The 144179-nt window shown below is 45.1% G+C and overlaps 3 protein-coding genes across 3 annotated transcripts; 1 reads left to right on the forward strand and 2 right to left on the reverse strand.

Annotated features, from left to right (window-relative positions):
* Nucleotides 1-4199: 4199 nt before the first annotated feature.
* CAPN14 (calpain 14) lies at nt 4200-25888 on the reverse strand. Its single transcript, XM_066547769.1, has 20 exons — nt 25658-25888; nt 23426-23495; nt 22372-22490; nt 21627-21763; nt 20330-20504; nt 19568-19633; nt 18174-18259; nt 16852-16926; nt 16055-16218; nt 15189-15360; nt 12028-12237; nt 11456-11492; nt 10549-10611; nt 8954-9011; nt 7190-7254; nt 6670-6738; nt 6475-6553; nt 5252-5368; nt 4502-4557; nt 4200-4226 (listed from the first exon to the last, which is right to left on the reverse strand). The coding sequence occupies exons 1-20, from the start codon at nt 25886-25888 to the stop codon at nt 4200-4202; spliced, it is 2076 nt and encodes a 691-aa protein (XP_066403866.1).
* Nucleotides 25889-33952: 8064 nt separating this feature from the next.
* EHD3 (EH domain containing 3) lies at nt 33953-63960 on the forward strand. The gene is made up of 6 exons (XM_066546185.1): nt 33953-34449; nt 41176-41352; nt 46087-46184; nt 59065-59477; nt 60459-60623; nt 61948-63960. The coding sequence occupies exons 1-6, from the start codon at nt 34223-34225 to the stop codon at nt 62473-62475; spliced, it is 1608 nt and encodes a 535-aa protein (XP_066402282.1). The 5' UTR covers nt 33953-34222; the 3' UTR covers nt 62476-63960.
* Nucleotides 63961-93483: 29523 nt separating this feature from the next.
* Nucleotides 93484-142206, reverse strand: XDH (xanthine dehydrogenase). Its single transcript, XM_066547770.1, has 37 exons — nt 142153-142206; nt 135151-135208; nt 132719-132815; nt 131475-131583; nt 129888-130014; nt 129048-129109; nt 127224-127292; nt 126351-126419; nt 125808-125894; nt 123020-123161; nt 122352-122444; nt 121225-121376; nt 120313-120406; nt 119397-119506; nt 116477-116661; nt 115534-115702; nt 114992-115081; nt 114137-114306; nt 111617-111740; nt 111106-111225; nt 109453-109549; nt 108324-108448; nt 107504-107637; nt 105996-106083; nt 105290-105376; nt 103289-103480; nt 102653-102798; nt 101984-102065; nt 101318-101413; nt 100476-100604; nt 99395-99469; nt 98520-98572; nt 97316-97430; nt 96660-96725; nt 94918-95106; nt 94311-94478; nt 93484-93595 (listed from the first exon to the last, which is right to left on the reverse strand). Exons 1-37 carry the CDS (start codon nt 142204-142206, stop codon nt 93545-93547), a joined length of 4074 nt encoding a protein of 1357 aa, XP_066403867.1. The 3' UTR covers nt 93484-93544.
* Between the last annotated feature and the right edge of the window lie 1973 nt (nt 142207-144179).

Genomic DNA, 144179 nt, shown 5'->3' on the forward strand with positions numbered 1-144179 from the left:
GCTCTTGTGTCACATAGCAGCCATCACCCTGGGGACCTGATCTTTCTCCCCCTGGCACTGCAAATATTAACAAAGGGGATTTTTGCCCTTCAATTTTCTGAATAATAATGAAAACATCATTCCTCTGTATCACACTCCAGCTTTTCACCCTCTTCCACACTGGAGCACAGGTCTGCATTCAACCAGAGTCTAGCAGGACTAACTTTAGGAGAAAAGTCTCCCCAGCCTTCCATGAAACATTGACCTGAAATAAAAGAAGACTTAGGTTTGCAAATTTTGAAATCCCATTGTCAGAATTGAGTCTCCTGGTGGGGTTGTAGAACTGGAGAGTGGGTGGCTGAGGACTGGTGGACACTTGGATTTAGCAGTGGCTTTGACTCTATGTCCGCATGTTGTCTCTTCATCCCATTACTGCCCCATACGAAGGTCTGCACTAGTGGGACACTTTGCACTCACTCTGCTCATGGACAGTTCTCAGGCACCATCTGCCCCTGGCAACAGGCTTTTCCTTCCAAAAGTTTCAAAAGTTCTCATTTTCATGGTGCCAGTCCAATGACAACTTGCCCTTTAGAGGTCCATTTGTGGGTCATGGAGTTAGGATTACATGTACTGCTTAATAATCAAAACCAAAGCAACATTATTCATTCCACACAGAGCATCTTGTGGTGTGATCAAAGCCTGCTGACACAGCTTGGACAGCTTTGATAGTGCAGTAGCCTTTTGCATGAATAGAATGCCTCTTAGCAAAGGATTGCAATGTGCTTTTAGATAAGGCAGAAATTCTGGTGGCCCCACTGTAAAACGGGTAAAAGGCAAGGTGTGACCTCAGACAGAGAATTACACTGCAGTGTCCCACCAGCATTTAATTGTTACCCAGAAAGGCAGAAATACTCAATCTGTGAGTTTCTATCTCAAACCTGGGCCAGCTTGGTATCTCTAGGGTGGTCATCCCTAGCTGCCTAAGGACAAGGGCCCATGATCTTGGGCTGATTTGCCTCGTGGTTACTTGTCCCCAGAGGACAGCTCTTCCCCTTTTTGCCTAAAACTGCCACAGCTCTTCCCTGTAGCCATGACCTCTCCAGCTTTGCTTGTCATTCCTGTAAGTCTCAGATCTTTTGGAGTCCTGTTAGGCTTGAGAGTAAAGCCTGTCCTGTTGCCATCTAGACAGAAGCCCTGATCATGCAGAATGCACGTGAGCAGTGAGGCCGACTGGTATCTGCTGCACCCTCAACATGCACACCAGCCATATCCAGGAAACATGAAATACTTCAGGTGTGTGTGCTTGCAGCAATAAGCTCTAGCTGAAGACTTTGTTTGCAAAGGGTTGATTAGTTCCTTTCAATTTCATCTCAGCCTTAACGTTACAATATACCTCACCATCCATCTCCTCTTCCCACTACAGACATTATTTGCTATTCTTGCACCTGCCTTTTTCAAAAAGGACTTTTATTAGCAATACTAGTCTCAAGCCATAGTCCCACTTTCATTTCTGCTAGAGCAATACCACCCACTGCACAGCTCAGCATCCCTGTAAATGCTGTGGTTACAAACAAATGCATCCTTCAGAAGCATTTCAGACCATTTTTTTCACAATGCACATTGTAAATGAGGAGTAATATATCTTCAGAATTGCCCAGAAAACATTATTCTGTTAGCAATATAAAAGCTTCACAGTGTCCGAGTAGGTGCCCTTGCCAAAAACATTTTATTGTGAGCCAGATAATTCAGTTTGAATTGTACATGGTTTGGTATAATCATTCCAGTAAAGGATTCTTTACAATTCTGTAACAGCAAGTCACATGGCTCAATAAAGTTTATTGCTGCAAATGCTTAGTGATTCATGGCATGGATGAATTCTGTTTCTTTCCTGGATCAAGTAATCAATAGCAAAATAATCTCCCTGCAATTACATCGCTCTGCATTAAAGAGGTGTGAAGTAAATAAGTACAAAATCTGATAGAAAAAACAATGTGTACAACATTAAAATGAACTGCAACGTGAAACTGGGTGTCCTGCACCAGTTTTGCACACAGCCTGTGGCGGAGCAATGTCCAGCACACTCCCAGCCCTAAATGTGCAACAAACCCAGCTGGGACTGAGAGATTTCCCTCCCATCATGTCCCACAGAGCCTGCTGTGAACACTCTGCACTCACACAGATGCCCCTGGACACTCCCACGGGTGACAGGGACCATCCTTTCCGAAACACGCTGAGAAAAGCGAGACCTACGCTCCCTCAATCAACGCTTTTGGTTCTCCCAACGCTGCTCCTGCACACAGTAAATCAGTGTTTATAACATCCCCTGCTGAGTTGAGTGCAAATTAAATCAGGCTAATTTAGTTTGCACCATCATGTTCAGCTGCTAGTCATAAAAGGAAACAGAGACGTGCATTGAGAGGGGAGCTGCTGATGGAGCCTCCTCGGGAGCCCGGCGGGACACGGAGCCTCTTTGGGAGCCCAGTGGGACACGGAGCCCTCGGCTGCTCCAGGGGCCCTGGGTGTCCCTGTCCCCTCCAACCTGCTCTGCTCCACAGACTGAACCCTGTGACTCCACAGCAGGTCGCTCCCAATAGATGATAGATATATCATCTGTAATAAACAAGTACCAACACAGCCATCTATTTATCTGGTTCTAACAGTTTTCTCATAAAAACAGGATGAAAATGATATTGCTTAGAAACAGACTGTTCTGAGGAATAAAGTGCATGCTGTTGTTTTTACTGCTTAATGCCTCCTGACAGGGAACACTTATATGCAAAGGAGTTCCTCTATAAATATGCTTATGCTATTGCTCAGGCCTCAGTGCAGTGGCAAGCACATCCCTGAGCTCAGTCATGCCCAAGTTTACTTTCTTACTCACAGTCCACCCCATTCCTGAATATCACATGCACTCTGAAAAAAGTATTTGTGAGATTAAGCACCTAAAAAGTCACCAAAAGCCAGAGGGAAGGCTGCCTATGCAAGCTTAATATAACTCCTTCCTACAAAGGTATTAGAGTGTGATCTTTCATTATATGTTCATTCCCATTGGAGCTCTGATTCATTTAGCACCCAGACTCAGACTAGGCTGTGCTCTGTAAAAGAGCCTCAATTGAGCTGTCTGCAGGAATGCAAAAAAAAGGAAAAAAAAGAAAAAAAATCAAAGCAGCAACCTGTAACAGTCACTTAGCATGGAAATTTCCAGCCCAAATAAATCAATGGTAAGAAAGTGGAAAAGGATCCTACAGACAGATGCATCAAGTAACTCTCACATGGATTTTGATGTGAATAGTCCCACTTATTCCATGCTCTCTAACACTGCTCACAGCCACACACCTGGGTTGTACTATTTAATTAACTACAGCCTACATTTATCTGCGTCCTTTAGAAGTACACACACACATGCTCACCCTATAGAAAATAAATATCCAAATATTTTATCAGACAGCTCCTGTATCATCCTACTGAGAACCTTCATTCCCTGTCAGTCTCTTAAGATGGGATCAGTTTACTTTTCACTGTACTGTACTTTTCAATCTGCAGAGAAAACTCACTGCCTTTCTGAAATAAATACAATCATCAAATAAATACAATCATCATACAACAAACAACTGGAGGCTCAGCTCATCATTTGGTCAAATCAAATTAGGGCCATTTCAATAGAGCTATGTCAATTTATGAAAGCAAAAGAGATGGTTTGAACACTTGCAAATCACCTTTCCAAGTCAGGGCTAGGGAGGAGTGTGAGTCTTCACCCCTTCTTTCTCAGAAGCCCACAGATTCCAGCTCTCTATCATGGGCCTAGCAGCTACAGATCTGTGATCCCTCCATCAGGTGACAAGTTACTCAGGACAGGGCCTTTTCGCTCACAGATTCAAGAGCTGCACAGCCTCTGGGCACTGCCACAATGTGTGCCTATAACAGCAGCATTACATCAGCATGAAGTAGGTGGCCCCAACAACTCAGCCACCACGCTCCAGGGTGTCACACTGCGCACTTGTGGTAATTGGCATCCAATGGTCTCTCCTCAGTAGGGTTGTCTGAAGTGAAATAGGACTCAAAATAAATACATTAATCAGTAAAACTTCAGTTCACCAAGTCTGTGGTTATCATGTTAAGTCTGCTTGAGGAAGCCTTTTCATATGAAGTAAAAAGTTGAAACAAGGCAGCCTTCCTCATCCTGGTACAGGTCTTGTTGTCTCCTCCTGTACAGCATTGCTTCAGGAATAAAGTGTCATCATCATCCACTGAAAATAATATGGAAAGGGGGTTGAAATAATCCATCATCCATGTGAAAGCCCTACCATATTCACACCAAGACTGGACTATGGGGCAATGAAGATATTCTACCTCCAGAAGAAACAGAAGCCATAATAAAGCAGAAAACTTAGAAGCCTGAACCTCCTTGTTTGTAACCTGCCCTGGTCAGTTAAGGATACCTTTTCTAAGGCTACAGAATAAACCATGCAGTGCCACATGCAACAAAGGGATCTTCAGCTGCCAGTCAGGGGGTGGGCTTTACCTCAGACTCCCGGAGGTAAATCCCTTTGCCATCTTGGGTTAAGTTGCGAAAGGCCTCTGCAAAAGAAGCAAATGAGGAGCGTTAACTTGACAGCCAAGACACCACCACAGCCAAGGCACTGCCTCAGGAAAAACCCCAAAGGCAGAGTTTGTAGGCTATTGTCAAGAGCAGAGCCTCTCTGTTCTGTCCCTGGGAGATCCCTGAAGGCTGGAACACTGGGAGCAGCTGAACAAAGTCAGGCATGTTACTGTCTGCTCATCCATCTGTAAAACCCCAAAATGCTGGTGGTCCCAACCTTACCCACTACAATTATGAGACATGTGCTAAGTGTCTGCAGCATGGTCTGAGTATCAGCTCTCTCATCATCAAACTGCAGTCCACCAAAGACATATTTCAAAGCTTTCTTTTCTTCCTGGAAAAGGTGTATTTCAAGGTTGTGTTTTCAAGGAAAACAAGTAGTTTTTGTCTGTAATTTCCTCTTCCTACAGAAGGCCCGTGCAAATGTGCAGAGAGCTGAATCACTGATGTGTACAGTTTGGATGTCTGTAGGAAGGGACTGCTGGGGAGGTAAAGAGAGAGCTTGGCTTCCTCTGTATCTGTCCCTCGCTTTAAACTGATTACTCTTGCTTTATTCAGAAATCCAGTCCTGCAATTTTCCCCCTTGCCACTGCCAGTGGGAACAGCATCAGAGGGGCCATGGCTCAGCTGGCAGCCCAGCTTGCCTGGCCAGACACGGAGCGCCAGCCTCACCTCCCATGATCTCCACTCGAAGCATGAAGCAAACAAAGCTCTCAAAACTGATCTGTAACTCAGGGTCACCATATCTGATTGCCATCAAATTACAGACTTCATTGCTGAGTGAAATGCCTACATAAAATGGGGGGGAAAAAAAGGAACACAGAATGAGATGGCACAACTGAATGGTCTTCATCTCTTCTCCAACAGCTTTGTTTTTCAAGCCTGGCCTAAGATAATCAAATATTAGCCAGCCCAAATGAGATCTCTACATGAAGATATCTCATCCAAATTTGAAATGGTTCGGGTCTGCTCCCCTATACTTACAGTCCTTGCAGAGTTGAAATAAAATACAAATAGGCCTCTTTTGCTCATGGGATATGAGGGTAATAGCAGCAGCTGGGTTTAAGAGCAATATTCCCAAGAGGGTAGGAAAGGAGATGAAAAAGAAAATCCAGAGGAAGCTCATACAGAAAGCATCAATCCCAATGTCAAGCAGCAGCAGCATTTGCAAGGAACAAAAGCATTCTCTATTCATGGCCTGGGATTTTAGTTTGCTTTAGCAGAGGTCTGCCCAGGTTTCTCACTGTGCTTTCACTGACTCAGATGAACTGGGTGAACATGCACCAAAAAGAGGAATGATATTTAAGGTGTAAACATGCAAAGGAAGCTACAAGACTGAGCTCCAGCCCCCACACAACGCACAGTAATAGCAGCAGAGCTCAGTCCAGTATTTGGACCCATATGGATCATCTTCCATTTCTGGATCAAGCCTCAGACACTGCATTAGTGAAGTCTAGCAACAATCTAGCCTCCCTGCAAGTCTCACACTTCCAGTTTTGGTCCCTGAGCTGTCGTTTTCAGCAGAAGCAGCAATTTAATAGGAGCTAGATCTGGCCTCCTGCATCCCCACAACCCCAAACAATCTTTTAAAACTCAATTAGCAACACACAGGAAGGGATTTAAAAATTGGATCTGAAATAGGCAGACACTTCTGTTTCAGACAACTCTCAGTGTGAGACCACACTGAGAAAAGAGTGGGCAGCCTGTCACATGGCAAAATAATTTTCAGACGTGTTGACCCAGCTAAAGAAGGAAGATGACATAGCCAAGGCCATGCAAACTATAATGTTTTCCACTCCTCCTGAGCTCTACACACAGTTATCAAGATGTTTCCCAGCCCTGTGCTTTTTCTTCAGCAAGAAGATGAGACTTGCCAAAATATGCTGTGGGCTCACCTGTCTCCCGTACAGCTGCGTGCAGTTCCACAAGGTCAAGCTTTCCTGATCTCTTGGTGTCTCTCTTCTGGAAAACTTCCTGTGGGGTGAGGGAGTACTTGTAAACAAACCAAACCACCCAAAACCCAGCAGGAGACACCAAAGGGATTGTGAGCAGGGAAATATTGAAAGGGGGCATAGAAATTACTGTCATACCAAATAGAAAAGCAGCCTCTTCCACAGGACTCTGAATTCCTGGATACTCAGTGTGCCAGTGGCATTCAGCTTAGTGGGAGCATTAAGGTCAAAACATCTCAAACATTAGAAAGCACCCATTACATATATTAAAAAATGAAAAAAGAAAAAAAAAAGACAAACAACCCAAAAACCCCAACAACCAAAACCCCAAACAACCCAAAAAATTGCAGCCACTATAACACCCATGCAATTATAATATGAGAATAATGATTTCTTAGCCCATGTGCCTATTTAGAGACTCATCCCACTAAAGTCAAAGGAAACCTGGCTGCTGATTTTAGAAGCAGCAGGAATCAACCCTTTCCCAAAGCAGCTCCATTCTGTCACAGCTGAACTGTTATTATGGAGGGTGAGAAGTTCAATAAGCAGGGCCATGTCCTGGTGGTAAAGAAATCACAGTAACACCCAGTCTGGCCTAAGAAATAATGCTCTGGTAAAGTATTATATGAGTCAGAAGTATCACTCATGGCAAGGATACATCCAGGAGTGCCAAGATTCCCTGGCAAGAATCCAGACTGAAATTCAGGTGAAAACTCTGGAAATCTGGAGGAAAAAAAAAAAAAATCGGTTTGGGGAGTCATTGGACATCTCTCAGAAAAATGGACTCACAAAATCCCCCCTTACCTGAGAGGGCTCAGGCCCCAAAGCCTTTGTGAAACTTTACACTCACTTGAGAAGATGTATCATTTATGATGATAAAAATATGAGGCAACAGGATGGATTCTACTAGTCTCAGAAAATCCAATATGAGCTCCCTGCAGGCATGTAATATAGAATGAAATATGGTACACTATCTCCAGCTATTAGAGAAAATGGAAGGAAAAGGACATCCAAAGCTCTAATCCCAAACAGAATTTACTGCATGACCTTGAGCAAAGTCACTTGACCTGAAGAGCTTTGGGGAACAGCACTGCAGATTAATTGAAACCCTTGTACTAAGCATCTCTCTCTCCCTCTCTTTCACAGACACGCTGCCAGCTCTGTTAATATAATTAAAAGTACAGGCACTGCTGAAAACATGATGCTGCCTCAAAGCTTAGCATTCCTGGTTCATATATAACTTACATGAAGAATAACAGAAATAGGCTCTAATCTCACTGAAAATCATGATTACAGTTGGTCTGCCCCTTCCACTGAGTAAGGGATAGAATCATATCTCACCAAACCCTTCTCTGCAGGAAGTCAGGATGCTTTAATAATTTTAAAATTGTAATAGCCCTGTTTAGTAAATATGAACCAAGTACTGTAAAGATTTGAAAATGATTCTTAAAATCAATAATTTATTAAAAGTAAAGATTCCCTGTTCAACATTGCTTTCTCACAGATAAGACAGTGCCTGGTGGGTCAGTTTACAAAGACAGAAGAACTATCTTTGCCCAAGATATCTTTTGCAGAAAAGAGAGTAATATCAAATTCAGTTTAAGTGAAAAAGGCATCACATCACTCTTTGGATCATCTTCTTTGTTGCCTGTAATGGCTGGACAGAGCATTTTCTATGTTGCATATTGATTGTTACCAGCGAAGAAACCAGGAAAAAAATCTGGATTCATCATTATATCTGTAATTTCATTGTCATTGTCCAGAGAGAACAGCCACTGCAATGCCTCACTGCTGCCCAGGTAGTGTTATTTGTTCCCAAATTACAAACCTGTGGAGTGCTTTGGGCTGCCCCCAGCAGAGTGATGCTACACGTGAGAAGGACCAGCTCAGGGCTCACCTGGCTCTCACAGGCATGGGTTCCAGAGGCCACCTGCACCTCATCCTGTCCCCCAAACACAGAGCAAGGGGCAGCCCTATGCATGCACCAAGCACATGAAAGTAAAGGCAAGACTCTCCTCCACCACACCAACTCCTACAGACCAGGATTTCCACATCTTCTACTTTGGTGCTGCTGAGACTCAGCAGTGGCACAGGCTGAGATGAGATACAGTTTCAGAATCAAAGCTGAGGTCAAGCTGGGTTTGGAGGCCAAATTAAAAATCTGCATCCATGCTTGCTCTCCTCCCTCATTATTTCAGTTGTTGAAATTCAAACTAGATTAGCTCTGCTTATAACATTTCTGCCATATTGATTCACACCTCAGCAAATCCTTTTGCTCTGGAAATCTAACATGGCATCAGAAAAGTCAGTTCAGTCAGATTGAAGCCAGTTTCTCTTCCCAGAATTCAAGCAATAGATACAACAGCTGAGGCTTTTCTCTGAGAGAGCTTATTTTACAGAAACATTATTTCTCAGCACTTACTTCTCCAAGATATATTATTCAAGATCCTCTGGAGCTGAACAGCATTTATTTCAGGATTCTGTGATATGGAAGAGAATTTTAGTTTTGTTTTTTTTCTCCTAAGTAGTAAATCACTTTTCTCCCTCTTTGTTTTCCCAGCATGCCCCATCTTCATTCTCTGCTTTTCTGGCCCCACTCCAGCCACTGTGAAAATCGATAGAAAAGACTCCCTTTGAATATGACAAGATCCTGAGCCTGCAGGAGCTGCAGTGTGCTCTGGGCTAAGTTCTCAGGGCTCCACACAGATCAGTGCAGTAGTACAGATTTCCACTGAGTGAGGATGCAGGCCTTTCAGCCCTGGTGCCATCTGTCCCATCAAGCACACTGTCAAGAGATCTGCTTCAAACATTCCCATTTTATCTTTTATAAACAAACAAACAAACAAACAAACAAACAAACAACCTGAAACTTTGGAATACTTCTCCCCAAACTTTTCAAAGCAGAGACTCCCCCTCCCCCTTGTCATACTAAAGTTCATAAATCTTTTAAAGGCTGTGACAATCGTTTGCTTGGAGGATTTTTTTAAATGTCACTCTTCAAAAATAAAAGCCTGCTTTCAGATCATTGACAGATGCCAGGGCAAAGCCTTCAGAAATGGCAGTAGGTGCTCTGTGTGTACTTGGACATCCTGACAGCAAAGGACCAGCACCTCACAGTATATGGCAATTTCTAGCACATCAAAGCCACACCATTCTCAAAATCTTAAACAAGGGGCAAAAAGTGAAAGCATTCCTTGTTTTTAGTAACAGCTTCCCTCAAGATATTCCTATTAAAAGTCCAAATCTGTTTTTATGAAATTGTGTTTGCCAAATGCAGGGTATGATGCTAAATAAACACAGTGACCTTTTCTGGAAGGTGAAACATTTACATCCCTCACCACAGTCAGTGGTGATGCTCAGCTCCATCCCAAATCAAGCCAGAGAAATCACTAAAAAGAATCTTTCACAGTAAGGATCATATTTCACTAGGAAAATTAGGGGGAAAACATGATGGGATACCCAATATCTATTTCACATCTCAGAGCAGGTTAGTTGCCATCCAGCTGTGATGAAGTATGTGTGAGACAAGGTTCAATATTTCAGGGGTGTTCTCTAAGAGACAGCTTTCCCCAAAGGATAGGATGGAGCCACACAGCCCATCACTTGGTCCCCAATACAGGCAACAGGAATTCATGTTGAGGGAGAGCATGTGAGCCTGGTCAGCTTCTGTAGTCCATTCTGCTGTTTCCCTGGTGGAAAAGTGATCTCAGAGGGTACATCCCTGCTCAGTCCTTTAGCATTTGTTCATGGACTTTCTGCCCATCAGTTTCCTAATGCCTTTTGAGCCTCTTGATACTGCCACGCTCACATTAAGCTCCAGGCACTGACACCCTGTTGTGCAGAGAAGTCATCACATTGCTAAGCTTCACAAGCAAATTTGCTGTGTGGAGTCATCACTGTACACAGAGTCCAACCTCCTCTCCATAGCCCCCTCTCTGCTCCCCACACATCCACATGCTTTTACTTTCACAGAGCTACATAATAGCTCTGGAGGAGTTTACTCATGCAAGCACTTACCTGTTCAAAATGCTTTGTGAAGAAATCCTCCCAAATCTTGCCTTCATACCTATCAACAATTTCCTTGAAGGTATAAAAAAAAATCATTAACTTGCAGAAGAAAAATATTGTCAACCAAATTATTAAAGATGCTTTCCCAGCATGGCATTCCATTCCCTGCCCCTTCCACCCTCTGCCCACCTCTGCAATCAGTGTTACATCATTAATACAGCCCACTGCTAAGCCCACCTCCCTACATCACAAAACTGCTATTTCTTGGAGAGAAATACTCAGATAACATTTAGTGGGGAGAAAGATTCCTCTCACCCCACCCCAAGCTGTGCAAAGCATGGGGCTCACTCTGTGAGAGAAGAGTCTCTGTTCTTCTTTATACAGCCCAACAGAGGAGATGAAGGCAGGAAAGGCCCTGGTTATGCCAGGGGAACAGACTATGCCATAAATTTCCTAGCACAAGATGTGCAGATGTGCATGCACTGTTACTGAGACCGGTTCTTTTGAAAATAACCTTTAGGCCATTGAATGGGAATAGTAGAGCTAAGGTCCCATCATGTCCTCAAAATGTTTAAGGCCTGAAAGGGATGGGGAGAAGTGCAAGAATGGACCATGAGTCTCCAAAAAGCCACGAGCAGGAAAGACTTTAGAGCAAGCAAAATGGTGTCATTAAAAGATGTCTGCAAAAAGGGCAACTAAGCTGTCTAAAGTTTTGCCTGTCCCCCACATTCGACTGCATCTGTCCCCTTGATCCAAAGGATTCTGTCTGTAAACCCAAGCTGTGTTTTCAAGTGCTGCAACACAAGCACTGACATTCTCACTCAGCCTCTCCTCTAGGGCAGAGCAACACTAAAACCCCAACATTCAGAGCTGCAGATTGAACCACAGAGCCCCCACTCCCCACACACCCACTCACCTTAGAGAGGGTGAAGCTCGTGTTCCCACCCATTTCCCTGGAGATGCAAAAAAGCAGACACATTAAGGACAGATCTCAGAGTTGTGTGTTTGTCTCAGCACAGGTGTCATTCCTCCTCCCTGGATGGGGCCCCAACCTGCTCTTGCCATGTGTTTTATTCTCTGGTGTTACAGCTGCACTAAGGCAAGGCCTCGTATCCACAGAGGACCCCAAAAGCTGCTGGCATCTGAAGTATCCAAAGCACCCATTTCTGTACAACCAACCATCCTAGCACTGCCAGCAGGGAGTTCCTGGCAAACTAATGGAGCTCAAAACCTAAAGAGCTCTTATCATTCTCACAGTCTCAAACATGTCCATGCTGCAAGGATTGTGTGGGCCTATCTCAGCCTTTTTTGAAAGGATAAGGCCAAAACCAGTGTTTCAACCACCAAAAATTCTATGGCAGGAAAAATCCAGAGCCAGCTTCTCTGAAAGAGACTATGCTGCTTTTTGCAGAGTTAAGTCTTTATGCTGCCCCCATTAGAGTAGAAAGACCAGACTTTCCCAAGGAATTAGGTGCTGCAGCATCTCACCGAAGGACGTGCTTCCTGGAGAAGACACGCAGGATGAACTCAGACTCCTGCTGAGGCTCCAGGGTGGAGGGGACAATGATGTAGACACAAGGCTCCAGATGGAAGTCATGAGTCACTTCCCGCTCATCAAGGAAAACCTGGTGCTTGTTCACAGGCTGATGCCGGGTGAAGAAACCTGGGGGCAGCTTTCTGTTGCTCTCCTGGTACTGCTCAGGGAAGAAAGGTAAGAGAAGCGTGTTCTGCTGCAGCTGAACACGTGGACAAAAGGTGTGGAAGACTCACAGGCAGAGCACAGCCAGCCTGCCTTCACATCTCAGCCTGTTTTACAGCACAAGCAGGTAGCAGAGCCCAGAGGACTCAGTCTCTTCCCAGGTCATGGTGGTTCTCACTATGCAGCACCCTTGCCTATTGTATTCACAGGGAATGCCCCGACCAAGGCAGGAATGATGCATCAGACTCCATGTTCTCAGAAGGCTAATTTATTACTTTATGGTACTATATCATATTAAAGAATACTATACTACACTAAAGAATACAGAAAAGATACTTACTCAATGTTAAAAAGATAATAATAAAAACTCGTGACTCTTTCCAGAGTGTTGACACAGCTTGGCCCCAATTGGCCAGAGAGTTAAAACAACTCACATCAGAGTCCAATGAAACAATCACCTGTGGGTAAACAATCTCCAAACACATTCCAAAGGAGCACAACACAGGAGAAGCAAATGAGACAAGAATTATTTTCCTTTTCTCTGAGGCCTCTCAGCTTCCCAGGAGAAAAATCCTGGGTGAAGAAATTTTTTCAGAGAATGTGAATGTCACACTTGCCCAATACTAATATGGCAAAAGACTGGGCTTCCTGCAACTTACAAAAAACCCTCACACTACTTGTAAGGAACAGCAGCAAGAACTGGGGACGAGAAGCTGTTCCTGTCAATGTGGCTTCTGCAAAAGTCTTTGCCATATGGGCCAAAATGGCTGCAGGCAGGAACTGCTCTAGAGACTGCCCTTCACTAGCCAGAACACCTCTTCTCCCACAGGGACAACACACTTTGTGCCCAGCTTGTCCTTTGCACAAGGGATCTGGTAGCAGAGGATTTTTTAGAACACCTGTGGTCTGAGCATACTGCATGAGCAACCTAAGCCCTCATCCTGACTTCATGCAAGTGTCCTTGATCTGTCTGGCACTCTTTGCTCTGCAGGCCCTTTTCTGCCACAGGATGATGGATAAAGTGTTGATGCAGGCAACATGAAACTAATTTTAATGCCACTGAGTGCCCAGTACACAAGCCCAATAAATAATCCTGCTAGCTAAAACTACTGTCACTTTCTGATCTTGGCTGTTCCTCAAAACAGTTAACCATTTTACTCTGCAGCCTCATGGGGAGATGCCATTCCTCTTCCTTTGCCAGTATTTTTCTTACTAATAGGGCAATCTTTCTTATGAAGGGTTCAGGGTTACTCCTCCTCATGCCCCTTATGTTAAATTCAAAGTTTTTATATTCCAGTCAATACTCTCTTGACAGCAGTTCCAATACCTCAGATGCTCTCAGCTTGCCATCTCTCTGTATTGATCTTGGCAACCACTACAAACCTGAAATTGAAGTCCTGGCTGCCACCATTCCCACTCAGGTGTGGCAGAGCACTGTCCTGGGGCCACACTCAGACCTCCTCTGCCAGAAAGTTTACCTTGAAGGTAACCCTGATAGTCCCCAAGATATTTAAGTTAGGAAGGAGTGGCATCTTACCTCATGGTTACCATGCTGGGTCTACAATAACTAAGAACACAATTGTGCTGCCCATATAATGTACCCAAACTAGTTCTTTGCCAGCCCAAGTTCTCATTTAAGAGGTGTACTCTCATTTGAGCAGTAACAGAGTGGAAGATATGCCCTTTAAAGACAATATGAAAATCTTTCCCAGTTTTAAATAGCCCTCTGAGGTCAGGGCCAAAATCGGGACTTAATCAGGATTTAAATTCCAGGGCTCTTTCTCAGGTCCCAAAGGCTCTTGGATAAAGAAAATGCTAGAAATGCAGCTGACCTGAAGAAGCTGAAAACACCTGTACCATCAGCCAGCCAGGAACATGAGCTCCCCAGGAGATCTTTGACTCCCATGGGGCACAGGCTCTTTTCCCACCTCATGCCAGGACTGGAAGGCAGCAGAAAGGCAGCTCTGACTCCCAAAACACCAATGCCCACTCTCAAGGCCAATGAGCTCTCCTGATACGGCTGCTTTTCAGTAGAGTCAGAGGATGGTTCTGCCTTGCTGTGCCTCACTGAATTCCAGTACTGGCACTCGCTGTCAGCCCAGGAACAAGGGCAAACACACCACATTCAGCATTGTCTTAACAGCTGTGCCAGCCCAGGTCCCCCAGACAACAGCCAGCAGTGGTGACAAGGGACTCACCTGTAGGCCCACCTGCAGGAAGAAAAGAAACAGCATCTGTCAGTCAGGACCTCTGTGCCTCACCAAACACAGCCAAGCCATTCCTGGGAAGCAGAGCAGCTACAAACATCTATATGGGGTCTCTGCCTTCAGAAACCTCAGCCCCTCCACCCAAAACCCCTCCCCACGGTCACCTCTCTGTAACTGTGCAAGCTTACAGCAGCAACAAGACCTGTGGCTCTGTTCAAGGGAGAAGAATGGCCCTCAAGGTACTCAGATAAGCAGAGAATTAAAGGTAGGAAACTCTCACTCCTGGTGATATCCACTCACCTGTGGGCACATGGGGAGCTAGCAGTATGCACACATGAGCAGCTGCCACATCATACTAGGAACAATTTTTAGGCACAATTTTACCATGGTTGGAAATAACCTGAGGGCAGAGCTCTTCCTACCCCAAAGTAAGGGGACTCCTGGCACCCTCTTCCAGCTATTGCACATACCCTCAGAGGCAGCAAAATAAATCCCAATGTGCTTTGAAGCAAAAGGCACTTCTCACTGCTCTGCAGGGTGACACACAGCATGCTGGATAGGCAGCAAGCAGGGCACAGAGCCCCAGGGAACCTAGCCCTGATGTGTGAGGAGACTGGGCACAGGCAGGAGGAAAGAGCAGAGATCACCCTGCACGCCACAAAAACTCTTGGCCTGCAGAGCACTATGATCTACAGGGGCTGGAAATTCTCCTGTTTGGTGAGAGCAAGAAAAGCAAAGGAATTCTTTGCACCTTATAGAGTGAGAATCCAATGAAAAGGTGAGGGGCTCGGTTCCGGTGTTTGGTGCTGTGTTTCTGCATGAGGGATATGACCACACTGCACGTGCTTGGGCTTTTCTTGCTGTCTTCAACTGGCAGCACATTCAGCCAGTACTGAGGGTTCATCCAAAAGTTGCCTAAGTAAAACAAGAAAAACATTTTGATGTCATTTTCCATCACAAAATTGATTGCCAGCCTCCCACATGATGCCTGGCACTGGACTGAATAGGTCACAGGTTGTCTGGATCTCCACACCCCACAGGAATTTGATTTTAAGGTGCAGCTTACAAGTTTAGCAGTGCAACTACTGTCTAAGACAGGAGAAAGACCCATGAACAAGGAACTACACTTCTGCTTACATGCAACTAAGAGCTCATTTTGTTTATAAATGTATCACCATTCCTCTCTCACCCCTGGTGTATAGGGTAGCTGACTTTAGACTCCACCTGCTCTGCTTCCAGAAGAGCTGAGCCTCTCACTATTTTATTCACTTTACTTAAAACACACTCCCTGGAGGTGCTGAGGATGCAAATTTTAAGAGACAAGTTTAATGCCCTAGAGCAGATCAGTGCTGGCAATTGATCCTGGGATCCTAAAGCTTATTTCATGCTATAATCAGCCCACTGCCCTATGTTTGCAAGCAGTGCATCTTCTGTGATAGCAGAAGCCAGTCAAAGTCCTTCAGCTGCTAATTTCTGATGTTTGTGTGGAGGCATAAACAGGAAGTGCATGCTTCTGTCATCAATTTTATGTTAAGAGGTTATAAGGCTGCTGGCAACTGAGTCAGCAGAGCATCCAAAAGCCAGAGTTATCCAAAAGAGCACCCCTCACCGTTATAGAATCCCAGACTTCCTCCTGCTGTACTTCCTTTAACCCATCTCCCACTCTTCAAGGAGTACATCCACTTTTTCCCATCTTCCTGGCTCATCAGGTCTGGAGTTAATTTACAGATCACCAGATCTACAAAATGAATCTTAAAATCTCGCAGAGACATCCTGGGAAAAGAGTGCCAAGAGACATCTTGTCAGCAGTTTAGTTTAGTCCATATGGCTCATAAAATGGAAAGAAAAGGGAGCGGGGAACTTCGGAGCCACACCATTCTGTGTTACATATGGTAATGCTCATATTTTATTAGGCAGTAAAGAAGAGAGCGTCTGCTTCCACAGCAGCCTCTAGGAGTAGCGAATGCACGACTAAAACTTCAGCAAAGGATAGGAGAAACAGAGAATGAAATAATTTCGCCAGCAAAGGGAGCGCAATGAAATTACAGGGGCGGCAACATTGCCACCTCGTGGTAAAAGCTGTGGAGAAACCGCAGACAAACCGGCAAACAGGAGCTTCCCGAAGGAAAGAAAGAAAACAACAAAAAAGGCAGGACAAAAGCTCCTGGGGCTGCCCTTTATCTCCATCAGCCCCAGGTGACCTAGCAATGCCCTGCTTCTCCCTCACTCCTGCATGAAGAGCAGTGCATTCCGTGTCAGCACAGCCACTGCTTCTCACAGCATCAAGCAGAGAGGAGCACGGACTAAAGCTCACCACCTAAGCCTTGGCCTAAGGGGCAATGTGCAGCTCCAGGTGCAGCCCCAGGGCTGCTGGCAGAGAGGGGAGAAGCAAGACTGTGCCATTACCAGAACTCTCCATCATCCTTCTTTTTCCTCAGTAAAATCTTCTCCTTCGGGCTCAGCAGCTCCCACTTGTAAGAGCTAAGGGGAAAAACATGAGGCCACTAACCAAATGTGGCCACAGATTCAAGGCAGAGGACATGACCTTCCTCTATAAAAAGAGGCCAAATCCCTGTTTTTACATATCTCCATGCTTATCCCCCACTATGCCTTCAGCCACATGAGACTCTCCACGACCACACTGGGTCCCATGAGATGTAGCTAAATGGGTCCAGTTTTCTGCAGTAAAAGCCAAAAATGTTCCATTTCCATCAGCCACTCCCTTCACTTGAACACACAGCTTCCAAGTACTTAAAATATAAAAATCTAGACCCGCTTTGTTGGTTAATTTTCTGTTAAAGGAGACATAATAGGAAGAGTGTTTGGCATAATGAATGAATGACTAGGACAGCACAAGAGGCAGCTGGGAGTCATTTCAAAGGCAGGCCTGCAGTATGTTGCTCATTATGCTCTTCAACAGAACAGCTGGTGTGTTGTCATTATGTGACAGACATGCATCAGAGAAGTTACTGCTCTGCAGACAAGGTGAAAGCCATTCACATTCCCAATGACCTCTCTACTCTTCCCTCCTTTCTATGCCCTGAGCCTCAGCAAACAGCCTGTGCAGGAAATGAAGTGAAGCTTGGAACAAGACACATGCTCCACTTCAAAGAGGAACAGGACACAACTTTACAGTAGCCCATGGTCTAGAATGCAAAGCACTGTCTTTCATGGGTCCAAATTAAAAGAAAAAAAAATCAGGTAGGTGCAAATATGGAGCCCATTTACCTCACTACCTCCTCTGATCTCATGCCCAGCTGTATTTACCTGAGCAGCCAGGACAGAGAACTCCTTCCTATTTATCCAATTCTAACACCTTGCAGCCTGTGGAAGATTTTTCCAGGGCTCTCCCACGATAAAAAACTATGTCCTGAAAGATGGGGGTTTTTTAGAGCCTCCTGCACAGCTATGTGTCCCTTTGCATGCTCTCCACATCACAGCAAGGTGGACAGCATCTCATGCTCATATTATGTTTCCTCTGGCATTAGTGAAATGAGAAGTAGAACTGATCTGATTGAGGCTGCATGTGTGAAGTGAGGCCAGCTACAGCAGCACTGTCTGTTGGAGACATATAAATCTATGGAATCATTGCTTTGACACCAGAAGGTCTGTGCAAGTGTTATCTTACTGCTGCCCTCAACATTAATTCATGCCTGAAGATGGCAGCATCTTTCCTCCAAGAAACCTTTCCTTTGCTCAGTGTCACACCTTTCCTTTTGTAAACTCACCTGTCACTCCAGTCTCCTTTCCACTCAATTTTTCCCCATGGATTTCTCAGTCTCACTAGGTTTTCTGGTCCATCTTGACAGGTCACCTGCAGAAAACAGTAACATTGTGCTTACCAAGGTCTCAGCAGTTCTCATCTGGTTTATATCATTGTACTATGTCAGATATTCACAACAATTTTGCTTGATCTCATAGATGCCAGCAAGTATGATGATAAAAATATTTGAACATGCAACTCTAAATGCCAGCAACAAAGAGATTAATGTGCTTCATCTTACATTCTAAACTGAAACCAGAGACATGACAGATTCCTAATCTAAAGGCTTGACTGTAAATTCCTCTTCCTTTCCAGCATCTGCTCATTTTGTACTTGTGTGAAAACCAAGTCCTACCCCAGTGCAATGGCACAGCACAATGCAGCCCCCATGGGTGTCCACACAGATTAATGCTTCCTGAAGTGGTGGAAGGAGAGCCCCAATTTGGGGCTTTGCTGACAGCACCCTGCAGAACAGCTGACTTCACACTGTTTCCACATGCTTGGTCAATCCCTTAAGGTTGCCTGGCTCTTCATCTCATCAGAAGAGCCAGACTGACAGACACGTTGTTGAAAAACTCCACACATAAACTCCTCCTGTGGGAGACACAGATGTGCCTCACCCAGCTCATCTCTTCTGCCCTTCCTAGTATCTCTTGCTACAGGCACTGAACATGCTTTCACCAAGATGTCCAAAGCCCCACACAGTCTTTGCCATCCTTGTCAACCTCCTCTTGAGGCTGGACAAGACAGTCATCCACCAATTCAGGAGGAAGAAGCTCCTACTCTTTGGGATGTATTATTTCAAGTCCCTTACCTCTGGACAAATATGCTAAGGGGACTCCAACAGTACTTCTGCAGATTAGTGGGGTCCCCCTGCACTGTCTGCACAGGAGCACAGGTCAGTTCCCTTACTCCACACCCCTGACTCATATTTCTATCTGCAGTTTCTCATATTTTGGCCTCTACATCCTTACTTCTCTATAGCCTCTCCACTGGCTTCAGAGGAAGACTTTTTACCCCAAGTAAAAAGCACATGCCCAAGTTTCAGCACATCCTCCCAGCAGCCCCAAAGGCAAGCCTTTCATTCTTAACAGCTGAGATGCATTTCTAGGTGATGGTGTCAGCAGAGCCCTATGAATCATTCCCACCCTTAGAGATACACTGATCTATAACAACTGTCCTTTACATCAAGGCCTCCAAATTAAAATGGACACACTTAAAATGTCAATCTTAACAAAGCCCACAGTCTCAAGAGTATTGGAGAGGAGATATTATAGTTGCTCTGGTCAATGCTTGAATGCAATAAAAATTGCTAATATCCAAATGAACCTGGGCCCAGGACATTTGGGCTGGTCTTACCTTTCTAATACCAGTTACTGTGTAGGCATGGCCAGCAACAAGCCCATTCTTCAGGACCTTTGTTGTCTGTATACAAGAAACAGAAAGAAAAGAAACATTTTATTTTATCCTTACTCATACAGCATACTTATACCAATGCCAGAGACCCATAAGCAATGACTTTCAAAGTAACAGGAGAACTGAAAATAAATAAATAAATAAATAAAATGGAACCTCCTAAGAGCCAGATTTTTCAGTATGCTTGGAATTGGAAGGTTGATTGTTAATGGCTCTTCCTAAATTGTGGGTCTTCAGCTAGACACCATGTCACTTTAAGGAAGTCCAGGAGGTTAGGTTTTGATTTTCAGCAAAACAGTTTCCCAGCAGCTGAGGTGGTAGCCTAAAGCTTGGAAGCCAAGACTTCAATTCATGTTCTGAATGACCCATGTCTCTACCTTAGCTATAACTTTATTCCATATGTGTCTCACTGCACCACCTGTAAAAATGGAAAATTTATTTAACACAAAGGGGAAAATGCAGTAGGTCCCTATTTAATAGAATTTCTTTGATAGATAAACCAGCTCCTAAACATAACAACAGGGTGCTGAGAGCATCATGGAATCAATCCATGAGCAAAGTTTAACATGAAGAATATGACTTCTACAGAAAGCCACATAGGGCAGATTTGATACATTTTGAGTCACAATGACCAGCTGAGCAGAGGGAAAGGGGTCTGGAAAGGTTTTTAGCTGTAAAGCCATTTGATGTCACTCCAAGCCTCACCCCTAAGTGTGTCTGACAGCCCATGAGAGATCTGCTGTAGGTGGCTCTTGTCAGTATATCCCACAGATCAGGAGGAGCTTCTGCAAGCTTGATCCTTGTATTGACACCCCCTGTGAAATCCACCAAGGCTTCTGAAACTTGCCCAATCTGCAGATCTTCATAGGAGCCATAGAGTCTAGCAAAAAAAGACATCAATATATTCTCTGGGTTATCATCACAGATGACAGGTTGAGAACAGGTTGCCAACAAAAATATTTTTTAAAAAGTGTGCAAAAAGCAAAAGGAAGGCTGTAACTCATGTTTCATTTTAAGGGAATTTTTGGCATTTGGGAAGAGAAGAATCTACAAAATTGCCTCCAAGATTGGCCATAGTCTGAAAGGGACTCTTCACTAGCTGTCATCCCTGACTGCACTGTAATAAGAACATGCCCGTCACGATTCTTTGATAACTCTGCCTCAGAGAATGTTGCCTGAATTTATCACCAGGCTCTGAGCTGTAGCTAAGATATAGTACCTTGAGAGACACTGTCCTGAGAGCTCAGTCTCTAATCTGATTTTCTTTATCACTCCAGTGCAACTTGGCCCAGTCTTTTCATTATAACACTAACACCAAATGAAAATAACTGAACATTCTCACCTTTGGGTGATCTTTCTCTCAGTGTTAACTAGAGCATTTTTCCCTGCTCTGCAAAGATTATTTCAGCCAAATATTAACAAACTCCATCAGTTAGGCCATGCTGCTTTCTTCTTTGTGCTGATACTACCACTGTAGGCAAAACACCCTGGAGGGAAGCCCCTGCTCTCACCATGCCTTGTGACATGCCTCAGCTTCAAGGACCTGAGAGCAAAAACAACTGCCAAAACAAAGTGCAGTGCTTCAGCAGACCTCCAAAATGAAAATCCTTGGAGGTTTCTCACATTGATAATACATTAAAGGAGGCTTTGGAAATCATTCACATTCGAAAATGTCTATCTATGGTGTTCCACTCCTCTGTGGTATTTACAAGGAAGGGATCAGCCAATACACTGCAAACAATGATAACACTCAGAGGACCAACCCCCCACAATAGGCTTGTTTTCTCACCTAAACCCTTGGATTTAAACTCAAGGGCCTGGTTTGATAACAGCTACTGCAATGGCAGCTTTTATGTGTAATAATAGATAGATGAGAGCCATCTACTACACTCCAAATGTAGCAAGGCCTAGGAGATGCATTTATAAACAAGAACAAACTGCGTAGGCACCAACCAACATATTTCAGAGAGACTATTTGCATAACTTGAAATGAGTCACTTACTTAGCATATGCCTTCTCCAGAAGGGCTCCCCAAAACACATTCTTATAGACTGAGGAAACAAAGAGCAGCTCCCCGGCCTCATTCACCGGCAGGAGATCATCAACCACCACGTCAATCCATTCCCCGAAGTGCCAGAACTGTCAGGGGAAAGGAATGAGCTGATGTTTCCCTTGGAAGGGACCTCCCCTTGAAACAACAGGAAAGGCAAGATAGCTTAGCTGTGGGTACAGAGCAGGCTGCTGTGGGTCAGTGGGACGTGCTGACTCACCCACAGAGCCAGTTCCTCAGCCCCACCCAGCCAGAGGAGTAAACAAAGCATCTATCAGGTGTAAAACGAGTCAGCAGGGAAATTAGCCACAGGTGGACTTCTGGGGAAGGAATTCCTAACTGCAAGGTAGCAGAGCTGTACACAGAGGTGGGCAAAGGGGTAGAAGATTTGAGCTGATGTGCTCAGGTCCTGCTGACTGTTGCCACTCTTGAGAAAGGGTTTTGTTGGCATTAAAATATGGGTAGGACACAGCTGGAGAGAGCAGCCAAGCAGAGGTGTTTCCTCAGTGGCTTGCAGTTGATTCACTGCCTGTGCTACTTTGTGGGAGGGGTGATGGGCTCCTCTCCAGCCTGGGATACCCTCTGGCCACTTGCCCCTGGCCAAAGGGAACCACATATACAAATTCTCCAAGGGTGTGACACAAAACACAGCAGAGGATATCTGAGGAGCTCCTGCAATCTGGGGGAGCAGCTGTACCCGGAAGTGGAAAATGCCCGCGTATTTCCTCTCAAAGCTCTGGTTCTGTGGCACAACTGCAGCCAAGATGTCCTGGTGGAATGTCAGGGCTTCCAGGGCCGCCAGGAACCAGCAGTTCTCTGCGCCAAGACAAACGGACACATGCACTTGGCTGAAAAGTGAGAGCTCTCAGCCAAGTTCAGCAGCACCACCAAGATCCCAGCAGAAGAGCTGTTGTGCTGATGTCTTTACAATTCTAACAAATCATACACACAAAATTAGATGATCCAGGCATGTTCTTTACTTAACCAAACTGTGATTGGTTTATAATTGCTCTCTCATGATCTTTTCATTTGGGTACTGTTTGGTTAAATAAGAAATTTAGCAAGCAATAACTGTCAATGGAAACATTCTGTGTTTTACTGACATTGCATGGGGTTTTTTTCTGTGCTCTATAAAGGCACACTATTAAAAAAAAAAAAAACTTTTCCATTTTTCTTTGAAAACATTAGCTTTTCAGAAAGGAAAATAATTTCCAGTGGATCTCACATGCAAGACTGTACTTAGCAAACTTTGGTTTTAAGGACATAAAGCACTTAAAAACTAATTTAGTCCCATCCCACCTCTACCTGTTTTTCAGATGGCAATATAGTCTTTTATTTTAGACAACACAGGCATAAAATTATTTTTCTAACAGCAAGGCTGAGAAGAGAACACACGCTGAGCATTAGGTACAAATATAAAGCCCTTCTGTGGTTTCTGTTCAATTGTCAAGCAGCAACACCACAGACCAGTAAGAGTACAGGAACACTTCCTATTAGCAGGGGCAGAAGCAACACACAATGGTGATTTCAGCTTGTGGAGACACCTCTCATGCCTCAAATCCCACCTCAAAGCTTGCCAGCTTATTTACTGAGCCTATGCCAGTAAATTATTGCTTCATCCACACTGTGCCAAGTGGAGATAGGAGATGGATACCTTCTATTTCCATGCCAAGTTTTATGCATTCAAACTTCCATGCAAAATGTTGTCTTGTGTAAGATACTTAGATATTTATACAAAGGAGTTTCCTTACCCACCAATCCTTGGCAGAGATCAGGCTGCTTTCTGTGTGCAGCATAAAATACAGGACTTTTGTGCAAAGCCTGGGAAGCACAAAATGAAAAGGAAAGAAAAAAAAAGGAGGAGAGAGTTAAGCCAGTAACATGAGCTGATTTAGCTTGAAAGTTAAAGCTTTTAAAATACTGAGAGTCCTTTGTTCCAGCAGACATTGTTCTGGCTCAGGTATAAATCTATTGTTATGTGCTCTGGCTAACCTGACACCAGCCTGGGCACACATTTGTGCTTGGTCTATGTTGAATTTGGTCTCCAGCCAAAGTCACTGGTGCTCAGATGCATCACCATGGCTTTCCATGGTCACCATGCTGAGAAGACAACCCTTCAAAGCTGCCAGTCCTGCTCCTCCACACAAGTGCCAGCCAAAAGACGTTATGAGGGCAGAGAATCAAACTTTCACCCAAGCTGGCTGACATCTCCACAGCTTGACTGACAATTGAGCTACAGACTGATGGCTGCTGCAGAATTCCTGTTGCTGTGACAAGAATAGGTCTGTGAATAATTGTACAGAGAGTGATAATGGTGTGGTGATTTTTTTCCCCCTCACAAGTGCCTCTGGGGTTAAATTAATAACCTAAGTGTCAAAATTATATTTTACTCGAATGATCCAGAAATTGCTCAAGCTAAGTTTCACACTGTTGGCATCCCCTGCAGGCAGCAGCAAAGAAACAGCTTCCCTCAGAAGGCAGTCACAGTAATTAGACACCAAGCCCTGCCCTTGGTGAGTTTGGGTGCTCAGTTTGCAGGCCATCACTCATAGATGCAGCAAGCTACAAGCCTGCAGGCTGAATGGCACAATCTCAGCATCTCCTCTGCAACACAGGGACTGAAGGATGCACAGCATCCATTCTAAGAGAGTCTTTGCTCAGAAAATTTGGCATCCAGAGCAAACAGCAGCCTTCTTCACAAGGCAGGTTTAGACTCACAGAATCACAGAACATGCTGAGTTGGAAGGGACCCGTCAGGATCATCAAGTCCAACTCCTGGACCTACACAGGACACCCCAACAATCATAGCAGAGCAGCAGAATAGTCCACTGAGAGACAGAGGAAGTTTCAAGGCCATTCCAATAGCTGAGGGATGGGGAGACACTTGAAAGGCTTTGTAGAGGCCAGGACTCATGCTGACCTTTTTTTTTTTTTTTTGCAGAAACTCAATCCTTCTGGGAAATTGTTTAAATCTCACAAAATATGACAGGCAGAAAATAACTTAGCTGGGAGATGCTATCTGATATTACCTGGCAGAATTCCCTACAGAAAAAGGACTTCTGAAATTCTGAATACATAGTTCTGTACATTGCTTTCAGGAGGATCTGATTGTCAATACTTTGCTCAGTGGCTCAGTAAGAGCAGAACTGGCATTGCTAATAACAGGCCTTATCTAACTGTGCCAGGCCCCTGTCCTGGCCTCCTACACTTGTTATCTACCCTTTTGTTATGAGAAGGTGCTCTGTGACCAGCCCTTGCACCTGGGTGTCTCTTGTTGTGATGTTTAGTTTCAGCCTGGAATGCCAGCAAAGGCCTTGGAAATGTGAGCACAAGTAGAAAACAAAGGCCCCAAAACCAAAACCAACTCACAGACTGATGCTCAGTCACTGGTTGCGATAGGAGCTCAGCCTTGAGAGCTGAGGAAAGATTACTCCAAGTACAATAGACTAAACAGTTAAGCAGGGGAAAAAAAAACTAGCCCAACAAGAGGATAAGGCACTTGCCCTGTCTGGGAAAGCAGCAGCCTCCAGCATTATAACAGTCCATGGGAGAGAGGGGTCATGGCTAAGAACTGTCTAGAAACTCAGAAATCTTCTAAGAGGTCATGATCTTGAACTGTGGGGAGAAGGATCTCATCTGTCACCACAGAATCACAGTGAGATCCCTGTAGCCGTGAGCTCCAAGGAAACCAACTCTCCCTGCTCCCTTTGCCTCCTCTCCCTGCCTGCTCCAGGTGTTACTGGATATAAACTGAACAAAGCTGGTCATGATTTTGGGCAACAAATGCTTCAAAGGCAATTATGAGACTCCATGTACCCCAGCTTCCAAAATGATACCTGATGCAATAAATGTAATCCCCAGAGACATTAAAGTACACTTAAATTAAAGTCTAAGAGTAGGCTGTTCAATGCTAAAACTATTTGCTGGCTATCATCTGTAATCATCCTCTTACACACTTTCAGTGCTCACTGAAAGTCACTTACGTGTGGCCTCTTCCAGTGTAAATTTCGGGGCAGTTTCTTTAGCAGTGCTCCTGTTCCAATGGAGCTGATGTGAGCAGGGAAGGTGTCATCTGTGAACAAGCATTTGTTCTTCAAGCACGACTCCAGCAGAGCCTGGTAGTTCTGCTGGATGGGAGGGGTGTGTTTTTGAAAGATGCTCCTGCCTAAAGGCACAGGTGGCTTCTTTTTTTTCAAGCACAGCAGGAAAGGCATGCTGATGTCTCCAGTAACACCAGGATAATTTTCTTCCAGTGAGGATTCTGGAGGGATCTGCTGGAAACTCTTGGTTTTCTCGGATGAGGCGTGTCTTTTCAGAAGAATTCCTGACAGTTAAAGTAAGTATAAAAAGCAAATTTAATCCTGACTTTTAAAATTTTCTTCTTAGTCAGCAGGGGTGGGTAGGAACAGTGGCATTCCCAGGAGAAGTAGGAGCTCACCCAATTCTAACTGAGCACTTACCACTGCATTTTCAAGGCTTTAACATCGCTGTAGATCTGAGTGAAATCAAAACAAGTGACCCCACTGACTTTTACCAGAGCTTTGAAGCCATACACGTGGCTATTCTATGTCTCCCTCTTGACTATTTTAGGCTCTCTAGGATATTTTCACAACGTGTTGCAACATGAATGAGTCTTAATTCAATCACTTTCTGGCATGAAGTTATTTCCCCTCCCCCTACCCCAAAAAAAAAAGCAAGATAAAACAAAGGCTAACAGAAAGATGGAATACATTATGTTTTAGAAAGCCACGACTCACACTCCTATGATAGTTATTTTGCCCTTTTTGCCTCATTTTGGAGAATGATATGATCTTCCCCAAGAGTTCACATTCCATCTTGCTGAACATCACAGATTCACACATGAAATTGCATGCTGAGGTATTTTTTTCCTTGTAACATTTGAGACAGATGTTTCTCATCCCCCCACTAAAAAACACCAGAGAGTGATGTCCTAGGTCTTTTTTTAATATTAGCAACTATGTTAAAGATTTGCACCACCCCTTGCTGGGAGAAATAATGACTAAAATCTCAGTAGGCAAATCAGTGCTAACAAGGTGACCACAATCAGTTAGTACAGTGAAAAACACTAACCAGGATGCAAAGTTAAAGAAATGGTTCACATGCCATAATGATACAGTATTTGGAAAGCTCCCCCACACAGGAAGCTCTTTGGGACTCAAAATCCCTGCCCCAGGCACCCGAGGATGCTGGTCTCAGTTAGGCACCAGTTGATTGTTACTCTCATCAAAGCTGAAGGTCAGCAGCAGTCCCTGTGAGAAAACAAACAACCACACATTGTACTGTTCAACCACACAGAGCCCTCATTTGTTATAAACCCGCTCTACAAGTGATCCACAAAGCTTGACCCTCAAGGGCAACCAAGAGAAAAACCTTCAGAAGATAACGCTGGAAATGAAAATTCAATTTTCTGTTGTTTTGTAGACATTTCAGAGCTGAAAAAGAATTTGAGTGCCTAACAACTTGCTTACTTTTTGTCCAGATGAAAAATGCTGTCTCTCCCTCCAAACCCTCCCTTTTTACAGCCACTGGCCTTCACGGCTGCAATAACACGAGCAACAGACAGAGATAGATTTAAGAGAAAAACAAAGGAAGAAAACAGCCTGGAGACCAGCTGAACTTTACATAGGGAGACAAAACATGTATGAAGAAAAATTTCTCATTCTGCTGCTCCCCAGGAAAAGAAGTGGAGAACAATTGGCACACTTTGAGCTACAGATGAAGAACAAATATTTGAGACTTGGTTTTTGGGTGTGCAGAGTACTCACAGTGCCTGATAAAACTATTTTAACTTTTCACCAGTTCTCACTTCACTCTAGCACTTATTTGAAAAATAATTGAATGTCATATACAGGCCTCGAAACCCAAAGATAGTATGAATAAACCAATGCTTTCAAAAATGAAGGTTTAAATCAATAAATATTTTCAAGAAATTCAACCAGCACCCCTGACTGTAACAGTGTGTGTTGAGTCAATGATGTTAATTTGTATGTTTTGAAAACCTCCCAGCTGAACCTGACTGTGTGTTGTTTTAAACTCTTTTCCAAATTACCTGGAAATCTTCAAACAAAAGATGCAATGAAGCATTTTACATGTCATGAACAGTCACTTCTCAGACAGCAAGTGTTCCACCTTGTGTTTAACCTCTGTCTGGCCACAACCCTGTTTATGAGCAGGCACCAGAGACAGCTGTATATTCCTGTGCTCCACTCAGCAATGGTACTGAGCCAGACTGAATCAATCCTCCTGCACAGGTGGAGCAGAGTGTGTGCATGTCTCTTCCAGCAATTAAAATTTCTAAGGGAAAGCAGCCAAGTGTAGCAGACAGAGGTTAAAAGCTTTAGAGGGAAGCCATGAGCCAGTAGGTTAAATGGATTTGATTCTCTATTCTTTGCACACTCCCCTAGTTAGCATATTTACCATCTGATCTAAGTCCTTTCTCTGCATTAGCATCCTGTGATGTCCCCTGAGCTTTCTCAAGATCTTAAATGCCTCATCTGTAAGTCTTGAAATGAGAAGCTGAAGAATCCACAGCAAATCCTTCACTTTTTGTAAAAGTAACTGGACCGTGAATTAATTCTCTGAGAGCCTCTTATTCTATGAGAGGATTTACCTCAGGCAACACTTGGACAGTGGGCAATTTGAGGACTAAACCTGGGGATGACAGAGGTCAGCTCTTCTGATTTAACAAAGACAATCCAAATCTGGACTGAGGAGCTGCTCCTGATTGTGTAGAACAGAGTAGTAAATGTTTGCATGCAAAATAATAAATTTTAGGGTGAGCAGAACAAACGAGGCAGGGCCATTGTTTACAACCATTCATGTAATACAGCAGAATGTTAGCTACAGAAATTAGTAGTCATTAGTCAAAATGATAGTGTGAGTCTATTAGGCTTTGTTAATCTTTATTAGTCTCTAAACAAACAGTATAAAAACATCACTCGCAGGTACAACCTCTAGTCTTTGATTAAACAGAGTGCTGTATTTCAGAAAAAAAACCTCAAGGCTGACTCCTGCTCTTCCTGTGGGCTTTTAAAGCAAACAGAAATATCCTGAAAAGAAGCCCTGAACTAATGAAGCACTAAATGAATGAATATACAGACAGGTGGATGACCTTTCCCTGCATTTCCTGTGCTTAGATTATTGACCTAAAAGTTGATGAGCACCTTCTGGTGCTGAGATTTTCAAGGTCAAACAGTGAACCTGCTGCCACTGATCTTAACAAAAAGTCTGTATCAAAAATGCCTAGATGGCTTTCAGAACTTCAAGTAATACCTCTCTGACCAAAGATTCACTTTTAAAGACTCTGGATGAGATATAAGAATACCTATCCTTTTGCTGTGGAAATTTTCCTAGCTACATCAAAATCAGTGGCAATATGAAAATCCCATTTACCAAAGATCTGTGCATTAGCACTTAAGGTTACAACATCCTATTCATAAGCATCCAAATCATTAGATATTCAGATTACCCAGAACTCCCCCTAATGACAGATGAAATTTCTGATCTCTGCAGAATACTTAGTGATCAAGTATGAGCCAAACCAACTCTAAACAGCAAAAGTGAGAGAACAAGGGTGCACAAAAACTGGGTTAGCTAAAACACCAGCCTGTGTTGCCAACCACTTGGCAGGCAGAAGAGTTGGAGCTGTGACATGCAGGGCAGCTGATGTGGCTCATCTAGCTGCTTTACATCACACCCACCCTTCCCACGTTTGCTGATACAAACTTTTGCCTTTCCCTTCAACAGCTCCAGAGAACAGCACAGCAGCAGCTGCTGCATTGTGTAACTAATACCCCCATCTTTTCCCAGAGAACACCTTCATCTTAACATGGTTACCCTCCCTTCAAACCCCTGGAAAATCCTAATTCTGTGCTAGCCAGAGATAACTGCTAAATGCCAGCACCAAATCCCTCTACATAGCACTTGACATTTGATGTCCTACCTTCTCCAGGTGTGTTCTCACAGCAAAGGACAGCTGGCAGTGATGCCTGCTGCTCATAAATAGTGTATTTGTTATCTCTCCCTGTGTATTTATGTGCATGTATATATATATGGCTTGCATACGTAACCCCAAGAGCCTGTCCCAACCTATCAAACACCGTGGTAGAAGCAGGAGGTGGGGAAAAAAAAAACATATTGAGCAATGACAGAAAATTCTGGAGATCTCAATGCAAAATATTCCACGGAAGACATGAAAGAACAGGTCAGCCCATCATGCAGGCTACCTTTTGACTCACCCATTGCTTCAGTGGACAGCCGTTTCCTTGTTTAGTTTGTCACTTGATTATTCAAAGCACAAAACTCCACATCTCCCCATAAAGCACTGGCAAGGTAGAACAGGAAGACGTGTCCAACTGTGTCTTAATACATTTTGACAGGATTTCTGCTTTCAGGTAAGAAAAAGTTCAGAGAGGATATAATCTCAAAGCCCCTATATTTTCTCAGAACAGACAGGGACATGACACTTTGTCAATCAGTTAATCATATAAATTTCTACAAAGAACATTTATGTAAGTTTGATGGAGGTGTATGTCCTATGATAGAGACAGACAAAATCATTCAAGAGTTATAGACAAAGCTTCTGCACTGCAAGGATGGCTGAGGGCTCAGAGGATTTTTCTTTCCAGCACTGTTACAGACATCCCATCAGTCAGGTCCCCTGTGTGCAATACAAGCAGCTTTCTTTGCCAAACAGGTCTAAGGAGGGAGCTCCCTGGAAGCAAGAATGATTCCCACTCACTGGATGTACATTATCCAGTCCCACATTCCCCATTTTTGGTGGCACTTCTGGATACCAGCACCTTGTTCCACCTCAGGCAATGATAGCAGTATAGGGAGGGTGGAGAAAAGGACTGTGTCTTTTGTGAGTGTGTAGCAAGAGACCTGAAAAATGGTAGGAGAAAGGAAATGAGAAATATGTCAGAGGAATATGAAGGAGCAGTGAGGCCAGGAGAGGAAGGCAGCAGTTTTCTGAGCTGCAAAGGCAAAGCAATGAGTGAGGAAAGGAACAGACTATGCTGGAGACAATTTTATGTCTCCACACAGGCAATATGGCACCAGCAGGCAGTTGGGAATTTTGATCCAGCTGAACCAGAGGAAACTCTCCCTCCCTTACTTATCAAATTAGTATATTTGGTTTAATTCTAGGGGCCTGCTGTGCCTTCCTCTCCCTTCTTTCCTTTCCCACAACCCTGGTTATTCCCTGTTGAACCCATCAGCACCTGAACTTTTGACACTGTCTCCTCGGGTTTCACACTTGGTAATGGACAAACAGTGGCAGTAACTGTGCTGGCAGGAAGTTAATTTTACTGAGCTACACTGCTCCCACAAGCTTCTTGAAACTGTCTGAGTCACCACATCTTTTCAGATTCTGTGACTTCAACGTCCCCATCCTCAGATGATCTTTTGTAGGAAGTAAACCTGTCCAACCTAAGGCTGCAGATAAGCAAACATATTTGTCACCATTTCACAAGTTTCTGTTTTACAACATTGTGGTTTTCCCCCCAAAACCCCAGGTTTCATTTTGTGTGCAAATACTGCATGACTTACTTCAGCCTCACTGACTTTCATCAAAGTGGAAGTGAAGCTTTTCCAGCAAGCCCCTCTCTCCTGGTCAAGGCAAGCATCCAGCTAAGTGACTGCAAGCCCTGCTACCAAAAGCAGGGACACGACTCAGAAATTACAGAACTAAAAGTTAAATCCATCATATCTTTAAAGATAAAGACAAATTCCGTAGTAGAGGACAGTAGCAGACTCCACCAATATGTTCTGAGCGCTGCAGTAGAGTGGCTTCTGTGCAGGGCTGTCAAGGGAGAGTTTCTACATTTTAAAAATGTAAATTACTAAAAAAAACCCAACAACTTATTGAAGATTGCACCACTAAGGCCAATCTATCCAACAGAAAACCTCTGTTTAAGAAATGAAAAGGAATGATTAATAGAAACAGATTAAAACTTTCAGTTTGATTCTGGCAGAAAGAAAAACCTAATTATACTGTAAATTTCCTTTCCTAATTTTTACTTCCCTTTGTTTTTGGCAAGCTCTGTACCTCAAGGTAAAGATAGTTGTTGAGGAAGTCAGTCTCAAATGGCTAAGAAAACAGACTGAAAATAAACAAAAATGTGCAATGCTTGTGAGATACCTACAGAAAGTCTATAAAGACTGTCAAGTTTTGCTGTGATCTGCCCCAGAGTTAATGAATCCACAGGAAAGGGACTCTCCTCAGCCAAGGCAAAGTTTTGGGTTTTTTTTTTTTTTGGCCATTTAGCCATCAGATATGCATATTTACGACTTGTGAAGTTTAATGATTAATATCCTCACCTTGTAAATGGGGAACAATTGTGCTTCTGCCATACCTGTGGCAGTCAGCTCCCGCAGCCTACACAACAGAAATTTTGCTTTTTGCCCCATTTGCTGCATTCAGGAAGGGCACCAAGGTGGCCTGGGGAGATTTACAATCAAAGGCTTCCTGGCCTGGCCTTTGCTCAGCTCTGAGGATAACACAAGCAAGCACCAAAGAGATTCCATATATAGCTGTAGAAATGCCAGAGCGCCATCAGAGGAGCACAGCCCTTAAATGGCAGAACTATCTAGAAGATGAAAGCAAGTCTTTTCCTACAAAATGAGTAATTCTTGCCAAAACATGTTGAATTCTATGGGGCCTTTCATTTTCAGGAGTTTTCACTGGAAAGGAGTCATCAAATTCTTAAAGCCAAAAGCCTCTATTTATAAAACTAAAGAAATGAGGGAAATTTGTCTTAAGGAGCTTTCAAAACATCAGTTCCACTTTCAGCTCTAGGCATTGGCAGGAAAGCAGAAAAGTCTGATCTTCAGAAAATACAGTCAGCTTGCTATGTTCTTCCAGAAAAAGAAAATTGATCCCTGGAGTCATTGCTTGCACCTCCTGGGTCAGCATATGAGTGCCTAGGATCACACAATGAGAACAAGGAAAGTGTCTTCTCCTGCAGTACAAGGTATAGAAATGGACCTGGAGCATTGTTCAGGCACACAGGACCACACAGTCTCCATGTGTCCCCTCCTCCTGTAGAGAAAAAAAAAAAAAAAAAAGTTTTAATGCAGAACTGCCTCTGCTTATGCAAGATCTGGGCTCCTCCCGGCTGAAATGGCTGGGAAAGGGCAGGAACTGCCACACGGCAGGACTGTTTCCAAAACTGCCTCTTGCCACATTCTTTGGGCCCATGGGATGGACTAAAGTGAAAAAGCCTTTAGGAGATATTTTAGGAAAAAAAAAATCCTGCTTTATCCCAGCTGTGCAGTGGAGATGAGGAGAGCTGGCAGTGGAGCTGATGGCCAGCCCCAAGGACTTCTGATCCTCAGGCTACTCCTGGAAAACCTGTGTGGCTGTCCTGTCATCCCTCATTGCTGGAGGAATAAAGAATTTGGGACAGCAGATAATTTGCCCGTCTCACCTACTTAGATGGAGAACTTTTCCAAGCACCGTCAGAGCCGTGAGCCCTCAAAGTGAGGGGCAGCAGTGCAGCCCAATCACTGGGCTGGGGAAAGCACAGTCCAAGATACAACTAAAAGCATCTCATGAACGTGTGTAAATATCTAAAGCGGGGCTTTAGATATCAAGATATTCTTTATATCTATTTAGATATCTAGATATCCCCTTTAGATATCTCAGGGGGATGGAGCCAGGCTCTTCATAGCGGTGCCAGCGATAGGACAAGAGGCAACGGGCAGGAAACTTACACACAGGAAATTCTACCTGAGTATAACGAAGAACTTCTTTATTGTGTTGATGACTACACACAAAACATACTGTCCAAAAGGGCTGCAGAGCTTCCCTCACTGGAGTGTTCCCACAACCATCTTATGGAAATCTTGTTCCACACGCTCTGGGATGACTCTGCTTGAGCAGGGAGGTTGGACCACCACTGTGGTCTCTTTCAAGAGACCCATTCTGGGAGAGGATGGAGACCCCGATGAGGCCGGCAGTGCTCAGGAACAGCCGGCCGCCTCTCAGATTTGCACTCGCACGGTTCATTTCAGTAGATGTTTTAAGGCCTATTTCGCAGCGAGGCGAGCAAAGAAATAAAATGGCGGCCGGGCTGAAACTCCCTCCAACGGCCCCCAGGGGGCGCGGCGGGACCCGGCCCCTCCCGCTGCCCAACATGGCGGCGCCCGGCGCGGCTTCACCCGCCGGGAAGAACGGGCGGCGCCCGCCAGGAACGGCCAGCTTCCGGCGCCCGCCCCCTTCCTGGAGGGCCGGGCCTCCGCGCCATGCCCACGCCGGGAGCCGGCGGCGTGAAGGGAGGCGGCGCCCGCCGGTGCCGCTGGGCCGGGGCTGCGCGGACGAGCCGCTCCTTCAGCCTCCCGCGGGGAGCGCTTTCTGGCTGAAATCGCCGGCGCAGGTGGCGTGAGGGCGGACGGCCCTTGCGGGTGGGCGCCGGAGCGGAGTGAGGCCCGCCCGGCCCGAGGGGGATGCGCGGCTAGCCCGCGCTCGCAGCCAGCCCAGCCCAGCCCCGGTGGTCGTCGCGGAGCTGGCGTCAGGAGGCCACAAGATGTTCAGCTGGCTGGGCACCGACGACCGTCGGCGGAAGGACCCGGAGGTGTTCCAAACGGTCAGCGACGGCCTGAAGAAGCTTTACAAGACCAAGCTGCTGCCGCTGGAAGAACACTACAAGTTCCACGAGTTCCACTCGCCCGCCCTGGAGGATGCCGACTTCGACAACAAGCCCATGGTGCTGCTCGTGGGGCAGTACTCCACCGGGAAGACCACCTTCATCAGGTAAAAGCCCGCTGCCTGCTGCCCCCTCCCAGCCATGCCTGCACCCTCGACGCCTGGGCACTGGGGTGGGGCAGAACTGCTGCCCGTGCTATGGCTCGATCCCCCTTCTGTTACCCCCTTCGCGTCCCCTCAACAGCTTTCCATTGAAGCTTTTCATTTTCATTTTCACTCCACTCGAAAGCAGAGCATCCCTTCGCGAGCACAGGGTGGTGTAAGATGTCCCATGAAACACCGACGTGGCAAAGGGTAGCCCAGGGCAGGGCTGAGGAGTGCAGGCAGGGCAGGAGTGCGGAGCTGTGTGTGAGTCACCGGGGCCCTCCTGGCCGCTCAAAGTGCAAAGCTTTGGGAAGCCTTTGGGAATGCGCGGGGCATTCCGTGCTTGCACTGCCCGACTTGACCCTTGAGATAGCGATTCTTTTCAATTTGCTGCAGCTTTTGAGGGGTGAGGCAGCTTTAAAAGTGATGCTTCGGTTTGCAGGCGTTGCTGTTGCTGTTACACGCTTGCGTCTGTCTGTCTTTTTCTGCACTGTCCCAGAGACAGCGCTCAGATCCCACTGAGAGGAGCATGTGTGTGCCTGTGCGCAGAGACCTGCCCCTCCTCAGGGCTCCAGAAGGAGAGCCCTGTTTTAACTGTGTCCTCCTGCTCGGCCGAGATGCTGGGAGCAGCGAGTTCCTTTCGAACTGTGAAGAAAGAGCAGCTGCCAGCAGCTCTTTCAGTTCGATGATGTGAAACTGTCGCAGAGAAAGGGTTAAACTTTTCCGGCTGGACTTGGTTGCAGGGATCTGTGTTCAGCCATGCTGCTAGTTCAACTTGCAGCAGCCTCTCCCTTGGGATCATAGCTGAAGCTGCGCTGTCCGTGTTTCCTATGTGATTCATAAGCTAAGCGTTAAATTCCAGCCTTTTTCTGGTGTGGCTCTGTTGAAATCTGTGGAATTACCCCAGTGTAAATCTGGACGCTAGCCACAGGCAGCCAGCCCTTTGTTCTACCAGTATTTCTTGGTGAAGGAGGGAACTGCAGAGAGTAGGAGAGGTGAATCAAATTGACTGTACCTCTAAAGGAATGACCTTGAGAAATGCAGGGGCTTTTTTTTCAATGTGCTGTAATATTCCTGCTGCTAAATTTCCTGGTCAGGAGCCAAGAACAGAATGCATTTCTGCTACCTTGGCATGTACCTGGCAAACAAAGTTTAAGAGTTAAAAGGCTTTTCTCATATGGGCAGGTCAGGTGAAGGGTGCAGAAGACCCAAAGAAGCATTTTGCACATGTTTGTAAAGGGAGTTACTCTTCTGAAAAATAGAGAGGATAGCACAAATGCCTGGTTCCACCCCAGATCTCTGTTCTGATACCAAACCTGTTTGGAAAGCTTTTTCTCTCCTCTGGGTTACAGACACTCAGAGCCTGAACAGGAGGAATTGCTGAATTCCTGGTAAGGCTGTCTCACTAAAGCATCTCTTCCTAATTCTTTTCTCTGGGTTGTCAGCATCAGTGTTTCCCTGCAGTCTCACCAGCATGCTCTTAGCAGAGACTTCCTGCCTTTGCCCCTCTCTGCTCAGTGAAGTCCTTCTTCTGCAAGCCTCAGCTCCTTTTGCAGGAACTTTGGGTGCCTAGAGCACGTTCCAGGTACAAGAAGATTGAGTCTTTGCTCATGTGGCATGGCAGCAACAACCCTTTTGCAGCCAGCAAGTGGATGTGAGCCTCTGACAACTGCTTTTCACTCATGCCTGTGTACTCTTCTCCCAGTTTTCTCTGGGCACAGGGCTGGGATCAGCCTACAGAGATGATGGTCAAGCAAAAGTGACCAGGAGCTTTGGCAGCTTCTGTTTCACTGGGGTGCCAAACGGGCCTTCCAGAAAGGCAGAGTCTTGTGTTTAAAATAGTGCCCAAGAAGGTGAAAGTTGAGAACTTTGGTAGAACCCCAGGGTCTCTGAGAGTAGTGTGAGAGCCTCTTACTCCAGTGTGCTCCCAGACAAAGGCCGGGAAACCTCGTGTTGCTCGTGACAGGCTTCCAGCATGAGCTTGCAGGCACTGCTCATTAGAGAGCTGGGATAAGCACCAGATTAGCATCCAGAGTCATTGTGGGAAGGCAAGTGGGAGCTAAAGCTGAGAGCAGGGAGGAGTTAAAGGGGGCTGGGGGGAGGAAGTGGGAGGGTTGACAACCATTATGGCTTAGCAATAGAGTGAAGCAAGAAACAGCCTCTGGACATTCCGTCCACAATCTTGTCAGGATAATTAGGGTTATCCTTATGTATCTATTCCACTCTTAAATTGCATCCTGCTTGTACTGCCATGCAATTTTGGGAGATGACTTAATGCCAGTAAACAATCATGTGGAATGAACTCAGCCCCACTTTACCTGGATCCCAGGATACCTAACCAAAAAAAAAAAAAGACCCTTAGTCACCTACCTAAGGAATGTCTGTCTTCCAAACCTCTTTCCTTGTTCTGAGGAATCTGAGGTGAAACAAGGAAGGAATGCAAAGCTCTTAAGCACCTAAGCTGTAGCATCTTGCAGTGAGGCTGCTCTCTTGTCAGGAGCTGATGGCAGAAAAAAGGCAGTCAAGGTCAGCAGTGAGAAATTTTCCTAGAGGCTGAGCCAGGGAAGAGGGAGGTGAGTTGTGTGGGTCAAAGCCAGTGAAGCAAGACCAGAGCATGGCTTGTTTCCAGTGGAACCAGGCTGTTCCCTCTTCTCCTTGCAGGGACACAGAGCTGAGCCTTTCTGTGCTACGTGAAAGGTGTTGCATTGCTTTGCAATGCAGCTTTTCCATTCCTGCTTCCTGCTGTATCATCTCTTTGTGCTCACTCCCATTTCTCTCCTCAGCATACCTTTGGCTGATGCTTTTCCACATGGTTGGGGGCTGAAAGTCACTGCTGGTTAGGGCAAGGCAACACCTCTACCTGGGAATATGTGACAGCCACTGCAGGATCTCACTGGAGCCTGCCTTTATAATGTTACTGCTTCTTACGTTTCCTGTAGGAGAGTGGGAGTACAGGACAGAACATTGCTCTCCTAATTAACTTAGATTCCTTGGTCATTTCTAAAAATAATCCTGGCTCAAGTCCAGCCATCCTGCTAATAAAATAAACAAGCCTGCTAGAGCCCTACTAACTGTCAACATAGCTTGCTTTTCTGCTGTAGCCACCCCTTCCTCCTACAGCTAATCATTTACACGTCCTGGCCCCTCCACGCCGTTTGTCACAGGCTGCACACAGAGCTCTGCTGTGACCTCCCCGTGCAGCCCTGATCCTTTCATCTGTGCCTGCACGGGGCAGTTTTTTGTCACCATTTCCTGCTGCTCTGCCCTCCTTCCCGTTCCGCTCAGCATCACCTCTGCTGCCACACTCACGGCGTCCTGCAGGGCTCCTGCATGACTCATCACGGGCAGGCAGGCAGCCCCTTCCCCCACATCCTGCAGCACTCCTGCCCGGGGAGCCCGGCCTCCCCTTCCTCACCCATCCCCAAATCCACCTGGGAAAGGCGTCCCCCAGCTGGGCCGGCACTAATGCAGCTTTCCTGGCCTGGCCCTTCCCAGGAACAGGTGGGCAGCACGATGCTTCCAGCCACACACCGACCCCAGACACTGCTCTAAAAAGCAGATTGGTCATAAAACACCTATTCCCCTACTCCACAGACATCCCTAACCTGTCTGGGAGTCACTCCCCCAGGCCTTTGAAGGTGTTCAGCACCTCAGCTTAAGGCGTGCAGCACTGGCAGAGGAGATTGCTGGTGGTTGGTGTTTTCCCCAGCTGTTGTTTGCTCTTCTCTCCCAGAAATCCCCACAAATGTGACAACTGCATGTGTTCTCTGTCTTGTCTCTGGTAGCCAGGGCAGGCTGTGTCACTGCTGAGCAGAAGTGCCTTCCCCACATCAGGCAGTGTCAATACAACCCCTTGTGTTTGTCCTTTGCACAATGAGATTCTTATGCTGCTGACACCCTGCTGCCCAGTGTACCCAAATCTCCCAGAGGGGCCTCACTTAAAATAGATGCTGTGATAGTGGATAGTGGGCAGTACAAATCCTCATCTCTCTGGTTTCCTACCACTTGTTGCACACAAGTCAGTCACATTGGTGTGTGGCTACTTCTTTTGTGCTTTTGTTGGGATTTTTTTGTGTTTTTTTACGTCTTACACAAGAAATAAACACAGAAATGCTTTGAAACGTTAGCTGAGTGGAGCTGTGATAAAATTCTTTCAAACAGTCTGTCTGGAGGAGTTGCTATTCCACACAGGACTTTTGGTTAGTTTTTCTGGGAAGCTTTGTCTATAAATAACAAACAACTCCCCCCCTCAACTAATTTTCACTTCTGCTCAAAAGTTGTCATGTTACACGTGCATTTCAAGCCTCTAAAAAAGAAAAAAGGTGGTTTTTACAGCAAGGCTGCAACCTGACATGGGAATAAGGGGCCTTTCTCAAAAACCCTTCACTTGTTATATTTGACAGCTGTTAATGCTCCCTATTTCTTTTCTCTCTAGTATTTGCATGGAGAGAGTGCAAAGATTTATTTCTATGGATTCAGTAAATTTCTATCTGTATGAAGCCACTGTCTTGACAGCAATGACCATCAGGGACTAATGAATTGCCATCAAGGAGGCACAAGCTCAGTTGCCAAAGTCTGACCAAGTGGCTTCTAACCTAGCAAATAGTGTAAAGAGCTTCCCAGGGAATTGAACCAAGAACATTCAGATGATAGCATACAGAGCCCTTGGTGGGTGAGAAGTAAGCCCTCCTTGTTCTCAGGTGCTTCAAGCTAGAGAGGAGCTGCTGTGGCTGCCAGGAAGGGCATTGTGATCACTAGCCAGAGAGGGGGCACACACCAGGACTACCTCCAGTCTGCTTTTCTCAAGTAATGAGCCACTTTTATAGGAAAGTTTGAGAAAACCCTTCGTAAGGTTTAGGTAAATAGGATATATCCACCCTGGGATAGGAGGTCAGAGGGATGCTCTCTTCCTGGATTATTTCAGGTCTTTTAAGAGCTGCTCAACAGCTGCTGTTGCATCTCAGAGTTCTGCAGTTAAGAAGAGTCACTTCTGGTGGCCTTCTGGTGAGCTTAGGGCTTGGAAATCACTTTGGACAAAAGATAAAAGAAAATACATGATAATGCACCAGTAAAGAAGGTGTGGTCATCTCCTAAGTGAATTATGGATATAATTTGTGGAGGTATTCTTGTTGCAGTAAGTATATCTTGTTGTACCAAGCCAGATAAGTATCAGTGATTTGTCCTGAGTATACATTTGGTTGTTTTACCTCTAGAACCATTTGATTTGGCCTTGCCTGTTGGGAACTGAAGACACATTGGCTGACATGGTATCAATAAATGGCCTGCACAATTTATTTTTTTTTTTGTTGCTCCTTAAACACTGGATAGTGATTATGTATGTTAAAATGACAGTGAAAGCAGGAACCCCTAAAAAGTTACCACAAGCCTTCATGCCAATGGCCCTATAGTCCCTCACACAGGAATTTCCCTCACCTAAGCCTCACCTGAGTGAACCAATTCTGGTGCTTAGACATATCAGTCTCAATCATGAAAAATATTTCCAGTCCTTCTCCTATTTCCTTTTCCACATCCCCACAATCTAACATCACAGCAATTCTGAAATAATCTTTCTACCTACTGAGGGTTAGGTCAAAGCAATGGAAGAGGGAGTGCCAGTTACCCTCTGGCAACAAGCAACACATTATTAATACTAACTTCCATAGTCTGGTAGTCATTTAATTCATGTAACTAGCCAGAGCTTACTCCTTGTCACTTCTGACACCATCCCATACTGAGGGCTAGACCAGTTCTAGCTTCCTTCTGTAAGCCACATGCACATAATGGTCTTAGTTTTCAGCCCAGCATCAGCAGGTGGTTTTCTACACACACTAACACAGGCCTGGCCTCAGTGATGGCATTTGGCACCTTCATGAGCCAAAGGGAACTGTCCCATGCACACACCAGTGACCCACCCTGAATTTGGCAGGCTCAGTTGGGATGTGCTGCCAGGGCCTAGTCAAAGCCCTGCAACCCCATGGGTGACTATCTTTCCCTGAAATTTGCCAAACTACCTTCAGGAGTTAATAATAAGGGATGCTGTACTTAGTGTACTATCTAGCTTGATATACAGCTTGGAATTTACTCCCCCACCCAGGTGTAGTGCTCAAAATGCTTGAGCAGTTTGTAGTGCAGGCCTGTGGCTGCATTTCAGAAGCACACAAGGACAGAGACTGAGACTTCAGTCAAGTGCAGGGGAAGTTGGCATTTAAGCAACTGATTTGGACTGGTGGCTAATCACATCAGTTGTTTGAGTCTGCTGAAACAAGCAGCAGCCAAGTAATTGATATTGGCACCAAGAGCCAGTTTCAGGAGTGTAGTGGTTTAACAGTAGTGTGTAGTAGGATTAACTCTGTGATTGCAGTGAACTGCTGTTTTTACTTTGCTGTGCTAAGTCTGCTCCAAATGGCTTGAGGATTGAAGTACACAAAATGATGCAACATGATGAGAATCTCTTCCCAGCAGCTATAATCATCTTAATTTCTTAATCCACCTTAAATGAGCTTTCAGTGTTGAGATCCTTAGTAGAAAAGCCACCAAGACATTTATCAAACAATTGAGTGACAGTGCTAAAAATAGTCTCGGAAGGATCCATGCTCTTGAGCTTCCTAATTGCACTGCAATCTTTAGTACAACTCATTTAGGACTTAGCAGCCCATGGCTCATGCCCACACCCTGTTTTTTCACTTACAGGTACCTGCTGGAGCAGGATTTCCCAGGGATGAGGATTGGACCAGAGCCTACAACTGACTCCTTTATAGCAGTTATGCAAGGAGATGTGGAAGGAATCGTTCCTGGGAACGCGTTGGTGGTGGATCCCAAAAAACCGTTCAGGAAACTCAACGCCTTTGGCAATGCCTTTTTGAACAGGTCAGTACTCGGGAACTCTCTCGTTCTGCAGAGTAAAGTTAGAACCTAATGAGCAGCATAGCAAGTAATGTAAAGGGAGAAGGCACTTCTTTTCCTCCCATCCACATGGCTGATGCAAAGCCAGTCCAGTCCTACCAGATGCACATAAGTCAGTTGCTGAAGGGCTGATAAATTCAAGTGTGACAAACCTTCATTTTACTTGAACAAACAAAACAAAAATGACATCACAGCCTAAGCTTATCCTATAGGAGACTAGAAGTAAATATCTTTATTACATGTTATCCCCTGCTTCAGTATTTCTAGCTTCTTCCATTTGTAATCAAAAATTCCCATGCCTTATACATACAACCTCAGTTGCAAATTGATGACCACTCTAATGTGTTTCCTGTAAAAAAGAGTAGCAGGGTGTTTGGACAGTGCCTCTGTGACATGAGGAATTTAACCTTTCCATCCCCTAGACCCAGCCCAACCATAGGGAGGTTTTTGGATCTAGGCCTCACAGGAAGCCAGCAGCACACACCCATATCCTAGATGAGCACAAACTGTGCTCAAACTGCAGAAGGCAACAAACTGACTACACCCATCATCGACGCCTTCCCTTGACACTGGGAGACACTGGAAACATGGCAGCTGCTCAGCCAAACAGCCAGGAAAGCTGGGCTGGGCTCTGGCTCCTGTTCAATCTCCCAAGCTTAGAGGATGACTGTCCAGAGGGTGCAGCATCTCCTACCAGCACTGACCACAGGAGTGCTGGTGTAGGCTGCAGCCAGGCAGGGAAACCCTGCAGAGAAGCATGGGGAGGAACTGGCTGGCAGGGGAGGGACCTAGCTGGAGTCACTGCTGTGTGGAAAACCTCAGGGTGACAGGAGGCAGTATCTGATCACTGCACAGGAGCATCATTCAAATACATCAACGTGGTCCTGCACCAGAGAGACTTTGAGAAGTTTTTGTTGTTTCGTAGGGCTCAGAACATCTGCAGCTGACCAACAGTTGGGTCAGGTGACTGCCCACTCCCTGCATCAGGGCAGAACAGTCATTTGCCCTAAGAGAATAGCAGGCCTCTTGCCTGGAGTGCAGAGATTGTGGATAAAGAGGACATAATTCAGAACAACTCAGCTAATAGCCAAGAACAGCCACAGCTGGCAGACAGTTCTCTGCAGAGAAGGAACATTAGGCCAGGCATGGGGGGCAAAAAAGCCAACACTTCTGAACTAGCCTGATGGATGTGTCCTGAATGCAATTTGCTCCTGGTACAGCAAGGGATCTCTGCATGCATTAACCCAGTTCACTGCATCATGCTGTGCTCTTGTTATGCTCCTTCACTCTTCCTTCTCCTGAGGAAGGAGTCAAGCCTGTGCCTGAGCAGGCAGCAGGGCAGAGGGACACAGCAGTGGCTCAGCAGCAGCATAAGTGCAGTCCTTCTAGCAATGCAGGGAGCAGCCACAGCTAATGACATCTTTATCTTGCTGCCATGAAGAAAGAGGGAGTAATGATTTCTAAACTGACAGAGGAGACATGCTAAGGGGGACTGGCTCAGCTGTGTGAGCATCACATGCTGAAAATGCAGATGCCAATGCCCTGCTAATTAGGAAATTAAACACATGCAAGAGTTGACTCAGAGGGCCAGAAATTTAGCAGATTTGAGTCCTGGTGCACCCACTGGGCCAGATCAAGCCACCCACAGTTACTTCTCCAGCGGGCCTGGCTTCTGGGCTAGGGACAAGCAGAGCTGTCTCTGCCTTGCACATACCTCACTGCTGCTGTATACAGGCCTAGGCCCTGACCTCAGCTACGAGGCTGTGAGCAAGAAATTTGCAGAAGGGAGCTAATCTGCAGGGGCCACACCTCTAAACTGAGATAAAATTGGCCATGGGGAAGTCTGCTTTGCCCAGGGATGGTTAAAGGTAACACTTGACTGTGAGCATCAGTGGAAAGGAACAGAGCAGCACGAGGCAGTAGCATTCACACAGGCCAAACTGGCCTTGGCTGAGAGGTGGGAGCCCACAGCACTGTGTCCTGTGGGATGCAGAGCCTGCTGCTCCAGGAGTGAGCATCCCCCCTTAGCTGGGAACTCCCTCCCCCCGCACAGACTGGGATCTGCTGCTTTCCAGGAAGCAAGGGAAGACTGGTACAGTCAGGATTTGGCTGGGAGACAAGCAAATTGTGCTGCTCAGAGCTGTAACTTCCCTCCCTTCATTCCCAGGAGATGCCCATGCCTGGGACATGGGGCTGCCCAGGGCTGACATGAGGATAGCAGGTCTGCACAATCCTGTCTCTTGTCTGCTCTTCTTGCCCCAGGTTGTTCCTGGGCATTGAGAGAAGGGTTTGTTTTCCTTTCTCTAGCTCTGCTGGCCAACCCCCACCTCTGGGAAGATTCCTGAGAGATGAAAAGTTGCACCTTGTTATCAGGAAGACTTGTTTGGCACCAAGGGCCTGGAGCAAATTCAGGAATCTCGATCATTACTTTTGTATCACATTCACCAGGTTGCAGGAATTCCCCCATCCCCAAAGTCTGTTTTGGGAAACTAAGGTGGAGTCAGTCCTGATTTAGTGTTGTGAACAGCTGGAGAGGTAGATAACATGTTGTTCCTTTAGCCCTATGCTCTGCTCTGCCTGTAGAGGTGGTGAAACTCTGGTTTGGCACAGCACTCTTCCCTTCAGATGGCCCCAAACAAATTAGGTCGAGCTCCCTGAGGTCCTGCAGTTCTGCTGGGACAACAGGAGGGCAGCAGCCTTAACTCTGCCAAAAGAGCCAGAATGCACTCACTCATGCTGGCCTCTGACCTTATATCTGAAATCTCCTGTGGAGTACTTTTCCTAGAGAAACTGGTGGAAAATCCCCCTGCCCCATTTAATGTTACAGCACAAGGAATACTCAGGGCTGCAACAATGAAGAGCAAACCTGGGTTGGCAGGAGAAGGGAATAACATGACCTCCTGAGCCTTTTGTTCTCTGCTGCTGTGCCTGGCACTCAACAGGATAATCAAGCCAGTCCCCCCCTCTTTGATGTGAGTTATTACACATTCAGAAATGCTCCCTGTTGCCACCTGCCAAGCTGGGGATGTGGGAAGCTGTAATATGTGGTCTGAAATAGCTGACAGCTTAGGGGAGGAGACACTCTTTAACCCATGAGGATTCACTCTTATCAGAATCTTCCTGGGGTCAGACAAGTGGAACAATTGGGTTGTGGCATAGCCTGGAGGAACAGAGAGGTGCAGGGGCTCCTGCAGAGCCAGACACTCATCAGAGCATGCAGGGCTGCCTCTGCCCTGACTGCACTGAGTGGTCCTTGTACCAACCCCCATGCTCTGTGGTTCTGCCTCCTCCCACTGTAACATGGTTTTTGTGCCTGGATGTCACACCACCCTATTAATATGCATATGTACACACACACACACTCAGAGCTGCCTGGAGTGCCATCCCAAAAAGGCTATCCATGAAATGCTACCAGGAAAGCAGATAGGCTTTTAGTGTCCTTTGCTGTTACTAGCAACTGAAATAGATGAGCTGCAGCCCACAAAGCACAAGTGACTCTTCTTAGGCAGTGATTTGCATAGAGATACAGGATGGGGAACAACCAGCTAAAGAGCAATTACACAGAAATGGAGCTGCAGAGGGGGGAGCAGTGAATTACAAAGTGAATGTGAGCTAACAGTGTCATACTGCTGTTAAAAAAGCAAACATGTCAGTGAGATGTATAAACAGACTGTCAAGTCTAGGAGATAAGGAGCAATCCATGCACTGTGCTCACCACCAGCAGGGTGAGCCATGGCTGGAGTATGTCAGCTTGTGGCACCATGCCCGGACAAGAAATATGTGGAGCAGTTTGAGAGGACCCAAAGGAAGGCTGCAAGGGTCTTCAGGGATTTAGAAGTGAGCTAGAAAGGCAGCTAGAGAGAACTGGAAGAGACTGGAAAAAGAAATAAATAACCACCAAATTGATTTCTGTAGAGGAAAGACTGAGGGGAGCAGGGTGGCAATAGTGTGCTTTGTGACAAGAGGGGAAAAGTAAGTCATTTTCCACATCAATTCTGTTTGTAACTGAGCATATGAAATTTAGATTAGACATTAAAAAAGAGGATTTACTGTAAAGGTTATTAAGTAATGGAGTAGACTCACAGCAAATGTTGGTGAGTCTGCATTGTTACAGATTTGAAGAACACTTTACACAAATAACCTGACTGATCCTGCCTTGAGGCAAGAGGTTAGACTGAGCAACCTCTTGAGATCTCATGCTGTCTATGCTTTACTACTTCCATGCTGCAATAATAGCACACATTTTGTCTTTTTAAGACAGATTTGAAAGAGAACAGAAGTCCTACAGAATTGCTGATTTTTTTTTTAAAGCAAGTTATTTCAGTTCACTTGAGTTCAGAAGTCTTCAGGGGAATGTTTAACCAAAGAAAAACAAATACCAGTTCTTGTTAAAATCTAAACAGCACATAAACCAAAACCCAAATATTTTCATAATTCACAACTTGGGGGCCTATATAAAACAACCTGTCATAGGTCATGACTGAGACCCGTGTTCCAGAGGCAGAAAAACAGAGAAAAGTGTTTAGTTCTAGTTTCTTTCTCATTTCTTTAAATAACAGCGGCTCCAAGCTCCAGCCAAAGACTTGAGAAATGAGAGTCTGACTTGTCCCATGCTGCCTGTAATGTGCAGCACATCATGGCTGTGTTTTGCACTTTTTATTTTTTTAAACACATTTATTTTCTATATATTCTTCACAGGTTTGTCTGTGCCCAGCTACCTAACCCTGTATTAGAGAGCATCAGTGTCATTGATACTCCAGGAATCCTTTCTGGAGAAAAGCAGAGAATTAGCAGAGGTAAGTCCCAAGTTCAGTTCTCTTCTAAATGACAGTAATGAAAACCAAAGGAACTCTATATGATTTTCACTTCAAACTAGACAAGCTGTTGATAAAAGCAGTGGTGGGAGGCTCTCAGAGCTACAGCATTTCTGTGCAAATGGAGACCAAAGGGACATGGTTAATCTCCTGCAGAGAATTTAGATGTTCTCAGGGAAGGCTACTGAGAAGCTCAGCAGTTCCTGTGTCACAGTCCAGTATTACCCCACAGCAGAGATTTCTATCAGAGTCAAGCGATGCCCATCTGCTTTGCAGAACCAGTTGCTTTCAGTGGCTTAGTGATGATCCATGGCCAAGGCCCCCATTGTAATCTGCCTGGCTTCTTGCACTGGCCAGGCTTCTTAAATCTAGTGCAAGACTGGATTGGGTTTAAGAACCATTGGCACTCAAGTTCTTCATTGCAGTAGGGAATCTGGAAAGCCTGTGGACACTAAATCATAAAATCCTAGAGTAATTTGGGTTTGAAGGGATATTAGAGATCCTCTAGTTCCAACCCCTGCCATGGACAGGAAGGTGTGCCACACCTTCACTAGACCAGGTTGCTCAAAGCCTTGTCCAGCCTGGCCTTGAACACTTCCAGGGATGGGGCATCCACAGCTTTTTGGGACAAGCTGTGCCAGTGCCTCGCCACCTTCACAGTAAAGAATTTCTCCTCAATACCCAATATAAGCCTACCCTTTTTCAGTTTAAAGCCATTCCCCCTTGTCCTGTCACTACAGACCCCTGTAACTGGAGCTGATGAATAGCAGGGAGTCTCTCAGTGAACTCCTGAGGTCACTCAGACCCACCCGTGGCAACATCTTTAAACCTGACCTCTGTGGTCACCTTCTTGCTCTGTGAGGTGATGGTGGCCTAGCTTGCATTTCTGGAAGGTTCCTTAGATAAAGCTGGGAGCTATGCACCTTTTCTCTGGAAGAAAGCCAAGAGCAGTAATCTCAGCATTCAGGTTTGACATCAGTTCTCATGCACACTGCCTATTAACAGTGCACAGCTGAATTTCAGCAGCACAGCCTCCACCCCAATGTGCTGAGGCCTTTCCCATATTTCCATGTTCTGCCCCATAAGATTTCAGATGACTCACGACTTTCCAAGTTCTATTACACTTTTGCATTGAAATTTTTCTTGGAAACTTCCTTTTTTTCTTTTAATTAGCAGCCACCTTGCACAGAGCCAGGTCTTGTTTGTCTTGCTGGGATTTTCCACCACAGGAACCTTAGCTAGCAAAGAAGTGTCAATAAAGCACAGCTACAGTTCACAAAAATCCCCTCACATTAACCTTTTTCAGTGTGGGTCTCTACACTGCTAGGGGATCAGAAATTCCAAGGTGTGCCAGCCTTCATGAGAAAGTTGAAAAATATGCTGTGCAAGCATTCCTCCCCTCAGCAGAAAGTATTAAAAAAAATTGTATTATGTGGTGTAGACATTTTCCAGTCAAAAAATGCCACTGAAAGCAACCAATTCTCCTGTGGAACTATCACAGTGAAAGAAACTTGCTTAGGAGGAAGTATTTTTGTTATTAAAAATAAACTAAAAAGAAGGTATAGGTGAGTCAAAAAGGAGCCATTTCATGCCCCTTTTCCAAATCTCCTCATTAGTTCAAATGCCAACACATATTGCAAGATTTTCCTACTTTTCAGCTGTTTACAGAACTAAAAATACCCTCCTGCAGAATACACTGGCACTTCTTGCTGCTCCTCTGCAAAAATTTCTCTGTCAGCTTTCCAGTGGGTCTTGGTGTCCCATTCTAGATCCTGTCAGTGTGACCTTGGGGCTATTTCCTGGATAGGGGAAGGCTGGGGATATTGCCTACCTAAACTTTAGTAAAGCCTAGGACCCTGTTTTCTTCACATTCTCCTGGAGGAGCTGGCTGCTCATGGCTTGGATGGGTGCACCTTTCCCTGGGTGAAAAAGTGGCTGGGTGGCCAGGCCAGGAGTGGTGGTGAGAGAAGAGTTAAATCCAGCTGGAAGCCAGTCACAGGTGGTGTTGCCCAGGGCTCAGACTGGGGCCAGTCATGTTCAATACCTTAATCAATCTGGACAAGAGAGAGGAGTGAGAGCACCCTTAGCCAGTGTGAAGATGCCACCATTCTGGGCTGCAGTGTTGGTGTGCTGGAGGGTTGGAAGAGGAATCTGTAGAGGGATCTGAATGCATGAGACAGATCTATGGGTTGAGACCAGTGCTAGGTTTACAGCTGGATTCAATGATCTTAAAGATCTTTTCTAACCTGAACAATTTGCAGCTACTGTAATAAATGGCAGCAATGCCAGAACATGCTTATAACACAGCTGTGCACTGTTACAAAAGTCACTGGTGTACTTTAACCCAAGCCACTAATACCTCTGCAAACATTTGGAAACAGCTGAGGAGGCTAAAGGGGAGTCCCAGTTCTGTACATTGCTGCATGCTGTACATGTTTGCAGAACTGGAGGCCTGTCTCAGCATGTGGAGCAGGTTCTTCCTGGGCAGCTTCTCTGCCCCCAGTGCAACTTAGTGCACTTAGGGCAGAAAATTGGCACGTTGGCCCTGTGACTACAGTGTGTGGTCACTCAACCCTCTAGCCAGGAGAAAACTCCAGGTGGATCAGCCATCTCCTGATCATCCTGCCATCCCAGGAATTTGCTCTTCTCTATGTCCAGCCAGACTAGGGGGCTGTCACTGATGTAATCACAAAAGTTAAAAGTACAGTGTAGGTGGGACCTTGCTTTGTCACCATTTACATCAGGACAAACTGGAAGTGCTCATGTGGGCCAGGTCAGATGACCTTGCAATAGATACAGGACAAGATCTTCACCTGGTTTAGGTCAATATGGCTTTGTTGAGGCTGGGAAACTCCAGCAATTTCTGTCTCCAGGTAGCAGGAAGAGCCAAAAGAGTGCTGAGGTGCCTGTGTTTAGGAAGGGCTGCTGCCAGGCATTGGCTTGAGCTTATCTCAAGGTGTTTGAAAGGGACTAGTCACCTCCCAGCTCCCATGGAAGAGGAATAGGAAAAAATGGTGAGGCTGACACCTTTGCCACCAAGCTTACCAGCCAAGCTGACCTCATGAACAAGCTGGTTTTGGAGGCAGATAGAGCAGTAACATGGGCTAGGCAGAAAACAAGACAGGGCTAAAAATGCTGACACAACAAAATTCTGCTCCTTCTATACCTTCCCAGCCTGCTCAGATTTCACTTGGGAATGAAGCAATACCTGAGGGAGTCTTACAGAGGTTTTCCAAGAGACTTTGAAGTTTCCTAACTGCTTGGAGCAGGAATGCTTTTCTTCCCCCCACTGCTAGCAGTAGGTTCTAAGACCCTCAGACTGGGGTACCTGGGATGCAGTGTCAGGGAAGAGAGTAGATAGTGAAGCAGCATTCTATGATAAATTTGAGGGGGAAAGTAAAGATGTAAAAGATGAGGCAGGCTTTCCCAGCCTGCCCATCCTATGAGAACCAGCAGCATTTCTAAAAATAGGAAATTCCTCTCAGTGGGAACATGACAAGTCCATCTCCCTCCCCATTAGACGTCAGGAGCATTAGTTAATCTATACAGTGTCAGCTTAGCAGAGTTCAGCAATCCATGAGAGCCACCTTATACCCCTGAATTTCAAAGCAGTAGCTGTTCCTGTTACTGCATCCATGTTTCAAAGAGCAGGAGCAAGGAAACAGGGTTTAAAGGATTGATTCAGGGGCCAAGTCCAGGTTTGGAAGCATTTCACTTGTCTGCACTCAAGTCTGAATTAAATTCCCTGCCCTGTTGCTGTTAAAGGTGACAGATCAGGCAGTGTGTGCACGAGCACAGGGTGCCAGCAGCAGGGCTTTGCTACCAAGCTTTGCTGCAAGGAATGCTGTATAATCCCAGGAAACAGAGCTCTGCACTGGCTCTCTCCCAGGACTGCATGACCATAAAGAGCCCCCTGCCCCCACAGAGCAGCCCAGGAAGGCTGGGAAACTGGGAAACTGCCTTCCAGAAGCAGAGCTGCAGGTTTAGGCCTATCAAGCACTTGAGGGTGGTGAGTCTGTCAGAGCTGAAGTGCACATCCCTTTGACATGCAGGGACATCCCCAGCACTGACACAGCAGCAGCTGCTGCTGCTCTCAGACCCTCATAAAATGTGTGTAGCCCAGGAGCTGCTGCACTGATTTGACCTCCTGAGCTCCTGACTCGTGCACTGCTTTGTGGTGGGCACCTACAGTGTCACAGGTGTGGTAGCCAGACTCCCTGGGATGCACAGGTGTCATTTACAGGCTTTGTGGGAAATGTTTCCAGGATGTCCTGGCCCAAAGCATCCTGTCCTTCACTGCTTCTGTATCATCCTTGCCTGGAAGGCAGCCATTTCTCTTCTGATCTTTTTTACAGTCTGAGGCATGAATCTGTGTCCACATTTAAAGAACTAATGATTGCATTGCCTTGCTCCTTGCTTTGTCATTTTTGTTATTTGTTTCTAGGGGAGCATGAGGCTGCAGAGGTGCCCATGAGGGAGGTGTTTGGGCCAAAGCAGCACAGTCTTGTCTGCTTTGACAATTTGATAATGATACAAATGCCATCCACCTGCAAAGCAGTGTTCTGGTGTCACATAATGAGCTCAGGCCAGCCTGCTGGGAGGGAAAATGAGGAGGGGATGACTGAAATAAATGAGGACAGAGAGGAGGACCACAGATAGGTCATGCAGAGCCAGGACAGGAGTGAGGACTTCCTCATAATCCATCACCCTGTGAGTCTGCCCTGCTAATGGAGCCACCTGGCAACAAGAGCTCGTGTGCTTCAGTGGCAGTGCCATCCCTGGGGGCTGAGCCTTGCACGCTCTGCTGCCCATGTGTCTCAGCCCGCATCTGCCCTGAGCTGAGCAGATGTCTGCCAAGTTCAGTGGCACCTTGGCCAAGCCATGTTTGATCCCTCTTTTGGGGCAGTACTTCCTGGATATATCCTGATCACTTCATGCTCACTCTCTGTGTGCTGCCTTCTCCCTTTCCTGTGCTAGCAGTGACCACAAGGTCCTTGCCAGGAGGTAAGGCCTGGCAGTGTCATTCCTCATTGGCTTGCTTTCCAGTATACACTATTCCAGTATTTTCCCAGCCTTCCACTCAGTTCCATCCTGCTGGCTTCAGTGCAGCCTAAGCATCCCATAACCAAGGGAAAGAACCCTACACCCACCAGCCTCACCCTTCTCCTGGGAAAGCAGAATTCCCAAATGACCAGCAGCTTCAGCACCAGGGACACTTAATCACTCACCAGTCTGACAGCAAGAAGAAAAATGCCAATAGCAACAGTCCTGGGCAGTGCAGAGCTCTCAGCCTGGCTGTGTCTCAAATAGCCATGCTTGGAAGGGAAAGGCAAACACCAAGGGAATTGATGTTCTCCCACTTCATGCAATGCTGTTTAGGGTACAATGGCAACAAAAAAATATTTTTTCTGAGGAGCTTTGTCACGTGTGCTAGCAACAGCATGATACAAACTAAAGGCATCCACCCTGAAAGCCTCCAAAAGGGAGGCATTTCAAATATTTGCTAAAATACTCCCCACTGGTGATGTTTGCTTATATTCTGTATTTCACTCTGCCTGGGAGGGTGAAAGTGCACTGCTTAGTTTTGGCTTTCCAGTTCACCTCCATTACAGCTGCTCTGCCAACCTGCCTGATTTTATCATAGTCTCAGTTAACACATGCTGTTCCACTGAAATGCTCAGCTCTTACAGGCACACTGTTCTGCACTTCCTCTTAAAAAAACCACAAAAATGAGCAGAAAATGAACTGCACAGTTCTCATTTTTATTTCTAGAAATATATGAAGCCACGAGCCTAACTCTTCTGACCTGAAAGCAGTATGCAGACAGAAGGTCAAGATTATATTTGGGGTTTGAGAAAGTCAAACCAATATTTTGCTTGGTACTAGGGGGGAGAGGGACTTTCTCCATGATTAGGGTTGGAAATACTGATATATTTTGCAGTTGCAGAAGTGGAAGAGCGAAAAAAAGCAGCACCCAAGAACAAGATTAAATTGCTGCACATATGGAAAGGGCTGTGCTTTTTTCTATTCCTATTAACATACAGCAAGCATTTCATTTGTGTTACTAAACAAGTCTGAGTTTTAGAACAGCTGTGCAGCTTGTCCATTTGCTGTGCACTGTGCACTCCAGAAATATTCCAAGTATCTATTGCATAGAGGGAAGATGGTCATGCCATCAGCATCTCATCAATTTGCATTATTTATGCCCATCGTGCATTCTTTCAGCATCCTGAGCAGCAATGGAGAAGGAATGTGTTTCCTGGTCCCTGGGAGCTGTCAATCACTGGTGGCCATTTCAGGCCAGCTTTTCAGGCATGATTTCTCCTGAAATTTAAAGTATGAATACAGGAGAATTCAGTCTGTGTTTGGATGCTATGGTAAAAAAAAAGTTCCTTGGAATCCCAGCTACACATCAACACTGCTATGCACTGACTTCTTTGGAAAATTTGGCCTGTATTCAGATGCCTTCTGAGGTCTCAAAACCTGTCTAGAAACTGCTTTAGAATTTAGTTTTTAGAATTGGCCCAAGTACCAGGTAACGCTCAGGCCCATCTGTCACAAGTGGCAAAGATAAAAACTTGAGGATGGGACAAGTTCTGGCTGTGTGTACACAGGAGCTAAACAGGAGCTCTGGACAATGCTCTCCTGAGTTTTGCTCCACCTGATTTGAATGTGCCTGGTGAAGTTTCACTGACTTTCCAGTGGCCAGAGCCCCATCAGGCTCCCAGTCTCTTCCCCACCCTAAAGCCCTCGCAGTAAACAACATGAAAGCAAAAAGCCACACAGTCTGGCACTCCAGGTACTGGTTAATGTTAATGTTAGCATTGTTGCTAGCTGAGAACGGAGACCTGCTGTGCTTTGAGTCTTTTTGCCTTTGCTTTGGGAACCTTAAAGCCTCCAAAACGTATTTCATGTTTCCATTAGTTCTTGGTACGGAAGAGGAGGAAATGTGGAGCACTGGCAGGAGGATGTAGCTCCCAGTGCTCTGAATCAGCAGCTCCAGGACAGATTATTTCTTTGAGTACAGGCACAGGCAGAAGTGATTGGCAAGCTGGGGCCTGTCTAAAAATTAGGGCATGCGACATTTAAAGAAATCTTTTCATCCCAAAGGCCTTCTGTGTACTTCCCAACACACCCACAGAGATGCATTACAGGAATCTCTTTATATTCCCTTGGGAGGCAGCCACTTCCAGAGAGGAGCATGGCAGCTTTTTACAGAGGTGTTTGAGGATGAGCTGCAGTGAGGTGTATCCAGTACCCATGCCTTGCTTTCCATCATCCCTTCTGTCCTCTCCTTGCTGGCACCCCCAGCTCCTCACCTTGAGAGAAACTTGCTCAAATCACTGTTCTCCCACCCAGTGCCAGCTGTTTCCTCTCTGATACTCTTACCCAGCACCCTTCCCTCTCTGGGACACCACGACTGCCACCCAACCCAGCTTCCCACTCCCACTTTGTGTGTCCTCAAAGGGATGTGTAACTTCCCCCTCCTCCCTCCCCTCATCTTCCTCCTCTGACCATCGTGTGACCTTCCTTCTCCTTGCTCACAGCCATCTGTCACATTTGGGTAACACCTGCCCCTCCTGGCACATTCTCCCCCCTCCAGTGTGGGCTGCCTGCTTGTTCTGCAATGACACAAGTCTTCTTCCCTGGACTCTGAAGGGCTCTCAGGGACGACATCTCTGTGGCCAGTTAGACTAAGCCTCAAAGCTCTATTACTCAATTAGAAAAATTTCAGTCATAAGCTCCCTGGAATCAGCATTCATTTCATTCCATCTCCCCAGAGCTGTTCCCTCTCTAGGCAGTCAGTGTTCAGAGTGTCACCTTGGGATGTTGCCCTCAGACAATCAGAGCCAGTCCCCCACTTGACAAATAGGGACACTGCCATAAAACTCTCTGGTAAATCTTTCATCTCTAGATAACACCAGCTTTGGAAAGATGAGAATGAAGCTCCCAGTGACTAAAATTCAGCAGGAAAGAAGTAAATTGCTAAAAGCAGCAGCACAGTTTACAGCAGTAATGACAGCAAGCTGTGAAATATCTGGTGCAGAGCAGCAGCTTTAGGGTTTTCAGCACTTCCTGATCTCACTGTTTCCATTCAAACCCACCTGAACTCCACTACCACAGGACCTGTGGCTATGGTTCCACAAGGCAGGAAATCACTAGTATGCTTGCTACCAGTAAAAAAAATAGCACAAACTAAACAAACCTAAACCAACAACCAGTGTAGCTGCACGGTGAGAAATGCTGAACCAGTGCATGCCCACTCCTTGCTGGTTCAAATTGGCTTTAGAATCTTACAGCCAGGCAGATTTTGTGCTGGGTCAGGTATCATCCATCTCCTCACAGTCAGCATAAAGACTGTATCATGCCTGATCTGACTTGACAGAATGTAATTGCATAATCCTGCCAGCTCTTGCTGAAATGCATGGTGCCAGGTATTCCAGTGCTGCACAGACAGGAATTCATTAGGCCAGCCTGCCTTATGGAGTCTAGGTGGCAAGGTGTCTGCAAGAATGTAATTTTCTCTGCAGGCTGAACCCACTGACAGTCCTGCTGACTTGTCAGCTTTGTGTTAAGTCTGTTGAGTCCTTTTCATGCTGTCAGAAGGAAACCTGTCCCATTAAAAAAACCATCTGATGGAATAAAATTGTTATCATGTTCATCTTGTCCTCCTACTGCTGTATGATTTGGATTCATTTTCTCTTCACGTTCACCTTATCTGGAGGTTGTGAAGGAAGCTGCAGCAGTGATGTTAGAGAATGTTTAAACATGCAGCATATTTTTCAACAGGGATGCAAGCACAACAGACAGGAATTACTGAACAGCAAATTCTTCCCTTTACAGTTCTGTCTGAACATCCCTGTCATAATGGTTTTGCTGCATTAATGCAGCTTTGGCAAGCAGATGGCTTCCCAGCCACCCTGTAAGTTCACAATAAAACCCTGCTGAGTTCCATGGACAGCATCACCCACCCCTGAAACACTGCCAGAGCTGAGATGGTGTCTGCCTGCTTTGTGAGAGGCCTTAGCAACACCCTACAACACAAGGAGACATAATGCATTTGCAGTGGAACGAGCGGGGGACACCAGGAAAACTCCTAATTTGACTGCAGATGAAGATCAGTTCTTGGTCTAAGCTCACACAGTAATAACCTGCCAGAAGAAAGAGGCAGGCCCAGTGCATCTGTGGAATGAAAAAGGGGCAGGAAGGAGGAATCCAAAGTGAGGCTATAATGCTTAAGTTTAGTTACAGAATGAGCCTCATGTTTTCAGGTTTTGAACACCTCCAGCTCTGGCTAGAGCCAGGCAAAATGCCCTGAGTTCTCTGTGGCATTGAAAAGCCTTCCAACAATGAAAGCTCCAAACTAAATGTTAAAATACTAATCTAAGACCCTCTTTTTAAATAAACACCTTTATTAATAGCTTGCCTTTAGCCATTAACACTGTCACCCTGCTATCCAAATGCTTTAGTAACAATCTATTATACACTAAAAGCAAGACTACAAAGTCAACCCCATGAATCACATCTGTAGCAATCCTCTAGGCACTGTGTATGAAAGCACCACCACAGGCAGTGACTCTTTGTAGATAGCTGTAAACAGAGCTCTGTCCCACATCATGCTGTTTGTTAAGGAACTTCACAGCACTCAGGATAATTTCCCCTCTTTCCCTCCATCACCTAAGAACAGAATACCTACACTTACACCTCGTTTGTCCTGCCAGGCACCCCCATACAGAGGAATGCAGCTGTGATCAGTAGCACTGCACGCACCAGACTTGTTTCTTGCTCAGCTGGGCACCAACAGGAGAAGCTCCCCAGAGCCAGAGGGACACACAAGGGGAGGGTGTGGGTTGGGCTTTTGTCCCAGCACGGGATGTAAACCACATCCATGGTGATGTCTCAGAGCAGTCAACAGCAAGTGTTACTCTCCAGGGCTTTGTTCTCTTTTTAATAGAGATATGCAGGACAGCTGTCCAGAGAATATCTCTGAGGCAGCAAAGAGGCTAGGAAAGAAAGTCTGCTAATCAATCTGGACATTTAATGAAGTCCACAGGGACACTCAGGACTCATTGTGTATTCCCAGCTGCTACAGTAACATACAAAGGGTCTGAGCACATATTAATTTCCTTTTCTTGCTGGGTAGAGCAGCATTTATTTTTGTTAATAGGAAAGAGATGCTCAGTAAATAGATACCTTCCAAGTGCCACTGTGGATGCAGGCTTGATATAGGATAAAAATCATGAGAGCTAAGCACCTGAAGATACTTTTGGACAAACCTTGAGACCCGGGCTAAGGTCAGTCTCCCAAGTCCTCAGTTAATACCAAAACTACAATTACACATTTTTTTCTATATCTCCCTTCTTTTAAATAATCAGTTCCCACTTTTACTAAATCCCTGCAAGGCGAACTGAGTGTCAGGTGCAGACACTTTCCCTAACTCATTCCAGCCCCTATTAAAACAACAGAGAGTGTAACAGTGACTGTTCCTCTACTATCAGAGGGAAACCATCCACATGATCTGTGACAGGACATCACTGTAGCATTACAAGATAGCCTAGAGACCATGACTGTTTTCCATCTGATTCTCCCAAGAAAAAGACTGGACAAAGTAGCTATGGTACAATTCAAACATGTGGCAGCTTGACAAGAAAACATCCCAGTCCATGAGATTTTACAAGGTTAAATGCACAAACATCTCCAAATAAAGTCACCCTGACTCACTGCTCCCATGATGAAAAAGCAAGCTGTGTAGCTCTGCGTATGAAGAACAAACTGTCCTGCCATGCCAGATGACTTCCAGCCCTGGCAGAAGTGAACATAAAGTCTGTATATCTCTGTTTAGCAAGGTTTGAGGGGGCATGGGAGGTCCCTGTTTGCACAGCCTTTGATCAGCTTGCAGAGGGACAGCTGACAGCCTGAACCCAGGCTGAGCGAAGTGAGGTATCAGCATTGACTTTGTCCTGCTGCCACTGCCCCGGCAGAGGTTAGGAAGGAGTCAGCACCCTGATCTTTGCACCATTAGAGCAGTGGAGCAGAGCTCCCTGCAGCCAGGGCAGCTGAGGTTAAAAAGCTGAGGTTAGCACCTAAAGTTAAAAAAGGCCGTTAACATCTGAAAGCGAGCAGGATCAAGTTTATTTCAGTTTTAAAAAACTGACTTGTGACTGTGTTTGAGGTCAGACACACAGACTGAGCAAGATATGCAGCTAATCAGTATATCAGTATAATATACATGCAATATACTGAATGCTCAGCAGGTCTTTGTCAAAGCTATCACTGATTCTGAATTCTCTGAAGTTCTCAGTATCAAACATAGCTGAGCAAAGAGCCAGGGCCCAGCACTGCTTGCTCTTGTGAGACACTCGTGTCCCAGTGAGCAGAAGGACACTGGTGGGACAAACATCTGTCTTTCATTTGAGATCTCTGTAGATCCCATGGAAGAGAGCAGGACAGAGTGTCCACACCTCACACACCCCTCACATGCCCACACTCTGCCATCCCCTTTTCCTGTAAGCAGCAAACTGTAATTGACCAAAGCAGAACACTTATGCCCAGGAATAAGACTTTGAAGTTGTATAAAAGTTCTCAGTGGCAAAAAGTTAAAACCAATTTATCCAGCTGAAGAGAAGGTTCACACAGGCTTTATTCCTGACATGAGAGGCAGGATTTCACTCCAGTTTGATTAGTCATAGGGAAGAAAAGTCCAGCATGAAAAAGCAAGATCAGAGCTCAGCTATCCTCCCCTCTGTAGTTCCAGTCTAATCATTGGGGTGCACTGGTTGCCCTCTAGGTTTTAGAGGGGACGGAAGGAAAAAAGGAAGAAAAAGAAAGGGGAGCAGGAGGAAAAAGCACCAAACTAATTATCATGAATTTATTCATGAAAGCCAAGATTAAAATAGTATATTAAAGGATTTGAATGCAAATAGCATTTGCTCTGTCCTGATTTCCCTTAACAAAGCGCAGCACTCTGGTGACTCAGATAACCCCAAATATTGCACAGCATAGGAGAACCTGACAAAGCAGGGGGACAGAACCAACCAGTCTCTCACCAAGACTTTAAGGCACAATAAAAAAACACCACAGAGCTAGGAAAAAAGGTAATTTTGTTGCTATCATTACTGTTGTTTTAGGGACTTCTCCACACACTATTCATCATGCCCTGAACTGCTTAGAGGTGGACCCAGTCTGACACTGAATCCATTATGTTTAGTCCTGAGGCAGGTGAAATTTGAACCCACTGTTCCTGGCCTGTGCCTGCCTCTGGTGTTCACAGCAATGCTGTCTCTGCTGAGTGTCAGGCTCTTGGCTAAGTGAGCACAAATCATTTGGCTTTGTGCACATGCAGCAGGTATGGCAGGATGGTTACTCTGCTAGGGAGGGTTATTTGCATGCTGGGTTCTGAATTGGATGGGATAAAGTTAGTCTTGCACAACGAGACCTGGGATTTATTAAGCAGTGGAGATAGGCATCTCAAACCAGTCTGGCTACAAGTATTGCAGTGACCCAGCTTTCTGTGTGGGCTATGCTGATGGCCAGTCATTCACAAATTAAACCTCTCTTGTGCTACGTTCAAGACTTCTGCAGTAAGTTTGAATACAGCAGTTGCTCCTTGATGTGCATTTGAATGAAGATCTGGAGCACAAGTTCAAGACTTCTTTGGGTGATCTCTTCATGTGGAGAGGACAAGACCTGTCCTTAACTGTATGGACAGTGCCTCATCTCCTTATCAAGCTACCTGCTCTACTGGGAAAGCCACTTTCTTGCAAGCTTACCCTCAGTTAGGTGCAGAGATAGTTGGAGTACAGCAGGGAGGCTCTCAACTCCCACATCTGCTGCATCTCTGCTCTTCCTCCCCCCCTTGCAGGTTATGACTTCGCTGCTGTACTGGAGTGGTTCGCAGAGCGGGTCGACCGCATCATTCTCCTCTTTGATGCTCACAAGCTGGACATCTCTGATGAATTCTCTGAGGTCATCAAGGCCCTGAAGAACCACGAGGACAAGATGAGAGTTGTTCTCAACAAGGCCGACCAGATAGAGACTCAGCAGCTGATGCGGGTGTACGGTGCCCTCATGTGGTCCCTGGGGAAGATCGTCAACACTCCCGAGGTCATCCGAGTCTACATCGGCTCCTTCTGGTCCCACCCCCTGCTCATCCCCGACAACCGCAAGCTGTTTGAGGCGGAGGAGCAGGACCTGTTCAGGGACATCCAGAGCCTGCCCCGCAATGCAGCCCTCAGGAAGCTCAACGATCTCATCAAGCGAGCGCGCCTGGCCAAGGTAGGTGTTGGCATAGAAGCCCCGGGCGTTCGGTGTGGGCTGTCTGCAGCAGGCAGCCTGTGGAGAGGTGGTTTTGGCCAGTTCAGCTTGCAGAGCTGGTGGATCCTACTCTTTTTCCATCCCATTTAACTCAGGCCCAGCATATGAGCCCTATGCCAACATGGGAAGAAAACTCCTTTGTTTAGTGTGTCATGGTGGGCCAGAGTGAGGAAGGTAACTACAGATCAAGCAGGTAGCACTTGAAGGGATCTGGAAAGCAGTTGCTCTCTGGTAGCAACTTGAGAATTAGAACCAATTCAGCATATCAGAACCATACACCAAGGGAATTGATAAGCTCTAAATCTTTTGCTTAAAACTTTCTTAGCTAAGAGAGATACCTGACTAAGATGGATGCACAGGAGGTGGAGACTCACACAAATGATAAATAAGCTTATAGTATCCCTGAGTATTTGAAATAAACTGAAAGAAGCCCTTAAAAATACAGGAAAAAACCCACATCAATTGAGAAAAGAGATCATAAGATCCCTCAAAAAGCTTTCAGTGCAAGGGTCTTCTTTTCAAGAAAAAATGCTTGGTTCACCATTGGAAAAAAAAAGCCACAATGTTGCATACGGACTGGTATTCATACTAAAACACTGAACCTGTATGTTTGGACTGGGAAGGGACTGTTCCCTTGAAGGCCATGCCCAGTGGAAGAAAAAAAACCCCACCACTCCCTCCAGAAAGTGCATATGAATGTCACTGTCTGTATGCTCAGGACTACACTTGTTTTTGCCTTGTCTCAGCACAGACAGAGCACACAGCTGAGCATTGAGCACTGGAATAACAATCCATAGGTCCAGGCAAGATGAGGAGCTGAGCTTGCTCTTCGGGGTGGGACAAGATGGAGGCAAGTCCTGGGCACAGATACTCTGCTGAGAAGAATTTTCTGATGTGCTATTTAACATTTGCCTTCATTCCATATAATTTAATTCCCTTCAGGTCCATGCCTACATCATCAGTTCCCTAAAGAAGGAAATGCCCTCAATGTTTGGGAAAGACAATAAAAAGAAGGAGCTTGTTAACAACTTGGGAGATATTTATGCCCGGATTGAACGGGAGCATCAGATCTCACCAGGAGACTTCCCTAACCTGAGAAAGATGCAGGTAAGCAGTGGCATCCTGGCAAACATCCAGGGAAAGAGCACTGGAGTAACTGCAGGGAATACAACAGAGCCATGCAGACTTTGATTGTTGCCACCTGTGGGAAAAGCCTGCTGTAATGTTGAAATGTGCCTTAAAATATGTGCAGGCTATATTTGGGCATGAGCACTTCTTACACATAGAGCTCATGTGGAGCATTACAGCTTCACATTCATTTCTCATATTTTTGCCTGAATAGCACTTTACAGCGAGTGATTTCTTCTGTTTTTCTTTATTTTTAATTCCAGGTTCCATTTGCAGATTTTTCAGGCCTAAGCAGTTTATAACAAAAGGAAACCTGTGTCCTGAAAGGGCTACATATGGCACATTCCTCAAGAGCTATATTTGTCTTCTACTTAACTCTTTGTTTCTAGAAGGAGAGAAAGGAAGGTGTAAAAACTTTAAGCCCCTTTCCTATCTTTAGCAGAGAAGCAGGCTTTTTGTTCTGCAGACCAGAGACCTGGCCCAGGGTTCACACAAGTCAAAAACTTCAAAGGACCTTGGATCAGAGCCTTGTATTGTACATTCAAGCAATGCTGGACACTGCTGCATTGCTGTGTGGCTTCAGTCCAAGCAAAAACCCGTTCTGAGTTCTAGCTCTTGAGGTTGCTACTAGTTACCTATGGAAAGCAGCATTTGCCTATTTTTGAAAATATATTCTCCCTAAATTGTTGGGAATGATACCTGTGGGGTGTAGGAGATCTCCTTCACTGCTTGTTAAAATGTGTGTTAAAAAAAAAGAACTGTACAAATCCAGTTGGAGTGAATAGTATGGATTTAATGAGGGTGAAAGATAAAGCTGTAGGTCTTTCTGCAGCTAGAAGAGAGTTCTCTGCAGGCCTTACTCAAAGCCCTTTTGCTTAGCTGTGAAATTACAGAATCTGAGCCATGCTGTAAAGACCTGCTCACCACCTCTTAGAGATGTGCTGCTGTCTTGATGAAATCTGAAAGCTGCACTGCATAGTGATGAGTGCAGTGGTCTTTTGCCAGGTGGCATCTCCTTCCCAGAGCGCAGAACGGGGAGGGAACGTAGAGCACTGGCTGGAGGAGGTAGCAAGAGCACACAACCACTTTGCCCTGAACTATTTGGTCATTTTCTGTAGGGCTTGGGAGAGGATTAAAGTCAGAGCAAGGCCAGCCAGGGAGACCCCATGCCACGCTGAAAGCAGGGCTGTCAGAGGAAGGAACGCCAAACTCCCCACTCCTCTGCAGTAGCAGGCAGGCATCCCCCTGTACACCATCACTCCTCCGTGTCACTCACCTCTTGCTGTGCTGTCCCATTTTTAAGGATCAGCTGCAAGCCCAGGATTTCAGCAAGTTCCAGCCTCTGAAGAGCAAGCTGCTGGAGACCGTGGAAGACATGCTGGCCAACGACATCGCGCAGCTGATGGTGCTGGTCCGCCAGGAGGAGTCCCAGCGGCCGACCCAGATGGTGAAGGGAGGAGCCTTCGAGGGCACCTTGCACGGCCCCTTCGGCCACGGCTACGGAGAGGGCGCCGGGGAGGGGATCGACGACGCCGAGTGGGTGGTGGCCAGGGACAAGCCCATGTACGACGAGATCTTCTACACGCTCTCGCCCGTCGACGGCAAAATAACTGGTGCCAACGCCAAGAAGGAGATGGTAAGGTCCAAGCTGCCCAACACCGTGCTGGGCAAGATCTGGAAACTGGCTGACATCGACAAAGATGGCATGCTGGATGATGAGGAGTTTGCCTTGGCGAATCATCTCATTAAAGTCAAGTTGGAGGGTCATGAGCTGCCAAATGAGCTCCCTTCCCATCTCCTCCCTCCGTCCAAAAGGAAAATAACAGAGTGAAAGAAAGGTTATAGGGGAGTGGGGAAAGGGAAGGGGAAAATAAAAGATCTAGAACAACATGTTTACTTAAATTATACCTTCAGATGTGAGATCACGTTTGGATTTGTACCTACTTTGCTGTATGAAGAACAAAATCTAAAGCAGAACAAAAAAGTCCAATCCTTCATGATATGCAATTAACTCTTCCAGTGTACTGTCCCTGCTTTCTAATGTGTAGTCTGTAAACATGAAGGTAAAGAAAGGATGTTGCCAAGTAGGAGACTCTGTTAAGCGAGAGTAGAAGAAAACCTGAACAGGGCTGCATTTTTGGAGAGTGGAATAGGCACTAATAGAAATCTGCTAACTGCCAGTATCACTCCTGAGCTTTGGCTGCACCTTCTGCCTTTTAATGGGTCTTGCAAAATTCAGGAGACTAAGAGAAACCACAAGGTCTTCAAGCTATTGGCCAAAATAAAGAGCATTTCCTAATTAACATAAGCCCACACTAAAATACTAGATACTAAACCCCAGAGTTAAGAACTTTAGGAACCTTGTTTCACCGTTAAGATGCAAGTTTTACAAACGTTCCCCTGTCCTTAAAGAAAAATACATCAATAAAATCTGAAAGAGTTCTGAACTGGGCAGCTGGAGTTCCTCATTGTTCACTGTGGGGCAGGCACTCAGAGTTCCCAATCATCACCACCTCCCATTCAGTCCCCAGGGGAGATTTTTTCTGCAGGCCCAGCCAAGAGAACCACACTCCAAGGGAGGCAAGGGAGGGGGCCCTAGAGGTGGACACGAGGTGGGTTGGAAGGGAGGAGCGCTGCTTCCAGGCTCACCCAGCATTTCACAGCCAGTGGGTCCTGTTTGCTCTTTGAACAGTGGTGGTGTCTGTGATTCCTGTGAAGTGATTTGTGTTTGCTCTCATCGTGCACAGTGAACGCCACAAGGCCCCATCCTCACTGTACAGACACCAACCCCACACTGGATCCATCACAAGGGCAGAGCACTCAGGGGCGCTGGGCAGAGCTTGCTCTGCGCCTCCACAAACCCAGCCAGGATGTTGGCCTTCACACGCTCTCCTCACCACACACTTACACTTGATCCCCTCCAGAACTTCTACCCTGAGCCAAGAGACCTTCCCCACTTCTTTCATGCTCTATGAAATTTTTGTTTCCAAGACCTGATTTTAGCAGAATTGCCTCCATTTCTTGTTTCACTGCCTCGACACGAACGTGCGCGCGCACTTCTGGTTTTTGTTGTTGCTTTGGAGCAGCGTGTTGTTCCAATCCTGTTGTCACTTTATATAAGCTGAGCTCCTACTGTGATGAAAAACCAAGATAAGTATAACTTATTTTATATCTCTTGTGTTCATATTATATAGAGAAATATATTCTGTGTATGTAGGATGTGCTTATTGCAGTACATTTATCACTTGTCTTAAAAATTAATGCATTAACCTCTTTTGTACCCTGGTCCTAAGACATTATTAAAAAAGAAAGGCCAGATCTGTCTACTTCTTTTTACAGCAAAATGAAATGCAGCTGAAAAGAAAAAAAAACAACTTATTTCTAAGTGCAGCAAAGGGAGGAGATTATGCTTATGCACATTCCCAAAAGTGCATGTACAGATCAGCCCAGCTGGACTCGGGTGTGCACTGCTGAATGACTGGGTGACATCTGCAGCAACTTTCTCTCTTGGCAGTCTAATCACAACCTCCATACTTGCCAAAGCAAGAGGAATTGTACCTGTGATCCACCTTGTTCAATACAGGGGAGAGGTAACCACCACATTTCAGTAGAAAAAAGAATATATTGAAAGAGTTCCTTCCTGCCAGTCACAGATGAGAATGCTATGAATTTATCAAGATCTGGAATGGATGCAAAAAACCTCTTTAAATCTTACTGACTAATTCTATTTCTTCTTTATTCTTTCTTTTCTGTGGATGTTCATGACAGTGATATCTATGCCCAGAGTGGGACAGTGAGAGGCAGTAAGACAGGGAGAACACTTAGGATAGTCCTGGGAAAGCATCTGGACAGAGGGTATGAGCTGTAGGAGTTGGCAAAGTTTCCATTTAGCATCTGTACAGGATGAGAGAGGGATGAGAGGAAATCGTAGGGTGGAGAGCAAAAGCAATAAATGCAAATTGAGGGAAAAGCCAGCAAACTGTGTCATGCCAGTTCAGCTACCCAGTAACCCTCAGCTGAATCAGCCCTGCTGCCTCTGTGCATGCACAACTGTCTGATGGCCACTCCCACAGCACATTGCCTGTGCCAGTCACGTCACGCTGAAACCTAACTCCTTAAAAAGCAGAACGTTACTGGTTCTCTCTAAGGGGGTGGGAGAAGGTGAGGTCTTGGCAGTCTGTTCTTCCCTGTACACTCCAGCAAGGTGCTCAGGCAGGCAGCAGCAGTTACCCCCACGCCATGGCTGGGGCATGCCAGCACATTCCACGCTCCTGCCTGCTCTGCACTGCGCTCCCCTCATCCCTGTGCCAGCCTCTCCAGGATGCTCCTGCAGGATTCACCCAGAGGGGCCAGCAGGGCAGCAGCACAGAGCTCTGCCCACGCAGGTCAAGTGCAGAGGGGTTTGACTGCAGCACCCCTCAGGAACCACCTGGCACTGTCAGAGCACAGCTTCCCCACTCGTGGTGGGAGAGAGGAAAAAATACCAGCACTGCACTCAGAAACACACTGTTACTTAATAGGGTTGCACCAGGGATCTTGCTACAGAGGGAACAGGGCAGCTGCAGGGGGGCTGTGTGCCCAGAGAGGCAGGTTATGAACAGCCCTCTTCAGTCAGAAAACTTCATCTGACCAGCACATTTCACACTTGCTAGGCTCTTCAGGAAATTTAAAAAAAAAAAAAAAAAAGAAAAAAAAAAAAACCAACATCAAACAAAATCCCACTAAAACACCAAAGAACCACATCAAACCTTAATCACCCAGTTCTCTATATTGAAATGCATGGAATCCTGTAGCTCCACTATGGCCATGAGAAAGTGCATGTACTTATCCATCCCCTTCCCAGACAGCAGCTGCAAATGCACACACCCCCTTTTTCTTCCTTTTCCCTTCCGGCTTAGGACTCCCTGGGCAATCCCAGCCACCTGTATTGTTTCCCACATCTGTGGAAGGATGTGATTTCCCAAGCCCACCAGGACTCCAGGCACTGCATGCTCCTGCCAGCTCACAGAGCCACACTCCAAGGCAGTTATCTGTGTCCAACAGTGCTTCCTTTTTCCCAGAGCACTTCTCAATTACCTAACAAGATTTCCCCAGGAGGTTATACAGAGGAACCAATTCATTTGCTGTCTGTGGGTGGGGGATTTTATCATGTGAACATACCACTACCACTCACTTCTCTGATCCTCTCATGTCCTTCTCTACCCATCCTCAGACAGAAGTTTTCACAAGGTCAGAAGAACAAAAAGGTCCTTTTTCTACCCCTCTAAGTAGGAACTGCATTTGGTCTTCTCTCTGGGAAGGATCTAGAGCAAAAACATCTGTACCTACAGATGTTTCTGCTTTATGGGCTAATATATGAGTTTTTTGAAAATGAAATTCTCTCTACAGTGGAACATGACAGGCAGATTAGATCAACAGTGCTATTCAACCATTTATTTGAAGGGAAGGATAATAATTACACCAAGTTCCCTGAATAAGGCTTCACAGGAGGTGAGCAGCTTGGCAAAAGGCAATTACTTCTGGGAGCTGGAATTTAGCCAGCACGCTGAAGTTCAGAGAGACGTTTAATCAAACAGAAAAGGTCAGAATCAGCTTTTCCATCACCTTAAGTTCCAACACAAACTTCATACAACCATGAAATTCAGATTTAAGTCTGGAAACTGTTCTTTTAAGTTGCTCCCCTTAATCCTTTGCTCACTGACCAAAGGCTGCTGTCATGTGGTCAAAAGTTATGAGTTGTTTGACCTTACTGAGAGGGACAGTGTTCCTACAAGCACAGCTGGAACCACAGAGGCTCCTCTAGAAGATCACCTACACTTCTTGCATCCATTGATAGTTTCCACCTCTGCTATTGTTTATCTCATATTTCTTTTATTATAGAGTTTATTATAGAGAGAAGCTGTGGCTCCACATTCAGGCTTTGGTAAATCAGGGGACACAACAGACTATTTAAGCCCTTCCTAGATGCAGAATTCCTCAAGTCTCAAAGCCTGACACATGGGTAGGAACACTCATGGAGAACAGCACTGAATTACTCCAGAGGAGCAGCTTGACTGGTAACATCCAAGTTATTTCTGTGGAGTTTTTATAACATAGCATAGCATCTATTATCTTCTGCTCTTTCCCTTTCTTTCCTTGTGCTTATGAGCCTTTTTCTCCTCTTCCTAGTCTGTCCAAGGGTGGGGGAAAACCAAGACTTAGTTAACAAGGCTTAGTTTGGAACCTCAACACGCGAAGAAGTTCAAGGCTAGTGCAGGCAAGTCAATCCCTGCCTAAGCTTTCCAGCTCCTCCGGGCACTGCTGATAGAGTAACAAATCCAGTATTTAAAGCAGGCCTTGGAAACAATCCCTGGGTGCCTGAAGGGAGAGAAATCCCTGCTGAGTACAGCACACGTCCTCCACGGCATGCCCGTTCCGCCGAGCCCTTCACTGTCAAGCACCACACGAGTTGCTGGGTTTGAAACGGGCTCCCCTCCAGCTGCTGCCGTGTGCTGTAAACAGCCATCAGTGAGGCCTCCTTAGTGCCTGCACAAGATGTGAACTGGGAGATATTTATAGGCCTTGGGCTGGGTTGGATTGCCCTCCTCGCCCGGGCCGTTGCGCAAACCAAGGGCGTGCGCGTGGAATTCCTCTCCTCACACCGCACGAGCTCCCTGCAGGGAAATGCCAAATGCTGCTCTCTGAACAGCTCTCACCCAGCACCCCACACATTTATCAGCAAGATGAGGCTCCCAGGAGCTCCTTATAAGGTGACGCAGCACAGAGATCAGTAGGAAGCACGGCTCCCAGGGAAAGCTCTCCGGCCATTTTCTGACCTCCTTCAATCATCAGTTTTCAAGGCAGAGTTTCCACTTCCACTAAAGACAGTGGAAAGGTATCAAAATGAAGAGTTTGCTGCCTGTCTGCCCACCACATTTAAGCCATTCACAACTGTTGGGAAGGATGAAAGTTTGACAAGAAAGTCTCACAGATATGTATGCTTGGCAGAAAGATTTTTAAATGTAGAGTCTGATGAAGGAATAGAGGTGGAAGCAAGTTTTGATATAGCAGAAAAGAACTGCTGAGCCAGTCTTACTGGATAACCAAGAACGCAAAGGGTGTGTTAGTTAGAAGGGGTTTGTATGGCTTAGAGCAAAGGATAAACCCACCTCAAACAAGAAGATGTTTTTACCAAGCAGAAAGAGAGCACAGGCAAACAAGTCAGCAAATGTGGCAAGTACAAAAAAGGTCTCAGAATTTTCCACTGCAAGAAAACTGAAAAACAACTTCTAGCTTAAACTGTAATGTACTAACTTTTAGTGATTGGAGAACAGTAGCATGAATATGGTAATTATAGTGGTTATGATAGGCTATAGATAAAAGTTAAGGTATAGATTGGTTCTACTGTATTAAGATGCTCAGCAAAGAAAAGTATAGAATGCATTGTAACCTCAACTCAGGGTCTCCAGGCCTGCCTGCAGCTGGAGCTGACAGCTGTAGGCACAGGCTCTGTCACCCACCACCCTGGGCTGCTGTAACCTCTTGGATGGAATAAACTGCATTTTGGAGAGCCCCTGGAGTCCCACATCCCTCATTTCGGCTCTTACACACAACAGGCTAGAAGGAATTCTCTGCATCCTACCATCTTTAAAGCTTCCACATCCCACAGCACAGGCATCTCCAGTTGTATCAGAACTGCAGTGTAGCTGCAGTCCAAGCTGGCAGCTCACAGTTGAGTTTTCCGAAGCAGAATTGTTCCCCAGTTAGAGTTTCAATATCCAGTCCCTCAGTAAAGAGTTCCTTCATCTGCCCAGTTGGGAATATCAATTCTTTTGCATGCACAGAAAGGTGATAAGCAGCTTAAGCTTCCATACCCATTAACTAGCACCCCTCAATCCAGTTCTAGCATGGAACAAACCCTTGGCAAACCAGAGAACTTGCACCATTTGCCACCAAGGGAGATTAGTTCTCTAATTGATATCACCTTTGATGACTCATCACGCCAAAGGAATAAAAACAGACCAATGATCTTCTTCTCTGCCAAGAAATACAGCTTGCAAACTATAAAAAGAACTGGTGGCATTTTTCCCAGGTCCCACCAGCAGCCACCAGCACAAGATAGCAAAGCACACCTAAAGCTCCTCTTCCTGCTCAGCTCAGCAAGGCTTCACTCTTCCTCCTGAAATTAAGCAGCCTTGGAAAGGGAAAGGAGGTGATCTACTGATTGCCATTTAATGCTAGTCTAGAGCTATATAGGCTGCTCAGGGACCATAGAAAATCCAGTGACTGGGAGAACAATCAGGAATGAAGTTTTACTGCCCAGATAAGTCTTGCATCTCTGCAAGGAGCAGAGATATTTTTAAAGAAAAGGTCATGCAAGCAGTGAATGTCAACCCCAAGTCTCACGTGTTTTAATAAAAAGCATTAATCAAAAAACCCATGAGGTTCAAAGCCATGATGACACATTGGGACCTGGTTTTTAAGGCCTGGTTCAAACCTGCCTCAGCCCAAGGCAGGCAGAACATGGCACACAGAACATGGCACACAGAGCAATCAGCTCTCTAACAAGTGCTCTGCCTTCCCAGCTGCAGCCACCAGGTGCAGCAATGCTGTGCAACACAAGGGACTGAACACCTCAAACACCCGGGCCCACAGCAACCAAACCAAGGCCCGTGGATCTGACAGTGCCAAAGGTGTCCGTGCAACCACGGGACCTTCATGGTGCTGGGCTTTTGCCAGGGGCTTGGGGTCTTCCCCCCTGTAAGCACTTCATGGGAATGGAGACTGATGAGGCACCGAGGTATGGCAGCAATACTTTCCTTTAAGCTCTGCTGGTTGAATTGCTCCAGCCCTTTCCCTGCAGTATTTTCCCAGCCTCTGCTCCCCATATCTGTGAGGACAGAAGCCTCTGCCAAGCTTCAAGCACAGCCCTTCAGCAGAATAGCACAGAAAAGAGACCACATGCAGCCTATGAAGTGGCAAAGCTTATGCTTGAACAGCTTTTTCCTCCCCCTCCATCCTCTACACAGCTGAGTCAAACCCCAGAAGCACAACATCATCTCAGGCTTGGTAGTATTTCAGTACAGACACAGAGGCAGAGTTTCCCATCTCTCTTGAGAACCTGGAAGGAGCAGTTTTGGGCTTTGGTTGTGGCTTTTCTCAGACATTCTGGTTCTCAAGGTCACTCTCTGTCCTTCCTCTTCCACATGGGGTTTGGGGAAGTGCAAATCTTCATCCAGCCCATTTTCTGTGGGATGGGGGAAGAAAAGTGCTTATGATGACATCCCAAAAGCCTTGCTAGACAGACAGGAGTGCTGTTGCATGTTCTATGGAAAAAGTCTGTCCATGCAAGGTCCCAACAAGAGGTGACTTCCCAGCACAGCCCTCAACAGAAGCTGACAAAGGCACAAAGAGGGTCCCAAGGGTTGAGAGGTGGGACTGGAATACACAGGAAACCTGCTAGAAGTTGGCCAAGGAACCTGACCTGTCTATAGAGCCAGAGCAGGCTGGTGCAAGTAGAGCTCGCTGAAATCTGGCTGTGCCTCTGTGGAGGGCCTGTCCAACCCTTCTGGAGAAGCTGCTCTCCCACAGCAGGAAACATGGATGTCTCCTTCTCAAGGGAGACAAACAAGCCCTGCAGAGCATGGATGATAGACTGCGACCGTGACAAACAAGGACACGATGTCCTTCCCGCCTGCTCCTCTCCCAGCCCTGGAGGGATCACATAAGGTCACTAATATTCCTAATGATCTGCTTCCGATGGGTTGCCTCACTCCTTTCACTCCATTTCACAGAAATAAAGGCAGCCTGGCTGCCTTTCTCCACTTCCTTTCAGGAGGACAGAGGGGAACAAAAGCTGTTGCAGCGCTGCGAGAGCCGCGGGCCATCGTCACAGCCCGAGAGGCACACGCCACCCCAGCCCTTTCCCTCATCCCCAAAGGGAATTTACTCAGCCAGCTTCTCACGGCCATGGCAATGTCAGAACTGTGATTTTCATGGACAGGCTGCCAAAGCTGGGGCAATACAGGGCTGGTGTGCTCACCTGAGCCACTGGGAGACCCCCTGGGAAAGAGGAAGTTCAGAGCATCTTCATACCTGGCTTCCCACCATCTCCAGAGCTGGTCAGAAGCAGCTCATTTCCCCCCCCTCTAGCTAAGGAAATGTCTTTCAAGGACCCCACCACGCTGGCTGGAGGTTTGCAATTCTGCCACCAAATGTGTCAGTGAACTTACAGCATTAATTATTCTTACAGCATTAATTATTCTTGAGGCACTTCAAGGCATCAGCTGCAACCTCATTGCCTGCCTCAAAGTCCTTTGCTGGAAGGATGAAGGAGGTGAGTACCTCCTGGCCCTGCAAGAAGCTGCTGACTCCTGCAGGAGTGAGCAGCCAAGAGGCTGAGCTTTCCAGAGAGATGGGCTGCTGTTATCAGCTCCCCAGAGATGAGCGTGCAAAATACCTGGCATATCACACTCCTTGGATCATTTGTATTCAATTGTACACCCAAGAGGGAAGGGGTGAGGGGAAAGAGGCTCTTGACTTTTGTCCAGGAAGAGCAGATAAGGTACAAGGAGAGGAAAAGTGATTTTTTCTACAGCCCCAGCAAATAGCTATCTATTTCCTAATGAAGTGCTAGTGCAAACACTGAATGTAGTCCAATGAGTAAGAAAGGCCACTGGTTACTGGGTTTCAGAGGAATGTTTTCCAATGCCCTATTATAAAGATAAGTGCATATTAAAGGAGAAAAATGGGTTCACACACCACTGCAGTCAGGATGCTGTACTTTTGCGTATCAACAATGCTTGGCCAAAGACTTCCAGCCATCAGGGAACAACCCCATTTCCCAGAAGAGCAGGACACAGAGTGCTCTGTGTTTAAGGCCATCATTTAAAAACTGGAGGAGAAAAAAAAAAAGGAGGAATCTTTGTATTTAAAAGATCAGTTTAAGAGAGGGATACCAGCCCAAAAGCCAGTGGGCAGAGCCAGGTTTCAGAGTGATGAGATAGAAGCACAGAGATGATTCACCTCCCTGATGTTGGTTTCACTGGGACTCCTCCAGCCACAAGGCAGCCCAAGACATGCCAAGAAATGCATTGCTCCCCCAAAAAAGCATCATCCCCATAGTCCCAAAGCCTGGTCACACCATGATGTGTTTCTAAATGCAAGGCTAGGGCCCATGGAAATGAGCTCTGCATCATGGTGGTGCACAGTGAACTTACCCAGGACACATCCCAGCTCCTCTGCACAGGCCTGCTGCCAAAATGCCTTTAAGAATTTGGTCATGGGTTATGCACTTTGAAATCATCTTTTCTCTTCAAGGCCCAGGAAGCCCAGTTTTCCAGACAAAAGTTTAATGCTTATTTTTAAGCAAAACAGATTTGCCAGCACAAACTAAGAGATAAACAAGCACTTTAGCCAGGAGCCAACGTGACAAACGCGATAACCTGGCACAGCATTGCACTTCCTTCTCCACATCATGCCTGTTCCACACAGCTTGGGGGATGCAAAATGCCTCTGCTGGAAAGATCCCCATTGTGCTGGGTGACTACAGGAGTGACAGCAATCCATAATGCACTAGGATAGACACACCAGGGCACAAAAAGGCAAAATAAAAATAAACACTGGGCCAGGAGCCAGAACTGGTCAATACTGCTACCTGGCAGGTTTGGAATAGGAGCTCCTGATCTCTCTGCACACACAGAGAGTTTTCAGACATTGCCTAACACTGCTTTTCTTTTTTTTAAATCCAAAGACACTTTGCAGGAACACTGTTTTTAAAGAAATTATTCTGGGCATGAACAAGTGCTCTCTGGTGGAGATGGGCACACCAAAACTGGGACACAGAAGAGAAGCAAGCAACCCCCTCTGACAGGTTTTAATATGTTTTAGATAAATTCTTATATGATTTGCACAAAGACATCTGCACACATTTAGAACTCAAGCACACAGAACTCCATAAGGCAATAATTTAGAAATTCCCCTGCCAAGAAGTTGTGTATCATCCCAAGTCCCTCGATTACTTCTGCTGAATAACAGGCACTGAACACTAAGCCTGTGCATTTTTTGAAGACACAGGTTTGCTTTTTCCTGATCCAAATACAGAACAAAAACAGGATCATAATTTACTATTGAAGACAATGAAAATCTTATCATTGTAAATATATGTAGTGAGATAATACAAATCCTGTTCCTTGGTATTTCCCCTCCACCCTCTATTCCTACCACTACTCCTTCCAGCTTTAGGGCCTCTCCCCTGCTTGCATGGAAGATTGACGCCCATCTCAAAGCCATAAATTACTCACAAACAGCTACTGAAAGTAGCAATGACCGTAGGGTAACACTTCCACAAAGCAATAGAGCTTCCTGGCAAGCTGATAAGAGTTTCCTGTTTTGAGTTTTGGGTTGGGTTTTTTTCCCTCTGATAAAAATTTGACTCTCAAAACATCTCAGAAAGGAAGGACTGACAGTTTTTCTTTCCCCCCCTCCCTCCTCCCTTAAACGTGTTGGATTGCAAAATTTGTTCTTTTTTGCTGAATGTGAAATGGGGACCAGGTTCAAGAAACTCAAGTGCACCAGCTGAGACAGCAGGTGAGAGAAGCACATGGACTCCTTCCCTGCCTCAGGAGGATGGACTGGCCTTGCAGCCCACCTTTAGTCCTGCCCTGCACTCTCACCTCTCAAGTTCTGCATTTTGCACTCTGGCAACACTCACAGTTTCTGTCACAGGCAAAAAAAAACCCCCAAAATCTTCAGGGACACAAGCTCTGCGTTTACTCCTCTTACTGTGGTGGCACAGCCCCTGTCACCTCTGGGCACCTGTGCATGCCTGAGGAGAGTGACCAGAAGGGCAGCTGGTTCTGCTCAGGGCCAGCCTGCCCTCTGTCACCTCACAGGTCTGCACCTGGAACCCCAAAGTCCCCAGTGAGCTCTCCTGACACCTTGTGCTGGCAGCAGCCCAGGGGTCCTGGAGGCCTCCATGGGAAGCCCAGTTCTTTCCTCACCTCAGGGCACCTCCCTGGACCTGCTGTTCCCAATTTCTGGGCTCAGACCTTATGTTCAATACCTGGGACAAACAGACTGCATCAAATAAAGGAATACCTCTCCTTTACCCCTTCCTGCTGTCCTTACTCAGGAAGCCTCTCACCCAAGGGCTTTTGGCACCCACAACATCCCCCTCCCCATCCCAACCCAAAGGTGTTCACAGATACCTTTATTTTCACTGGCCCCACATGCCTCTCTTTTTCGGAGATAAGAGAAAAAGCATTGCACAGGCTTGATACAACATCAAATATGGATACAAGATATCCCCCAGGAGCACCAGAGCAGCACACAGGATTTTAACATTTAATCCCCTAAAATCACCTCTCATTTGAAAGGGGAACTGCAGACAATGAAATAAAAATAACTACAAATGCTCTATTTGTCCTCTGCTATGTGGGCCCTAACCCCAGGAAGGACAAGGGCCAGGCTAGAGCCCCCCCAGCCTCCTCAATAACAGGAGCAGCCTGGGCAGTTTTTACAGTGATTGCAAAGGGGCAAACCAGCAAGGTGATGTTTTACAGCACAAAACCTTCTAAGAATAAGCAAGATAATTTCACATGGTGAAGCTCAAACTAGATTACACCCTGTGTAGGAACAGAAGCCATTGTTTTCTTCCAGATCAGACTGGGCACCATTTCACATCACTTCTCTTTTAAGGCAAATTTCACCACTTCATCTTACAGTAAACAGCAGAAGTGTTAAACAGCACTTACACAACAGAGCAGAGATCCCAGACCTGCATTTCTGGGGGGCTTTCAGACATTCACTTCCCACTGCATGCAAGCCACATGCGTTCATTCACACACAGGGCTGCCCAAAACTATTTAATTGCTTGCCCACACTAGCTGGCAAGGCTGAGAAGGGCTTTCCACATAAAGCCCTTTTGGCACATGAGAAGAAAAGCAAACAATGCTGCAACATTAAATTTCACGACATGCAACTCTCCAGGCCGGCCACTAACAGGAGCAGTGGTGAATGCTGCAACTCTACCTTCTCCCAAAACCAAAAAGCCATCCTCCAAAAATGACATGACAGCTGAGACAACCCAGGCAGCTCCCTCTAGCTCCAGGTACTCCAGAGTATCCAAAACCATCACCAAATACTTTCTCTTCATTCACCCTCTTTCTTCCCCAGTTTTCCTACCTATTCTCCAGGGGCTGTTCCTCCTTGGCTCTCAGCAGCAACCCAGCACCAGCACCACCATTCTCTATCCACCCTTTCAAACCTTCCAGTAATTTCACTAATTAGGAGGGGACCAGCTCAGGTGAGAGAAATTCTGCTCTCAAACTCCTGTGCACCTGAGAAGCCAACACCCTGCTAAAGCACCTGCAGCTGTCTGGCTAACTCAGGCTGCTCTGCTCAATATTTACTTTCCTGAAGGAGATTGAAGATGCCCTCAAATACTTATTCCAAGCAAACAACCTTTTACAATATATTTTGCAGCCAAAGGCTTAGAGTGCTGCAAGAAAAAAAAAGCAGACAGGAGGTAGTTTGAACACAAACACACACACACACATATATATATATATGTATATATATATATGCATATACACACACACATACATAAAAGGTCAGTGTGGTCAGCCAAGAAGTCTGCACCTCATGATGCATTTTACCCAGTGACTTTTCTGGATCCAGTTTAATTGCTCTTTGGAAGCCTTTTAGTGCGAGGTCTAGCACAGGAAACTCTGAAATGAGCTGCCTTACAGAAATGCTGACCAAGTGCCATCAGAGCCACCTTCTCAGTCCCTGTGGCATTTGTGTCAGTGCCACCCTGTGCCACAGAGCTGGTGAAGCTGCTGCAGCCCAGAGGAAAGCCCTGAGAGTGGCTTTAGCTGGCAAAGGCCTGAGATGTCGAAGAACAAAAGCTGTGACTGCAAATGGGCTGCATTTGTTGTACAAATCACAGTGGTAATGAAAACACACAGCCACAGCGCTGTTTTTGGCAGTCACTCATCAGTGTTGGGCTGCAGGAAAGGAAGAGGTTTGGGGATTGTGGCTTAGGGCTTGTTTCATTACTACAGATCCCAGAGAACTTTGGAAAGCAATGCTCAAATCCAGACCAGATGTGCCAGTTCATCCCCTCTGGGGGAGCAGACCCAAAGCTGGAAACTCGGTCAAGACAGAGCCTCATGATGCATCAGTACCTCTTGTGGTACCACCTGGATGCAGGAATTTTGGTCAGAGAAAGGCCTGGGCTGGGCACAGGGCAGTGGAGCTGACAGGGCAGTCAGAAACTGAAGGATTTGGCTCAGAAATGTTAAGGAGCCAGATGAAGAAGAGACAAAGGAGCCTCTTCCCGCTTGCCCACGGCACAGGCCTTGGCCACAGCACTGATCCAAGGTGTGATTCATTTAAGCCACGCTCATAGAACTCACTGAGAGGAGAAAAGCCACAGAGCAGAGCAGATCCCACTGAGAGCAGCCAGGGACAGCAGGATCCTTCTTGTTCACCACCAGATTCTCAACCCAGGCAGTGGCAGGAGCCAGCCATCAGAGGAGAAGCCCCAGGTTTAATTATAGCCTGCATACCCACCGAGCATATATTTCCCTTTTATTTTTATTCTGAACTTCATGTAAAAATAGGATTTCCTGCTGCCCGATAAGGGATTCCTGTTTTTGCGGCAGGAATTTTGCCTTCTTGGGAAGCCGGTGCCTACCGGGCTGTGGATGGGCGCTTCAAAGCACAACAGCAGCCCGGCAGAGGGGGCGGCTCGGATAACATTCGGCATTTACATTGTTCCTGCTCGCCTTCAGGGCAAAAAAAAAAAAAATAAAATAAATAAAGAGGCTGTGGCCCCCTCCTTCCATGAATCACCACCAAGTTTAGCATTCCGGAACTCTGTTTTGGAAAATCTCTATTTGCCTGCATATTTTTAGTAGGGGGGGGGTGTTTGGGGTTTGCATCCTTCCCAGGTAGATTTTTGTCAGTTTGCCGGGCTCCGGGGAGGCGTATCCTGCTTTGTGAGCCTGGTCATCAACCGGGAGATAAATATAAGCACGGAACAGTCATTCCTCCCACCCTTCCCACTCCCCCGCGCCACAGCTCCCGCATTCCCCAGCACACCCACGGAGCTGCAGGGAGGAGCAGCACGTATGGACCCGCCTGGAGGGGCTGCTCCCCTCCTCTGCAGCACACGGGAGCGTGGAGATGTCAGGACAGGCTGTTTCGAGCCCCAGTGCCAATAATTGCCACTCTCTTCCAATGCAAAGGCATCACTCTTCTCAGCTGGGTCTGCCCTGGTGGGATACACGCACCAAAACCTTTTTCCAAAGCCACCAGGGTCCCTAGGAAAGCAAGAGCACTGGCAAGGGCTCTGCTGCCCACCAGCTCTTATTTTCTCCTTGCCTGCTTTTCTCTGTGACCAGAGGAAAAAGTCCTCAAGTGCTAAAAGGAGATGTGCCAAGAGGAACATGGAAAGGAATTCATGCATTTGCCTGGTGCTGAGCAGAAGTTTCCCTCAGCCCCCAGCAAGCCGTTCCTGTTGGCAAGAGAGCAAAAGGGAGTGAGAGTTTTCCTTGCAAAGAAGAAAAGTGCATGTTTTTTTCCTTTTAAGAATAAATCTTGATTCTCAGTGGGGCAGTAGATGTCAAAAATGTGGCTGTCAGGGCTGAAAGCAGCTCTGGCTGCAGCCCATCCCCAAGGCACCCTTTAACATTGCAGGAGCTGTCTGAGAGGCACAGGCTAGAGAGGCTTCCCTCCTCCTCCCAGGGGTTTGGATCCAGTGGGGATCTTCCCAGGGGACCTCACCATGTAAAATCTGAAAAGATTCAGAGAATCAGTCTGGGCAAGGACAGCCCGGTAAAGAAATGTCCCTTTAGGTCAGCCTGAGAAATAGCCCTGCTGCCATTGCCTGGGGCAGGGGGCAAGAGCTGCCTGAGATGTGTTCTGCAGCCATGGGAAGCTTCATGCTGACTCCTCCATGAAACAGGGAAAGTGCAACCACAGGTCTGACCCACACATGGACATCTCAGCCCAGCTCCCAGGCTCATTGCCATGGAGCTGCAGCACTCTGGCATGCACACAGGCCTTAGTTGGCTTTCTAAAAATGATTTGTCCTGGTACAAAAGTTGAAATATTTGACTTATATAAGACCAAGGGAATGGAAATGTTGAAGCAGCAGAGAACCACCACTGCATCACTTTTATTAATCAATGGAAAAGGGAAATGTAAGCTTTCTAACAAGGCATTAAGAGCTGTTTCTCCTGTGGCAGGGCTCTACAGGCTGTGAGTTTCCAGCCCAGCACCCTACAATGCTGTGATCAGAGGCAAGACTGAGCCTGCCAGGGACAGAGCTCTGAATTTATACCAGGGGTATTTATAGAGGCAGCTGGCACTGGCAGCTCTCCGGGGACACCAGCATGGTCTTCTGCAAAGGGGCTGCTGGAGATGCAGTAGGAGAGTGGGAATGTGCTGGAGCAACACCAAACCACCAGCCAAGACTCCAAAAAAAGCCTCAGGAGTACCCAAGAGCCAGGCCTCAGGGGCATTTCAGTGTTCTGCTCCAGTTAAACCCCCTGGGCTGGGGCACCACTCCCACACACACTGATCCCAGCACCCAGCAGCTGGTGAAAGTATTGTTGAATCATCTAAGTTGAAAAAGTCCTCTAAGATCATTGAATCCAACAATTAATCTGCCACTGCCAAGGCCACCACTAAGCCATGTCCCTAAGGGTCACATCCACTTGGCATGGATTCTACAGAACCTTCCCACCTCTTCCCTGCTGAACTGCCCTCCCTCAGAGGCCTGAAGCAAGTGGTGGATGCCTGCCTGAGGGGTGTTTTACCCAAGGGAGCCACCTCTCCATCGTTCAGCTTTGTCTCCTTCTTCATCTTCATCAGGAGAATGAGCAGAGGACGCTCAACCAGGGTGCAACAACCAGCTGGGGTCAGAAGCTCCCAAAGGCAAAACCTGCTGCCAGGTCTTAGGTAAGAGTTAGCAATGGTGCAGCTGAAATCTGTTTCCAAAGGGCTCCCAAAATGCAATTTTTTCCCACACCTTGCATTCCCAGGAAATTGGTGTAGGGCAAGATGAAGGCTCGCAGAGTCAGAAGGCTGCTGGGGTGAAAGAGGTGTTCACCCCTCCTGGGTCCTTCCTTCAGGCACAGAGGTCCCTGCTCCTCCATTCCATGGCTTTCCTGGCCTGTCAGCTCAGGGTTTCATTGCCTGCTTTTGAATTCAGCACTCGGGGCAGGTGGAGCACCAGAGCATGACTTTTAACAGCTGCTGCATTTTAAGCCTTGGACAAGGAAGCAGAACTGAAATCCTTTGGGCTTTTTCAGACCAAAACTCCCAGATCTGCTGCTTCTTTAATTGTGGCTGTGTGTGACATGATGGCGGTTTGCTCATTTGCAATTTTTTTCTTCTCCAGTGGTTTTTCAGTGTTTCCAGGCCTTTTCATTCATTGCATCATGTTTTTGTTCTGCAGAAACGTGGTGCTGCAGGTGACAAAAAGCTGCTTCTCTTGTCTCCAGCCTGTTTGGAAATTTTTAAATCAAATGAACCTCAGTATGTACAGGGAGACAAAGATCAGAGAGGAGAGGCTGGGGACTGGTTATTTCCACAGAATGAAAATAAATGCAGAAATGCCCAATTTACAGACAGGCAAGATTTACTAATAGAAGTAAAATAATTGGAGGAGGAGAAGGCAAGTTTTGGCTGCATTTACCAACTTTGAATGAAGGAGAAAAGTCACTTCCCCTCTTACTTCTTCCAAAAGCTCTGGGGAAAAAAATAGGAAGAAAAGTTTCTCTTTTCTTCACTTTTAGGTAAAAAATAACCCTGAGAAAATGAAAAAAAAAAATTCTGACCGATTTTGACATCAAGAAAGGGGGTGTTGGACCCAGCTGGAGTTAACAGACTGCAGTGGAGCTGTGAGTTCCTGGCACTTTCTCACAGCACCTGCCCCAGGAGCTGCCAAGGCTCTGTGAGCCAAGAAAATTCCTCTTCCCTGACCTGACCTGTTGCAGGGCCATAGTGCCTCCAGTTCACTTATTCTTCCCCCTGCCTGACTTTTCCCTATGGGGCAAGCAGGTGGTGCTTTCTGCAAGGGAGTGGTTTAACAAATTAAAAAAAAAGAGAGAAAACTGTTATGGGTAGTTTTTGGAACCTTCATGTTGTGATAATGGGCCATGATGGGCTGCTCATCTCCTGTGAAAACACCTCAGGTATGTGTTTGGTTTGCAGGAGAGGGTTGGAATAGAGGAGATGAGGGCAGAGCATCCCTCAGCTCCTTGCAGCTGGACAATGGCAAGAGGCTCCAAAATCCATAAGACCCAACCTCAGGACAAGGGGGATGCTGTGTGTGGTGTACCCCAAATGAATCCCGTGCTCAGACAAGGCTCAGGGTGAGGCAGGGGTGTGTGGTGTACCCCAAATGAATCCCATGCTCAGACAAGGCTCATGGTGAGGCAGGGGTGTGTGGTGTACCCCAAATGAATCCCGTGCTCAGACAAGGCTCAGGGTGAGGCAGGGGTGTGTGGTGTACCCCAAATGAATCCCGTGCTCAGACAAGGCTCAGGGTGAGGCAGGGGTGTGTGGTGTACCCCAAATGAATCCCGTGCTCAGACAAGGCTCATGGTGAGGCAGGGGTGTGTGGTGTACCCCAAGTGAATCCTGTGCTCAGACAAGGCTCAGGGTGAGGCAGGGGTGTGTGGTGTACCCCAAATGAATCCCGTGCTCAGACAAGGCTCATGGTGAGGCAGGGGTGTGTGGTGTACCCCAAATGAATCCCGTGCTCAGACAAGGCTCATGGTGAGGCAGGGGTGTGTGGTGTACCCCAAGTGAATCCTGTGCTCAGACAAGGCTCAGGGTGAGGCAGGGGTGTGTGGTGTACCCCAAGTGAATCCTGTGCTCAGACAAGGCTCATGGTGAGGCAGGGCGCTCTGCCAGTGCCAGGATGGGGCTGCACACTGATCCTCACTGGCTCTGTCCAGGAGTTGCTGACAGTCCTGTTTGCAGCTGCTAAATCCCAGTCATTGCAGGAAGCTGTGAGAGAGCCAGAACAGATGGGGGCACACAGGCACGACCAGCTGGGTGTCCTGGGGGGGGTCAGGCCCCTGATGTCCTGGCTAGGGGTGGTGGGAGCTGAGCAGAGCTAGCCCAAAGCCCTGCAGCAAACCTGGATGCCCCATGTCTTTCCCCCATGCAGTGCCATGCCAGGAGGGGATGAGCTCCTGGGAAAAACAGGAAAACTGAATTCCAGTTTGTGGTTCACATCCCACAGGCTCCAAAAACAACTTGTTGGATGGGAAGCCTGATGAGGCCACCTGCCAGTGTCCACAGCCCCACATCCCAGTGGGAGAGAAGGAGGCAGCAACGTGGGGCTGGCACAGGGGACCAAGCTCTGCCCTTGTGTGCATCTGGCCCCAAACTAATGCCACCAACAGAGAAAAAACAGGCATTTGTGCCCCTGCCATGCTCTCCCCATCTGGACCACAGTGCCAATGCCATCCCACACATCCCAGAAGTGGCATCAAGAGGTTTCTGGCAGCCCCACCAGGAGTCCATTTGTCCCACACTGTTTCTCCCCAGGAGAAGTAGTAGATGTGTCATTTTCCTTTCACAGGACACGAGCGGCCTTATCCAAATATAAACATTCTGGGAGTATTTGCTGGCTTATTGTCTGGACAAAAAAGTAAAACAAACAGACCTTAAATCCTTTTCCCCCTGCCACTTCTGGTCTGGAGTCAGGGCCGTACGCTCCAGAGTTCCCGAAAACATCGCTCATCAGAAATAGCATCCTACTAAACCAGGTGTGGAGGTGGCCCCAGCCAGCCATGCCGCCACCTCCTCCTCCACAAGTCACTGAAAAGCCAGTCAAGAGATCTCTGAATATTTAAAGAGTTGCTGTATGAATAATGGAAACAACCAGCAACCAAGAAAACATGATAGCCTGCAGTGCCATGGGGCAGCACTCCCTTGGGAGAGGCCAGGAACAGTGGGCAGATGTCTGGGTGCACTCTCAGACAAATTCAGCTTTCAGCAGCATCAGCAAAATGCCAGTTTGGGGTCAAAAGCTGCCTGAGAATCCATTACCCCACGCCCAGCAACAGACACAGGTGAGAGCTTTCCTCACCTGATCAGGCAGCAGCACAAGAAATGACACAGAAAGGGGAAAATGCTGCTCTAAACAAAGCAAAAGTGTTTCTCTCTCACAAAACAGGGCAGGCACAGGGTGTGAAGCCTGGGGAAGCCATTTTGCAGTGAAAGGGTTGTGGCTCAGGAAAAGAGGACACGTGAGAGACACAACCCCAAATCCCAGGTGATCCCCTCTTCCTTTGCCCATCTCATCCCAGCCCACACCTCCCCTTCCCATCAGGGACCACAGCAGGAGATCAAAGTCTGGTTCCAGCGAGTGTTGTTTTACAGCAGAGGTTTTCTTCCCACCATCTTGGTTTTCACCACCACCAGCTCTTTTTCAGGAGTTTTTGGGATGTTTCAGACCCCAATCTCCTCTGTGCTGCCCCCAGCAATGCAGCTGAGGCCACTCAAGTAAAAATTCTCCCACCTCTGTGAAGTTCAGGGCCAAGCAGAGGCTTTGTCCCCATGTTGGTGGAGTGGATAAGTGGCTCCTGAGGGCTCTTTCAGGATCTCTCTCTTTCTTGAGTCCCAAAGGGAAGAACAGTCCAAAGATCAGAGCTGTCTGCATGAAACAAATTTCACATTAAAAAACAAATGAGACAGAGAAGCTGAAGGACTAGATTTTCCAAAATACCATACATGCACAGGCACTGCCTGGTTTGTCTGGGAGCACTTTGGGTTTATCCTGCACAGCACTAAAGAGAGGGGAAGGCCAGGAGGAGTTTGGGACACAAAGCAAGGCTAAGATCTGGTTGGGAAAACACTAAGTGGTAAAAGATCCTGTGCTGTTCAGGTGGCACCACAAAGCTCCATGAGGAGAAGCTGGGACAGAGGCAATGGCTGCTGGTCCCATGGCAGGGGATGGGATGGAGGGAATGGCATGGATGGCTGCTGGTCCCATGGCAGATGATGGGATGGAGGCAGTGGGATGGAGGGAATGGCATGGATGGCTGCTGGTCCCATGGCAGATGATGGGATGGAGGCAGTGGGATGGAGGGAATGGGATGGATGGCTGCTGGTCCCATGGCAGATGATGGGATGGAGGGAATGGGATGGATGGCTGCTGGTCCCATGGCAGGGGATGGGATGGAGGGAATGGGATGGATGGCTGCTGGTCCCATGGCAGGGGATGGGATGGAGGGAATGGGATGGATGGCTGCTGGTCCCATGGCAGGGGATGGGATGGAGGGAATGGGATGGATGGCTGCTGGTCCCATGGCAGGGGATGGGATGGAGGGAATGGGATGGATGGCTGCTGGTCCCATGGCAGATGATGGGATGGAGGGAATGGGATGGATGGCTGCTGGTCCATGGCAGGGGATGGGATGGAGGGAATGGGATGGATGGCTGCTGGTCCCATGGCAGGGGATGGGATGGAGGCAGTGGCATGGATGGCTGCTGGTCCCATGGCAGGGGATGGGATGGAGGGAATGGAATGGATGGCTGCTGGTCCCATGGCAGGGGATGGGATGGATGTGATGGCCACTAGTCCCATGAGCATTCTTCCCCTGCATACATAGATCCAGACACAAGCTACTTTTCCCCATGGGATTCCCATCTGCTACTGCAGAGAGATATGGCTGCAATCCCCATATTTTTTTAAATATTGAGTCCCTTGGTCCCCCCTCCCAGGGAAATGCCCTTATCCTTAATAAAGCAGGGAGAGAGGGCTCCTCTGGATGGGCACATGGCAGAGGCTGCATGGCTGCCTCATCCTCTCCCCACCACCACTAGGAGCTCTGGTTGATGGAGGCCTGGCTGAGACAATGCAAACTTTAACAGCTTATGGAGTAATTAAGCAAAGCCTCTCAATACAGCATCACTAATTAGATGAATCCTCCCTAAATTACCAGTAGTTCATGGCACCCTGTAAAATCCTTGTGTAATAGCCTTAGAAAACAATGACACTCAGCTGGCACTGAGCCACACAGCTTGATGGCAATTGCAAAGCACTTTGGATGTTCATGAGCCTTTAAAAAAAAAAAAAAAAAAAGAAGAAGAAATCTAAAATGTACATTTCCCCCAATGACTCTGCTCTGGGGTGTATTAAAAGCAGCACCTTGACTCAGCCTGCCACATAAACATCCTGCTGCCCCTGGACAGCCCGATGCTGTCTTCCTCCCAGGATGAGGAGCTGAATAAGAAGTGACAATCACAGCTCCTGCCCGCAGGAAAACAGGAAGCGCCAGAGTTGTACAACCACTCCAAACATTGTCCTACCTGCTCCACTCCTTGGGTGCAATGGGAACTTGCTTTCCCTTCCTTTCCACATTGCATAACTATTTCTGGTCCAGTGCTGCTCAGTCCCAGGACGCTGCTGTGTGGGGAAGTCCCCGCGGCCTTTGGCTTCTCCCTGCCTGCCCAAAGCCAGCCTGGGGCTCCCTGTCCAATGCACCAGGACAAATGCCCACCTTCCAAATCCACTGCTAACACTGGCAGCGCTGAATGCAAGCACTGGAGGAGATGGAGATGGACTCAGGGTGCTGGGCAGATTGGCTCACCCACACCTGGCAAGAGCTAGAGTGAAGAAAATCCCAAATCCCACCAGGAAGCAGCAGAGTTGGCCAAATTTGGAAATGACCATAAGACTGAAGGAGCTGATCCTTACACATGGGCTCCAGCTCATGCACTGAAGTGCTGAACCTCATCCCTGAGAGTAAGATAGCCCTGTGGGTAGGGGATGGGGTGTGTGCCCCACCCTCAAAGCAAGCTGGGCAGCCAAAGTTCTCCACAGGCACAGAGAGGAGCTCTGGGAACCCAGAGATATGACGGAAAAGAGGCCACTTGCAGAAACCCCAGTTTATTCACAAATACCCACTCCCACCCTTGACTTTTTGGGTTGATTTCAAGGAATCCTAGTCCACTCAGCACAATGCATCCCCAGCCAGCAGCCTGGCAGCCCTGCTCTCAGGGCCATCCTTCCCAAAGACCAGAGACTTTCCACGTCACATGGTGCTCTGGGAGCTGGGAACTTTGCTCCTTCTCCAACTGCTCCCACATTTCTGCTGAGAGACTGGCCCGAATTTGCTTGCAAAACACAGATGTCATATGCAAGTTTCCAAACAAGAAGAAGGATAAGAAGGTTTCCTCTCCGCTCTTCCTTTCCTCGCAGTGTAAAAACATCCCTTGCCAAACGAGGCAGGCCATCACTTTGCAAAGTTCACATTCCCACAAGGCAGGCATGAGGAGGAACAAGGGGGGGAACCCTCACATCAGTGCCCACGGGTCATGGTCACACAAAACAATACTTTGCAAAATTTGGAAGTGGGAGGAATGTGGGAAGGCTGAAGAGGAGGATGTTTATTAACCTATATCTCTGAAGGGTGTGCGTCCTGTGAGGAGAAAAAGGGAGCCCAAGGCAATGTTGTTCAAGACACTGGTGGGAAAAAATCTGGAAATCCTTATTCAGGCAATCCTACTGCTGGTGTAAAGAGAAAGAAAATGGCTTTTTCTCACATTCATGGCAGTGAGGGTTTTCCTAAATTACGGGAAGCTTCGTATGAATTCCCTAATTCCCTTGTGCAATTGCATTAAATAGTAGGATGTGAATGCATTGCCACACCTGACTCAGCCTCTGTGCCCAAAAAGGCTGCTGGCTCCCTACAAGCGTATAGCAGGAAGCCTTTCAGCTCAAGAATTGCAGTCTCAGCCTTGCTGTCTGTTGCTAAGTCGTGAATGGAAGGCACACAGGGGAAGCCCAGCAGTGAGTTTCAGTGTCTACAGACACTTGAGAAAACTTTTCAGCCCAAAAAAACCCCAAAAAACAAAAAAACAAAACCAAAAAATCAATAGAAATCTGCAAGAAAACAAACAAACAAACAAAATTAAAAACTACCACTTAAATGGCAGATACAAGTTAGAGCAAGGAGAGAAGGAGAGATGAAACCCCGATGTCACTTGGGAAGTTCAGTTTCCTTGCAATGTAAAGCAAAGGGGGTTTCCCACTATTTCTTTCTGCCCCCCCCGACAGAGAATGTCTCTTTGCTTTCACTTTATGACTGTAAAATAGAAATCAGCTGCATTTCTCCCTACCCTTTGCAGCTGCTCGCTGGGGTTGTGGCTGGGACAGTCCCTGCCGAAATGTATAATCAAATTACGGCCATTCACACCCACCCCGAACATCCCCAGCTCTGGCTGTACCAGGATTCTCCCAGATTTCACTGCAGAGACACCTGCAGCAGGGTCTGGCCACAAGACCTGGAGGAAACATCTCCTCCTCGCTGCAGAAAGGCAGTAAAAGGCACAAACGTGGCCAGGGCAGCTGTGAGGTTGATCCGCGAAGCCGCAGCGGGGACGGGCGGGCAGAGCCCCCGTCCCTCGCCTCCGCCAGCGGCGGGCAGGGCAGGGCAGGGCTTCATCGGACACAGAGCACCCTCTGCTGGGAAAGCCATGGAGGAGAGCAAATCCTCTCGTGGCACAGCCCTCAAGAGCTCCTGGCAGGAGGGTTTCCATCCCACAGGGTGGCTCCTGGACGAAAGGAGGGAGCAGCGCGTCTCGCTGCCGGCATGGGAGCTCACCCCCTTGTTTTGTATCATGAGGCCGCTGCACTGCCCGCCGTAAATAGCAGAAGGACACAAACAGTTCAGCACTTCCAGTCCGTGGCTCATCGTCGACCTGCCACATGACACTGGCTGTGCCCTGTCACCTCCCCTGCCACAGCTCCTAGCTTAAAAGAGCCCCAGCAGCACCGAGGCAGGAGCCGTGGCCCAGCACTCGCTTGCTCTGCCCCATTCCCAGTCCCGGCTGCTCCCCACAGCACCGTTCCCGAGTGGTGCCTCCCTCCCTCGGCGCCAAAAGCAGCGACAATTGGGAGTGTCAGGGCATCAGGGACATCTTTGCCTGCACAGAGTGGGGATGCAAGGCCTGTTCCTCACACCAGTGCCACCTGGCATGGCACAGACTCTGAATAACAAGGCAGATTCTGCCTCAAAATCTCACACGCTGTGAGCGCAGGCAGGCGGCACCTGCTGTGCCTCAGGCCATTTCCCTCTGCCACCCAAACAGTACTTTAACCCAGCTCCGGCTGGGTGTGTTTAAATAAACACACGAGGTTCCCCGACACCCTTCCCTCGTGTCCCGAGCTGCTCACAGCGCTCGGCACCCAGCACACCCCAGAAATGCGCTTCCTTCCCCGCCTCGGCCTCTCGGCCGCACTGGCCATCGCTGCCTTCCTCGGCTGGAGGCTGCTGCTCCAGAGCCCGGCCCTCAGGCACGGAGGTAAGGCCTGGCCACCCGGGTTTTGCACGTCCGGCAGCCTTTCTGTGCCCTGGAGCTTCTTCCAGAGGGTCCAGGTGGGCAAATGCCTACAGGACAGAAAACGCCCTTGGCATGGTGTTTGAGGCCCCCCCTTGCTGTGGGGCCCTGCAGCTTTATGTTCTTAGTGGGGTCATTGATTTCAGGTGCAGTGGGGAAAACAGGTGTCAGGCTGCTGGAGGGAACTCCCAGAACTTTTGTTATGAAAACTTTCATTGTTTTGTTGTGAAATGCTGCTGGGAGGCCAGGAGGGAGTAGGGGCGTTGGTGATTATTGCATTTCTTGCCTTAAAAATGCATCCTTCCCCTCCAGTTCCCATCATTCCAGGGCAAAGTCATCCCTTGATTTTGCAGACATTGTCATTCTGGGGCTGGGTGAGTCAAAGAGCAGCTCGGGATAGCTTCAGGCATCACTGTGTTCCTGATGTCCTGTGCCTAATTTTAACTGTGCTTCTCTGCTTTTACCTGTGCTGCTCTGTACAAGAGCCTCCTCAAATATTTAACTTTCCAAGGACCCAGAACAAACCATCGAACTGTCTCCCCAGGGCTGCCAGATGCCTGCACTGAGCAGATGAGGCAGATGTGCTGCTGCTAAAGAAAATAAACTAACAAGGCAGGCATTAATCTTCCACATTCAAACCCACTCTGGCCTTTTCACGTCAAAAATAAGAAGACAAAAAAGCAAAGCTGAAATTTGAGAAATTAAACTCGCTCTCATAGAATCTTTGTATTTGCTTATGCCTGTTATATTTGCTTTGTTGTCATCTCACTTCTCTTTGCTTTTTGCCTTTTATTTACTTTTGCCTTTTTATCTACAAGAGAAAAAATTTACATATGGAAGTGATGCAAGAAATGATGTCATTTGGGTCCCTAATTCACCCCGAGCCGTTCAGAATAATCCCTTACTCACATATACTTGGTAGCTGATCTTAACCTATTAACAGATGCAAAAGGGTTTGCAGGACATCATGTATTTGTAGCTACAAACCAATTTACTACTGCCTGGTCTCTCAAAATATTTTTGACTCTTTGGTAAACACACCTCTGTGATGTTCAGCTGCAAGCAAAGAGTTAAAAGCAAAAAATATGATTTAGTGGAGAACTGGACCTGCAGAATAAGTCTGTGGTTTAGAGCCGTCCTCAGGCATGGTGATTTGGGGAAAGCAGGGTCGGGGTGTCCATAATCTCACATGTTCATGAGGCCACAAACCTCTTTCCCAGCAAAGCCAAGCTCTTTGCCAGACAGGGCTGGTCTCCCCTCTCCTACCCACTTCATCCACACTGAATCCTTTCCATGCTGGAATAACTGGAGAAGAGCCTGCAACAGCACTGTGTGCTCAGGGTCTGACCCAGGGCACTGTGTTCTTTCCTCACCCCCATCTCCAAATGCTGTTTCCCAGGTGACCTGGCCCCCAAGGCAGAGGAGGGCTTCACTTTGACACTGGACACCTTCCTTCATGTCCAGCAGCTCAGGAGGAGGAGGCTGAGAGCTTTCTGCAGCCGAGCAGGCAAAGTCACCGCGCTGCCGAGCAGTCAGGATGAGAGAGCCTCCCTGCTCCCGAGCCTGAGGGTGAACACCAAGCTGGACCTCCTGTACTGCCAAGTGCCATCAGCAGGTGTGGAGGAATGGCATCAGCTTTTGGAGAAGCTGGAGGAGGAAAATGTGACGCTGCCAGTGCCGCTCCCCTACCGCCGGCTGCAGGCTAAGGAGACGCGGCTGAGCGAGTTCAACCGGACGGAGAGAAAGGCCATGCTGGGGTCTTACACCAAAGTGCTCTTTGTCAGGGACCCTTTCCACAGGCTGATTGCCACCTTCCTGCAAGGCATGGGCATCAGCCCATCCTTCAGCAGCTTCGTCCAGGAGGTCCTAGACAGCAGAAAGGTGCATGAAGCTTGGAAACCGCTGGTCAGCCTGTGCCAGCCCTGCCTCGTGCAGTACGACTACGTGGTGATGTTTGGCTTCCTCAGGCAGGAGCTGGGACACCTGCTGCGCCGGGCTGGGCTGCCTGCAGGCAGCCTCCTCCCCGAGCTCACCGACAGCCAGGTGCAGTGGACCTACAGGTGGCTGGCAGAGCAGATGTTCAGCGAGCTGTCTGCCCAACAGAAGCAGCGGCTCTCTCATTTCTACCGCTGGGACCTCGCTGCTTTCCCATTTCCCAGCAGTTTCCTGTCAGACCATCACAGCACTGCAGAGACCTGGCAGAAATAGCCTGCATAGAGGGAGGAACTGTTTCAGGGAGCATTAAACCAAAAGCAAGTGCTTCAAGATACTGACAGGCTTTTGCTTCACAGCTGCTTGCAGTAAAGTTTTCCATGTCACAGTCCAAAAGACTCATCAGAGAGCTGAGACACACCACTGCCAGGGACAGGGGATCAACGTGGTTGAATCGTGTTTAAATGCAACAAGAGCAGGCACTAGGGAAACTTGTGGCACTGGACTTGGAAAACTGCATGAACTGAACTGTGATGGGATAAACCCAGCAGTTTGGGGTAGGGTGGGTTGGACCTGCTGCAAACCACTGTAGCATCACACACGCTGTGCCTGTGCTGATATTTCCTTTTCTGGGCTCCAAGAGGTTTGGCAATGGCTTCTTCCTGACAAATCTTCCCACTCAGATACAAGAAGAGCTCCCATAGGAGCATGTCACCTGGTGGCAGACCCTGCTGAGGAACCACTGGCAATATTCCCAATCTTTTCATGCTCAGGGAAGGTCAAGCCCAGCCCATCATTTGGCCTATTCTGTTCTGTGTGAACTGTTCCTATTTTACAGCCTCATCTTCTATGTGTGTGGGCTCAAGTGGGCCTTGGGATTGGGACCCAGCCTCCATTCACAGGTTTTGAGTTTGGCTCCCCTCCTTCCAGGGCTGACTCCAATGGGCCAAGGCCAGCATTCAGCTTGGTGCACTAGCCCTGAGACAAGGAAGTGCCAGTGTGGACCAGGTACCAGGCACAGCACCAGACAGACTGCCTCCCACCTTGTGTCAGCAGCTGGTGGGCCCTGTGGAGAAGCATCAGAATGCATCACTGTGCTGCAATGGAAAACAGGATGTGGCTACTACAGGCTGCTGCTGGCAGAGAAGCACAAGGACTGGCTCTGCTTTCTTTTGGACACGGTGCCAGCGTGGCCAGACAGAGGCCCAGTCTCTCCAGCTGGCTCACAGCTCCATCCAGCTGGGCAGCCCAGAGCAATGACGCGCCCTCCCTCTCCCTGCTTTGGTCACCAAGCTGATCTGACTCACGGGCCCTGGGAAAGGTCCATCTTTGTCAAGCAAACACCAAGGATGAGTTGTCTAGATTTCAAATCCTGCCAGACTCTGACCATAGCATTTTTTTTTCCAGAGTATTTAGCAGCTTTATTTTGCCATGTTGTGACATTCACAGAGAATTCCATGTACATTCATGGTACCGTTTTGACAGTGCTCATTAAAGAATGTTAGTGAAAACTGTTGATTAGAACTGACCTAAAACAATTACCAAAATCTTGGCCTCCCTCTCTCACAGAAGGCCATGCAATTAATAGCATTAAAACATCAGATCAGCTGGGCTCCTTTCACACTCCCACACACTCTCCAGCTGCAGTAATTACTATTTAAGTGCCATTATCGTGCGCAGTACTTTACAGTCTAGCAAGATGGCATAGTTCCTCTTCTGAAATAGACTTCTGCAGGAAGAAAAGCAGCAAATTTCCAATTATATGCCATTAAATTAGAGTCTTGCATCCATGCTTTATTTCACTGGAAAGTACTAGAAAAGGAACGTTTTTCTCTTCATGGGTAGCTTTCCCTCCAGTGACAGTTAACTGAAACCCCACACAGTGAGATGTGGTGTGAGGAGATGTGACACAGCACCTGGCAGGGGACAGGGGTGTGCACTCAGGGCAGGAGAGCCGCTCCCCACAGCTTTGTAGTGCAGAGCACACCTCAGGGATCTTCTTTTCCTGTCAGCCCTCCCCAGTGGGTCCCAGTCCTTTCCTAAGGTGCCAGGCACTTAGTTCCATGAAAACAGTGTATGAAATGTTCAGACATTGAGCAGTGACATGAAAACCTCAGCTTCATCTTCCTCAGAGTCCCACAGCACAGGCAGGTAGCACAATGATCTTTCTGTAAATTCCTGTTAGGCTCCAAGCTTCCCTTTTCCCTACACCTTCACAATCAGTTGCTGTCATTACTTTGCAACCCTGATTTTATACCATTGCCACCCCCAGGTGTTTGATTTAATTTGCATTCAATTCCAGTGCACCCCAAAAGGCAAGTGTTTCCTCTCTCCATCAGCTGGGTGAGGGTATCAGGAGGGCCAGGGCTGCTGCCTGGGAAAGAGTGGCTCACTGATGCTGCAGCAAAACTGGTTCCACAGGTCTGCTCTGAACAGCCTTCTCTGACCACTGCATGTACACAGAACTTGGCAAATGCGCTTCCAATTAACTCACAAAGCAAATAGCAAACCAGAGACTTGACACGTCTAATTTTAAAAAAATCCACCTGACCAGGCAGTCACTGTGACTCTGTCAGGCACTCACAAACCCATCCTGAAATGATGAAAACTCCAAAACCAGGGAGAGAGAGAGCACTTATTCATCCTGCTAGTGACATCCCAACATCTCCCAGGACCATCACAAGCAGCAGGCCTATTGTGCACACCGGCAGCTCTCCCCTGGGATGACACTGGGAGCTCCTTGATATCCACTCTGCCTGTGTCTCCATGCTCTGCTTTAACACACAACACCTTTGTATTTCTTCTCATCCTGGTCTGAAGGAGTATGTCCAGCAAGCCCACGAGGTGGAATTCACAGAAATAGCTGATACCAATCTACCTTACAGACTTAGTATTTTGCATCCCTCCCTGGACACCCAAGAATGTGGACACACAGGCTCCAATAGCTGTTCTTGCACATGAATTATCACATCCTCTTCTCTAAGAGGTTTTTTACATATTACCAGCTTTCAGGAGAAAACAAAAATGTGTCAGAGCTTAAGAAACTCTAATTATCATATTTCAATTAATAAAACAATTACATAACAAGCCCAACAGGCACAAAATACTTCCTGCAATTCACAGGTACAAATTCCCTTTTTCTAGATGGTAGATCCATAATATTTTGAGTTGAGAAATAAAGCTACACCTTTCCAAGCAATATACCCTGGAGTGCTTAAAAAAATATTTCACACTGAGCATACATTGTCCAGTCCTAAGATGAAGGCCAATTTTAAGAAGTTTGTATGTGAGCAAAATTTTCTATAAGGAGTTACATCCTCTTGCACCATACTTTTTTGATGGCCCTGGGTGTGCAAAAAGAGCAAAAGAACATTTTCATAAAGCAGTAGACCAGAAAAACAGATAGAAGTTTGCAAATGATAAGCAGGCACAGTATGTGGCTGACACCATCTAGAGATAACATGGTGCTCCAGCGTTGAATCTGACAGTGACAAAACCTGTCAAGGAGGGATGCCCAGCACTAAATCCAGCATGAAAAATATATTCAATCCAGATGACACCAGGTCACCACATAGCCAGCGCATTTTTCAGACAAGCACTCCCTATAGCAAAATGTATCCATTCTCTTACATTCAGCAAAACTAAGAAATCTCCTGAAAAGAAGGCAAGGCCATGACAGCAAGAGATTGGCCCTAGAGGGCACCCAGAGCCAGCTAATCCCCAGCCGTGCCCAACCTCCTCGTGCCCCTTGCTGGTGTAAATTACCTTGGGAGCATCGATGAGCAAGTTCCTTTGTTACTCCAAGGTCTCTGATGTCCTTTCCTATTTAAAGGATGGGGAGAGAAGTGGAGGTGTGGGATGGGAAAAATCTGTGTCAAACAAAGCAGCATCTTGCTGGAAGTACTCTTGGTATATTTAGTTTTTATCTTTAATCAGAGAAGACAAGGTAGCACTTGAACTAAAATCTCATTAAAGCCCAGGTGCAGACAAAGCAACAGTCATTGAACTTGGGGCAAATCAGTTGTTGGTCACATTTTAGCCTTTTCCTCTGAAACAATTTTGTTACACAGGTAAGACCATCTTCATTAGCCAACACCAAAAGTCCTGCTCATCTTCCTCTAGGATACAGCTGGCTTTGTGTGCAGAGGGGACACAGCAGGGTCCTCAGCACCTCTTAGACCTTCCCTCATCTCAGCTAGAGGACTATGTCTGGGATCAACAGATTTCAGTCCTTGGCATAGCATCACAAGGTGATACATCTTTTCCCCACAGCAGGAAAAACAAGAAACAACCACTCTGCTATTTCACAGTGGCTGGTAAGAAGCATCCTTGCAGCAATTTTATAGGAAATCTGTAAGATTTTTCAATTACACCTGGATAACATCACCTTCAACTTAAGTCTTCATTTGAATTTACATCACAGCTATAATCTGGCAGCAATTTCCTCTCATAGAGAAAATAATAATTGGACAATTAAATGTGAAAGCTCCATGAATCAGTGGGTGAGCCACATGAACACAGGTTGGTTTTTCTTCTCCATTATAGTCCTACTGCCTTGTGGTTCCTCTGATGTAAGCTCAGTTTCAGCAGAGTTTGCTCCTCAAACTTTCCTCCTACACACGCACACACCATGGCTTAAAGGTCCCTGGCTCAGCAGAAGGGCACTGCAAAGACAAAAAATATTTGAATTAGCAACAAATGAGGATCCTGTCCAGCGTTCAGCATGTCCTGCCGTGCTGCTTTTCAGGTGGGGGACTTTGTGAAGATAGGAGCTGCTATCCCAGTTTTTCCAAACACAGAGATGTCACTCTCATGGCACTCCTGTTAGGGGCCTGATAGTTGAGCCCTGTGACAACACCATGACAGAGCAGCCCAAGAGAAACCAACGACAGGGATAACTCCTGCACTCCTTCAGAGCAAGTCCACAGCTCTAAGGAGACTCCTGTGGCCAAAACATTCAGAAGAAGGGAGTATTTGAAGGAACAATTTTCTCCCCCTCCTTTGCTGAGGGACACCACTAAATCACACTGTGGCCCTCACCATATGTGATGATTCTCTGAGAGATGACAGTCAGGAGCATCAGGACAAGCAGCCAGTGTTCCACACACAACACTTGGAGAATGGAATGGACTGAACTTCAGGGATACTGTACAGCCCTTCCTGCAGTGGGAGCCCTAGCAGTGCTGGCCTGGGGATTTGGCTCTCAGCTGATGGCATGTCAAATGAAGGATAACACCCATGAAACAAAACCCATCTGCTAGAGCAGGGACACAGCCTCCCCATGCTGCCCTAATCCCAGCCCTGGGCCCCTGTGACTTCCAGGCACACTGCCCATGGTCAGGCTGGCCAGGGAGCAGACTGGAGAGCAGGAGCTGTTACCATTTTGGTGAAGATGTCCACACAGGCATTGCGGATCCTCTCTGGGGTGGCAGGGCTGTCCAGCCTGAATGACTCTGTCAGGCCAGAGTCCTTCCTCGCTGAGTAGATGGCATCTTTAATGGCATAAAACACTGAGGCAGACAGGAACAGGGGTGGCTCTCCCACAGCCTAGACAGAGCACAAGCAAGAGTGAGGTTTGCCTTCCAGATGGGAGCCTCAGTCTACCAGATGTGCTCAGTGATGAAACATGATGCTAAAAACAGCCTCCAGTGTGCCAGGTGTGATCAGTGAGGAAAGACTAAACTAAATCAACCCTCAGTCCACTTAAAGAAGAAACAGGAAGAAAATACAAGCTTTATCACACAGAAAAGCCACTTCAGTTCTCTCTAATGGACAATCAGGGCAGCAATGTGCAGGTTACTTCAGTTCTTCCTAACTAGAAAGGATAGTACACACATTTCTGATAAGAAACAGAAAAACATCCTGACCTCAGAGTAACCACAGCATGATGAGATGAACTGTTTAGACTCACAGTATCATGACTTTATCCCACTCAGCTTCAGAGTGTTATGGGGCAGTAAGAGGCCCACAGACCCCACAGGCATACCTTGGAGGAGTAAACTGCCTTGCTGTTGGGGCAGTCACGGAGAAGGGACACGTTGAATTCTGTTGGGATGTCTCCAAATGCTGGGATTTTGTACATGCCAGGCCCTCGAGTGTACAAGTTCCCTTCAGGAGAGTAACGCAGCTCCTCCATGGTGAAGAGCCCAATGCCCTGGACAAAGGCTCCTTCTATCTACAAACACATCCAAACAAGGTTACAGGCTCTGTTGTTGTTGTTCTTCCCTGCACAAGGACAAACAGTGATGACATCCACCAGGGCTTTCAACCCTTCCCACCTGACTCAGATCCCGCTTTTTATCTCTAAAACCCTTGTCCCTTCTGCTGGGTACAATCTTTGCACAATTCCTGTGTTCCCACATAAATGTGGCTGCATTTCCCTGGCAGGTGAAGCAATTTACAAATACACAGATTTTCTGTAAACACAGGACAGGAATTTTCTGATGAAGCAACAGAAAAAAAAATAAAATCAATGATAAAATATTGATTTCTTCCCAGGCAGGTGAACATTGAATGCGTAGAATTTGCTGATATATCAAAGGACAAGTAGACTAAAAGGACTGAAGATGAAACATCTAAAGACAAACTATTTAATGCTTTCTATTTCAGTATAAATGCTTTCCTAAGTGCAGTGTATTATCAGGTCAGCAGCACAGACACCCACAAAACACTCCCATATCCATTTAAGTACTAAAAAACTTTGCATATTTTTTCTACTGTAAATTTTAGGAGACAAAAGATTATGAGAAGAGGATGTGCTTGAACAACACTGCATAAAACAGCTCTGCTCTCTGTGCCCACTGAGGTATCTGCCAGCCAGAGCAGTCACAAGCATCCATTGACCCATCTCTGTGTACTTGTATTCCTGCACTCATGGCACATCCTTTCTCTCCTGTGCCCCCCAGATCCTCTGCAGCAATTTGTGAAAGGACACAGGAATTGAAGACCCCTTTGACAGGCTCCATTTAGCCCATCTCTCAACTCCCAAACCTAAAGCAACAGGCTGCAAAGACACAAAATCCCTCTCTCCTCTTGGACATTTCCAAAAAAAAATCTCTTTCAGAAAAAATGTCACTTTCAAGGAAATTTCATTTTAGCTGTAGCAGAGCTTTGCAATTTATGCTCTCCTGTCATCCCAAATCCTGCAGCAGTTTCATTGGAGTTAGACCATATCAACATCTAGAGTTAGCCAGCGAGCTAAGATGGCTAGATAAGTACACATCTAACAATTCATCTCTTGGTCTGTCAAACAACCCTGTTTTATTACCTTTATCTGCTAAGAGATAGTGTGGTTATTACTGCACAAAATTTTGAAGTAATCTTGTGCCTGCCCAAGGACTTTGCAAGATAAGTGACTGGTTCAACTTCCTATTGAGAATTCTACACAGCAGTAGCTGGAGGACAGAATCTGCCACCCTAACTCTTTAGTCAGGAGAGTTTTCACTAAATTAAATAAATTTAATATTGAAAGATAGGAATATAAATATCAGGTGTGGGATTTAGCCTGAAAAAAACATCAGTGGGGTGGTAAATGAACAATATCCTGTAGTCTTATTATCCAAGGCAAAAATCCCCAAACCCTAACAGAATATTTCCCTATGTAATTCTGTGCCAAGTTAAAAAGGGTGTGCTTGCAAAGGCCCATCCTGGAGAGGGATAATAAACAGCAAAGCCTGAGAGCAGTGTGATTGCCTTAACATGATGGAAACAGCAATACTTTTCACTTACCTGTCCTATATCTATGGCTGGGTTCAGACTGGTACCAACATCCATAACAATGTCTGTGCGAATGTTCTAAAAAACAGGAATAAAGGGTAAATCAGCACAGATCCCTGGAACTGGTCCACCATGGTCTCATATGAGGAAGAGTATCCCAATACTATCCCACATAATCATATCTCAGCTGAACTTCTCATACTGATTTTTAATCTGAGTTCACCCCAAAAGTAATTGAAAGGAACTCACTGGAGTTTTCCCCAGAGGTCCAGTGGACCCAGTTAACATTAATTCCAAGATGCTGGTATCAGTGGCCTGTAGCTCAGCATAACCAACTAGGTCAGATCCTGATTTCATTTTTTTTTCTTTCTTTCCAGAAGTCGTCAGTGTTATTTTTAATGATTAACTCAATTCCAGGATGTTTCTGTACTTTTGTGCCAGCACAGTGCTGCTATCTCTTACTCAAGCAAATCCAATAACTTTTGCAATCATTCATTAAGCCCCAAATCCCCACAGGGTAGATAATTATTGTTTTATTACACTTTTCGGATTGCTGCACTGTGGAACAGAGGAGTTAAGAAATTTCCTGAAGGTCACACCAGACCAATGACAGAGCCAGGAATGGGCTGACACCCAGTATTTGTTCTGTTTCACTGCTGAACCCTCACCTTGTGGTCCCCTGTCAGGCAATCTATCTCAACCTCAGAGCAGGCAACTCCGTAGCTGAAGTAGGAGAATGGTTTCCCTTCGTTCTTTTCAAAGTTGTAGCCAACTTCAGGAATTCTTGATACAAAGAGAAACAAAACCACATTTAATTTCATGAAAAAAACCCAAATACAATTACATTGCTACTTATCAAAATCCTTATTCACTTTTGTTTCATTCCTTCTGTCAAGTCCATGCAGAAATTAAAAGTGTAAACAACTATAAAGAGAAATCTGCTCAATCTACTCTGTATTCTAAAACCTGATTGAAACTATTAAACTGTTTTAGCCATCTTTATTTGCCCATAAATCTCAGGGTTTGTGATGACTATTATCTACCAATCCAGTGGAAAATCATTTGCTTTTAGAGTGCAGTTGAATGTTTCTTTAAGGTCATTAAACTTCAGAACAGAGTTAAGCTGAAGCAGAGCCTCTGTTAAGCTTAGAACTGATTTTAAGCACAGTTAATGCCAAATTTGACTACTTATACTTTATCTGAAAACTAGTTTATTAAAATGCTGACAAGTCACTTGGTTAAGAGAAAAAATACAGGGATGCAAAAGAAACTAACACATAGTGTATTTTAGCCCTAAATAGGTTCTTCTCAACACTATGCTTATTTATTAATGTCAACCCCTCAGCCTTAAAGATGATGGATCTCTGCTTTCCTCCAGCAGTAAAGCTGACTAAGAGAAGTGCCTCATTTCAGAACTACACAGGGCCCAGCAAGAGTCTGAAGTGGGAGAACACTGCTGGAAACACTGGTATCTGCTCCTGTCACAAGAAACAGGATTTTCCTCAAGGACAACCCTTCTCCTTTCTTATCCTGCATGGCAGTTCTAGTGCAAAACTAGGCCACAGGGCTGACACAGAGCAGAGCCCCAGGCAAAGCTCTGATTTCATTTATGCCTCTTCAGCCCAAGGTCAGCTGGAATGAAGTCAGATCTACTCCAGATTTACTTGCCCTCAGAGCTGTGCTCCATAAGGAATCAATTCTCCCCAGCCAAGAGGCTGTTAACCTCAGCTTATCACTTGTAGGTAGGAAAGGTAATGCAGCTTTAATTTAGAACAGTTACAGGGGGCTGGGGGCTGTAAATCTTCCCAGAATTTCCCTGGATGCAATCCATGCACTTGAGTCAGTGCCTCTGCAGTGTGAATTTTCACTCACCTATAAAACCCCGTGGCTGACAGGCTGACACAGCTCTCATAGGCGGTTTTAATCTAGCAACGTGAACAAGAGTTTGAAAACAGTGACATGTACAACCAGCTCGTTCAAAATAACTGCACAAAAACATTTCCAGGAGGCCTCAAGCAGCAAATGTCCAGTGACAGACAGCTGTCACACTACCCAACTCCAGCACTGCCAAATCATGATTGCAGCTGCTTCCCCAAACAGCCCCATCAGCAGCTACCAAGGGCAGAACTCGAATCGTTGGCAGAGGATGAGAGCTGCTTTTGTTTGTTTGTCTCTCAGCTACAGGTTAGACTTTTAGCCTCAGGGACAAAGGTTAAATTGACAGGTCATCTTGACTTGCAAATCCCAAAGTCAAAACTCCTCGGATGAAGAGCAGAGCCTTACAGACCATCCATCTCTTCTCATTGAGGGGACAGAGATATTGCAGACAAGGAGCACTATAGGGGCTGAATGGCAGCTCAACAAGAGCTGTCTATGCTACAGAATCCCTTCATTAAAAATCAGGTTTCCTTGGGAAAAGGAAAGGTCCTTTCCTGTCCAAGACTGTAGCCTGACTACAAAGATAAACATAACCACTTGAGACTTTTGTCTGATGAAGTTTGTCATAGGCAGGCCCCAAAATCTGGAGAAATCTCAGGATTAAAGTAATAACTGATGTCTTGGGGATGACCTCTTGTAAGTTTTAATTACTTGGAAATCTGTGCCAGGTTTGTGTTTCATTGTCTTTGTTCAAATCTATGCTAGCAAGGTGCAGAAGGCCTGGAGGACACACCCGCACACGTGGTTTGCCAATTAAAACAATCTCTGGTAATGTCCACTTGTCTCATGGACAGACACAAACAGCTTACCCAGTCTTCCCAGGATCCTTTGGGATTAGACTGTTTAATTGGCTCGAGTCTTTTTAGGATAGTCTGACATGCATTCTAGAAAAAAAGAAGAGTGAGAAGAAATACTTTAAGATTTGAATTGCCAGCTTATGGTATTAAGAGCCCTCTAAGAGTTTTAAAGAACCTTGTATTTAAATCAATATTGCCTTTAGGACTTGGGCAAATCATAAAAAGGAACAAAGTTTACTAATGGATGTCTTGCAACATAGGAAGAAATGTTGCCTGAAAAGGATTTTAAAGGAGATTGGCTGTGCTGATAGCAGAAAGGAATCCCAAATTCAGCACAGAACTTTCTGGACCATGACACAAAATATAAGACGTCTGCTCATTTATACATTAACTTTATCTGTACCCTATCTGTACAGGGCAACTCAGCATAGCTTACAAGATGATCCTTTAACACTGAAAGAACAAAAAATTTCTTCCCAAAATATAACCTACTCAGATAAGCTGTGCAGAGAATAAAAACAGCCTGATTATTTTACTTTACAGGATTCACTCCCCCTTGTCTTTTAAATTGAGAATGACCAGTACTAAATTCTTCTTTTAAAATGGAAAAATCACATACCCAGCAAATATATATGCATTGGTAACTCCACCATGGCAGACAGCCATGACCATGCCATTGCTACAGCAGGACATTTGCTCTGAGCTGATCAACACTTAGAGCTGGTGGAGAACAGCTCTCAAACCATTTGCTATTAACACATGCAGCAAAATACATTTGTTATAGATAAGGCTGAATTAATTACTTTGAAGCTGGGTATTTAAATGGATACTTTGTTCTGCTCATTCTGAGCAATCCCAAACACTCTTTTTAGAGCTACCAAAGGACTGAAGGAGAGTTTCAAATAACTTGAAAAAAATACAGTAATTGACAATCTAATGCCACTGCTATACCAGGTAGAGATATGAGACATCCTTACACTGGAATTGCCTTTTGATGGCTTCCTTAAGCAACAAGAGATAAATACAGGGCAGCTTTTCACGCCCTGGAGCCCTCCCTCGTAACCCAGTGCTTTAGCTAACTCAGCTGCCGTACATAGACGGCCATTCCATTGATGTCGGCGCTGACGGAAGCGGCTGTCGGGGAGGTGTTTGGGACGGTGTTTGTGCTGGTCTCACTGATGTAAATCTTGGAGGTAGGGACTCCCAGGGCCCTGCTAGCAACCTGTGAAGCAAAGGTGAACAAATTGGTAAGCAGCACTTCTTATCCATGAGCATTGTCAGTCGTTGCTCACACTGCCGGCATCAACACTGCAACCTGTACCCTCTCCCACCATAAACTCCATTTTTCCTGCAGACTGAGTTGTTCCAGTGACTGAGATCTGGCCGGGACATTGTTATATTTGAATTTCACAGACTGAATGTGTGTGAGCACACACAATGACAGACATTCACTTCACTATTATGAGACCAAATTCTTCCCTCAGCAGTTAAAAAAAGTCCGAATATCAAAAGCCCTATGAGATTTTCCTGTCATTTTCCAGCCAAAGGAATTTTGCTCCCTTAAGTTTTTTTAACTACAAAAGCACTAGCATGTGCAGATATATTTTCAATACAACTACTTTTTATATGAAACGGATAGAAACTGTATCTTTATGAGGTGAACTGAAATTGCCAGAGTAGTTAAACTGTAAGCATGACCTGCATTATTTACATAATGAGATTTAAGATGATGAAGAATCTAATTCTAATACTCAATTGTGATAATACTCTGGAAATCTAACACTGCTGCTCAAACAATGAAGAGGAATCAGTCCTGATTTGTTACTCTCTGCATGCACATGGAGGAAATGTCAAGGTGCCTGAGGCAATGCTGTAGGGAGGGTGTAATTGTCCTGAAAAAACATCTTATTCAGTTAAGCCCAAACTCATTATTACCTGAATCATTTTGGTGTGAAGTCCTTGACCCATCTCAGTCCCACCATGTGTAAGTAACACAGAGCCATCTGTATACACATGGAGCAGGGCTCCAGCCTACAACAGGGAACATTAATCATCATAAATTAACTAGTGGAGCACTTAGCAGGCTACAGAGAGAATTCATTCAGAACTAGACTAAGGTTGTCCTTTGGTGCAACTAAAGCCACTTGTTTACACTTGAGGCGACTTTGCTTTAGTCTCACCCACTCACTAGATGCTCCAGTGACATAACAAACCCCAGTCAGTATTTTCAGCTCAGAAAGCAGGTGAAGTAATCCAATCCTGCCCCTGTGGAACACAGATGCACCCTTCATCTCAACTTTCCAACACCACTGACAGTCCATCAAATCAGCTCCAACACAGGAGCAATATTTCTGCTATTGAGAAAGGCAGAAAAATCGACCCAACACGATACCATGGAAATGCAGTTATATTGTGGTGTCTTTTGGACAGTATAAACTGGAAACTGGTGTGGTGCTCATTTTGGCTTGAAAAATGTGTGCTCTTTCTTAACTAATTCACTACTTCTTCAAGAAGCTCCAGTTTGGTACAAATGGAGGAAGGCCTGGGGGAGGCAGCATAAATCCAGCTTCTCTAGTGACAGAGCAAATGACATTTACAGACCTGGTTCAGAAATGGGACAGTGAAACTGATGCCAAATTTGGTAGGAATGATGCTCATCCCTCTCTTTTTCCAGCGGTTCTGCCTGCAAGGAAAGAACATTATTCATACATCCATGAGCTATTTATCCTAAATCAATACTGTGCTTCCCTCTGACTGTGCATCAAATGGAAATTAAACACCTGACTGTGATAAAGACTGAGTTCATCACCAATTTGCATTAAAGGCTTTCTTTGTGTGTTCCAACAAGAAGAAATTGCAACTGAAGATGTTTTCTACATGCATTATAGAAACAATTGTCCATACTATTAACTGTTCAGTTGTATATACAAGCCAACTAAAAAAGTCTATGAGGCAGAGGAAAGTATAAGCAGATTGTCTTGATAGTCACGTGAAAATCCTAGCTGGCCTTAACAGACCCCCTCTTCTTTGCTACAGTTCACTTACAAAATCACATCATGCTGGGTCTGATTCTGGCCCTATTTATGCTACCAGCTCACTGATAGACTTTTCCTCTGACAGTGAACATAAAGGGATTTCAAAAGGAGAAATATTTAGAAGACAGTCTGTAAATATGAGGTGTAACTTCCCATCACTCGAGTTGCTAAGAGAACTTCAGAAGTTAGTAGGCAATGGGTGCACCCAGTGACAAGACAGCTCCAGGGCACCTACTTGTTAAATTCTTCAATCAGTTTCTTCCTGGCATGATAGCCAGAGCTGGACAAACATTCATCCCAGCATCTTCGTAGAGTAAATCCCTCCAGCTTTTGGTTAAAATGAGTAGTGTCTCCTTCGTGGTACAGATTGAGTTTCCTCACCTTCCCAAAAAGACACAGAAAGGATAGACCAAGTTTAATGCTTCAGACAAGGAGGGATGAGATCTAAAGTGTGTTGGTTCCTGATTTTACTTCTTTGCTCTTTCTACAAAGAGCCAAGGAGCAAAGCCATTAACAAACATATATCTATTTATGGGAAAACATGAACTAAGACATTAAGGCTGGAAATTTTCAGAGACTGGGACTTAAAGCACATTGTCAGTAAGATTAAGGTACCTGGTTCCTTTGGACTTTCTTCTTTTTAATATCTATCCTTTAACCAGATGTTACAAAGTTGAGGCTACCAAGGAATTTAATTACACAGAAGATAATCCATGCTAGAATGTATTTGTCACACAAGTTTGAGATCCTGCTGGGAGCTCAGCAAAACTGAAGAAAAATTACTTATGCTTAAAAATCTTGTGTGGCTGATGCAATTCTCAGAGCTTGTTCAAAGGCAGCACCCCCCTGGAAGGTGTCCGTGTGTCTGTACCTCCTCAGGTGGCAGGCCACACTTCCGAGCCACGTCACTCATCCAGCACTCAGCAATCATCATTCCCTGGGGCCCTCCAAAGCCACGGAAAGCTGTGTTGGAAGGCAAGTTGGTTTTGCAAACGATGCCCACGCTGCTGACATTGGGGATGTTGTAGGAGTTATCCAAGTGTAGTAGGGCTCTGTCCATTACCTGGTGAAGAAAAGGAATGGAGGTGGACACATTTTACATAAATTGGATTCTCACCAGTGCCAAAACCAGACCAGAAGCTCTGAAGCTAATTTACAACAATCAGCACTTTCTCTAGCACCCTGCAGTGCTGCAGCCAACACAGCTGGATGAGCACTGAGGTGCAGCCAGAACTGCCTCCCAGGTGCAATGGAATGTCAAGTGGTGTCCTCCTGTATGGAATGCAGGGTGACCCCAGTGACTGGGAATGATTGGCATCTGACTCCATTGATTCAGAAGGCTGAACAATGCTTTATTAAAATATACTATATTACATGAATACTATATTATAACTATACTAAAGAGATACTATACTATACAAATATACTAAAGAATACTAAAGAAAAACTCATGACTGTCTGAGACAGCCAGGACACAGCTTTGAGCCAATTGGCCAAGGAAACAAAACAATCCTCAGCAGAATCCAATTGACAAATCACTTCAGGTAAACAACCTTCCTAACACATTCCACATGTGCAAAAACAACAGGAGCAGCAAGTAGAGATAAGAATTGTTTTCTTCTCTCTGTGCTTCTCCGGGAAACAAGTCCCAAGAAAGAGAATTATGTCTCTCTGTTCAGAGAATGTGAATGCCACACTCCTGAACAACAGGACAATAAGCACACTTCCCTGTTGACTCCTATGGCTCTGGGACAGATTGAGCTTGAAAATCCTTTTTTGGCCCTGGGCTCATGCTCAAACTGTTAGTAAATGCCATTGTCTGTCAGGAAGAAACAGTTTTCTTTTCACTTCTCACATTTTGAGTAATCTTAAACTGGAAAAGTGACTCAGCACTGGGCTATGGCAGGAAGGGCAAACATCTGAAATAAACATTTTCAGTAACTACTGAACTGCAAGATTTGAGATCTTTGTCCGCTTATTGTCTACATTTGGAAAGGGCCAGAACTTTTTTCTGGCTTGTGTTTCCAGACTTCCCTTCCAGCAGCAGCACAGAGAGGACATTACACACAACCAAACCTTATCTCTACATGGAGCACTTTCCAGTCTCCTGATTCAGACACAGTCAAAAAGGCAATTACACAGATGTGCTCTCAACCAGGCCCTCAGCTTATGCAGACACTTGCCTGTCATTCTGTTCTGCCCAGCACCAGCCACATGGCCAGCATCAAATGTGGTTCTGGTGGAGAGCTCCTGCAGTTCTTTCTATTGAAAAGGATCAGTTTTTGCAGAAAATTATCAAAGACTTGGTGGACTGGAGGAAGTGAGCTAGAATAAACCTGTGTGACACTAGGCTATTGAGTTGGTCACTCATATGACAGAAAAGGAGAGTTTTTTACTCATCAGTGCAAAACTTCTTGGAGACAAACTCAGACCTTGGGCCCATTTTTTGTCCTTACTGCTTGTGAACACAGTGTTGGCTTTAGCCAGTCCTTTACAAGCTTGCCCTGATCAACCTATTGACTGGGATGCTTCTTTCTCCAAGGAACCATCTTTCCCCAGAGCTGGGGATCTATCAGCCATCTTGCATTGTGCAATAACTTTTCCATCACAGCCCTCTGTAATGCAAAGCAAACATTCTTGACCCCTTTGCTCAATATGAGTTATTACAGCATCCATAAGAATCATGTGGTACATGCCAAGACAGGTCACAGCATTTGTAGAAGCTCCAAAAGCCCTTCAAAATCTGTTTTCAGTCATGTCAAAGAGCTGCATGTGCAAGCAATGCTGTAGGCAACAGCTCTCTGAAGGCAGAGCAGAAGGTTGCACAGAAACACACCTTCTGTTTAATTAGCCACCAGAAAATTTTACTTACACCATGAGAGAGGTCTACAGAGTTGCCCCCATTGCTGTAGTATGACACCTCCAGACTCTTGACTTTCCCATTCTTCATGAAGCCAACCTGTCAAGAGAGTGTCTCCTCGGTAATCAGTTTTCAACAAAATGTTCTGGTTTGTGCTTGCCCCCAAAAACTGAATGGACCTCACACAGGCAGAGAGGGCTGAGTGTCCCCAGTGCAGCACAGGGCAGGCTGAGGGAGAGCCCCACTAAAGGGTTCATGCATGTGTCAATCTTGCTCCAGAGAACTCTTCTAAATTAAGTGCTGGCTGCTTACCACAGCCACAGTTTCTTCAAAAGGCTTTTGCTTTCAAAACCAGCAGCAGTTGGAGGGGGATTGAAGCAAAGGGAAGCTAACCAAGCACGTTGCTGTGTAAAGGATGCTTTACAGGAACGGGCAAACCTCTAAAAGAAATGTGATTGTCAGCAGGGTCAAAGTCTTGGTTGCAAGGAAGGCAGAGTTATTTATGCTGAGGTCACAAGAAGGGAACCATCCAAGTTGAAATAACTTCTGCAGCACTTGAACAGAAAAATGCTACAGCCCATCTGACCTGGCCCATCTGCAGCGGGGGAGATCAGCAGTGAACCAACCACAGCAGCATTTTTTCACAATATCTTACTGCTCTCTGATGTCTCAGGGACAGCACTGAGAGCACAGGGGCTCTGCTCATGTGTGTGCATACCTTGTACCTGCCCAGGAAGGGGTGCCTCCCACCACTGATCAGCATGTCCTCATCTCGATCCAGCATGCAGCGCACTGCACGGCCAGTTCTGGGAAAGAACGCAGGTTTTTAGGCAAAGCCTGAAATGCACAATGCAGCTCCTGCAGAACAAGGCTCTTCTCTTTGTCATTCCAGGGTGGCAGTGGACAGTTAAGGGTAAATTGCTTGGTTCATATATCTTACGCTTCAGAAAATGGCAAGACTGAGTAAAAAAAATAAACATGTCCAAAGTTGGGACTTGTTTGTGAAAACTCTTGCAAAGACTCTTGTATTAAAAAAAAAGGATAATTTCTTTTAGAGATAGATGCTAATAACTGAGCAATCACTGTTTTCCAGACTATTTCTCAAGGCACTCTTTTGCCTTTAAAAAGACAATGCCACAGGAATTATGTAATAATGCAAAGTACTAACTAGCCTTCAATTTGACCTTGTTTTTATTTGCTTATTTATTATCAAGGAGGAAAACAAAGGGGAGAGTAGGAGTGATTCCTAATTTTCTAACAGTTTTGCCTTCCAAGTGCCTGTCTTCAGGTTGTACCAGTACCTAGTAAATGTCATATATGTTGTTTTGTGGCCTCCAGGATGTAAAACAGTGGTTTGGCTGGCAGAGATAAAGAGAAGAAAAGGATGTAAATGTATTACTGATAAATTAGAGAAAGCAGATTGTTTGCTCAGAACAGAAAAAAATAAAGTCAATTTACAAACAGGGTGTCCTGTCCTCATCCAAAGGTATTGTATCAAACTGCTGCTGTGTTGCAGGATCCCTGCAGCTCTGCCAGCAAGGGCAGAACTGGGAAGGGCAGGGCAGAAATGTCACCTCAGAGGCCATGTCTACCCAAAACCTGCACACTCAAACATGAGCCCACAGAAAAACTCCAGCAAAACTCCAGAAACCAGGAGCACACTTCCAATCTACTCTTTACAAATGGTTGCAACCTAGGTTAAATCCCTGAGATTTTAGGGTTTTGAAAAGTGTGGGTTCCAAGGCCTGCCACCATTCCTAGGGAAAAATCCCAAGAGGGAGTTTGCAGTAGAGCAGACATATAATGATGCAAGACTGGTGTAGTAGAGTTTTGAACAAAGAAGAGATTCTCATACCTCTATTAAACAAAAAAACCTATGGCTGGTGCTGGATTTTGAAATGGTTTGAGGTGAAGTGAGGGGGAAAGGCAAATAATTTGAGATCCAAGAGTTTTCAGAGAGTAAAGAATAAGGAGGTTTTTCCCCTTTTCCTATTAAAAGCTGCCATTCCTACATAAACTTAACCCCTCTGGGCAGGTTCAATCCCTCCTACCATCTAGGAACCCATTTGACACCTCCTTTGGGAAATCCCAAGCTTGCTATAAATTGTACATTAAGAAGACATGCAGAGTATTGAAAAGTGCTCCAGCAGAAATGGTGCTCCAGAAAGAGGTAGCCTGGGACAGTCTGAAGGAAAAAAATCCCTCTTCCCCCACACCTAAACTTACTTGAAGGCTGCAACAGCCACTACAGATGTCAAAATAGTACTCCTAGTCTCTTTTCCTCCAAATCCTCCTCCCATTCTTTTCACTCGAACCACAACCCGATTTGAAGGCACTCCCAGTGCATTAGCAGCAAACTCCTAAAGAAAAACAAAACAGCAGGACATGTAGGGAGCTCAGCTGGTGTTAGGAACTAAATGCCAACACATTGCCTTCCTGAAACCATTTCAACAGTGCAAATATTGGATTTGATGGAACTGGAGCCAATAAGCCCAGCATTTGATCTTTGAGGGGAAAAGGCACTGCAGCACACAGGGTCAGATTCAGGAAAAGACTGGCACAAGATGAGGTAACCCAGACACAGGTCTCATTTAGCACAGGCTTTGACATCCATACCACCCTCACTGCATTGAGAGACCTTTGGACACTCTTGGTGAGCCAGTAAACAGAACAAGGACACCCCATGGTGCCAGTAGCCAATCTCATGGAATGGGAGAGCTGGTGCACAGCCAGTGGTTTCACCACCTCTCCTTCTGATGTGTCATTCAAGCATTGTGTCTCCTGAGCAGCTGGGACCCTCCCCAGAAAGGGCTAAGCATATAATCCCTCCTAACAAAGATGTGTTGCCAACAGAAATATCCCTGTCACCTGGAAGGAGATTCAGGGCTCCAGCGAGGATGGATAAAGGCTTTAGATCCCATACTCAACTCTAAACCTATGTGGTTTTTAATGGAACAATAAAATAAGAGCAACTATAAAACAACCATATATCTAGTCTGAAACTGGGAAACAAATGCCTTTTAGGCACTAGGTTAATGAGAAGTACCTGTGTCTTCATTGGGTTTTGTGTTGACACAAAGAGTTCCATCTCACCATCTTCTCCCTTTGGCACAGCCAAAGTACAGTGAGTTTCAAGGTAGAAATGCTCCTGACCACCAAGGTACATCTCTCCTAGAAAATTGAAATGAATGCCCCACAGAAAGGGCATCCCTGGTGTTATAAGATGTCACCCATCACATGTTGTCTTCAATCTACTGCCTGCTGTACATGTGTTAAGTGATAACCCTTTGCTCTGCCCAGCACTGGATATCTCTAGCTCTAAAATTGACACTTCAGGTTCAATGTTTAAAAAACAACAAAAAATAAGAACAAAACAACAAAACACAATAAAATTTCAATACATGCTTCCTTTCCACTTTCTATAAAACTTAATTATAAAACACAAGTGGCTGGCATTTCAAAAATAAAAGTCTGTACACCATGCCATTGATCCAGCATCTCTGGAGATGCAGCACTTGGTGCCTTTCAAGACTGCCTCAATAACACCACTGAGATAAGAATAAAAATAAATCAGGTGTAGTCTAGCTGAGTAGATAAAACACAAGGTTACAGACTTTGAAACAGGAGAACAAAGATAGAAACCCGAAATGCCTCAAGATGATTTAACTGGGAATCAGTTCTCTATCACTGCACGAGGCTCTTTCCCAGGGCATTTTACCTGGCAGTGCTGAGGGTACAATTTCCACTCATGCTACTCACAATTAAATGCCAGAAATAACCTCCTTTCTCAGCCATGGCCCTGATCTGTTCATTGTGGCCCCTTTGCCTAAGATACAGCCATACATCAGATTAAAGGAAATTGGCTGTCTATAAGATTTAGACCAGACTATGTCTGGACAGGGAAAAATTTCAGAAAAGAAAAAAAACAGTTTGTAGAATATTTGCTCAAGGAAAATGTGTGCTTTCATTGAAAAAAGTGTGTTTTCTGGGGGCACAGCTGGCAGCATCCAGGTCTGTTTGAAACAAAAAAATTGTGTATATCAGTCTGAAACTTTATATGAAATTAATTTAGTCCTGCAAGCCTTACTCTAATGTCATAGGGGAAAAAAAAGGAGGCTGACTTCTTTTGTCACAAACTATACTATTTTAAAAGAATTATTAATGCTTATTCTCACCCTCCAAAATGTGATCAGATTCTTCAAATCCTTTCTTCACATCTCCCTTATTAATCCTCTTTATATCCTTAAAGAAAGATTTTTTCTCAATCGCTTCCTAGGAAACAGAAAGACACAGTGACATTTTTGTCTAAGTGGAATGAAATCAAACCTTCCTCTAACTGAAGAAGAAATATCCAAGATAAAAAGCACAAGAACTTATCAGACACTTTCTATGGTAGTAGCCAAGGACTTGCCTAAAAGCAATAGAAAATAACTTTTGGCAACAAAACAATTTCACAACCAACACCACCATAATTGGACAATCTTAAGGTAGTCCTTGTAACTTGTTTTACATTGTGGACCCAGAACCTCAAGGCCTGTAACCACCAGAGCTATAACTTACAACTTATATTAACTCCTGTCTGTAGCCCATAGGGTGAGAGAAAGGGCGGAAAAAATTTAAAAAAAAAAAGAGAAATAAAAAGAGAAAGAGAAAATGAAACCTCTCAGATAAGAAGTGCAGAAGTAGCTCACTTCTGAGCTAATATAGAGGGAAGTATATAAGGGAAGTTTAACAAAGGCATTTTTCTTTTGCCAAAACTGAAGCTTTCCATCATGAAAACAACCCCCACCAAATATCAAGTAACAAACACCAAAAAAACCAGCAGCACGTTTTTTGGCTCCACTCTCATGTTCCCTGGGTGAATGAACAACTAGAAGCCTCAGAAAAGGCAAAGGTCTCACACGTTGTTTGTTAATCCACAAATCACCCAAACAACCCAAAATCTCTGTCCTCGGATGACAGTACCAATGTCGGCACGAGACAGTGCACAGACTCTATTTACATGAATACAATTTCACATAAAATTTATTACAAAATACATGGTATGAAATACTGACTATTAAAAGCATTTCATTAGAATCCTGTGTTTCTAATTTTGCCACTAAAAATGGCTTCATACATTTTGCTTTCTCATTTCTAGAAATGAATGCTGTGTAGGTATTGTCATTTGCTTTTACTGTCTCATAAGGAGACCTTGTCAACAAATTTTCTAGTTAAAAGAGCATGAAATGATCATGCTTTGTTGATATTAATTCCTTCAGCTTTGAGAAAAGCCACTTAAAGACTGTGGCCATACAGTTCACAGCAGGGAGTGAACTCCCAAAAATTAATTTAATTAGCTTAGAAACTAACAAGTGGTCTGCAGAAATCTCAGAGAAGCAGTGCAGTGACAGAGCTAGAAAAGATATTTTCACACCTTATTATTGCTTGCTATAAATGAGAGAATGAAGAGGGAATGGATATCAATGAAGCCAGCAGGGTCAGACCAGAGAATATTGAAATCAAGCTTCTGTGGGTAAGAATGTAACTCACAGTAACCTTGTTTATTTAAACAATTTTCTGTTGAGCACAATATTATCTCTCCAAACTTGATTTATTTGTTTCAGCTTTAAATAGCACAGAAAAAGTTAATACACTCTAAATCAGCAGGGCACCAAAGATGCACCTTCTTTATATTTAAATACACAAATTATTCCTTCTATCAGTGTCCTGTTGCACCCACAAACACAAACCAAATGTGAGGCTCAGTAACCACAGTTTCTGTGAGAACAGAACTGGACAGCAGAGGGTCCCAAGCCAACTGCAGATGCAGAACTGAGCCATCTTACCTGAATTGTGACAATAGGTTCAAGTTCTTCATACTTAATCTTCACAGCTTTGGCTGCTCTCCTGGAATGCTCCTGTGTGTCTGCCAGGACTGCACCAATGATATGGCCCACACAGGTGACCTACAGGCAAGATTGGGGACCCGCCATCACTTGGGGTGTGTGTTTGCAGTGAAAAGAGACTCATGATAATTCTCTTTTATCTATTCCTTTTATGCAGTTTGTTCAGACCAGTCTATTAAAAATCAGCACCCAGGGAAAATAATCACAAGCAAATTTGGAGTGAGTGAGCCTGTCCCAGGGGGCTGCAGCCTAGAGAAGAACTGTGGAGATAACAGAGGAGAGGGGCACTGGGCAAAGGGACTTGGGCCTTATTGCATTTGGCACTAAGATTTCTATTGACCCCAGTGCAGGTAGAATTAACTCTGTATAAGGTAGAGGACTTGAGTGGACAGTATGAGAAATGTTCTATCCTGAGCAGCATGGTTGAAAAGGGCTGGTTTTAGCTACATACCACATCCTTAGCAAAGACAGTCTCATCATTAGCAATGCCAGTGACATTACTGCCAGGAACATCCTTGGCAGAGACAAAACACACAAACCCAGGAACACTCTGAGCTTCAGATGCATCTACAGAACTAAGGAAAGAAGGAGAGATAGTGTTATTTCTCATTTTTTCTTTGTGTAAGCAATTATGAGATTCCAATACAAATTCAGGCCCGATTTCCTCGAGTTTGGCTATGCCATGTGAATATATCATGTGAGACTGTGACAGCATAACATATGAGACTAAAATAATTTGGGATCTATTTGAAAATGTTAATCCTGACTGTGAGACTGATCAGCACCCTGGTTTTTTGGACTATGTCATACATCTTTTCCCCAAGACATATCTGAACTTGATCCAGTTGCCACACATACTAAAGATTCTTTGATAACAAGTTGGTGTTAGTGGTGCTGTGCCTCCACTAGCTGCCATGACTCTTGCCATGAAGGCAAGAATATGGATAATTTTAGTGCTGACACGTATCATTTGCCATGGGTGAGTCAGGGAGAAATTGTTGAGGATCAATCATAAGGAAGCTTCAGGGTTTTTAAGAGGATGCAAAAGAAGTGATGCTCAAAAAGACAAAAACCTTCATGAAAGGCTTTTTTTGGTAATCAGCAAAAGAAGTATCTAACCAAAATGCTTGTCTGCTTCAATCATATATAGATTTAAAACTCAGTGACAAAATAACTTAAAAAGGGCAATATAATTTAATTTTTACATGGGGAACTTCGTAAAAATATATTACAAAAGACTTTCAGGATCCTTTTGCAATATTCTGTACATTGGTTTCACAGAGAAACAGCTGTGAATAAAAGTGCTGTGGCTTGGATTTTGCTGCCTGAATGATTTATTGCCTACTGTAAATTACTGCAATTTTTTCAGCAACTTGTTTAGATTCCTAAAACTTTGATATAAACTGTGCCTGAAAGCAGCTGTTAATGCACCCCAGTGAGCCAAAGACTTTTAAAAAAAAGACATTAAATGTATGAATGAACTTTCCCACATGAACCCTTAGACAGCAGGAACTCAAAGTGCTATTTTTCTTTGGAAAGTTCTCTTTCCTGTGTTTCTGCAGCAGTAGCTCACATACAACCCCCTAACACCTTCCCTTAGTTGTAAATGCAGAGACAGCTGGAGTCTGATTTACACTTGGTGATCAAAATCTGACTAGGATGAAGTGGAAGTTTCCAGAGTCAATATTTTGACTGCCAAAACCATAGGTTGATACTTTTGTCCCCTGATTAAATATTCTCCTACTTCCTCTGCAGAATGCTACAGGTTCCCAGCCTGATATATGTGTACACAACATAAATGCAAGAGAATGTGTACAGCAACTTCTAGAAAACACTGCATGTTGTGGTCACAAGCATGGATGGGATGCCTTCTCTATCTCCCCATCTGCCCTGGTGGCAGTAACACCACTTAAGTGTCTGCATTGCACATGGCAACACCTAAAAATTACCTGTGATGAACAGAGCAGTTTCTTTCATAACCTGGGAGCCAATTACTACATCTGTGCATGCCCGACCACCATGCTGCCCATGCCACAATGGGAAAGCTCTGCACAGGAAGCCTAACTAGGCAGGAAGTGTTGTCTAAGGAATGAACAGCACATGGAAAGGCTGGTGAGGGTGACATGAGCCAGTGGAACACAAAGTGCCCCACATCAAAGCAGCTGAGGGCAGATGAGAGCCTGCAGAACCACCACATAAACAAAATTAGGGTTTGTGGGGGCAGCCAGTCCTGCAATATGACAGCATTAAAATCCATATGAGAATGTGGATGGCATTACCTGCCAGGATTGCTCTTTAGGAATTGGTTATTCACTATTGTTATAAATTAGGTACCAGTCATCCCTGGATGGACAAGATGTTTTCTGAGACAGCTGCACTTCCAAATACTGTCCACCTTGCTATGGCCAAGCACAAACAGGGCTACACCTCACAGCTGAAGCCAATTCACAAATGACTTTTGTGCAGAGGGCTTGATCTGAGCCAGTGCAGGCAAGCACCATGCAAGGCAAAATCCAGTGCCCACAGCTGACTCACCAGCAGGAGAGCTGGTAGAATTGCATCTTACAACCTCATTTTTCAGGCAGAGAGAAGGAGAATCTTTAAGCTGCATGCTCCAGTTAGTGATTAAAATGACATCCCAACCTCTGTGGTGCTCTCCTACCCTGCTCCTTTTTAATCCTGCATGCCTGAGCATAAGAGATGGGAAATGCAAAAAGTTTGGCTTAGGCTGAGGGCTTTTGTGCTTCAGCAAAGCCCAAAGTTTGGTGCTGGTTCCCTCACATTCCCACTGACAGCTTGCAAGGCAGCTGTCACACACACACAGAGCTCGCCTCCATGTAACAATTTGCAAAGAACTGGAGTTCCCACCTAAGCAAAACCTTTCCCTCACCCACACCCTGACAGATTGATGTTTTCCAAGCCACCAGGAACAGGATGCTTCCAACATTTGGAAGGGAGAAGCAGCACTTACAGGATCTTAGCGTGGGCCTTGGTGCTGGTGACCAGCGTCAGGTACAGCTCGTTCTCCAGGTGAGGGATGTCATCACAATACACAGCTTCTCCACTGGCTTGTTTGGCTGCTGAAAAGTGCACCAGAGGCCTGCCCACCATATCTTCCACTGCCTGCCCCTTGGGCACTTCCTGGAGTAAAACACGTGGCTGACTACTGCTGGCTTGGGAGGAAGGGGATGGAAGCGTTGATGGGAGAGCAAAGAGCACTGTGGGACATTCTAGTGAATGGGGAATGGGATGGGGGCTCAGTCCTGTGTGAAAGGAAGGTAAACAAGGTGCCACAAGGTGTAGCTAGACAGAGGGGAGCTGGGAATGAAGTGAAAGTAGTTTGGGTTTTGAAATTGCTGTGGAAGGGAAGGGTTTGATTTCACATCTTGCGTAAGAAAGTTCAAGTTCTGAAACTGGACTCTACTCTCAAAGCTGAAGAGAATGGGTCACTAACAGAGAAATAAGAAAGAAGATACATGAGTGTGAAGCCTGAGAGATGCCAAGAAAGGCAGGCTATAACTGGGGAAAACAGAAGGGGAATTTCAGTTTGGATATAGAGCAGGGTAGAGGAAGAAAAGCAATTTTTATAAATCCCTCAGCAACAAAGAAAGCTTGAGCTCTCTTGGGCAATAATAGGAAAGAATAGTATCCAAAAATGAGGAAAGGATTGAGACCCAAATACAAGCTACATGCATGGCATTATCAAAGTTTATGTGATGACCATACTTAGGGAGACAAGAAGATAAGAAGCACAGTTTGAGCTACAGAAAAACCTGCATTTATGTCATGCTGACACTGCTACTTACTTGGGAAAGCTGCTACTTACTTGGAAGAGCTGGGCATTTGCAATGGGATCTTTGTGAAACAACTCTGTAGCACTGATGTAGTTTGAAGGGACAGGCTCACACATAGTTTTCTGCCAGAGACATATTAAAAAAATCACCTTCCCTTCCAACTCCTTTCTCACATTCCCTGGTAGCTCAGGATATTTTCCATTCTCCATCTCCCACCCAAGGTAATCCATAATCTATGGAGTTAAAGGTGAACGAGCTCAGGCTCTGTGCCAAGAACAACCACAGAGCCACAAGACCACTTGTAATGCAGCAAATGGAAGAAGCCCAGGAATCATCCTGTGAACCACAGAGCTACACCCTTCCACCTCAAGGGGAGAGTGCCATGAGGAAGCAAATGGGAAGATGCACAAGTCACTGTTACACAAGCAGTAGGGCAGCTCTGGCAGCTATTGCAGCATGGATTTTGTTATCAGGCGGGACTCTGCTCAAATCTGAACTCTCCCCACGCCTTCCCCACCAAGGCAGTACAAAGAGGTTCTCCTTCCCCAAATCTGCCTTGCCAAGGAGCACTCACAGTGCCACTCTTGCTCAGTTTCTGAAGGACTGTCAGGTAGAACTTGAAGAAGAAGCTGAGGGTGAGGGTGCGTCGGAAATCCACCATGCCCCCAGGAGCGGAAGGAGACAGATCCATCTCAGCCGACAGCAGGCGACAGGCATCCTGCAGCAGCTTCTCATTCCAGTCTCTGCAAGGGAACAGAGGGGACACACAGACCTTGTTCAGACCTAAATTCACCAGGCCAGACTAACTCATCTGACACAGAATATGCTGAAGTGGAAGGGGCCCATCAGGATCATGGAGTCCAGCTCCTGGCCTTGCACAGAACAGCCCAAGGGTCACACCGTGTGCCTGAGATTGTTGTCCAAATGCTTCTTCAACTCTGTCAGGCTTGGTGCTGTGACCACTGTCCTGGGGAGCCTGCTCCAGTGCCCAACCACCCTCTAGGTGAAGAAACTTTTCCCCTGATATCCAACCTAAACATGCCCTGACACAGCTTTGTGCTGTTGCCATGAGCTGTCAAGCAACAGCCATCAGTTCTATCTGTTCATAGCACATGTGTGTGCTTTGCTGTCATCTTGGGCTCATGCTACCCTCCCTAAACATATGGCAAAGCTATTGCATGATAAAAACCCTGATTTTTTTCCATCCAATTTGAAATGAACCCAGTTTTGTAGGTCATGAAGACATCTAGCTGCTGTCCACTTCAACTGATGAGTGAATTTGGAAAGAAAATGTCTCTCTGAATGAGAGAATGGCATGGATCTTTGAGGGTAAGGCATACTGGAGGAAGCAAGGCATTACACAAAACACACTGCTGCAGAAGCATAACTATACTTCTTCCCCTTTCTTTTTTGATCTACTTTTAGAGAGCATTTAGGATGTTTTAGATATTTAAACTGCTCCTGCAAAAATTCACACTGTTCCACGAGACAATCTTTATCACAGGAAAAATTCCTACCTGCCAGTGAGCTCCTTGCAAGTTTTTAGTGCCAGGACAGTGGTAGGAGCCATTCCTCCATAGCTTAGTTTTATCTCCTCCACTCTGCTTGTGCCACCTTGGAACAGGACTCTCAACCCACAGGTCACAATAGCAATGTCATCCTCACGACGGGAAGCCTGCTTGAAAGCTGAGAAGTATTCACCCTGAAAAACAGGAAAATATTTCTTTATCCTCTACCTTGGCATACTTTGGAGTGTAAATGTGGACAAGCTGTTTACCTATCTGTATGTGCATGAGCTATTCCAGGCAACAGTATCTGGTTGATTCATTGTGCAGGGCCAAGCAGGACATGTTTGATCAGGCAGCACTGTTTATTTTCACATAATTCAGTGATTAATTCTAATGTATCAGTTCAGTGGTTGTTACCAAGCCTAGGACTGTGGGGAGAAACAAGCTTTGACAGAGATCTGCTCGTGCCTGTCACATTTTTCCAAGACAGATTGTTTGTGCATAAACAAAATTACAGTTTCTCAACAAGTTTTTCTTCCTCCCAGGCTGCTAAGCTGGAAGTCTAATCAGTAAAACCCATATCCTAAACCCCTTCCCTTTAGAAGTCTTTGAAATCTGCAAGAGCTGAAATCAGTAATCACAAATGTCTCTCAGTTCTAGAGTAGACCAGAATAATTCAGTATTAATAATTCAGTCTATTCAGTAGACCAGAATAATGAATAAAAGAAAATTTAATCTGCTACAGGGAATAGAATTCTCAGTTACCATCCTGGTCTCCACAGAGCGAGGAAATTCTTGTAAATGCACCAGCAACTGCAGTGCCCAAAACTCAGCAGCTCCCTCATAAAGAGTGGCTGTAAATATGAGATTAACACTTTACCAGGATGCACCATGCAATGGTGACACCCTGGAGTCACAGCATGGTCAGTCCTCTCAGTACCTGCCTGTACTGCAGGTGAGGACAAATTGCTGTTCAGGCACCCTGCCGGCTAAGAGAGGAATCAGATCTGATGTCTTTGCACTGCCCTTCTGGAGAGCTTCCTGACAAATTTCTTCTCTCCAAGTGACTCCACACAGCACAGCAGTCTGCTTCATTAATTACCTCTAATCTGATGTGGACAGCAATTCTTTTATTATCAGACAGAACAATTTCTCTCCTCTTGACAATGACAACAGTTTCACAAGAGGCCCCTTTTGTGCATCAAGCACTTGTTACTGGAGATATAACTGAAGGGTGTGCTTCATTTCCTGAATCCAAATAATTACTCAGCAGCCAGCAGATAATAGCAGAGGAGCATCAATAGCATCCTTCCAGTGAGGACATTCTGCCACTCTGCTTGTTAGAACAATTAGCTTTCAAAGAGGAGAAAAAGCAGCCTCCTCTCTTACTGCATAATCACGAGATTTCCAATAACATGATTGCAAAAAGAGGGCAATATTGCCTTCTCTCCTCACAGGACACCTTAATTTTCTTCATTCAGAGTCCTGTGGGAGGAAAGGCACTCATCACCTTTCCTCACTTGAAGTGTAGGTAAGTGAACCATCACATCACATATGTCTGCCTGGGTCCCTTGGCAAACAACAGAGCATGTTAATTCTTTCTGTTGTTTGGCCAGTCTTCCCTTTGGTGTGACAAGTTACATGAATGCAAGGCATAACATCAGTTTCAAACAAAAATAAACCAAAAAACTCTTTCTAGCTGTGTGCTGCAACAGCCCTGCTTTCATTCATGAGGAAATCACAGTTGTAGAAAACTGTGCCTGCTGCATGCCAGCACCTTCAGACATGCCCTGAAGAACCTCAGCCTCCTTCTTTGTGAGCAAAGATCAGCCAAGAAACCATGCAGTTGAGAGTTAAAAAGTCATTTTAGTTTTTCAGATCACTAAGCTCTAGAGGGCTGAAGCCACTGCCCCTGCTTGTAAACATTTGTTTGTTTAGTGAAATTGCCATGAGACTGCCATATGGATGGAGGAATACAGTGCTTTCCATTGGCAACCTCAAACACGTTTGTCATTTTGGCAAAAAGTGATGCTTTTATCAAAAGACCAAAGAGGGATTGCCCAGAAATAGATGGAAAAACCACCATAAATAAAATAATTTTGTTCCTTTAGTAGTTAAATAGAAAAAATTGAGAGGATAGACAAGGGATTTACTTGTTCTCTCCCATAATACAATGGCACTTCAAGTAAATCAGTGTTTTCCATTTATAAAGACAATGCATCACCATACTGCAAGTCCTTGCATCTTATGACTAGGAGCCACAAGCCCTAAGAAGGTAAACACCTTCACAAGCACAAAATTACAGTCTGATGTTCTCAGCCCTAAAGGAAAAAGCAGAGTTTTACTTCTTAGACACTGAATCAGTTGTGGTTTATACTGCTACAGCCTCATAGGAAGCCTACATAGCCAAAATGCCCTAATAGCCAGTCCTTGTGGTTGACATCTTGCAAGAATGCAGAAACTGAACTTCCCTTTTATCCATACTGACTCTTCCCCATTTCATTTCCCATATAAGCTCACACAAATTAAGCAGGAATCTTTGGCACATTAACTTCAGTCTGCATCAGAAGTTGCTAAAACCTTTTCTGTTCTGCTTTTCAAGCAGAACTTCTGCCTCTGGGAACATAATTTTGACACTTCTCATCATTATCAAATGCACTCAAAAAGCTTCAGATAATAAAGTGAAATTACTCTTCCTTGCACTAGAAAAATTCTTGAGCTTACCATACTTTATCACAGAGCCCTGCTTCCTCTTGCTTGTGAAGAAAAGTGTGCTGCTGAATTTTCTCCAAATAATTCTCTTGTTTCCTGGTCCACTTGGGACTACACAAGCATTTGGGAGTGGAAAAAGATGCCTAACTTTGAAAACAACACTAAAATAACAGCATTCTAGCTCCACAGACAATGAAGTTTTTTCTGACAAACTTACCTTTTTGCTGTAGGGTATTTCAACAGAGAGAAGTATTTCTTCAGGCTTAACTATTGTCTTCCTGTAGCCAGTGAAAAACTTCTCATCCATGGTGACAGTCCTTTTGCCCTCTGTAGAGCAAAGGGACATCAGTGGTGAAAAAATGAAGAATGACAGTACTATGTGTGGAAAAGCCTTCAAATCACACAAATCACTCTTGATATCTGATTTCATTTTTCCACTCTCTTTCACCAAATCAGGAAAATTTCTCTCAGATTTGTTTTGGTATTTACGGAATCTATAACAGCTTCTGCCTACATATTAAGTTTTCTTTGTACATGAACTGATAAAAACAGATCTCCTTCTTTATCTAATTAAAGCTTAGCCTTCAGGTGAGCCAGTTTCCAATACTAATTAAATCCCCCTCTTTGTCCTTTCCCTAGCCTGCACACAAACCCAGTCACCTGACTGGGCAGTCCACTTACTTCAAGGATACAATTTAAAAAAAAATTCCTAAGAACAAATAAAAACTGAAATACTTGGCTATCTTCTTAGGAAAAAAAACCCAAAAACAACCCAAGTTTCAGTCTTTATCTGAATAAACCAGAAGGATTAAAGTATGATAGTGGCAGAATCTATTTAATGCCTATTATTTTTCATTAGTACACATCTTCAACCAGCTCTTCACAAGGATGTGTCTGTAAATATATACACAGTACCAGAGATTCCATCTGGCACAGAAGTTCAAAATTCTTTAGGAAGCCAACCTTAGGTCTAGCTTTAGCACTTTAGCCTCAAAAAGTGTGAAAACACAGAGAATTCAGACCAATAATGTTAATTTCCACTTTCAAGTTGTGGCCTGACCTATTGACCCATGGCAGAGGGCTGCTGACTGTCCCAGTCCCCTCAGTGCCACAGGAAAATGTAACTGACTTACCTTTTGATATCAAAGTCAGTTTGCTTCCACTTGCCATTAACACAGGATTTAAGTCAGAAATTGGGCTTGCTGTCATTATATTCCCACCAATAGCCTAGAGTGAAAATAATGCATCAGATAACTATTCAAAATCTAAGCATTTTTTGGTCTTTAATTAATTGGGAAAACCTAAGCTCCACAAAATCAGATGCTGTCTCAGACAATATTAACATTTGCCTGAAACAGATTTAGAACAGTGTTTTGGTAATGCATCAAGACTACCTCATGCTTAAACCTCATATGAATTTTGGCATGGTTGTGCAATCACTGTATCTGCTATTAAGGGAGGATCCATGAAACTAAAAAGGGCATTTTCAGTAACAGTCAGGACCCAAGCATTTTGGCTGCAAAACAAATGCATGGCACAGTGTCTTGTGGAACAAAAGTTCTTGTTTGGTAGGTTGGTTTAACTGGTTGCTTGGTATTTTTTTCTTAGAGCACATGGACTTTGAACACACCTTCCCCTTTAAAACTTGAGGAAAATTTTCCAGCTCTGATACATTAACTCTATGATTGCCCTAGTTGTCATGGCAATATATACACACCTGCTTCTTTGAAGCTTGTCCAGCACTCTAAATACCTTTTTTTTTTTTGTTCAATTAGTCAAATCTCACTGCAGTTCCCCCCAGCTGGTGATAACAGCAGTGGAAAAGCTGAAGAACCACCATGTTTCCATGTGTGACATTAGTGCAGCACAGACACCAGCTGAGACCCCAGCACTTTCTGGGGTAGATTTTTGTGTGCTGGTTTCTTTCCCAAGGTTTGCAAATGCTCTCCTGTGAGATGCACAGGGCACACCAACACTGCTTGAGGCAGGGCAGCTCCTCAGACTGAGCCTTCAACTCCAGCCCCTGGTGCTCCTGAGTCACTTACAGCAACATTCCTGATCTGAGGCCCTGCAAACCAGCGCAGCTGCTCCAGGACAGCCTGGAAAATCTCTGTTTTGTAGGGAGGAAGGTCTGCCACTGCTTTCCTCATCACCTCCTCTACTGACTTCAGGGTACAGGCAGCGCCAATGGTGACCCCTGTAAACAAACAAAGGAAAAGAAACGTTGGTTTCCAAAATTTTGAGGTACACAAGGACAGTTACTGTGTCTGCAAAGCTCAGATGCCACTGAGTTCAATTAGACCTTCAGTAACACCAGACTATTTAGAATGCACTGCATGTAAACATCACATCCTCAGAATAAAATTCACCTTTAAACCACAGCTCATGCTGGTGCTGTCTCCCACATGACAGTAACACACCACCCCCTTTTGCATCAGTGTATTATTAAAAATATTGGCCTCCTTTAGGTATTAGTCTGTCCTTTGAGAAGTGAACTCCAAATCCTTTCCAGTTTCCACACTTTAAATATCCTACCAGACACTGGGCCACATGCACTAAATTGTCCTAGGTACTTCTATTTGTAAGGTTGATCCATTTCCATCACAAAGCTAAAGGCAATGGAATTATAGAATTGTTAAGGTTGGAAAAGACCTCTAGAGATCACTGAATCCAGCCTCTGCCTGGATCAGCTAAACCACAGGAGCAAAAGTCATGTCCTGTCATTTCTTGAACACTTCCAGGGGTGGTGACTCCACTACCTCCATGGGCAGCCCAGCCCAGTGCTAGACCACGCTTTGAAGTGAAGAAATTCTTCCTGATGTCAATCTGAGTATCTCCTGGCAGAGTCTGAGGCAGTTTCCTCTTGTCCTGTCACTTGTTACCCGGGAGAGGAGACTGACCCCCACCTTGCTACACGCTCCTTTCAGGGAGTTCTAGAAAGTGTTAAGGTCACTCCTGAACCTCCTTTTCTCTGGGCTAAACATCCCCAGCTCACTTTTTTACATATCACTCACTTGATTTCCTGTGGGAAAATGGGAAAGGTATAACATATACTTTTTATGAAAGGTATAATGAAAACAATCTTTAATCTGGGGATGTTCCTTCACACCCTCCTTATTCTTCCATGGAGTCCCCACTCACCTCACAGGTGCTCTGCCTCTTTTTTGCTCACCTGTTTCAGTGTGCTGAACAGCATTCATTTCAGGGATCCATGCTGGTGCTATTATCACTGGATACAGGAAGTTCTTTAACCTCATCTCAATACCTTAAGGAAAAGACACTGTTTGGTACTTGTGTGACATGGCTACTGCTGCACATAATCCTTCAAGAAAGGAAAATTAATACAATAAACCCTATAACATTTAATAATTCTTTCATGAACCAATTGCTCAAGACAACAGAATTACTAAATATGTCTGAATTATCCTCCTCAGCACTTATATTTGCAAAAGTATCTGTTTGGTGTGAGAAGGCAGTAAGATTACAAGTCTTGAGAATTTTCTCACTGAAAAGTCCTTCAAAATGCAGCTTTCACAACTGAATTAATTTGATTATGGGGACATTTCATGCTGTGTCACTTCCCTCTTCTCAAAATTCCATAAAATAGCACAAAGGCTCAGCATGGAATAGCATTTTTTTCACCTGACACAGCAAAGAATGGAGAAAAACATTCACAGTGAGATTAATCTACCTGAGAAGAAAACCTGTTCCTACATACAACCTGAAAATAGCTTTTTAAAAGCAATGACATGAAAGAGGTTTCCATTTACACTGTTCTCACAAATTACTTAATGGAAGGTTTTCCAACTGTTCATAATAAGCATCAGCTCTTTCTCTTACCCACTTCTGTGTTCCCCACAACGAGTTTGGCATTGGGGTACTGGGATTTGAGAGCCACCAGTTCATTGAGAGTTGTGGGCTGGATCCACATCACACGCTCGCCTTTGAAACACATCTGCTTCTGCTGTTTCTTACTCTGAGTCTGCAGAAGGGAATTCAGACAGAGCTCAGCCCCTACATCAAGCCAAGAATCCCTGCTCACATGCTGCCCATGCCTGTGCCATGCTGGGCTCCATCTCAGCCAAGTTACTGACAAGGGGCTGGGATAGCCCCACTGTGGTTGACAGTTTGCCATTCCCCATCCTTCTGCTGGATGTGATGGAAGTCTTCTTGCTGACAAAAGTTCTCCCTTCCTGTTACTGCCAGGTGCATCCTGCTGCCACACCTCCCTAGCAAGATCTGTGCCAGCAAGCTCCAAGGCTCTGGCACATGCCTGTGGCTCCAGTTGCTTCAATGGGTTTTCCATTCTCATCTCAATCCAAAAATGTCAGTCTTTAGCACAGATTATTTGCAATTAACCTGCTAGGCCAGGTTCTGATTTCCCTTTTAACTACTTCACCCAGTGACTAAAGAAAACATGAAATCAACATGAAATCTCCTTGGGCAGGAGAACATCTTGGAGAAGAAACAGAGGAGCCCTATCTCAAGGTGAATCTATCTCAAGCTATGGTCTAAGAGAACCCACTCATGCTCTAGTTCATGACACATTTAAGCTGAGTACAGCAACAGAATTAATGATTGAATTTCAGTTGTTAAATGTGAAGGAAGCTGTAAATGTGTCATGTGTTGGATTAGATTCCTGGCTGGGACACATTGCTTAGGGGGAGGATCCCTGAAAAAGACAGGAATGAAACATGGAGAGGAACTCATCTCACCTAACTTTTAACGTCATGGTGAGCCAACCAACTTTTACTCTGCTGTGGTGAGAGGAGTTTTTTGAAAAGACAACTATTTGAGATATGTATTAAGCTACACCTTGTAATTCTGCAGTCGTTTTGCTTTCTTAATTTGAGATTTTATGGTTAATGTATTAATGAGTGTGATGGGTTCAGTGTTGTTAATTATTAGTGTACTCATTTATTTTTTGTTGTGAGATAGGATTAGGAGAAAGGTAAAGTAGGTTTGAAACACCAAAAGGGTATAAAGGAAAGTTTATTAATAGTAACTAAAAGAAAGAGTAATAGGAATTAGAATAAAATACCTTTAGGACACTTCCCCCCACAATCTTTTCTTTCCCAATGACAATATAAAGAAACAAAAACTAAAATTTCAGTCAGTTTACTACTTCTAAAATAGTCTTTTTTGTTAATGTTATGGAGACTTCTCTACAAGAAAACAGTTTTCTTGTGGTTCTCTCTATGAATAGCAACTGTCTGGAGAAATCTGCAATACTGAAATTCCTCTCATTTTCTGCAAGTTTTTCTCACAGTTGTGTTTATGGGCCGTGTCAACTTATGGGGTACTGTTTTGAAGATAAGTTGTTTAAAGGCAAAAGTTCTCATTATTTACTTCTGAAATTATTTTCTTCTTAAGGGCACAAGATCTTTATTACTTTTTTCTCTTTCTCTGTTTAAACTTTTCATAGGATTACAGTTACTTTAACATTTGCTTTAGTATGAAGGCCTTTGCTCAATATCTACAACTTAAATACTTTGATCTCTATACCTTCATGTGTTTTTGATAAAAAGAGTCTTTTTTCATATCTTTACAAGAGGATTTTACCCTAAAACCAATGGTATCTCCTCATTTCTCCTATCTGGGATTGCTTCTTCATTGACTTTGGCGTCTTCATGCTGTTGGTTGGACTCCATGATCTTTAAGGTCTCTTTCAACCTGGTCATTCTGTGAATTCCTTTACATTGTCTGCATTTTTGTTCCTTCTCTCAGGGGAGGACTGAAGCATTGCAAGATTTAATATTTTGTTTGGGGCTTGCAGATGATTACCTGACCCAGGCCAGGCTTGGTAGTTTGTGGTGGGAACTGCAACCAGGGGGGTTGATGGCCTCTCCTCTGCCCGGTGGTTGTGGAATCTTGGCCAAGCCAGCCTGGCCCAGGGCAGCTCTAGGGGCTGGCAGGTCCAGCTTGGTCCTGCTCAGATGTCAGAAATGGCAGCCAGGCCCAAAACTGGCCCTGCGGCCTCTCCTGCCCTACTCAAAAACCAGCTGGGGGAAGACACCCTGGGAAAAGGGTCCAGGCCTGCAGCAAAAAACCACCCAACCCTTGTTACCTCTATCAACCAGAAAAGAAAGAAAAAAATCCTGAGTTTCTTTCATCTTTAACATGTGTTTTTTACAAAAACACATAAACTTTCCAGTAGCTAAAAACTTTACACCACTTCCATGAATGCCTCTCATACAAAACCACCACAAGTTCCTACTTCTCTTCCTACACTCTAAAGGGAACACAGGGAGACAAGCTCAGATATATCTGTATTTGATGCAGAAGTTCACATCTGACCTAGTCAATTGACATTTGGATGTTAGCTACTGTTCCACCCCCGGACAGGCAGCGACTGGGAAGGAAGGCAACCCAAGAGCAGAGAGACATATGGTGAGAAGCAGAAAGAAAGCCAGACTGCTGCAGCAGGCACCTGGCCTGCATATTTCTTCTAAGCCACCCTGGCTCAAACACCTTGTGCTTTATAAAACAGGGAAGGATTCATGCCCATGCATTTTCATTCATTAGCAGCCATTTTTGCCCTGCCATTTCCTCAGGACAGAGTCACTCAAACCTCGTGCAGAACAACTAAGCCAACAAATCACTGCTATTTCTTTCTGAATGAACTTACCATTAATTCTGGTGGGAAGATTGGCTCCTGTGTGGGATCCAGTGGCTGGAACTCAGAAGAATTGAACAGGCTGGAGGAGGTCATTGTCTGTGACAGAGAGAATGCAAATGACTAATGACTGAGGAGAAAGCTCTCCACATATAACCATAACTCATTCCTCTTTCAACTCAAATCCCTGTTACTTTTTCATAGAGCAAAACATGGCAAACACAGCAAAATGATGCCACCTGATTCAGCATTTAAGGACCTCCAGTTATATTTTTCTGATTCCCTTGCATGTCTTGTCAGAAGCCTCAACCCTGAACCCACTAATATGTTTTAGTCAATCAAAAGTGACATCCCTTTCACACTGGCATGTTGAATCATGTCAAATATACCTTTTCTGAGGTATGGTCTTCTGACCATAAAATATAAATTAGTCTAAATTGCTTTGCATAGATATTGCTAAGATAAAAGCATCAGGCTTGGGCATGCAATGAGCCAGATCTAAGACTTTCAAACATCAGAAATAAAGGAAAAAGTACTAGTTGAGAGGCACCTTACCACACTGTCCTCTTTCCCATTCATGCAGCAGCCTGGACCATTGGCTTTTCCTCCACAGCAGCCCCCATTCTGAAGAAGAAAAAAGCACACTCCAGCTATTTTAAACATAGTCAGAACATTGCAACTTTTACAGAATATGGTCCTCCTCTTTTATCAATCCCCAGATTTCAGAAATTTGCAGTCACATTTTTAATTAATAAACTCCTTGAAAGAAAGGACTCCAAGCAGTCTTAATTGTTGGAGTATTCCATGCAACACTGGATGCTTCCTAAAAACCAATCCACAGAAATTCCCTGGAAATTTCTGGTAATGAATTTCATTGTATTCTCTGCTTCCTGAGTTTATTTTATACTCACACTACCTTAAGCACCAATTTCTTCTTTCCATTCCTTCATTTGTTTTGTACCTAGACTGATACATACAATGTGATTAAGTTTTTTCCCCTCCAGATATTCCAAAAGATTCCAATTGTGCAGTTTTGGAACAGAGAGGAAATTGCTTCATTCATCACTGGATGGCAAAGTTTGGGAAAGTTCAGAGTGGGGAATTTAGACCTGTTTTCACAGAAAATGTATCACTTCAGTGCACCAGAAGCTGGTAACAGACTGCTTACAGTTGTCACCATGCTATTTGACAGAAGGGCTGCTCCTTGCAGACTCAGAAGGAACATCGCTGTTTTAAAACCCACATCATGATGGCCATTCATGCTCATTGGGACATACATTCCCAGCATTTTCCAAGAGATAGACAACAAAAACAGCTCAGAGAAGTTCTGAGTATCTGCACCACAGCAGAGCCAGAGAGGTGACTAACACATCAAAGCTCCAATACTATATTGAAAACTGAGGTTATGAGTCTTAACATTCAGCTTACCATGGTATTTTCCTTCCCACTACGACAGCATCCAGTGCCATTGACAACTTTGCCACAGCAATTCATGTCCTGTGGGAACAAAAACTGTTCTGAGAAAAAATATGCAGATTCCAAGGAAATTAAGTAGGTTTGATCCCATTTTGAGAGAAATATCCAAAGCAGAAGGAAGGTGCCAACCACAGAGGTGTTTCTCTTGCCAATGGAAGGCAATATCCTGCAGTGTCATGCCCACTGTCCTGATAAACCTCTTGTTCTGGTTTGGAACTACTCTGACCATTCAACAGTTAGCTCTGGAGCTGTGAGGAGACACCCAGAGAAGGCTGAAAGCACATACAATACAATGCCAATACTCCACCACAGAGACCATCTGCCTTTGTTTTTGATCTGACTCCTATTAGTTTCATTTCTTGAAATGATCTTTTACTGGGAGAGGCAGGAAATAGCAGATTGCCTGTTCACATTCCACCTCTAATCACAATTCTGTTGATCTCTATCAGAGGTCAACAGAAACCAGTGTTTGTGCTATGTAGAGTCCCTTCCCCTCCCTGGAATCTCCTTTTCATGTTGAAGTGCACTCAGTGCTTCTCAGTATGGAAATCAGATTGCCACAGATGTGATCCTTGTTCCAGTTCTCTGAATCCTCTTCTGTTCTGCAATACCCTGTTAGAGATGAGAGGAGCAGAACTGCACAGAGAACTCAAGTGTAGGAAGAGCCATGGCAGTGTTTTCTGTTTTGTATCCCATTCTATTCGCCAGTCTCTCAGGTTCATAAAATCCTTCAGAAATTCCTCAAAGCCAGTTCCTGCCTTCACTACCCAAACTTCATATCTGTTAGTTTACTTTCTCATATCCTTACTTACACTCTTTTAAACCACATTTAGGGATAGGTGCAACAGCCTTGCTTCCCACCTCAAGTCCCAACACAACTCCACAACAGTGACCTCCCTCCACTGCAAGAATATGCCATTTTTCCTCTACTGCCTTTTAACCAATCTTTCATACCTACAGAGATCTTCCTTCTTAACCCCTAATGTCTTTAAAATCCTTTGGTGAGACACTGTGGAAAGCCTCTTGGAAATCCAAGTAGGCTTTTATCAACTGGGTTTATCAACCATTTGTAATGGACCTCACTCCTGCTTATATTCTCATTTGTTAACTGCAGTTCTGGATAATAAAATGAAATGAATGGGCATCACTATAAATTATTTCCTTTTGATATTTAATATCAGTGTAGACCCATGAGTGGCTGGCAATCACTGAAGTACATAATGATCTACTCCTCTTCACAGCCTCTAGCACTCATTCAGGTACAAAGGGACTAGAGAAAACTCATGGCAAAGCTTCATACTGCACCCAAACCAGCAGAAGAATTCTGGGCAAGAGCTATAAAATAGTGATTTCAACTTCTTTCCAGAGCTATTCCTGCTCAAAAATGCAAATTCCTCCACAGCATGTCCCTACCAGTGCACCATACCTTCATAGGTTGTCCACACCAGGATCAGCTGCAAGCTATATTATGCAGAGAGGGTGAATTTTTCTGAGACTGACAGAAAAGAGTTACAGAGTCTGATTTCTTGTGATCCAAAAAGGGACCATCAGGTGGATCTTATTTAGGTGTCCCCAGCAAGTGGAGAGAGTAAAGGGTTTACTCTATCTGAATTATTAACACATGAATCACATAAACAGAGGTCAAGAGTTGGAGCTGGGTTGTTGGAGCATATTTATTTCCTTCCTCCCCATTTGAGTTCATGGCATGTTTCAGTAACAGAGAGAAAGACTACCAACTTTCCAGGTTTTTTTAAAACATCATCTAAAGCCACTTACTTTAGCAAATGTCCTGTATCCTTCCAGAATGGGTCTGTAGCCTGTACACCGACACAAGTTCCCTACATTGCCAGAGCAAAAGGATAAGGATTTAGTGTCATTTAGCTAAAAATTTATCTTCTTTTAAAACATTCTATTGTTTCTCACAAAAGCTTGTCAAATCTTGAGACAGCTAATGAAAAAAATGGGAGGAGGGAAATTTCATTAGGAACCTTGCAACAACCCTACAATTCCTTTTTCTTGAAATTTAAACTGAAATTCATTTAGAACAAATTCAATCTGTCTTATTCACTATTCATTTATCTCAATTGTGTGAGTCTTATCAGTATACCACCTAGTCTGTCTCCATTCCTACAAGAATTACACAGAGATTGCTTTCTCCTGCATCATCATTCCTCTCAGATCACTGCTGGAAACACAGTGATGACTCCAACCTCAGCAATAACAGTAGACTCTCACAGGATTTACACAGTTGGGTTCTGCCCCACTCTATCGCTGCACATTGCTGTCTCAGTCCTTGACTTGAGGACACGTTCTCTGTCACTTCTGCAGGCTGTTGTGACAGCAATGAATAAACAAGGACACTTTTATGCCCCTCAAGGACAGGTCACCTTTTGGGCTCCTAATCCCAGACTGAGGCCACTTGCCCCTGCTTATGAACTATGACGTTCATTTCGTAGCACCTGGCCGGCCTCCAAGTGAAAAAGCTACTCTTAACCTCACAACCACCAGCTCCTTTTAACGAAATACATTAAATAATGGTGCACCTCCGTGCAAGTGGGTGAAGCAAATGTAAATAAAGCAGAACAGGTTGCACCCCTGCAGGGCTGTGAATATTACCTTGGAAAGCATCTTCAATGTCCTCCATGTGGGGCTCGGGGTTGTTCCGAAGCAACGTGTACATGGACATGACAATGCCTGGAGTGCAAAAGCCACATTGGGATCCATGGCTCTTTGCTATTCTCTCCTGAGATAAAGTAAAAACCACAATTAGCCCATAACATCAAGGTGAGTTCATTGTTGTGCTTGTTTCTATTACACTCGTGTTAAAAGCAAAACCCAGTATCACAGAGGAGTTAAGATTATCATCAGATGTTCTCTGGTCAATTAATCTATGGACAGCCTTCAAAGAGGAGAGCAGCTTGAAAAGTTTGCACACCTAGGCTTCTATTGAATTTGTGGGGTGCCCTGGGGCAGGAAGGAATGGTGAGTTTGACTCCATGTTCTTAGAAGGCTAATTTATTATTTTATGATACTGTATTGTAGTAAAGAATGCTATACTATACTAAAGAATACAGAAAGGATACTTACAGAAGGGTAAAAGATAATAATGAAAACCTGTGACTCTCTCCAGAGTCTTGACACAGCTTGGCTGTGATTGGCCAGTGAGTGAAAATACATCAAAAACTAAGGAAACAATCACCTGTTGGATAAGCAATCTCCAAACACATTCCAAAGCGGCAAAACACAGGAGAAGCAAATGAGATAAGAATTGCTTTCCTTTTTCTGTGACGCTTTTCCACTTCCCAGGAAAAGAATCCTGGGCAAAGGGATTTTTCCAGAAAATATGACTGCCACTGGCTTTGAACTCAAAATGTGACTGAGGGCCACTAGAAGATTCCAAGGAGATCAGGAATTCTTCAGATTTACCATGCTAGCAAGCTTTGGGTTACCTGCCTAGACCTGACTTTGAATTTCAAAATTTAGCTGTCAGAATCTTCAGGTGGGAGGAGAAAAAAGAATACAAAGGCTGCCATCATTCATGCATATTGAACTTATTTTTCACTTTGTTGTTCACTCCCTCAGATACTGGCACAAGTCCTACCCACTGTGCAAGCTGAGATGAATCACAGTTTACCTTAAGGCAGCAGGTCTCTGACAAAGAGAGGCAAGGCTGCACTGTAACACCTTGCTAGAAGAGCAAGGATGCACATCCCAGTCACTCCTCCTCACCAAGAATATTTTGAGACTCCAAAAACATCACTGAACCAAAACTTACTTGACTGCTCCTGGGAAGGTCCCTAACTATGCAAGATCAGAAACCAAAGTCATTTGTGGAAGGCCATAGGAGAGCCCAAACCTATCCCAGATTTCCTGGCTCCAGGTCATTAGATTGGCTTTCCTCACAACATCAGTCTTCCCAGACCAGGATGTGGACCAAATACAGCCATGCAAATGCAGCCCAAGGACAAAAGCACTGGCAATTCAGCCAGGATAGCATGAGTTAACCTGTTAGGGGCAGAACAGAACCCTAGCATTGCCTCAGGAGTTTGATTCTGTCACTCAGCCATTCCTACAAGTATGGATTGCTCATGTGGAGGGTCAGCCTCATAGCTTTAGTGGAGGTCCCAGTGTTCTGGAACAAGTTTAATTAGCACAAGAAAACATGCATAGAGGGTTTTAAAGTTACCAGTATTAATAGCTTACCTGGGCTGGGTGCAGCCTGGATTTGGTGTTTCCTATGCCTTCAACAGTAGTTACAGCCACGTGATGCAGGGCACAGACAGGGAAGAGACAAGCATTGGCAGTATGGTGGCTAAAACACTACATTAAGGTCATTTCATTTGACACTGCTGCTCAGCAAAGGAAAAAGGGAACAGGAGCAGTGAAGAGCACTCAGAAGCTACAGCAGTGAACACAATAAGAACACTTAAGTAGATGTGATACAAGAATTAATTACAAATCAAGTCCTACAGCAGCACCCAGTAATCCAAAATTCTAATCAATTTCCCTTGCAGTTTGATCCAGGCACACACCATAGGATTTCACCTAGATATAGCAACTTTAAACATCCTTGTTGCACATTAAGATACAGAACCCATATAAGCAATTTACGGGGGCAGACTGCAAATACTAAGATGTTGTGCAGCTGAACATTTACAGAGTTACTCCAGAGCCTGGAGTTCTCAGTCTTTTAGCTAGAAAGCTGTTTGTAGGTGGTAAACATGAGGGAAAAGTCTAGACTGAAGGTAAAAGAGATTAATGTTGTCAAAACTCATATAAGAATTAGCTATTTTATATCATTTCTATCAAGACAGAATGAGGACCCTAAAGATATCTTGCTTATGGCTATGCTGTTAAGAGAGGATGCAAGTTATAGTATCTCCAAGCATTATTCCAAATATACTAAAGATTTCAGTGCTTTCTGTTCCCCACAGTAAAACTAAACTGAGGCCTGTCTCACTGTCTCATCCTCTCTTTACATTCCCCTTTGTTTTTAGTCCATTGTTTCCCCTTTCAATTAATTAAAGTGAGAAGAGAAGGAAATTTTGTCTCAGGAAATAGTTCTGAAAGTTACAGTACAAGTAGAGAAAAAAGTTAATATCTGCTGGCATACAGAAATGAGATTATTGTCATAATACAATAACAATAAAGATTTTATCACAATAATCATTATATGGTTTGTCACAGGAAAAAGTTATATTAGAGTCAGTGCAGATATTGCAGGGCACAAAGAAATAGTTCCTTATAAACACTGTGCAATGCTTTAAGAAAAATACTTTCTTATCTCAGCCTTCTGAGCTTATGTTCTGAAAGTGAAAAATTATGTTTTGGCAGAAACATTCATTATATAACTTTTTTTAAAAGTAGTACCATATCTGGTATGTCAGGAACCTGGATCTGTCCCCCATTTTATTTCTCTGTTGCAGAGTTCAGATTGCAAAGGATACAGGATTTTATTCCGGAAGGGATCATATTTGGATATCATAACAGTGCAAGCACCACATCCACCTTCTCCACAGCCTAGTTTGGTTCCACACAGGCCCACTGACAGAACAGGAATTAAGGAAAACACAAAAAGAGTTGGCACAAACTTGCTTAAGTCATCAATCAAGGCTGAGCAACAAGCTCCTGCTGGAAGCAAATCACTCCTTTCTTCTGCTAAATAATTTAACATACGCAAAGTTTCAAAAGCTGGCATGTGACTATTGAGATTGACACCCAAACCCCTCATAAGGACACAGCCCACACTCCAACACACTCTCAGAAACAAACAAAAAAATATCCTCAACTGCAACAGTTCCCACTTTCCATGACTCAGAAAAGGAAATGACACAAGGGAGATAAAGCACTGGTAATTGCTGAGCAGGAGCTGTTCAGGCATGCAGCCACATCCCTGAGCCACACAGTGACATCCTCCTTCAGCACCTCTCAGTGGTGGGGCTGGACTTCTTCCTGCACCTGGTGACTCCTACCACCCAGAAGGCTCCCAGGAAGGGCAGCCACTCAGGGCTACAAGTTACACAGTTTAGCACTGGCTGGGAGCTGCATTTGAACTGCTCACAAACTACCTGCATCTCAAAAGTCATGGTCTGGCCGCCCCATTTCTGATGGCTTGCCAATTGACAGGGACAAAACCAGCCAAGCACACTCCCCAGGAGCCTGGGTCCCATAAAATCACAGGAGAGCGACACTGAGAGCTAAAACTCATGGAGATGCACAGAACCTCTGCCCAGACACCTGGGAGCTCACAGAGTGTATGGTCCAGCCTAAGGAGATTCCTCCACAGACTACTGGGATCATGGCTGTGCTTTAAAATCAGGAATTACATCAAATGTTCTGCAAAGGGAGTTCAGGAGAAAATTCCTTGAGTCACTTCTGCTTAGGTTCCTTCACTTATTAGAAGGTAATTAGACACTATTATTTATTGCAAAGAGAATTGGCTAATGTTGGGAGACTTTTGGTGGGGTAAAAATCTGCTGATTTCATTGGCAATGGACACTGAGTTGAGATAATCAGTGCCTTTCCCTGTATCACAGAGCTTTTGGAAAAGCAACAGACACTGTGATAGAGGGAACTCAATCTTGACTTCACTGCAGTGTGGCACTGACTGTTTCTAGAGAATCATAGAATCATTTAGGTTGGAAAAGATCTTTAAGATCACCAAGTCCAACCATAAACATAATGCTGCCAAGTCCACCCCTAAACCACGTCTTTGATGCAAACCTAAGGCTGCCAAGTCCAGAATGAAACCATGTCCTTAAAGCCACCATTGCTTTGCACAGAATCATGTGCCTGCTTGAGCAGAAATACAGCTTTCCTGTGCCATCCAATGTTTCTCTTGACAACAGTGCTAACCTGCCTCAGTAAAATATGTTTCTCAAAGTATTTGTCTGACCCTAACACGAATGCTCATGTAGAAGATCAGCAGGTTTTGAAGGGCTCAGATTCTCTCTTTACAAAGCTATTTACATTAGTTATCTACCAGTTTAGAAATAAAAGTTCTGGCAGTAAGACACGCACACCTAGGCACAAGAGTAACACCACTTACATTTCCTCCTGACCTTTATCCATCTATGGTATACTCAGATAAGGAGAGCTGCTGATAGTTCTGCTGGAAACCTCCAAGAGTGTGATTCATGTCCCTGTACTTCCTTCCTTCAGCTCCCAGACAAGTGGAACACAGCAGCACAGTATGGATACACCAACACAACTGTGAACAGTTTGGCAGATGTACACACCCAGCTGGCCAGACCAAAACTCAGAGAAGATGGAATGACACCACCTATGGAAGCAGGCCTGGTCTGGCAGCAGCCAGCCTGATCATGACACTAATAGCTACTCAGCTCCTGCAGCTGCTCTGACTCACATGGTGACCAGTTTCAAGCAGGGGTGAAATGTGACTGCTTGCATCTGCTCATGTAAACACACCCATGGTACATGGGGGGAACCCCTGCCTCTGAGCCTGCCTCCCTGAGTCATCTGATAAACAGCACAGGGTTATCAATTTATGGGATATTAGATAGCCAATACAATGTTTTGGCCAGAAATTTTTTTATTCTTTGTGTGGAACAAGCTTACATTTCCTTCAATTTTATTTTGATCTCATTATTGCTTCCTTTCCGTCATATTATAATTCTGTGAAATTACAAGTTTTTCCTTAAAGTATTAATAAATCATTTAAAGTATATAATTTAAAATTTGTTATTAAGTTGGGAATAGCAGCTGTACTCTTTGCTAGCAAGAAATACCAGACAATGCAAAGCACTCCCTCTTATACTCTGTGCAAAAGCTCTGCCCAGTACTGAAGTGAACAGTAAACAATTATGAAATGCTGTAGGCATTTAAAGCTTTCTGCAGTTTTTTTTCTGGCACTGGATACATTTTCTCCGTAGATAAGTCAGCAGGGTTGTTTCTGGATCCACATTTTTTTCCACCACCTGCAAAAAGGGAAAGATATAGATAAACACAAAATGTTTTACAACACAGATAAGTTAGTTGCAAGGGGAAAGTTTGGTCTTTCTGCAACTTCTTTTCCAAAGCAGGAAGCAAAAATCACAGATTATTTCAACAATGTTGGTCATGTGTCCAGACACAATGTTTCCTTGAATTTATTGTGTCAGAGGGAAGTATATGCATTACATACATGAGCTTTTCAGTCATGGCACACTGAGGCAAATCTAAAAAACCCTTCATCCAAAATGGCAAACAGACTTAGTAGTGAGAAGAGAAAGACCCGTGTTTTCTCCTAAAATCTTGGGTTCCTGACACGTCCCAAAGGGTGCCTCATATTTATTGACCCTGAATAACTGAACTCTGTCCTTTCTTTTACTGTTGGAAGAGAGAGAAAATGAGCAGATAAACAGAATGACAGAAAGAGCATCAGTAACAGGTTTTGCAGAGAAAAAACCCTAACAGTGGAAACTGTAATGTGACAACACAGGTGCAGCAGGATGGACAGAAGTACAAATTCTCTGAAGTTTCTCCTTCCTCCCTTGTAGTATTCAATCAATCAGTATTACAGTAGTAGCCATCCTAAATGTGAGAATACAAAACTCTAAGAAAGGAAACATTTTTGCTGTATATTTTGAGCCACTTCCATCCTATTAATAAACCATACTATAAGAAGTTATCCATTAGACATAAAACATTCTACTTTACTCTCTGCCAGTGGTCAGAAACCAAAGTTCTGCCCCTGCCACAGGGCTTGTCTTCCTCTTTTTCTGTTATTAATAAAGTGTCAAGAAACTTTTCCAAATTCACTGTGTGCCAGAATATAATCATGTTCTTGGCTCTTATTTTATGCAAGTCCTAAGTACAATGGTTACAGTTTATTTAAATTAATCACTCCCAGTTTGAAGGGCAAATTGAAACAGGGGTCATTTGTTCAAGTATGTTTTTAACTTTCTTTTCTCACTGATAAGAAACCTTCACAACCTCTGTCCTGCTCCAGTTTTATGCCTTTGACATATGATGTGGTTATCCTAAAGAGACAAGGTTCATTCTACTTCCTGTTTGAGTTCACTGTTTTAGAATTAACTGATAAAATTGCTGCTACAAAACACAACTGGTCACTTTTTGCACATCTCACTCCTTCACTGGGGATGATCTACAGGAAAAAAATAGTCCATTTTAGTTTGGGAATGTCATATTGCAGACCATGCAGCACCCATTGCTGCTATTCAGAGCAGAGTGTCCCTGTTCCCTCACCTCCTGGATGCAGAGAAACAAATAAAAGCATGCAGTGGCTCTTCCATGACCATCTGGTTCAGAGTAAGCCCATACCTCCCCCTCTGCTGCACCTTCTCGGACAGACATGAGAAGGAAATTCCAAACATCCTTGTGAGAGGACAAATGGCCTTTCAGAGCCATTCCACAGGCAAAGAGCCAGCCCCAGCAACTCCCACTGTCACACTAAGCTTCTTCCTTGTGTCTGTGCCAATGGCCATTGCAAATCCTTCCAAAGCAGCTTCTAAGATATCCAGACACAGAGAAGAAACTTTAGAACAGCTAAAGACTATTCTGTGCTTATATCAAAGAAAACATCTCAAGAGGTTTTCTTGAAAGAGCCCAAGAAGCGCTCAGTCATGTACTCAAACCAAACAATTAAAAGTTTGGCCCACTGGCCTCTTTTCAGGAAGCAGGAACTAGAAGACAGGCCTAGTCCTTCATTTTTTGTTTAACCACTCATCTCCATGTACTTTTAGTGATGTAAGAATACGTGAAGCCCCACAGCCAATGCTTTACTCAACTTTATCAGAAAGTATCTCCCACCATGTCCCAGCCAGCAGCCCTGGATTGCTACTTCAGCCACTTCAAACTACCCCAGTGGAGCTGCATATCTGCAATTCTGGCAGAGACTAAGGATCTGAGGGAGATATGGGTAAGAGTTTGGAGAACATTCTGGATTAACACCAATCTCACACATCAGAGATCAAGGAATCATTTCTCTTCACTTCAGATTCCTGGTGGGAGGATGCTTGCTGATGAGTCTTGCTGGGCACAGAGTAAGAATTTTTTGCTGTTCTTGCCTTTTGCTCACTGTTGTTGATGCTGGCCTGTCCTCCAGCATATCATTCCTCCAGTGGTTTGTTGCAATCTCCTGCTGTGATTTGTTCTTAAAATACTTTAAAACCCTGTGGGTGGGGATAACACATCTTGTCTGATGCCCAGTACAATATAATTCACAGCTCAGTACCACAGCTCCTGCTCACCTCCCCCAGTGTCCTTGTACAGAAAGAAACTGAATTCCATCCATTGCCTGCTGTGGTGGTAGGATCAGACAACTTAGATACTGCAGTTAAAGAAATAGTTCCCTTTTGGTAAGTTTTTAGTGTTTGGCAATTTGTTTTATTTTGGTTTTTTAAATCAAATGTCATATGGCAGGTGTATCAGATTGACAGCCATATTTTGACAATTTTAAACTGGATTTACTGCATTTGGCAGCTTAATTATTAATCAAATGCAGAAAGAAACATTGTTGAAAATGTTAGGATAGCACAGACAGTCAAATGACTCTCAACAAATTTACTCTGTACTGCTGTGTTTGTACTACATGTCTGTTTGCCTACTGATTTTAGGAATTTTAAATACTCAGATCCACCTCAGCAGGGAGCCTAGCCTGGCCCTGAAGTTCTTTGTGCTTTTAAGTACCACTTAAGAACCAGAGCAGGTTCTGAAGCAGTTCTTCACACCTTTAGAGTGCATGGACTAGTCCAGAAAAATGTTGAGGTCACTTCCCCAGAATTTTATGTACAAAGCTTCAATCTCAATAAATATTTTGTTTTTCAACTTCCCTACCTGCCTCTCACTAATTCAGATAACTTTGCCTTTACAACACAAAGCATCATATTTAAATCATTATTCCCAGAAAGTTAGAGGTTTTTCAGTTTAAGGGAACAGTAGTTGAACAAGGTAGATAGAGGAAGAGAAGTGAAAAACTTTCCCATTTTACCAAACAATGTGCTAAAATTTCCATCAGTTGGGGTCTATAAATGAGAAGCAGGTGCTTTCCTGAAGGACAAGATCCCATTCAATCACTAATCCCTGGTCACTGATTAAGTTGCAGGAAGAGAAAGTGAAAGGTTTTAACCAGATTGCCACACAGCAAGTCAGACCAGTCACATGCAAAGGTCCCCTAGGACCTTGAAATTTGTGGATGTGTTATTCCTGAAGACAATGAGAAATTTCAAATTCATTTATTAGCAAAAAGGATTAGACCACAGACAAACAAACTGAATATAACCACATAACATAAATTTGCTACTGGTCATGAGAACACTTTGTTCTGCTTTAAACCAGCAAACTGAAAGCTCCTAAGTCTCTGTTTATGTAGAACCCAGAGGTTCACAAAGCTCAGAAAAATCCTGTATTTTAGCTGGTCCCATCAGCAATCAAATACAGACTTTGGAAGTGGTAAGAGGTCTAATGTGGCTTCCACTTCCAGCATAGATCCTCCCTTAGCATTCAGAATAGAAATAGAAATATTGACTCCACGTGTTTAAACTAAAATTACACGCTACATATGCATGAGACAGACTTGTCAGCCAAGAGAAAAAAATTGCCCCTATTAGCTTTAAATTGAACATGCTAATTTGCATTCTAGTCTAGGCAGACTATTAAGAGAACTTTGAGTTAGTAGTGTGCCAAGCTATATGCCCAGTGAAATAAACAGTCCTGAATGGAAAGTGTGCTCAGCTGCTCCAAGGAGACTTTTCCTTGACACCAGTGCAGGCTGGGCTAATGTGAGAGAGAAGAAATTGCTGCAATCCATGTCCCTGTCTCACAAACCACCTCTTGGCATTGTGGTTTTGTACAGTGACAGAATGTCAGCAGCCCATTTGCAGTGTCAAGCTGTCATGAATTCACACAGCAGGAACCTTTCCCACTGGCCATGTTACCACACTCTTGGCAGTGAATCAGCTGGATATTTAATCAAGATCACAGATGGATAAAGCCATATTCTAACTTGGAATCACAGAATATACTGACTTGGAAGAGACACACTAAAACCATCAAAGCTCAACTCCTGGGCCTGCACAGGACACGCCAAGAATCCCAACAGGTGCCTTAGAGCATTGTCCAAATACTTCCTGAAGTCTGTCAGACTTGGTGCTGTGGCCACTGCCTTGGGGAGCCTGTTCCAGTGCCCAACCACCCTCTGGGTGAAAAACCTTTCCATAACCTCCCCTGATGGATGCTGTTTCCTCAGGTCCTGCCACTGGTCACCATTGAGAAGATATTAATGCCTGCCTCTCCACTTGCCCTCTTGCTAGCTGCTGTTCCAGCAGAATTGCACTTCCAGGCACTTCCTTGGCACTCCTTCCATCACCTTTCATGTGCAGCAATGTCCCAACAAACTCCACCTACACTGCCACAGATCAGAGTGCCCCATGAGTCCAATTCTCTCTCTTAAATCTGCATTTGGTAGGGCTGTAACTTGAGCCACTTTAGCAAGACACACAAAGAAAGGAAAAGAAAAAAAAAAGAAAAAGCCACTGGAGGCTCTGGGCATAGCAAGTGAAACCTGTTCCTTTACTAGAACTGTCTGCTCCATGGGGCAGTGGGAAAGGATGCTAACAGAGCTTTGACACTCAAAGAAGTTGGTACCATTGGTAATATTAATCATCCCTTGGTGTTTTGTTTTTTTTCAGCCAAGCTGCCAAGATCACACTGTGATAAACTCCTTTACGCATGCACGCAGTCAGGCTTTTGCAAACAAGAACAGCAGTTCCATAAAAATTGCTGAAATGCAACAAGGCCAGTGTCACACTCACAGGAGGTTTATTACCTGCAGGACACAGCAAGGACAAGCAGAAGATCCAAAATAACCAGGTTGTTTCTGCTGATGGCCTTCAGGGCCTAGACTGCCATTTCTCCCCTTCTCTGCCTCACCCCACGTGCATAAAAGAAAGTCCCACAAGGCCAGCTCTGGACTTTGACTAATAGACATTTTCATGTGTTAGCAAAAAGTTTTCTCCAGGAAGAAGAACTTTTCTAGCAGTTTACACAGAGCAGTGCTCTTGTAATAACTGAGCACCAGCCAGTGCTGAAGCACCATTTGTAACTGGCATGCAGGAATTTGTTTACAAATTCTTCATACCTACCATGAGAGGCCTATTGGTTTTGAACTTCAGCTGATCTGGCACCAGAATTACAATTCTCTCTGATTAGGGTATACCAGAAAAAAAATTAAAAAATCAAATAAGACAGGGCACTTGGCTTGTATCAGGGTCTGAATTGCCCAACACATTTGTGGCAACCTCCTAATGCAAGAACTAGAGAGCTCCAAGTTCACCCTCTACAAACTCAGGTTCACAGAGGAGGCATCTCACAAAAACCTCACAGAGCAAGAAGACAAAAAGTTAATGGTGTGCCACCTGTTCCCACCATAGCAGAATTTCAGATAAAATTCACAGACCATCCTATGCCACAATTTCAATTACCAGACTCAATTAGCTAGTTACAATTAACTTGGAGCTTCATGTTTTCATCTCTTTCTAGAAAGAATGTATGGCAGATATGTCAATTAACACATATGAACCACTACTAATGTGTGTGAGCAGAGCTTTAGTTGTCATCCTTCTCTATAAAACCTCAGAACCAAGCCTGGGCTCTACATCAGCATTATATTTGACAACTCTATGACTAACTTTTACTGCACACTAGATAAAATTCGTTCATCAGTGAACTGTTAATATATCAATAAAACAAAACATCCACATCAAATCCACTAGTACCTCAGAAGGTTCTAATTCCAATCCAGTTTGGGGTACAAAGTCATAACTAAAACCCCTAATTGTAGCTACACTGTCATCCACATTAAACAACCATGAAAAAGGACAAAAAGCAAAATAGATAGTAATCCTGTGCTAGTCTGTAAGGCAGGGCACAGAGCTTTTTAACCAACAGAGTATTGTGTGACCCCTTAAGGGATTAAAAATTAATTGTCCAGCCCAAACCCAATATAACACCTGATTTACACCCATAAGCAGTGCTCAGGGAAGGTTTGCAAACTCTTGGCTCCACACCAATGGATAAGCAACCCTGGCCCCTTCCCTTCCCAGCAGGAAGCTGCTTTTGGCACAAGCTCCCTTGCCCAAGTGTCTGGGCAAGGGGAAGGTGGGGAAGGCAGCACTGAGCTGAGCTCAGAAACAGAATTAACTTGGTAGTTGGTCCAAGAGTCAGCTTTGACTTTTGTAACAAGCCTTTGAAGAGGCATTGCTAGCCAGGCAAAGCCCAAACTGAGGAAAGGGAGATCTAGGATGAGCTGTTCAAATGTGTCCATCACGTGCAATGAGCAGCCCAGCCTCCTGTGAGACACAGTCACTTCTCAGGTTATTGCCACGAATCAGTATCAGTTAATGGGCTTTCATTCTGAAGAGTTTTCTAGCTTCTTAAATGGAAATGGAATAAACATTTTTCTAAATCCCTTTCAAAAACCAGATGTTAGAATTACTTATTGATGAATTATATATGGATGCTTCCATTTGAGTTGAATTTTCCAGATCTGTTTTAAATACTGAAATTATTTCTAGTAAAAATGCCTGTATTCAGCAGTGCACACTTATTTAAAAGTAGTTACGTCAGAATTGTAGTAAATTATTGCCAACAAATCAAAAATGTAAAAGGAATATTATGTAATCGTGTTACCCTTTGAATAAGTCACAAGGTAAACTCAAAGAAGAGAAAAAGTCATTTAGCAAAGCAACATGTAATCATCACAAATTAATACTTAAAATCATGGAATGACTTGTAATACATGACTTAAAAGTCATGTATTCCTATCAGAAAACTTAAGAGGAGGAAAAAAGATGGCTAGAAAAGTAAGTGATCAAGCCACAATCCAGGAGCAAGCTGAACAGGAAGCTGGAATCTCCCTTACCTTTTTACCATTCACAAAGAAAACAAGTTCATCCCCTGCCTGGTTGGGAGCCATCCTGCACACCTTCCCAGCTTCACTGTGACAGGGCCACAGACCAGCCTTGTGAGAGCAGCCCTACTCCCCAGAGCACAGTGAGCACCAGCCACACCACACGCAGGTGACCCGAGTGTGCCTCCACAATGTTTGACTTGATTTTTACACCGGTGCCCTGTGAGAGCCCATATTATATAAGAGGCAATGGAGAGGCGTGCCAGCTGCCTGTGGTTGGTGCTCCTGCAGCCCTAATGACAGCAGAGGAGCTGGAAGCAGCAGAGTGACCCGCCCCCTTTTATATAGCAGAGGATCACAATTCAGCTGCATTCCCTTCAGATGATCCTGCCAGGCTTGGGGCACTGCTGGTGCCACTAGCAGGGAATTCACCGGGTTTTGCAATGCAATGCAAACTTCAGGGGAGGGAGGGGGCGTTCTCCCAACTATCCCTCACCAAATATTGACAAGAAAAAGCTGTTTCCCTTGTTCTGTGCACAGCCATCCACCTGGCACTCACCACTCAGAGGTCTCCAATGACAGCACCTGCTTATTTAAAAAACTCCTTGATATGTGCACATCTGCTGCTAGGCTTGCACTATTTTTCCTCGCAGTTTCAAAGCTGCAGTACCCTCTGCCTGGGAGGACATAATTTAAACAGGTATGTGTTTGTCCACATAAAAGCAGTTCTAGAGAGCTGGCACTCTGATCCAGTATGTGTTTGTCCACATAAAAGCAGTTCTAGAGAGCTGGCACTCTGATCCAGTACCTCTTTCAAGGTGCTGGGCTAAAACCATAATGTTTACACTGGGCCCTTAAAGCATTTAGTCTTACCTGTTTTGGCTTAATCCTTACATCCTGGCTCCTAGGTGCATGCTGCCAGTGAAATACAGAGGAAAACCAAGGATTTTTTGTCTTCCATTTCCATGGTGGTGGTTTCTTCTGGTTTCTCCATTACACAACCACATATTTTGCATGAAGCCTTCCTGTTTATTTCTTCCAAAGCTGTTGGCAGAATCATGCATGTGATGGCAGAATCCATGTGACAGGCATTGGTTCAATGAACAAGATATTAAACAGTTTCTTCCAGTTTAAAATTCCACCACAAAGCAGCACAGTTCCAAAGTCTCATGCAAGTTTCCTAGCACTGTACCTTATCCTGCCTGCTCCATTCTGATTCTTGTGATTTTGCTTTCCTTCTTCAGTTTCAGTTATTTTTTATTAGGTTTTTTAATTATTTCTTTTAAATACCTAGGAAAGCACTATATCAAAGTCTTCTTCTCAGGAACCTCTCTGAATAATTAATAAAATAACAAAGCCTAATTAAGTTACAATTTTCAAAAATAGTCCTTCAGTATTACAGAAACATTTCACAGTGAACACAATACATACATTATTTTTACCAGCTTTTATCTTCTGTTTCATCTATTCTGTTTCCCAGTCTACACCCTAGAAAAGCTATTTCATAACTAGTGTCAAACACCATTTCAGCCTTCTTTATAGGCATTTCAGTTTGCTGAAAGTAGAGTTCAGAGCAAATTTGTGCTTAAAACCAGCTGCCTTAATCTATGTTTTCAGTGAAGTTGTGCATAGCTGAGCCAGTGCTGACACCTATTGTCTGGCACCTCCCACTTTGCAATATCAGAGTACTAGAAAAAACCCTTTTTTCCAGGTAATCTTAAGCTCTGTTGCCTGGGATTTCTGTGCAAAATTTACACAAGCACTACCCTCACGTAGCAAGCTTCAATCTCAAAATTAGTGTACACAAGGTTACTACTCATTAATAGTTTTGTAATATTTCAAATAACAATTGTTACTCATAACCACAAGTAACGTGTTATTACAGCAATCTTAAAGCAACTAGCCATTACAGCATTAACACCAAAATCAAACTTGTTTAGTTTCCTAATCTGTGTTTTCCATAATGCATGATGCAGTTCTTAGGTTTAAAGAACATTTCCAATCATTCCATCACTTCTTAAAGGAAGCCCATACTCAAA

The sequence above is a fragment of the Molothrus aeneus genome, chromosome 3 (genome assembly GCF_037042795.1).
Source record: "Molothrus aeneus isolate 106 chromosome 3, BPBGC_Maene_1.0, whole genome shotgun sequence".
Classification (NCBI taxonomy): domain Eukaryota; kingdom Metazoa; phylum Chordata; class Aves; order Passeriformes; family Icteridae; genus Molothrus; species Molothrus aeneus.

Bases quoted from the DNA above. Each gene is read 5' to 3' on its own strand.
- XDH (XM_066547770.1), bottom strand. From the start codon at position 142,206: ATGGCTCCCAACCAGGCAGGGGATGAACTTGTTTTCTTTGTGAATGGT. The intron at 130,015-131,474 runs GTAAGCTATTAA...ACTTTATCTCAG, and splicing joins CCAGGCTGCACCCAGCCCAG to GAGAGAATAGCAAAGAGCCA. The intron at 107,638-108,323 runs GTACTTCTCATT...GTTTTTCTTTAG, and splicing joins AAAACCCAATGAAGACACAG to GAGTTTGCTGCTAATGCACT.
- CAPN14 (XM_066547769.1), bottom strand. From the start codon at position 25,888: ATGCCTTTCCTGCTGTGCTTGAAAAAAAAGAAGCCACCTGTGCCTTTA. The intron at 23,496-25,657 runs GTAAGTGACTTT...TGTGCTTCCCAG, and splicing joins TACACTGGAAGAGGCCACAC to GCTTTGCACAAAAGTCCTGT. The intron at 21,764-22,371 runs GTACAGCTGCTC...TTCCCCTGACAG, and splicing joins CGGGCATTTTCCACTTCCGG to TTCTGGCACTTCGGGGAATG.
- EHD3 (XM_066546185.1), top strand. From the start codon at position 34,223: ATGTTCAGCTGGCTGGGCACCGACGACCGTCGGCGGAAGGACCCGGAG. The intron at 34,450-41,175 runs GTAAAAGCCCGC...TTTCACTTACAG, and splicing joins GGGAAGACCACCTTCATCAG to GTACCTGCTGGAGCAGGATT. The intron at 60,624-61,947 runs GTAAGCAGTGGC...CCCATTTTTAAG, and splicing joins CTAACCTGAGAAAGATGCAG to GATCAGCTGCAAGCCCAGGA.